The sequence below is a fragment of the Schistocerca piceifrons genome, chromosome 3 (assembly GCF_021461385.2).
Source record: "Schistocerca piceifrons isolate TAMUIC-IGC-003096 chromosome 3, iqSchPice1.1, whole genome shotgun sequence".
Lineage (NCBI taxonomy): Eukaryota > Metazoa > Arthropoda > Insecta > Orthoptera > Acrididae > Schistocerca > Schistocerca piceifrons.
The window spans coordinates 672692678-672836856 of NC_060140.1; the positions used below are offsets into that span (position 1 = coordinate 672692678).

General features: G+C 41.7%; 1 protein-coding gene and 1 long non-coding RNA gene across 3 annotated transcripts; both read left to right on the top strand.

The window, feature by feature from the left end:
• Positions 1-45098: 45098 nt before the first annotated feature.
• LOC124789496 (DEAD-box ATP-dependent RNA helicase 20-like) lies at positions 45099-92191 on the top strand. 2 transcript variants are annotated; one of them, XM_047256878.1, is made up of 12 exons: positions 45099-45173; positions 45317-45401; positions 45595-45798; positions 51660-51785; positions 62816-62927; positions 88082-88270; positions 88508-88860; positions 88985-89095; positions 89179-89240; positions 89323-89382; positions 89590-89829; positions 89928-92191. In XM_047256878.1, the coding sequence occupies exons 2-12, from the start codon at positions 45370-45372 to the stop codon at positions 90602-90604; spliced, it is 2166 nt and encodes a 721-aa protein (XP_047112834.1). In that variant the 5' UTR covers positions 45099-45173; positions 45317-45369; the 3' UTR covers positions 90605-92191. The 2 variants fall into 2 exon arrangements, with proteins under 2 accessions (XP_047112834.1, XP_047112835.1); XM_047256879.1 differs by lacking the exon at positions 45595-45798 and having other exon boundaries at positions 45106-45173.
• Positions 92192-139747: 47556 nt separating this feature from the next.
• LOC124789431 lies at positions 139748-143007 on the top strand. The gene is made up of 3 exons (XR_007016118.1): positions 139748-139818; positions 139896-140056; positions 140211-143007. It is a non-coding gene; the product is annotated as an uncharacterized LOC124789431 (long non-coding RNA).
• Positions 143008-144179: the final 1172 nt, after the last annotated feature.

Here is a 144179-nt window from a genome sequence, read left to right on the forward strand (position 1 = left end):
CCAAGCGTTATCTGCTACCTTTTGCATTGAAGGTCTTCCACAGACAATTGTTTCTGACAATGGCCCACAATTCATGTCCGCAGAACTTCAGTCATTCTGCAAGGCCAATGGTATTCAACATCTGACGTCCACTCCATTTTTGCCACAGTCACACGGTGCCGCTGAATGATTGGTCTAGACTTTCAAGTCACAGATGTTGAAGTTGAAAGAGTTGCACTCTCGGGAGGATGCGTTATTGCTCTTTTTGTCCTCGTATCGCTCTCAGCCCCGAGATGGTCACTCACTGGCTGAGTTGCTCCACAGTCGCCCTCATTGAACCTTGATGTCTTTGCTCCATCCGCTGCATGAGATTCCTGTGCGGCGGCAGACACCTGCTTTTGCCCCAGGCGACGTTGTCTACTACCACCACTATCGAAGTTCACGGCATTGGCTCGAAGGGCGCATTCTTCGCTGCCTCAGACGTGCTATGTATCTGGTTTTGGGGGCCTCTGGTGAGGTGCGCCGGCATCTCAATCAGCTGCACCTCTGTTGTCGCACGGGATCTGCCACTCACCATCTGCTTTCAGTGAAGGTATGTCCAGTCAGCACCCCAGGGCCCATCTACTGGTTTGCCTCAGCCCCAGGTGTTCCCGACACTGCCTTCCATTTCGCTGTTCTCCCGCTGGCGACGCCCGCAGCGGACATGTCGCTGCAGCCGCCGAGTGCTCCCCTGGGTCACGCGCTGCCGATCGCTCCCCGGGACCAGTTGTCCTCTGACATGGAACTCTCGCCTGCTCCGGCCCATATGTCGTCTTCGCCCGTCGGGTACCCCGGCCTGATGGAGGTCGACCCTTCGGCCCCTCCTGTCTGCCTACGGGCGCATACACCGTATGTTGATGTGCACCTTGGAGTAGGTTTTCAGGCGTTCCCCAGCCCCCCGAATGGCAGGGTGCGGGTGGCACAGCCTCGCCTGTTGTTAGGCTCCCCACCTTGTCGCATACGTCAACATGGGGTCCTCCCCACAGTGGTCGGAGGCCTTATACCACAATCGTCCGCCGATTTGTGGGGGAGGATTGTGGTGTCACCACCAGACACCACACTTGCTAGGTGGTAGCCTTTAAATTGGCCGCGGTCCGTTAGTATACGTTGGACCTGCATGTCGCCACTATCAGTGATTGCAGACCAAGTGCCGCCACACGGCAGGTGTAGGGAGACTCCCTAGCACTCGCCCCAGTTGGACAGCCGACTTTGCTAGTGATGGTTCACTGTCTACGTACGCTCTCATTTGCTGAGACGACAGTTTAGCATAGCCTTCAGCTACATCATTTGCTACAACCTAGCAAGGTGCCATTACCAGTTATATTGATACTGTGAAGCATGTAACGTCAAGAGCGACATTCACCATTAATGGATCAAAGTTAAGTATCAAACTAATTACATCAGCTTTCTGAATTCTAATTCCTTGTCATGTTTCAGACCTCACGTCAGTAGAGTCCGTCGCTCCTCACACCAGCCTGCGTGAGCTAAAATGCGTGCATTTGGGCCCCCACTAGTAACACAGTGTTGGCTCTTCTGCCAACACAATAATTTCTGTAAATTTAAATTCAAACAAAGTGAAGTTTCAGTACCTATTATTGTAAGGATATATAAGGGTCTAATTTTTGGTCCCAAAACAGTCAGTCCATGGCCATGTTTCAGACGTGAAACCTGTGTTGGTTAGAACGACAACAATGCATCAACTTAACCGTGAAATAAGTGTAACACAATTAGGCCATGTTTTAAAACAATGGCAGTGCCTGTTCCATACATATTTGATTATTCCAAACGAATTTTGGACTATGTGGTTATGTATTTTACTGCTCATAGATGTTCAACAGTAAACTATTGTAGCAGTATGTGGATGTTGGCCTGCAACCTGTTAATGAGACTTATTGAAAGTTATATAATAGTGGACTGGCCATATAACTGTGTATTATTGTGGGGTTCTGAACAGTGAAAGTAAAGAATTGTGAAACACAATTGTGCACCTGTCGGCTACATCATTTAAAATAGTCAGTATTGTACTTCCACACCCTATTTTTCAGCCAGTATCACAATGCAAAACGTCAACTCCGAGGACAACAAATGAAGAAATAAGGCAGGCAATCATCACACACTGTGCACTGACATCATACGGAGGTGCACAGTGTCTGAGCTTATTTCCCTTTTCGAGGGTTAATAATCCTGATCCTAGCCAGTATGGGCATAGCCTTTATTTTTGGCCATTCGAGTTATCCTAAATGGTTATCAGTTTATATGGGCATGTCAGCTTCTTTTAACACATACATACATCAGTTTTCTCTCCTAACAAAGTGCTTGCTGTAACCACATATTCCCATTGTTGTCAGTCATCATCTGCACAATGCTTACCTTGCAAAGTGTGCATGCGCAGCGCAATGTCTGTTATCATTCCAGTTCGCACTCATGTGTTTAGTACAAGGCCAGAGTGTCCATGTCATGTGTTTACAGTAGCTTTCACTGCACAAATTCTTGAAGCTTGTGTTCAGCAGTGTGATCCTTTGTGAAATCTTCAATGTGGTGACAACTGGTTTCCATATCAGCGGCCCAAGGAATTTATTTCACCTTGTCGCACTCACTTATTCAGTGGGGACACCAGACATACATCTGACATCCATTGACAAGGTAAGTTCTTTACTGCTTTTATGACATTGTCACGCACAGAGAATTCATGTCACATGAAGTATTGCCATCTTTACACACGCACATCCATGTATGCCACACACACACTTAAAAACTTTGCAACCAGATTTGTATGTTTTTGCACTTTGTTTTTGAGTGTCTTTCATACAGTTGCATTAAATAAAGTTTCTGTAGTGTCGTTTCCAAATACTAACACATAACAAAAAAATACAAATACAATTAGAAAACACAGTTATCCTATCCATTTGCTGACATGCCATTATCGTCAGTTATAACATTATAGTCTGTAACATATTCTCTCCCTTTTTATATATATTTTCATTGTTTGTCATTTTGTTTTAGTACATTTTGTTAAATTACAATTTCATTACATTATTTGATTCCAGTTATATGAATACACATTTTACTCTCATTTGGTTATACATTCATCATATAACATTCATACAATAATACGAGGGTAATCCAAAAAGTAAGGCGTCCTATTTTTTTATAAGTATATAGACCTGTTTATTCCTTCAATGGTTTACATCAGTTTACAGCTTGAACATTTAGCTATTTTTAAACATAATCACCATTTCTGTCAATGCATTTTTGTAGACACTGTGGCAGTTTTTGTATGCCGATGTCATTCCAGCTCGCCGACATGCTGTTCAGAAAGTTATGAACCTTTCCTTTCACCTCATCGTCAGAGCTGAATTGCTTTCTGGCAAAATGTTCTTTTAACCTAGGGAACAGGTGATAGTCAGGAATATAGGGTGGGTGCATGATTATGTTCCACTGCAACTGTTGCAGGAGAGAAATGGTTTGCCGAGTGATGTGTGGGAGAGGGTTGTCATGGAGAACGTGTGCACCCTTGTTCAACATTCCTCTTCTCCGGTTCTGAATTGCCTGTTTGAGTTTTTTCAGAGTCTCACAGTACCAGTCAGCATTAATTGTGGTCCCAGTGATTCAGCTCCGATGACGAGGTGAAAGAAGAGGTTCATAACTTTCTAAACAGCATGGTGGCGAGCTGGTATGACATGGGCATACAAAAACTGCCAGAGCGTCTTGAAAAATGCATCAACAGAAATGGTGATTATGTCAAAAAATAGCTAAATGTTCAAGCTGTAAACTGATGTAAAATATTGTGGAAATAAACAGATCTATGTACTTATTAAAAACAGGAGACCTTACTTTTGGGATTACCCTCACAGATTCTGTTTTCATTTATAGCATATATTGATATGCTAATCTACACACTACAGGGTTGAGGCAGTTCCACAGAAAGGCCTTTATGTGCTCAGTTATGTCTCGTTAATAGACTTAACTGTTATCCCAAGAACAAAATAGTTTGTTGTTTATAAGCACAACTCAAATCAGACGATACAAATCGTATGAAATACTTATTCATTGTTTAAAAGTACAGCTCAGTATTTACTTGTTATGTTCAATGTATAAAGGATAACCATGTGCTGAGGTGTACGGAGCTGTATCATCAATATGATATGTTACATACAATGATAGTAAAACAGTTTTTACATAAGTAACAAACAAGCATAAAAATTTTGATGTTAATCATGTGTTTGATGTTTTCGTGGGTAGTCAACACTCACAATAGTTAGGTTTTGACCCCTTAATTATTTGGTAGTGTTCAACTTTAGTTCAGCATCACAATATGTGACATACTGCATCTGTTTTCTTCTTCACATACTTTAACACTATCACATTCATACATATCATAAACTTATGACTATATTTATCTTGTGGTGCGTCCTCTCTTATATTTATGTGGTACCTAACACTCTACAAGCATTTATCTTTCTTTTCTTTAGGGCGTGTCAATGCATCATTCCCTGGAAGAAAAAACTTAATACTAACTTAAAACTAAATCTTCATTTGATGGCTACTAATACCTTTTTCATATATTCAACCATGTATTCATTCACTCCAATGTGAAGTCGTGCTATCTCAAAACTTTTTCAATGTCATGTGTTCATCTCTACTTACCTTGTTGTTGTTGTTGTGGTCTTCAGTCCTGAGACTGGTTTGATGCAGCTCTCCATGCTACTCTATCCTGTGCAAGCTTCTTCATCTCCCAGTACCTACTGCAACCTATATCTTTCTGAATCTGCTTGGTGTACTCATCTCTTGGTCTCCCTCTACGATTTTTACTCTCCATGCTGCCCTCCAATGCTAAATTTGTGATCCCTTGATGCCTCAGAACACGTCCTACCAACCGGTCCCTTCTTCTAGTCAAGTTGTGCCACAAACTTCTCTTCTCCCTAATCCTCTTCAACGCCTCCTCATTAGTTATGTGATCTACCCATCTAATCTTCATCCATGTTTCACTTCCATATATGGCTACACTCCATACAAATACTTTCAGAAACAACTTCCTGACACTTAAATCTATACTCGATGTTAACAAATTTCTCTTCTCCAGAAACGCTTTCCTTGCCATTGCCAGTCTACATTTTATATCCTCTCTACTTGGACCATCATCAGTTATTTTGCTCCCCAAATGGCAAAACTTCTTTACTACTTTAAGTATCTCATTTCCTAATCTAATTCCCTCAGCATCACTTAACTCGACTACATTCCATTATCCTCGTTTTGCTTTTGTTGATGTTCATCTCATATCCTCCTTTCAAGACACTATCCATTCTATTCAACTGCCCTTTCAAGTCCTTTGCTGTCTCTGACAGAATTACAATGTCATCGGTGAACCTCAAAGTTTTTATTTCTTCTCCATGGATTTTAATACCTACTCCAAATTTTTCTTTTGTTTCCTTCACTGCTTGTTCAATATACAGATTGAATACAGGGTATATAGGTCCACACAAACCTGCTGAATTGATTAAACACCCTTTCTATGGGGGGATGCTTTGGGATGAAATTTGGATACTAAAATGTGTTTGATTTGGTTGGAACCTACAAACTCTTTCCATTTACATCCAACAAAATATAACACATTATCTGTTAACATGACTACTGGTTTTCCTACTCTTGCAAAATAATCCTCTTTGATTTGTCTTGTAATTGAACTGGCTGTAATGTTCTGTACAGCATTCAGCTTTACGTATTTGGTGAAAATGTCATACATATTTACTATATACTTTACTCTCCTCTTACCTCTAGGATAGGGTCCAGCCACATCCAGCTACGTCTTTTCTAGAGGTTTTTTAGCCACAATGGGATGTAATTTTATCTGTTTGGAAATATTACTGTTTTGCTTTCTGGCAGACGATACACTTTCTTACCAGCTGTAGTTCACTTCGTCTAAGATTGGGGAAATAACAATATTTTTCTATTTTGTCAGTGCATTTTGTAGTTCCATAATGGCCCCAAGTATTGTGTGTGTATAAGAGAAAAAATCATCCACGTATTCCTCTGCAAACACATGCACCATTGTACCTTGTTCGGGATGGTTCCTATAGAAACAGAACACCTTTGTGAGTAGTGAAAAGTCTTTTTAACTCACCATTTTGCGTAAGTTTCACTCTTACCTTACTCCAGTGTGTGTCTTCCAGCTGTAATTGCTCCACGTGTTTACACATGTGGACATAGTATGGGCAGAGTGTTTTGTCTTCCATCAACATAGCTCTTATTTCACCATCCTGCTATAAAAGATCATTTAATTCCTGTAAGCCTTGTGGTAATTCAGAAAGGGCATCAGCTATTATGTTTTGGTTTCCTTTTCTGTACACTATTTCAAAATTGAATTCTTGAATATATGCCCCACCTGGTGTAGTCCCATTGGTGTAGCAATTTACAAATTAACAAAAACAATAGGAACTGATGATCACAGTACACTTTTTTGTGTTTGACTCAAAGGAAATATTCAGACTTTTTAAAGAACCAAATTACAGCCAAACCCTTCAACTCCATAACTGAATATGAACATTCAGCTTCAAATAAGGTGCGGCTGGTGAAGCTAATTACTTTAGGGATGAGATTTCCCTCTTCTTCTACCATTTGAAAAAGGCACGCATCCAGACCTTGTGAAAATGCGTAAACAAAAATTCTTCTTCATGTCTGGATGAGATAAAATATTAGCATTTAATAAGTCTTGCTTGATGTTCTTGAAATCAGTTTGACATTGCTTGTCCCATAACAAGGTCGGTTTTTCTGGAGAAGATTGAGTAAAGCATCACTGTTCATAAGTTTGTTAGGGATGAATTACCTGAAAAGTGAGACTAGGCCTAATTATACCTTTAATTGCCTCTTGTTTTGAGGAACAGGGCAGTTCCCAATGGCATCAAGTTTTTTAGGATCTGGCAGTATGCTTTATGAAGAGATTATGTGTCCTAAAAATTTTACCCTTTCTTGTCCGAAATTACACTCCTGGAAATGGAAAAAAGAACACATTGACACCAGTGTGTCAGACCCACCATACTTGCTCCGGACACTGCGAGAGGGCTGTACAAGCAATGATCACACGCACGGTACAGCGGACACACCAGGAACCGTTGTGTTGACCGTCGAATGGCGCTACCTGCGCAGCATTTGTGCACCGCCGCTGTCAGTGTCAGCCAGTTTGCCGTGGCATACGGAGCTCCATCGCAGTCTTTAACACTGGTAGCATGCCGCGACAGCGTGGACGTGAACCGTATGTGCGGTTGACGGACTTTGAGTGAGGGCATATAGTGGGCATGCGGGAGGCCGGGTGGACGTACCGCTGAATTGCTCAACACGTGGGGCGTGAGGTCTCCACAGTACATCGATGTTGTCGCCAGTGGTCGGCGGAAGGTGCACGTGCCCGTCGACCTGGGACCGGACCGCAGCGACGCACGGATGCACGCCAAGACCGTAGGATCCTATGCAGTGCCGTAGGGGACCGCACCGCCACTTCCCAGCAAATTAGGGACACTGTTGCTCCTGGGGTATCGGCGAGGACCATTCGCAACCGTCTCCATGAAGCTGGGCTACGGTCCCGCACACCGTTAGGCCGTCTTCCGCTCACGTCCCAACATCGCGCAGCCCGCCTCCAGTGGTGTCGCGACAGGCGTGAATGGAGGGATGAATGGAGACGTGTCGTCTTCAGCGATGAGAGTCGCTTCTGCCTTGGTGCCAATGATGGTCGTATGCGTGTTTGGCGCCGTGCAGGTGAGCGCCACAATCAGGACTGCATACGACCGAGGCACACAGGGCCAACACCCGGCATCATGGTGTGGGGAGCGATCTCCTACACTGGCCGTACACCACTGGTGATCGTCGAGGGGACACTGAATAGTGCACGGTACATCCAAACCGTCATCGAACCCATCGTTCTACCATTCCTAGACAGGCAAGGGAACTTGCTGTTCCAACAGGACAATGCACGTCCGCATGTATCCCGTGCCACCCAACGTGCTCTAGAAGGTGTAAGTCAACTACCCTGGCCAGCAAGATCTCCGGATCTGTCCCCCATTGAGCATGTTTGGGACTGGATGAAGCGTCGTCTCACGCGGTCTGCACGTCCAGCACGAACGCTGGTCCAACTGAGGCGTCAGGTGGAAATGGCATGGCAAGCTGTTCCACAGGACTACATCCAGCATCTCTACGATCGTCTCCATGGGAGAATAGCAGTTTGCATTGCTACGAGAGGTGGATATACACTGTACTAGTGCCGACATTGTGCATGCTCTGTTGCCTGTGTCTATGTGCCTGTGGTTCTGTCAGTGTGATCATCTGATGTATCTGACCCCAGGAATGTGTCAATAAAGTTTCCCCTTCATGGGACAATGAATTCACGGTGTTCTTATTTCAATTTCCAGGAGTGTAGATTTCTTGAGATTTGCTGTTGCTCCATATCCAGAAAAGCGGCTCAATACTTTTTCAATTATCTTAAGTGTTCTACCAAAGTTTGTGTAGCAACTAAAAGGTCATACACGTATACTGTTACCTTGGGCCCTGGCACTTTGTCCAGTGCAGAGATAAATACACCTGCCCTTACGTTCAATGCAAATGCTAGTACTTGAAATTTGAAGCTCCTGCCCCCACATATGAAGGTGAAATACTTCCGACTTTCTCCATGTAGTTTTATTTGCCTATATGAGGACCAGAGAATGATTACACCAAGAAATGTAGCATCATGGAATTTTATAAGCTGGATCGGAAACCAATTATAGTAAGAAATTTCATAAACTGTTCCTCAAAGATGTTTGGATGTGTTTGGACTGGTACAATAATCTTATTACGAGCATCGAGGACCAAGCACAGCTTACCATCTGGCTTACTCATTGCCAAAATAGGACTACAATAAGGGGAAAATGATGGTTGTATTATGCCCCATTCAAGCATCCTGTTAATCTCTTTTCTTACTGCTTCCCTCTTTGTCCAGGGTAAAGGGTATGAAGTAGAACAAAAAGTTTTGTGAGGATATACTTCCGTTTTGTACACAAAATCCTTAACAATACCTAGTCTTTTTTCAAATACATGTATATAAGCAAATATCAGTTCCCTATGTGATTGTGTCTCCTGAATTTGAGAATATGCTTCACTAATGTTTTGTAACTCACCTGCAAGTTGTTGCTGTTTATTGTCTACAGATGATACTTTTTCCATTAACGTATTTATATTCGAGGACACATGGGTAATTATATCTTGTTTAAGTTGTTTACCTAGTTCTGTCAACTTCCTGAATAGTTCATCAGATAATTAAGGGTTTATAGTTTTGCTCACCTCACTGAACTGTTGACTAATAATATTCTTGAAATCATTAAATGCTTGATTTTTCTGTGTAAACTGTTGTTCTATATTTTCCTGATGCTTTGTGAACTGCTGTGTCATACCCTTAAGTTGTTGTGTTACACTTTCCTGAAATTCCTGTTGTTTTGTAAACTGTTGTGTGATTTGTTGCATGAGTTGTATCAAATTGTGTGTCTCACTAGTATTTACATTGATTTTATGAACTGTTTCCTGTTCTTGCATTTGCAATGTCATGAGCAAGTAATCAAAGGACTTTTTGCTGTCGCGTCCTTCAGTTTTACTATTTGAAAAAATGTTTCCTGGTGAGAACTGAGAAATTGTTTCATCGAGTGTCATAAAAGTGACATCATGATTAGATATACTACCAGTGTCATCATTTTTTGATAGCGGGACACCATTCTCATTGTTTTCATTGCTATTGGCCAGTTCACAAGTTGGTGCATTACCTTCAACGGTTGCTAAGCTCGGATTACCGACATCTTGGCATATTGCATTTTGTAATGAAGTTTCAACAATGGCCATTTCCTTTGACTCCTTTGTGAGTAGTTTTAACAAAATTATCAACGATATTTTTTTTTTCAAAAATGAAATTTTGTCTGTAGCAGTACTTTTCAATTAAAGTAAATTTAGTTGCATATTCACTAATGAACCTGATTATTATCTGACACAGTCTTATAGAATTTGAATGACTTATCTTGCACTTTAATGATGACTTTGTACACATTTTCATCTTTTTTGTAGAAATGCACTTTCCGTAAAGGATGTTAATTGGAAGGAAAAGAGATTATCTACTGCCAGAGAGATGGCGCCAAACAAGCCCATATAAGCATACAGTGTAACAGCTTCGTACCTTTACTGCTGAAATCAGCATTCCTAGTGCATCTCGTTTGTAGGCAGGATTTAATTTTAATATGCTCCTTCAATGATTTTCTTATTCCCAATTCCACAGACATGTAACAAATACAATGAATGTTTCATTAGTTTCTTGTAACAATAAAATTAATCATTTATCTCAAAAAAATTTTTTATCTCAACAAATGAAAGGTATGTTCATACACTCCTGGAAATTGAAATAAGAACACCGTGAATTCATTGTCCCAGGAAGGGGAAACTTTATTGACGCATTCCTGGGGTCAGATACATCACATGATCACACTGACAGAACCACAGGCACATAGACACAGGCAACAGAGCATGCACAATGTCGGCACTAGTACAGTGTATATCCACCTTTCGCAGCAATGCAGGCTGCTATTCTCCCATGGAGATGATCGTAGAGATGCTGGATGTAGTCCTGTGGAACGGCTTGCCATGCCATTTCCACCTGGCGCCTCAGTTGGACCAGCGTTCGTGCTGGACGTGCAGACCGCGTAAGACGACGCTTCATCCAGTCCCAAACATGCTCAATGGGGGACAGATCCGGAGATCTTGCTGGCCAGGGTAGTTGACTTACACCTTCTAGAGCACGTTGGGTGGCACGGGATACATGCAGACGTGCATTGTCCTGTTGGAACAGCAAGTTCCCTTGCCCATCTAGGAATGGTAGAACGATGGGTTCGATGACGGTTTGGATGTACCGTGCACTATTCAGTGTCCCCTCGACGATCACCAGTGGTGTACGGCCAGTGTAGGAGATCGCTCCCCACACCATGATGCCGGGTGTTGGCCCTGTGTGCCTCGGTCGTATGCAGTCCTGATTGTGGCGCTCACCTGCACGGTACCAAACACGCATACGACCATCATTGGCACCAAGGCAGAAGCGACTCTCATCGCTGAAGACGACACGTCTCCATTCGTCCCTCCGTTCACGCCTGTCGCGACACCACTGGAGGCGGGCTGCGCGATGTTGGGGCGTGAGCGGAAGACGGCCTAACGGTGTGCGGGACCGTAGCCCAGCTTCATGGAGATGGTTGCGAATGGTCCTCGCCGATACCCCAGGAGCAACAGTGTCCCTAATTTGCTGGGAAGTGGCGGTGCGGTCCCCTACGGCACTGCATAGGATCCTACGGTCTTGGCGTGCATCCGTGCGTCGCTCCGGTCCGGTCCCAGGTCGATGGGCACGTGCACCTTCCGCCGACCACTGGCGACAACATCGATGTACTGTGGAGACCTCACGCCCCACATGTTGAGCAATTCGGCGGTACGTCCACCCGGCCTCCCGCATGCCCACTATACGCCCTCGCTCAAAGTCCGTCAACTGCACATAAGGTTCACGTCCACGCTGTCGCGGCATGCTACCAGTGTTAAAGACTGCGATGGAGCTCCGTATGCCACGGCAAACTGGCTGACACTGACGGCGGCGGTGCACAAATGCTGCGCAGCTAGCGCCATTCGATGGCCAACACCGCGGTTCCTGGTGTGTCCGCTGTGCCGTGCGTGTGATCATTGCTTGTACAGCCCTCTCGCAGTGTCCGGAGCAAGTATGGTGGGTCTGACACACCGGTGTCAATGTGTTCTTTTTTCCATTTCCAGGAGTGTATTTCACTTGGTGCCATCCTTTAAACAGTCACCATTGAATAGTGGCATATGTGTATGGGCAAATAATAGAAATTAATTAATAATTGCTGCTTGAATAATTGAAAAAAAAAATTGATTGGAAGGAATAGTTGAAAGAAATTGGAAGATAATTTATAAATTTGTATGCATATCCTGGGTGAACTTTAACTGGTACCAATGTCAAGAGACCTTCAATATCAATATATTTAAGATCAATATTCATAATTTGATTTACATACTGTTTCTTATTAATTCCATTGTGTGCAGTCCTGATTCGAACAATGCCACTGCAGGATCACTCCACCGCTGCTCACACAAATTCCTCTTGTCTACCCTGAACCTCCTGATGCAGGATCTTGGCGGTGAGCGAAATGATGAATGGACAGGTGAAGTCATTGTGAATGAATGAATAAACTTTGCTTTCCTAAAAATTTTTATAACACTTTCAATGTATGGTTGAAATACACATTTTTAAACAATACTGATATAATGGATCTAATTGTATGTCCGCCCATTGCCACTTATAGAAACAAATAGATGAAGATACAGGAATTAATAAATTGAACAGCATATTTCTTCCTTTTTTCATGCACAAAACAATTCATTAATTTATCTTTTTCATGGTCTATAAGTCATTCAGTTTACATATAGCTTACATGTATGAAAAGAAAAGGATAGAGAAAAAAATATGATTCAACATAAATGTACATCTACATCTCCATCTACATGATTACTCTGCTATTCACAACAAAGTGCCTGGCAGAGGATTCAATGAACCAATCTTCATGCTGTCTCTCTACCGTTCCACTCTCGAATGGCACGTGGCAAAAAACGAGCACTTAAATTTTTCCATGCAAGCCCTGATTTCTCTTATTTTATCATGATGATCATTTCTCCCTATGTAGGTGGGAGAAAACCGGTGATTGAAATTTCATGAGAAGATCCCGTCGCAACGAAAAACGCCTTTGTTTTAATGATTGCCACTCCAATTCATGTATCATGTCTGTGACACTATCTCGCCTATTTCGTGATAATACAAAACAATCTGCCCTCTTTGTACTTTTTCAATGTCATCCATCAGTCCCATCTGATGCGGATCCCACACCGCACAGCAGTACTCCAGAATAGGGCGGACAAGCATAGTGTAAGCAGTCTCTTTGGTAGAACTGTTGCACCTTCTAAGTGTTCTGCCAATGAATCGCAGTCTTTGGTTTGCTCTACCCACAATATTATCTATGTGATCATTCCAATTTAGGTTATTTGTAGTTCTTCTGATGTTCATATGAATATGTGTGTGTCAATATATATGTGTGACAGTAGCACTAATTATGTCCAGTGAGAGCTTCCATTTCTTTGCAAGAAACTGTTAGCCATTTTTGGTTCTCTTTGAGTAGCAAGTGGATTGTACTGGAGCAGCAAATATGCTCATGTTTTGTTCTACTTAATTTATTACCAAGCTTCAGATTTTTTATTTTAATTACATTGCATTTTACAATAGTGCTGAGCAATTATTGTAACATAGCTAGTGTTATTTTTTTAATAAAGCCTCCTTCCTCATTACATTTTGTTGTATAGTATTAAGCATAATTGTCCATGCATTTATATCCGTTTGCACTAACTCCTGTTGCAAAGATTTGGCACACTTAATTAAAAAGAATATTTCTATTGGAATCAGGGAACTGAACTGCAGCAATCACTTCCAGTGTGCCAGGGTGCAGACATGTCATTCATCACTGCATGGCAGTCTTAATTTATTTCCTCGAAGTGTTAGCTCATATGTCACAGTGGTGATTATGGAACTCAAATTTTGTAGCTTTGTGATGAAGTTCATGTGGTTAACTGTTGTGACTGTACCATCTATATATATAAATAATGACATGTTACGTTTATAATGTTTCTACTCAAGTATGGGAATGTTTCCGTACAGCTTAAATTGATTTCTGATTCTGTATCTGTATAATGTGGATGTATCTGTACACCAGGCTACCTCTGTATGTATGTTTTTAAATCTGTGTGTGGTCATCATTAACTGACATTAATAACTTGACTGATAAAAGCTTGTATATCATGACTGTTATTATAATAATATAAATATTTCCTGGATCACTGAAAACTGTACTGTGACTATGTTGACTCATGAATTATTTTATTATTATCATATTTTACAGGCTATAAAACGCATTTTTTCTTTGAATAATTGGCGCCAAAATCCGTGTGCACCTTACACTTGAAATTAAAATTAAAATGTCCACTGTTTGATTTAAATTCTCATCAGTCTCTGTCTGGCAACACTATATTCAACTGGCAGCAGCAGTGCACTGATGTGACAAATGAGTTTCGAGGACTCAAAAAAGTTTGCTAACACTGTCCTTCACTTGCCCCGCCATCACAATCCAAGAACGCTGTCCAGCCTATGATGTTGTTGTTGTGGTCTTCAGTCCTGAGACTGGTTTGATGCAGCTCTCCATGCTAATCTATCCTGTGCAAGCTCCTTCATCTCCCAGTACCTACTACAACCTACATACTTCTGAATCTGCCTAGTGTATTCATCTCTTGGTCTCCCTTTACGATTTTTACCCTCCACGCTGCCCTCCAATGCTAAATTTGTGATCCCTTGATGCCTCAGGACATGTCCTACCAGCCGATCCCTTCTTCTAGTCAAGTTGTGCCACAAACTTCTCTTCTTCCCAATTCTATTCAATACCTCCTCATTAGTTATGTGATCTACCCACCTAATCATCAGCATTCTTCTGTAGCACCACATTTCGAAAGCTTCTATTCTCTTCTTGTCCAAACTATTTATCGTCCATGTTTCACTTCCATTCATGGCTACACTCCATACAAATACTTTCAGAAATGACTTCCTGACACTTAAATCTATACTCGATGTTAACAAATTTCTCTTCTTCAGAAACGCTTTCCTTGCCATTGCCAGTCTACATTTTATATCCTCTCTACTTCGACCATCTTCAGTTATTTTGCTCCCCAAATAGCAAAACTCATTTACTACTTTAAGTGTCTCATTTCCTAATCTAATTCCCTCAGCGTCACCCGACTTAATTCGACTACATTCCATTATCCTTGTTTTGCTTTTGTTGATGTTCATCTTATATCCTCCTTTACTGCTTGCTCAATATACAGATTGAATAACACCGGGGAGAGGCTACAACCTTGTCTCACTCCCTTCCCAACCACTGCTTCCCTTTCATGCCCCTCGACTCTTACAACTGCCATCTGCTTTCTGTACAAATTGTAAATAGCCTTTCGCTCCCTGTATTTTACCCCTGCAACATTACAATCTATGGTGCCAGTGAACTTGAACTGAAAGTGATTTGCGTTACTGGTAAAAATAACTAGTCCTGTAGTGGAATAAAAATAAAAGGTACTGATACAATGTGGTCTATAAATTGAAAGTGATAGTATATGCAAAAGAACATGGAAACATAGCAGCTGAGCAGCATTTTTGCCCTCCACTAACAGAAAAAAACATTCACAATTCATGGGTTAGTAAGAAAGGAATGAAAGAGTAACAGAACTGTTGCCATGAAAGGTGCTAAAACTGTAAGTGTAAAAACAAGTAGACATGAAAAAATGCAACACACTTTGGCCTTTCGTGTTGTGCAAAACATTGCCAAAATCTTCTACGTATATGAAAATTGTTTGATGGATAAGGCTGGTATGAAATAATGGATTAAAAGAGTGTGGAAGAGATGGTGTGACAAAGCAAGCTGGGATCTCTTTACTTCCTCCCTTTTTTTTGCCACTTGCCTCCTTAAATTAATTTTATTTTCATTTTTGTCTAATTACCATTATCATGCATGAGTATACTCTGAATTTCCAAAAAAGAGAAAAATTGGCCCCCAGTCTTATGGAATATAGCACCGTAACTAATTTTGTGCTTAGTCCTGTGTATGTAATTAATTTCCTAATTTATTTTGACCATTCCTAGTTAATGTGTTTTGTTATAGGCTGAAATCAGTAATTGTTTCATGACTTAGAGTCTATTGTTGACTTATAAACAAATATAAATTCTGTACTAATTGTAAACATTTGTAAGAAGAACTACTAGGATTCTTAAAGTATTTATTTGGCTCTACTCAAAAACATATTAGCAAAGCCAACCCTTAATTAATTACAAAATAATTACCAGGTTTGTCAAAACTATTGTTGGTATAACTATGTCTGTTAATTTCATTACTTAAACAAATAATTCAGACTAAGTTTTGTGATAGAACGAACTGTTAAAAAGGGGAAATTTTTTGATGTATTCAGTTAATTGAGTAAGTTGTGTTTTAATTATAATTTCTGTAACTTAAACATCAAACGATGTATAGTTTCAGTGCCTATTATTGTGAGGATATATGTACAGGATGGACGGATGGGAATGCGGTGGACATAATTAAGTCATCAGGATAATATTTGGATGAAGGCCATTTATTCGCGAAAGCATGTTAAAAAGGAGTCACATAGCCAGGCCTAGGGAGGCGAGGGTGAGCCAGAGCGTAGTGTTTGCCGAAACATAGTTCGCGAAGCTAACAAAAGTTGGTGTCTGCCAGTCGGGTAAGTTCAAGCGGCATGCCGGCTGTGAAACTAAGTCCATGGCACCGCAGCACCGGGAGGTGTTCACTGCTACAGGGCGTGCGTCCAAGAGAGTGGGCCCAGTGGCTGGCGACTGAGTACTTCCAGCACAGCCACACAGCTTCCTCTGCTGTGATTGGTCAGGACCAAGAAACCTGCAGGGGCAACAATGGAACTTTCCAGCAGCAATGGAGCGTTCCAGAGTGCGGCTTGGTCAGCGAAGCCTGGGACGACATTACTTCGTCAGCTCACGAGGGAGGCACATGATCGAGTTTTCCTGCCTTGCTGCTGACTTCCTGTTGCTAGACCGTGGGACGAGAAAAATGAGGTTATCATGTGAAAGCTCATATAATAAAGTAATATCTCCTACTGTCTGGCTCATCCTTACACTCCTTCCCCTTCCATAGGAGCAAAGAACGTAAGTGAATTCACTTAAAAAGTGAGTTATTTAGATGTAGATCATTTTAGGTTGCAGAACAACATAAATATTACTTGGATATTAAAGGTTCCCACAGTAAAGACCTCCTAGGGGTCACTAAAGTGCTTACATATGTCAACAGTATTGTGTGTATACAAAAGCAAGACATAAACATTACAAAACATCAGAATAAAATCACATTTGTTGCGAAAACTCAAAACAAAATTAAATGAGCGCACAAGTGTGGTTTGAATGTGGTATACATGCCAAATGTTCTCTCTCTTTTTTTTTTAATAAAATTAACATATTCACATCACCACAAGAATCACATGCAAGGCAAGTGGTGCAAGGTGGCGAGGTGTGTTGTCCTCAGTGGCAGTGCACATGCTGCCAGTGAGAAGGGGGCATGGCTGTGGCCAAGCCCGTTCACTGGGACTCAGTGCAGTGGGGTGTGAGGGGAGGTTCACACGTTTCGTACACATTTAAAAAAGGAGTTAACACTGGGGGAGCACTTCACTACGCTACACTAGTTTTTCCACCTTAGTTGATATCACAATTGCACTCTTAAAACTAAGGGAGGGTACATGCCTGATAGATTCTTTCTTCTAGTAACAGTGACTGGGGTTACTGTGGCATTGGGTATAATGGTGGTATGTAGTTCAATGGCTGGTTGCCTTTCATCTAAGTGTGCTAACATGTGATTGTAAGAAATTCGTCCTTTCTCATGTTTTAAAAGGTCATCAATTGACGTTAAGAGGTGATTATTTGACATATTAGATAAAGCAAGCAAATCAGTTGACAAGGGAATCATGAATGAGTTTCCAGGTATACAAAACATAGGTAGATGAGTGCGAATAGTAAGTGAGTAAGCCATAGTGGCATGAAAGGTTATTAGTGGCATAATAATATCACAATAAGAATGGTTGTAACAACGTAAGGCTAGTGTGTAACGTTGTAGTAGCATTAATAAGGTGATTGGGAGTGCGGCAGCTGATTGCAAGGCTACACTGCATCAGCCATGGCAGCTGGCTGCAAGGCTGAATCTTGTGCTACATCAAATGGCATGAAGACGATAATTTCCAAGGCCAGCACAGCAGCTGAGAAGTGATACCGACCGTCAAACGCAGAGTGCATGCAGTGAGCATGTGCGCTGTGCAAGGAGCACAACACAACACTGCACAAAAACTTCCAGATTGGAGTAGAGATTTATAGGTTTCAGAATGAGCAATGATGAATACGAATGTCACAAAAAGAGGGGTATAGCATTACTGAATAAAGGGGAGTAGATGTGCATAATCGGTATGGTTTATTCGACGATGACCAAAAAAACAATAATTATGGCATTACGTCAGAGCAGCGCACAACAGAGGTGGGATTACGCATGACATCACGCTAGATAGGTTGTTACAGTGGGTTCTGTTTAAAATTACATTATGCATTAGAAAATTGGTTCATAAGTGACAGATACGCCGTAATTAACACTAATATTAATACTCGTATGAACGAATTGTGCATACAGAATCAAGACTTATGTAGTTAAGTGTTATAGATGAAACATATTCAAATAAATTCAATATCTTCAAAAGTGCAGAAGTGCTAGCTTGTTACCTGGATCCTCCTATATAATAGGCTTTAGTCAACAATGACAAGTGTCGACATGATAATTGAGAAGGGTCTCAGCAATAGAGATGTAGGCAGAGGGGTGGATACCTTGGTACTCTGACAAGAAGTAAGAAATAAAATAGAAGATTCGGAGTGTTGGAATCGAAGGAAAAAAGATGATAGACCCCCAAAGACAGGAAAACCACCCCCACCCCAAGATCCCCTACTGTTCCAGTACTTCACTGTGGCGCCAGAGGGAGAAGTGTGTTCAGCATTCCCTACAGAATGGACTTGCCACAGCTTCACCTTCCCAGTCCCCAAAAATTAACCCACAACACTCCCTATTAACTGATCAATGAAGAGTAAACAATTAGCATTCTTCAAGACAAAGTAATTAAAGCTTTTAACATAATGTCAGTTACATCCCGTACCAAAATTCCTATGAAATCAATTTTAGCCCAAATGTAATTGTTACATAAACACGAAAATATAAAAATGAGGTACACAAAGATCATGTTACATTGCTGCATATGCTATATCAATAAGTTAACAAAGTTAAAAGCCTCTTTGGGTTGACCGTCCAAGTGTAATAACATTTCACATTGGGAAAAGAAATTGACAAAGAAAAGTGACTCCAGTTTGGTGCAGATGGGGCATCTCATTGCGTGGGACTATGATAATGTTGTTGATAATGAGAGGAGAGGGGGGGGGGGGGCGGGGGAACCTCGGCGAGAAGCTAGAGACTTTCATAGTGGAAACAGAAAGCATAAGGAATTGGATTAGAAAAGACTAAATTGAGCATAATTTCTGAAGGACTTTTCCTTTGTAGAAGGTGTAGTGCACGGCGCATCACTGACACAATGGTATCGCCTACTTAACTGGGTATACAACAACGCTGCGATTCCAAGATAGCTACTACATACTTATTCTTAAAACCCGATCTTATCCTCTATCCTTGGGTATATCGTGGTGTCCTGAGAAACATCATACAGTTAAGTAATACTACTTCAGTAGTCAATATTCCGTTGGAAAATACAACCGAAAAACAGTGTCAAAGAAGGCTCAAGTTTTGAACGGAGATTTTCACTTGCTGGCGGTTTAGCTTTGGGCTAGACGTGGTTCGTGTTTGATGGTGCCTGATCAGCTGTTGTCAGAGAGCACAGAACACTGTTCCTGTGAACTCTTCTTTGACATCAAAATTAAAGGCTGTGTTAGTTCACCTGAATTGAATAGTTCTGCTGCTAGTTGAAAGATGAAGGTGGTCAGGGTGGACTATGCCACAAAACTGTAAAGTTAAGGAAAGGCACAGACAGCTAGGGTTCGGCACGGTTGCCAGTCGCATCACATCAGGTACATGTCCTTGCGGGAGTTGCATGACTCTTCATGTCTTGTTCTGTTGAGAGAGGAAAGATGAAAGTGAGTAGGATGGACTATGCCGTGAAATTGAAAAGTTAAGGAATGGCACAGACTTCTAGGGCTCCGTGCGATTGCCAGTCGTGTCACGTAAGGTACGTTCCCTTGTGGGATTGGTTCTCTTGTTCATCCAACAGACTAGGTATGTGGCCAAAACATGATTACATCTTAAATTACCCTTCCACAGTAGTTGCTTGACTAGAACATTATTAATAAACACTTAAGTAATTGAGAATACTCTGGAACTTGCTCTGGCATAATTGGAATCCCACAAATTGAATAATTATCCCCATAATTCTAGCTGCAAAGTAACACATTAGGTTCAGGTTCAGGTACCCACAGACTAGATTACCGGTGCTGACAAAACTCTAGCAAGTCTCTCCAATAAACTGATAATAACATAAACAAAACATGGACAAAATGAACAATAGTAAAAATAGTACATCGAAATAAGTAATTGGCAACTCATCATGGTGACACAAACGCTGGCAAAACCTCAATAAAAGCAAAAGTACAAACTATTATTTCCCTTACACAAAACTCCCTTATTCTCCAGTTACATTTCATAGCAAAATAAGTGCAAGCATTCTCTGTTATTCCCTTATGCCCTTGTTTATATTTCCATACCGAATGACATGGCTTGAATATGTCTACCTACAGCAAAGCTGTTGTTGAGTTATGTCAATGTTATGAGAAATGCTGTGGAAGAATGAAGTGTTTCGTTAATATTTTCTTTAGAGATATTTAATTTAAAGTAGTTTTATGTCTCCTTCAGTTAACAGATCAATATTTACTAAACATTTTGTACGATATTTCCTGTGCTGATTTGTACTCCTTGTCTCAAAACTATGATTATTGGTGTTTATCAGTCGCCCAATCAAATGTTCAAGGGTATGATTGTTGTTCCTTTTGTTAATTCTCTCACCTACCTGCTTCCTTATACTCATTATTGACAGGCTGATGAAGCTAGCTGCATCTCGAAGATTTCAATATGACTTACCTGTCGGTGCTTTTGTTTTTATTAGAATTAGAGTACAATTGTCATGCGTAGAGTGTATAGGAAGGAAAGTAAGTTCCTTAGTATTGAAAATGTGCATAAAGTTATTCAAAGGATTCGTTACATAATGGTTAAGAATTCTGTGTTGGGATCCAGCGCTGCTTGGAGCAGTAAGAGGAGAAAGTCATCGTGCTCGTGAGATTGTATGTTGCTGACATTATAGTTGACAGTATGGCTGCGACCGGTTTCAACTGGCTCTGCGGAAGTACTGGCGTCTGCATGCATGAATGCCGAAGCTACTATACTACGCTGTGGGTGGAATTAAGCCTTACGAAATGCGGGTTCAGTGATTGTTTTATGGCGCTTATGGTGGCTACCAATGTGCCGTGTACTTAATATCTTAAATAGAGGTGTAGATGGCTTGTTAAGTAGCTCTTTTACAGGTCATGGAACTTTTATCCCTCCCTTTGTTACAACTCCAGATTAATACATACATAAAGCATTCCCAATCTTGCTGTTGCAACAGTTTACACCTTAATTTTAATAGAATAGGTTAATGAACGTAAAAAATGATCCCTTATAAAGTGAAGATTTCAGTTACTTCCTGCTTTTACTATTGTCGTATATTGCATTAGACGACATAGCTCAGATGCTGCCTGAATGCAGACAATGCAGATGGCCAAGCCTGGTCCCAATGAGGGGTGGCGAGGGTGAAATAGAACTGAATAGGCCTTTGTATGTGGGTGGCTGGGGGATCTTCTTGCTACATGTTGAGTTTAGTTCTTCGGAATGGTCACAAAATTTCCTTCCAGAGTTAGCTTCTGTTGATCACGACAGTTATTCATGGAGGATGTTTTCAAGGAACTCAGATAACTCAATCGTTAAAATTTGCGAAATTATGAGGACTCGTATATTTGCTTGGATACTCTGTTTTTCTAAAATGTACATAATTTATGAATTTTTATACTTCTGTATGAATTGTGAAGAAGACTTGGCTCTCTTAGAGATCACTTACTTGAAACTAGTGGCTAATAACTTCTGAACTGGACACTAATGTTAGGGTTATTATTTGGAACTAACATTTACTCGGTTGCTACTTGACTTTACTGTATTGCACGTTGGCATTTCGAACTCGATCCTTTGGCTGATGGGTTTCCCATACAGCGTTCGTTCACAGAATAAATATCACGGCAAGGGCCAGCTTCCTTGATGCCATGTCGACCTGTTTATTAACCACAAGAGAGGTAATACAACACAGCTGGAGACTGGTCTGAAATTCCAATGTCTCCTACTTTTTGGTGGTGTAGACAGTGTTTATAAGGAAAAAAATTTCTTTTCACTCTAGGTTTTATTCTTTACTCAAAATTAAAATAAACATCACAAATAGATTTCCATTATTGGGTAAAACTAGCAAAATCTGTAAAGCAATAGTAAGCTGGTGGATTTTTTTAAACTATCTTCTTGGATTTACTGGTTATGCTGCAACGGTATGAATGCAGTGTAGGTGCTGGACCCAGCGTGGCTGAGGCATGTGGCCTGCAGGGCGAAGGGGGGTGGTAAGGAGGGGCGAGGGGAGAGGTGCAGATGCTGCCCGTGCCAACGGCTGAGGTGGGGGCCCGGGGGAAGGGGAACCGTAATGGCCGCTCACTCAGTGAGAAGACCTTTGGGGAGAGGGGACAGGAGTGGGGAGGGGGTGGGGGGCACTAAGCTGCGAGGAGCAAGGCTTGTTGTATGCAAACAAACTGCAATGACTGACGTTAACTGAGCAACTTCCTTCTTGTCATTTAATACACAGAAATACATGGTATCATAAAAACTTACGTTGTTGTCTCTTCAAATCACATTATGAAAACAATAAATCAAATAGAACTTAAGGAAGACTCCTTGTACTTTAGAGTAACATATTTGTTGTTTAACTTGGACATACATATTCTTGTTATTATTGTTGTGTGATCATTTAGCAAAAACATACATGTAATAGTGTGTATTTCAAATAGCAGGTAGATGGCAGCATGTTGTCACTGATCTACTGGCAGTTACAAAGGCGTGTTACTATCATGTTTTTATGGTAAAGCTTTAACAGTATTCACTAAATCAACACATGAAGTGTGAATCCCTTTGACATATACAAGATTAACTGATCCTTAGCTCAGCATGTTCTATTGACAAGGACAATTTTCCCCTTAATTCCAGTATTTGTGTTTTCAGTTCTTGACTGCTATGACAACATTACTGGAGACGTTAATTGGCACAAGACAAAATGATTACAAATACTTCAATCACTTCCATTAACATGTGACTTCCTAAATTCTATTACCAATGGTTGCCAATTCTTATGTCTACTTATAACTAACATGCACAACTTAAATGAATTTATAGTAATGACAGTATTTTCCATCAATTAATTCTCTTACTTAACACACGACCTTTCCAACTGTTTACATTTCATCTCAGATCTAACTCCTGGAACATAAATCATAGGGGTACTTTGACCTTAGAGCATATCTACGTTGTGGTCTAGGCAGTTTTATTACCTTCTTTCTTGCTTTCTTGGGTGGAACTACTGGCGTAATAGGCCCTGTTTCGCTATCGAGTGGGGGTGGCTCAGAACCTTTGTACAACTTTAATGTGTCAAAATCTGCGGCTGCTAAAGCCCAAAGGCAAGTGGCTTTTGGTACTTGCTGTAAGGGCACTTTCGGTGCATTCTGCTAACTGAATTTCCGCATTTACTGGTGAAGTAAGCCGGATGATACGGTATGGTACTTCGTAAGTAGGTGTAAGCTTCTTGGTTCTTCCCTTTTTTACTGCTGGATTGCTTAAAATAACTGGGTCTTCTACCTTGTACACAGGCGTTTTTGCTTTCAGATTATCCCTCTTCAACTGTTGAGCAGTGGCTTTTGTGTTATTCGCTCTCACTTTTTCCAAATGGCTTTTTGACATCAGGCCAAACCTTTCACATCTTTCGATTTAATTCTGGGGGCAGTTTGTCAATCTCAAAAGGCGAATTCATAAGGCAGCCATACACTGCTTCATAAGGGGAATATCCTGTAGCTTCATGGACATGGCTATTATATGCTGATGTGATGTATTGGACATACCAGTCCCAGTCAGTGTGATTTTTATTGACATAGTAAGAAAGTATGTGCGTAACGGTGCGATGGACCCGCTCTAGGCGTCTGTTCACTTTTGGATGAAATGGTGTCATTCTCCACTTGTTGATTCACAACAATCGACAGACTTCTGTGAACAATGTGGACTTAAAATTCATGCCTTGATCTGTAAGTACAGCTTCAGGACTTCCATAGGGCAACACCAAATGGGTGACAAATGCACGAGCCGGTATGGGAATGAGAATTAAGAACCTGGAAAAATGACCTATGATGGACACTATATATCTGTTATTCTGTGGACTCAGAGGGAAAGGACCAACGATATCTGCGGCTGCTATAGCCCAAAGACAAGTGGCTTTTGGTACTTGCTGTAAGGGCACTTTCGTCTGAGGTGGCAATGACCTCTTAACACAAGGCAAACCATTTTGTATATACCTTTGCGCATCTCGCTGTCTGCCTTCCCAGAAGTAAAGGGTGGCTATTCAGCAATTGGTGGCATGAAAACCATTATGACATGCTCGCAGACTATTGTGACATTGTATTATTATTTTGGGACATAGTTCTTTTGGAATTACCACTCATTTACCCAAGGGGGTCTTTCGATATAAAATTCCATCTTCAACAGAAAATTCAGGCAAAGCCTCATATTTCTGACATTTAACATCTCTTTGCTGTGCTTCCCACAATTCTTCAATTAAAACATCATTAGTTACAATCACTCTGACTTTCCGACTTAATGCAACGGCGTTTTGATGCAACTTGCCCGGTTTGTGTTTTACCTCATACTCAAATTCGCTCAATTTTAAAGCCCAATGAGTTAACCTGCTGCTAGAGTCTTTCAGGCTTAGCATCCACTGTAACGCAGCATGATCGGTGATGACAGTAAATTTTCTCCCATACAAATAACAGCAGGAATAGGTTACACCATACATGAGCGTTAAAAGCTCCTTCTCAGTGATACTGTAATTCAATTCTGCTTTTTTAAGCAGCCAAGATGCATAACCAATTGGTCGTGCCTCTCCATCCAATTCTTGTGACAGGATGGCTCCTACAGCAATCGGAGGCATCTGCTGACAGAATGAAGAGCTCTTCAAAATCTGGGTATGCTAGTACAGGAGCTCTAGTTAAGACATGTTGGATTTGTTGCATTGCTTCATCACATTCCTTGGTCTAGATAAAACTAGCTCCTTTTTTCAATAATTTAGTCAAGGGCTTCGCAATGATAGCATAATTGTTCACAAAACGTCTGTAATAATTTGCAAGGCCTAGAAATGACTGTTATTCTTTGATATTTGTTGGTGTTGGAAATTCCTTTACTGCTGTGGTCATATGGGGATCTGGTTTGACACCTTCTTCACTTATTATATGCCCCAAATATTGTACCTTCATTTGAGCAAAGGCACACTTTTCCAGTTTCACACTCAAGTGAGCTCCTTTCAACCATTCCAAAACATCCCTCAGCCTTTCTGTATGTTCTTTGATAGTTTTAGAAAAAATAAAAGTGTCATCTAAATATACCAAGCATGTAGTGGGTTTCAATCCGTGCAACAACAAATCTGCAAATGTCTGAAAAGTGGCGGGTGCATTCCTCAATCCAAAAGGCATTCTTACAAATTCATATAATCCTGTAGGTACGACAAAAGCAGTTTTACGGCGGTCCTGCGGTGCAACAGGGATTTGATTATATCCAGAGCACAAGTCAAGGGTGGTGAAATACTTGCAGTTGCCTAGGCAGTCTAATGTATTGTCAGTGTGTGGTAACGGATACGTGTCTGGTGTCATTACTCGGTTAACTGCCCACATATCAACACATATCTCCATTCACTGATTTTTTTTAGCACAACAACCACAGGGGACACCCACAAACTTGAGGAGGGCTGAATGATTCCTTCAGCTAATTGCTGCTGAATTGTATCTTCGACTACAGATTGCAAATAATACAGTATACGATATGGTTTTTGTGCAATCGGCCGTGCTTCACCGGTCGGAATTTCGTGCTGAACCAAATCCGTGGTGGGTAAGAATTTCCTCTCTTCAAACAACCAAGAAAATTCCTCTAACACTGGCTGCAATACCTTCTTTTCCTCAACGTTTAAATGACTTAAATTCTCTGACAATTGACTCCTTCATGATGACACGACATAGCGCACTTCTCTAACTGAACACTTCTTTCTCCTCCGTCCCTTCTCATCTTTACTTCATTGCAGCTCTGCTCCTCCTACTTCGTCAAAAGTTTCCTGTCCTCTAGTAACAATAGTACCTTTCAGTATCACAACATTTTTCACACTAAAATTATCTATACTCACCGGTATGGAAAAACCTTTCTGTTTTCTTTCCGGTCAACAAATACTTCTCTTTATATGTACTGATTGACGATCTAATACATCATTCTGGGTGAGCGGATCCACCAGAATGTCTGTCTTCAGCTGTGTATGATTTTTGACATCTATCCAAAGAATCTTCCCACTTCCACTTCTTATCGTTACAGTGTCATTGATTTTTATAGTCCATATCTGTGGTTTTATGGGAGACTGTGTATGGCGCCTTTCACAGCTTCCTCCTGTCTGGTGGGATGGTGCACCGCTGAAATGATGAATTGCTTCACCGAACTGCACAGTGCGTATTCGATAATTCACTGTCCCCTGATAACGGTGCAAGAAGTCATTCCCTAATATGATGTCAATATCACCTTTCTTTAACCTTACTACTTCCATTTCTCGACTATTTACCCTCGTCTATTTGCAAATTCACTACACACGAACCCACAAGGACAATTACTTCCTCTCCACGGCCACTGATATGGAATCGGGGTGGCTGTAACATCCTTTGATCATTTTTGTCTACAAATAATACACTAATTTGTGCAACAGTACCAACCAAAATTCTAACTACTTTGTTCCTGAGTATGCCATTTAAACTAACATATTCCACCTCTTGGCATTTTTGGGTCCTCACCAGGTGTATTATTTTTGTCAGGGACACAGGTAGGTGGTGGAGCCTGCCCCCCACGTGTTTCCCTGATTCGACCCCGTGTTGGGGCGGTGGCCAGGCATCTGATTAGAAAATAGTGGCTTTGTGGGGCAAACATCATTGGTATGGCCTATAGTCTGGCAAATAGTGCAGAAAGGTGTGTGACTGCTCATTGCCATGTGGTTGGGTCTCCCATAACATTGACAAAATACTTCCCTTGCTGAAACCGGTACTGGGTCCGGTGGACCTGGTGCAGCAGCGCAGAAGCGCAATAAATCTTCACATAGAATTGCCAAATGAACAGCTTCAAACATTGAGGTGGTGGAGGCTGCTTTAACTTCTCCTCTAATGCAGGGATCAATACCATGAACAAACACATCAATTGCACACACTTCTGCTTCTGAGCGCAAAATTCTATTTTCACTGGCATTTTCGCCTAGCTTGTAGGTGCGACAAGATACAGCTTGTATGCGATCCTTAAAGGCATCAAAATCTTCATTTTGCTTCTGCCTGAGGGTTGATAATTGATCTCTATAGTATCCGGTTCCTCTGGTATCGGTATAATGCATAGTTAGTCTGTGGGCCAAAACTTCAAAGTCACACATATCACACAATTTGTTCACTGTTTCTACAAACATTTGGGCTTTCCCTCTCAACTTCAGTCTGGCTACATTGACCAACAGATCATTTGGCCAGGCACAAGTGCAATCCATATTGCTAATATTCTAGCCACATTTTTATGGGATTTCTGAGAAAAGGTGGGAACGAAATCAGCGACAGGAAAATTACTTACAGTTGCCACGTTAGCTGAGGTTGTGGCAGTCGCATTAGTGACAGAATTAGTGTTAGTGACCATGGGTTGTGCACTTGTTACAGGTGAGGAACTAGCCATAGGTATGGAAGTTCGCACACTGGCTTCCAGCGTCTGTTTCAAGACGTGGTTTTGCTTAAGTAATGAAAAATGTATGAAAAGAAAAGGACAAAGAAAAAAAATGATTCAACATAAATCTTCTGATGTTCATATGAATATGTGCGTGTCAATATATATGTGTGACAGTAGCACTAATTATGTCCAGTGACATTTATTTTCCATTTCTTTGCAAGTAATTGGACACCATTTTTGGTACTCTTTGATTGGCAAGTGGATTGTACCGGAGCAGCAAGTGTGCTCGTGTTTTGTTCTACTTTATTTATTACCAAGCTTCAGATTTTTTTATTTTAATTACATTGCATTTTACAACAGTGCTGAGTAATTATCGTAACATAGCTAATGTTATTTTTTTAATAAAGCCACCTTCCTCATTACATTTTGTTGTGTAATATTAATCATAATTGTCCATGCATTTATAACTGTTTGCACTAACTCCTGTTGCAAAGATTTTGTACACTTAAAATTAAAAAGAATATTTTTATTGGAATCAGGGGACTGAACTGCAGCAATCACTTCCAGTGTGCCAGGATGCCGACATGTCACTCATCACTGCGTGGCAGTCTTAATTTGTTTCCCAAAGTGTTAGCACATATGTCACAGTGGTGATTATGGAACTCAAATTTTGTAGCTTTGTGATGAAGTTCATGTGGCCAACTGTTGTGACTGTACCACCTATAGATATAAATAATGACATGTTATGTTTATTATAATGTATCCAATCAAGTATGGGAATGTTTCTGTACTGCTTAAATTGATTTCTGATTCTGTATATTGTGGATGTATATGAACACCAGGCTACCTCTGTATGTATGTTTTTAAATCTGTGTGTGGTCATCATTAACCAACATTAATAACTTGACTGATAAAAACTTGTAGTTCATGACTGTTATTATAATAATATAAGTATTCCCTCGATCACTGAAAACTGTACTATGACTATGTTGACTCATGAATTATTTTATTATTACCATATTTTACAGACTGTAAAATGCATTTTTTCTTTGAATAATTGGCTCCAAAATTCGTGTGCATCTTACACTTGAAATTAAAATAGATATGTCCATTGTTTGATTTAAATTCTCATCAGTCTCTGTCTGGCAACACTATATTCAACTGGCAGCGGCAGTGCACTGATGTGACAAACATGAGTTGCCAGGACTCAAAAGTTTGCTAAAACTGTCTTCCTCTTGCCTTACCATCACAAACCAAGAACACTGTCCAACCAATGATACATCAGTACAGTCTACAGTGTCAGTGAACTTGAACTGAAAGTGATTTGTGTTACTGATAACAATAGCTAGGTCTGTAGTGGAAAAAAAAATAAAAGGTACTGATCCAATGTAGGCTATAAATTAAAAGTGATAGTATATGCAAAGAACATGGAAACATAGCAGCTGAGCGGCATTTTTGCCCTCCACTAACAGAAAAAAACATTCACAATTCATGGGCTAGTAAGAAAAGAACTGAAAGAAATGAGAAAGAAATAGAGGACTGAATGCAAAATGAGCAAAACTAGATGAAAATGCATTGAAATGGATTCAAGGACATTATCAAAATGGCACTGGAATGAATATAAAAATGATTTAAGTACATGATCATAAGCTATCACTACCGTTCAACTTAACAGACTTTAAGGGTGGAGTTGGTTGGTGCTACAGGTTTGTGAAGCATCATGGACGTAATGTGTGAACCAAAACCACAATATCTCAGAAAATGCCACAATAGTATGAAGAGAAAATATTATCTTTCCATTGCTTTGATTGTCCAACCTTGAAAGAAAACCAGTGTGGAACTAAGCAAACAGCGGACATGGATGAAACTCATCTGACATTTGATGTGCTGAGTAACAGAACTGTTGCCATGAAAGGTGCTAAAACTGTAAGTGTAAAATAAGTGGACATGAAAAAATGCACTACACTTTGGCCTTTCATGTTGTGCAAAACAATGCCAAAATCTTCCACGTACATGAAAATTGTTGAATGGACGAGGCTGGTATGAAATAATGGATTAACAGAGTGTGGAAGAGAAGGTGTGACAAAGCAGGCTGGGATAAGACTACCTCCCTTGTTTTGTCATCTGCCTCCTTAAATTCATTTTATTTTCATTTTTGCCTAATTACCATTAACATGCATGAATATAATCTGCATTTCCACAAAAGAGAAAAATTGGCCCCCAGTCTTATGGAATAATTTTGTGCTTAGTCTTGTGTATGTAATTAATTTCCTAATTTATTTTGACAATTCCTAGTTAATGTCTTTTGTTATAGGCTGAAATCAGTAATTGTTTCATGACTTAGAGTCCATTGTTGACTTATAAACAAATATAAATTCTGTATTAATTGTAAACATTTGTAGGAAGAACTACTAGGATTCTTAAAGTATTTATTTGGCTCTACTCAAAAACATATTAGCAAAGCCAGCCCTTAATTAATTCCAAAATAATTACCATGTTTTTCAAAAGTATTGTTGGTATAACTATGTCTGTTAATTTCATTATTTAAACAAATAATTCAGCCTAAGTTTTGTGATAGAAGGAACTGTTAAAAGGAGGAATTTTTCGATGTATTCAGTTAATTGAGTAAGTTGTGTTTTAATTATAATTTCTGTAACTTAAACTTTAAACAGTGTATAGTTTCAGTGCCTATTATTGTGAGGATATATGTACAGGATGGATGGATGGGAATGCGGTGGGCATAATTAAGTCATCAGGATAATATTTAGATGAAGGCCATTTATTCGCGAAAGCATGTTAAAAAGGAGTCACATAGCCAGGCCTAGGGAGGCAAGGGTGAGCCAGAGCGTAGAGTTTCGTGAAACATAGTTCGCAAAGCTAACAAAAGTTGGTGTCTGCCAATTGGGTAAGTTCGAGCAGCATGCCGGCTGCGAAACTAAGTCCACGGCTCGCAACACCTGGAGAAGCAGAGGGTGTTCACTGCTACAGGGCGCACGTCCAAGAGAACGCGCCCAGTAGTGGGTGGCCAAGTACTTCCAGGACAGCCACGCGGCTTCCTCCGCCCTGATTGGTCAGGACCCAGAAACACGAGGGGGCGGCAATGGAACTTTGCAGAGTGTGGTTTGGTCAGCGACGCCTGGAACAGCGTTACTTCGTCAGCTCACAAGAGAGGCACATGATCGAGTTTGCCTGCCTTGCTGCTGACTTCCTGTTGCTAGACCGTGGAATGAGAAAGTTTACAGGCAGCTGATGCTGCTGGCCAAGGTTCGACCGTAACAAGAAAAATGAAGTTACCATTTGAAAGCTCATATAATAAAGTAAAATCCTCTACTGTCTGGCTCATCCTTCCATATATAAAGGACCAATTTTTGGTCCCGTGACAGAGAGTCCATGGCTGATTTTCAGATGCCAACCATGTATTGTTTAGGTTAACAACAATGCATCAACTTAACAGTGGAATAAGTGTAACACAAATAAGCCATGCATGAGAACAATTAATCAAAATGTCTGTTTAATTTATTTGAAAAATAGTATCACATGTACTGTATTATTCTGCAAAAACTGTGAATGGTGTGGTTAGGTTTTTACTTCTCATAGATATTCAACAGCAAACTGTTGTAGCAGTACGCTGATGTTGTCTGCAACCTATTAATAAGGCTTTTCAACATTTACCAAAAGTGAACTGGCCATATAATTGTGTAATATTGCGGAGTTGTGAACAGTGAAAGTAAAGAACTGTGAAATGCAGTTGTGCAACTGTCGACTGCATCATTTACAGTATTCAGTGTTGAACTTCCACCCCCCCCCCCCCCCCCCATTTTTCAGGGCAGTATAAAAATGCAGTGCATTGACGCCCAAGACTATCAGCAAAGAAACAAAGCAGGCAAACCTCACATATGATGTCCTTTTGGGCAAGGAATATTGTATTTTGACAGAAGAAACAAGTACTTGTGAACTTTGAACAGTGAACAGTGCATTTTGAATGGAGTGACTGAATTTAAAGCACTCGTGGTACCAGTATTATTGAGGACAGTGAACGGACTAATTGACAATGGAAAGTAATTACAGTATTCCGAAAGTTTGATTGTGTACGAGCATCACCAACACAGCATAAGCACAGAAGATCGCTGGCTGAGGTTATGGAGGACGGCCGCGGTGACAGCGGCAGCAGGAGATGGGTGAATAAAAATAAGGTATGTGGCACATAATGACTGGCCTTAACGAACAAGACAGTGTGATGGAGGAGGATGGACAACAGGAGAGTGATGTGACTGATAACAAAGCCATAGGGGTTAAGTTTTTAAATGAACAGAAAAACTTAATGGGGACTGCTTTGGTAGATGGTAGTGGTTATAAAGCAAACATGAATGTAACTTTGAATGACGGGAACAAAAGTCATATTGTAGATGGAATGATAAAAGTGTCATCTACATTGTGTGGTGATGTGAGCGAAATGGACGAAAACATTAATAAAGTGGGTGAACTCGTTAAGGCTAACAAGGAAGAATCTAGTAGCGAATGTCAGCAAAGGCAAAACTTTATGGCAGACAGAAAATTGGAAGCAATGTCAAGGCAAATTATGAGTAGTTTGAGTAGTATGAGTACAAAAGAAGCCATTAGTAGAATGGAAAATAGTATGAAAAAAGACATTAGTAGGGTGGAAAATAAAACGGATAGCATTAAAATTGACATGACTAGCTTAAAGGATGACCTGTAGAAAGAAATTAAAAAGGAAATAAAGGTAGTCAGCTCTAATCTTTCAGCATTAAATAAGAAGATTGAGGCAATAGTGAAAGATTGTGATGAAAAGATAAAGAAAGTAGTACAGAATACTAATGAGAAATTTGTTATAACTTCAAGTTGAACAAATATATTTCAAGGAAGATGCAATACATGAAAGTCACAGATCAGGTAAACAGAGTAAGATGTGTGTACACTTTAACAGTCAAATCATAACTGAGTCGGAGTCTAGTGGCTGCTGGCTGGCTGGCTGCTTAGGTGGCGCTGCTGCTGCATGGCTGGCAGACAGCGCCGCATGTAGAGGACGCGCGTAACTGCGCGGCGGCACTTTGAAAGATCGGCGAGTCACAACACTTTTACCCCCTTTGAAGTTTTTGCACAGGTCTTGATGGAGGTGGCCTGTAGATTGCTAACGTCCATAGGTGTTGTTTGACTGGCCGTAAAGTCTTGAGGAGGAGGCTTCTCGTACTGACGGAAGTGTCCCCGATGATAACGGGTCGAGATGGCAGAGACGTGGGGGTCAGTTCTTGTGCTGGCACCGATATGATGGTGAGAGGACTGCGTTGTGAGTAATGAGAGATTCCAGTATCCTGAGCACCAGGTAGAGCCGAAGGTGGTGTGGCGGCATCCGGAACAGGCGTTGCCAGCACACGAGGCTGAAGCTGGTCCGAATGACGCACTGCAACATCTGTGTTCATCTGGATTTCATACAGGCGTTGGCCACGGCGTGGTGTTGTAAGATGCGGCCAGGACTCCATTTTGGCCGCCTGCCATATCCCCGCACCCACACAAGGTCGTCGGCGGTGAACCGGCCAAGCGAAGGCACCTGTGGCCGTGAGGTGGAAGGCCGCAGAAGGTGAAGTAGCTTGAGGGGCTGTCGGTCATGTAAGAGCTCAGCTGGGCTGTGGTCGCCCATGGGGGTGAAATGGTAAGAAGCCAGAAATTAGAGAAGCGCATCATCAGCAGCAGAAGAAGTCAGGAATTTCCTCATCTGAGTCTTAAATGTGCGGACCAGTCGTTCAGCCTCACCGTTTGACTGTGGATGGAACGGAGGGGCCGTGACATGCAAGACGCCGTGACGGGCACAAAAATTGGCAAAATTGGAAGAGGCAAATTGCGGACCATTATCAGTAACAAGAGTAGAGGGAAGGCCAAAGAGAAAATGCAAGCTTGAGCATTGGTGGTTGCCGCGGTGGTAGGCGACGTGCAACGGACAATGAAAGGAAAGTTAGAGTAGGCGTCAATAACGAGAAGCCAATAAGTACCTAAAAAAGGTCCCACGAAGTCAGCATGAATACGCTCCCAGGGCTTCTCAGGTGAGGGCCACGGTGACAAAGATGACTTCGGGGTGGCGGCCTGTGACGCACAAGGGCCACAGGCAGCGACCATGTGTGCGATTTAAGAGTCGATGCTGGGCCAGTACACATGACGGTGCGCCAGAGATTTTGTGCGAGAGACACCCCAGTGCCCTTGGTGAAGGAGGCGCAAGACCGAAGCATGCAAAGATGCAGGTACCACAACACGCGGCAAAGCATTTTCGGTGGAAAGGAGGATAACACCATCCCTAGCCGTGAGGCAGTAACGCAAAGTGTAGTAGTTCCGCAACGGATCAGAAATCTTAGCGGACAGACGACCTGGCCAACCCTTCTGAATACAGCATAAAACCCTGGAGAGGATAGGGTCAGAACCCGTAGCAGCCGCCAGCTGGTCCCCGGTGATGGGGAACCAGTCCACAACCCGCTGCTCGGCAACATCCAGGTGGAAACACAAAAGTTCGTTCCTATCGAATGCCAGATCAGGACCCATGGGAAGGTGATACAATGCATCAGCATTCGCATGTTGAGCCGTCAGCTGGAAATGAATCTCATAATTGAAACGAGACAAGTAAAGAGTCCAATGCTGGAGGCGGTGTGCAGCCTTGTCGGGAAGTGACATTGATGGATGAAACAAGGGAACAAGTGGTTTGTGATCCATAACAAGATGAAATTTGGATCCATAGAGAAAAACACCAAACTTATGAAGAGCATAAATAATGGCCCAAGCTCCTTTTTCAATTTGAGAATACTTTTGTTAGGCATCTGTGAGCGTTTTGCAGGCATAAGCAATGGGTTGTTCAGAACCATCAGAAACATGGTGCGAAAGGACTGCACCGACCCCATATTGAGAGGCGTCCATGGCAAGAACAAGATGTTGGCCAGGTCGATAAGTAGCCAGGCACAGGGCCTGTTTCAGCATAGTCTTCAATTTCTGGAAAGCCACATCGCATGACGCAGACCAGTGAAAAGGCATGTTTTTATGCAACAGGCGCTGCAACGGCTGAGCCACCGAAGCAGCAGATGGTAAAAACTTGTGATAGTATGCTATTTTCCCCAAGAAGGCCTGCAGTTCCTTAACAGATGTAGGGCGAGGAAGGGCATCGATCACAGCGACAGTTTGCTGAAGCAGACGAATACCGTCCCGAGAGAGTTGAAACCCCAAGTACGTGATGGATGCTGAAAAAAATTTTGATTTCTGAAGATTACACTTAAGACCGGCAGTCTGTAAGACATGAAAAAGTGTGCGGAGATTTTGAAAATGTTTGTCAGTGGTGGAGCCAGTGACAACAATGTCGTCCTGGTAATTTATACACCCAGGGACAGTGAGCAATAATTGTTCCAAGAATCGCTGAAAGAGAGCAGGGGCGCTGGTAACCCCGAATGGCAATCGTTGGTATTGATAGAGGCCAAAAGGCGTGTTAAGGACCAGAAACTGCCGGGAAGCAGCATCGAGAGGAAGCTGATGATAAGCTTCTGACAGGTCAAGTTTAGAAAAATACTGGCCTCCAGCAAGTTTAGTCAACAATTCTTCAGGTCGAGGCATAGGGTAAGTGTCGGTAAGGCATTGAGCATTTACAGTGGCTTTGAAATTGCCACAGAGATGAATATCACCATTTGGCTTAGCAACGACAACAACAGGAGAGGACCACTCACTGGAAGCGACAGGAAGCAAGACCCCTGAAGCAATGAGACGATCCAGCTCCCATTTGACCTGACCACGAAGGGCCACAGGAATGGGCCGAGCCCAAAAAAACTTAGGCCGAGTAGTGGGTTTGAGTGTGATATGAGCTTCAAAGTCATTTGCACAGCCTAACCCAGGAGAAAAAAGGGACAAAAATGTCGTCAACAAGGAATCCAATTGAGCATAAGAAATAGCATCAGAGACGATATTGACAGAGTCATCTATGGAGAACCCAAAAACGCAAAAGGCATTGAAACCAAAAAGATTCTCTGCATTACTGTGGTCGACCACAAATATGGGAACAGTGCAAACGACAGATTTGTAAGATAACTCAGCATAAAATTGTCCCAACAGAGAAATCTTCTGTTTATTGTAAATCTGTAATTGCCTAGTGACAGGTGACAGGATTGGAGAACCCAACTGAAGATACGTCTGAGAACTGATGATAGTGGCAGCAGAACCAGTATCCACCTACATGCGAACATCTCGACCAAGTATTTGGACAGTGAGGAATAACTTCCTTGAATGGGAAGAAGTACAATTGACAGACAACACAGAATCAGAATTAGCGTCATGTTCATGAACATCATGTATGCGGTTGGATTTGCAAACGGTTGACACATGACCCTTTTTTTTTGCATTTGTGACACACAGCCCAACATTGTGGACAATCTTCTCGTGAATGTTTCGTAAAACACCATGGACATGAAGGAAGTTACTGTGGGTTTTGCTGCAGTTTCTTAGAGGTTTGTTTATGGTTAGGCCGAGGCTGCACTTGGGAGCGCAATGCGGCCACGTCGGCCGGCGGGGACACACCACATGCTTCGTCAACATCGCACAGAGGTTGTATTTCCCCGACGTTGCCCCATGCTTCTATTTGTGCTCCAGCAGTGCAAGAAATTTCAAAAGACTGAGTGATGGATAGGACTTCATCCAGAGTTGGATTTGCCAACTGAAGGGCATGTTGCCTAACTTCTTTGTCGGGCGCCGATCGGATAATAGCATTCCATACCATGGAATCAGCGTAGGATTCTTTGTGAACTTCAGTAACAAATTGACACTTTCTACTGAGGCCGTGAAGTTCAGCAGCACAAGTGCAATAGGATTGATTTGGTATGTTTTTGACAACGATAAAAGGCAACATGAGAGGCCACCACAAGCATTTGCTTTTGAAAATAAATGGACAGAAGTGAGCACATTTCAGCAAAGGACAAAGACGCAGAATCTTTAAAGGAGCCAATTGCGACAACAACCGATACATTTGAGGTGAAATCCATGAAAGGAACAGAGACTTACATGTTTGTTTGTTCGTGACATGAAATGCCAAGAAGTGCTGTCGAAGACGTTTTTCGTAATCAGACCAGTCTTCCTCCGTCTCGTCGTAAGGAGGAAAAGGAGATAGAGACAACAACGAGAGATTTGATGCTGCATCGAAATAACAAATTGCATTTATGAGAAGCGTTTGCTGTTCTATGAGACCTTGCAATAGTTGCTCTAAAGTAGCCATGGAAACATGTGGGTCAACGATGGAAAAGAAAAATCACTACCTCGTCGCCAATTGTTATAACTTCAAGTTGAACAAATATATTTCAAGGAAGACGCAATACATGAAAGTCACAGATCAAGTAAACAGAGTAAGACGTGTGTACACTTTAACAGTCAAATCATAACTGAGTCCGAGTCTAGCGGCCACTGGCTGGTTGGCCGCTTAGGTGGCACTGCTGCTGCATGGCTGGCAGACAGCGCCGCATGTAGAGGACGTGCGTAACTGCGCGGCGGCACTTTGAAAGATCGGCGAGTCACAACAAAATTAACATTAATGAGTAGTAAATGTGTAGAAGAGAGAAAGAAACTTTGTGATAACTATAGAAGTGTGGAGGCTTCCGAGAAAGTGTAAAGATGAAGTCAAAGCTGCCAGGAAACTTTGTGCTTAAAGTAGGATTAAACTTGAAAACACAATCGGTCAAATTAAAAATGATTTAGAAACAAAGGTAGAACCCAACTGTGCAGTAGTGGTAAAGGAAAAACTGGTAAAAGTAAAAAAGAATGTAGATTCAATATTGACTGAAATGGAGAAAAAGGTAGAAAAGGTATGAAATGTAAAGCATAGAGTATGTAGCATCCCAAACAATCCTTCATTCATTAGTAATATGAAATTTACTAATTTTGAACCATATAGTGAAGTGTATCCACTGTATTTCATTAGGGAATTTAATGATTTTCCTGAAACATGGAATGACAAAGAGAAAACGTCATTTGTGAGAGGCTTTTTGAAAGGGGATGCTTATGGATGGGAGCTCAGTTAGCTGATAGGTGTACTTTGTGGCATAGCTTTAAGAAAGCATTTTTGGATGAGAAGCGGCTGAGAATTTTGAATGAATTTTGGGGAGGGGAGAGATTTTACTCTAGGAAGGGCACTGTAAAAGTTTTCGGTCAGTTTTGGATAAACAAATTGAAATACGTGGACAAAAAGCTAGGTAATGAATAAATAAATATGGGTTTAGAAACTAAGTTGCCTCAGAAAGATATAGAATTGCTTGTACCTGCCCCTAGGGGTAATGTTAATGATTTTTTGAATTGTGTTGTTAAAGTGGAGACAGTGAAGCCCACAGTGGAAGATTGTGGGAGGAATTTTGATGATAATAATCAATCAGGGAGAGAGTCTCAGGTAATAGGACAAACATAACTAATTGTAGTAGAAATTCAGGGAATGGTTGGGTGGAAGATAGCCAGAATGGGCCAGAAATGGTATGAGAAATTCAAAGAACAGATATGGAGGGGAAGATGGTAATTCTGGATTAAACCATTTAAAATAAACGTGTAGGGGGCTCAACATTCTGTGTTGGATTCAATTATGGGTGCAATAATGCTTACCCCAGCAGTCTGTCTCATTTTTTGTGTTTCTTGAAGCAGTCAGACTCTTCTCCTATCTATCTGTAGTTTATAAGTGAATCAGAAACATTCTATCTTCGAGTTTCATGTGATTTTGTACAGAAGGATTATTTAGTATAGGAATATTTTAAAAAGGTTTCGCCAGTGTTATCTATCTACATATTATGTTGTGTTAGTGATAAGTAATGGAATCATAAGAGGATGGAAGAAAAGGCAATATAAAGGGAAAAAACAGCAGTGGTATTCGATAAGAATCTATGAGATACTGTGTTTATCCTGGTTTTATGAAACATGAAGAAAGTAAATTGGTGTCAAGGTTACCAGAATTTCTGTCAAACAAAGAGGTAAAGTAAACAGAAAATAAAGGGTGTCAGCATATGTGGAGGAGAAGGTGCACATTATTTGAAACAATAATTAACATCTGAAGTAATCAGCTCATGGGTGAAATTAGTATAATTTGTGCAGCAGCAGAGGCAATATGCAGTAAAAATCATCTTGAATATTAGGTCTTAATATTAATTATGGTATAATAGAAGTGTTTGTGTTCAGTGGAATCAGTATACGGAGATAACTATCTACCTATAGAAGCTCGTCATGGTACAGCCTCTTCTAACATTAAGGAAATAAAAGGTTAAACATAGTTGCCCAGAGTGATGTGTGTGGAAAGAATAGGCAACATTTTTATGTATATCGCCTTTCAGGCTAGAATCTCAAGCAATTTGATGGAATACAGTGAAATAATAATTTTTCTAAGTGATAATTTTGTCTGATCAGTAATGAGAGTTGAGTTTGCCTTAGCACAAGGATTTGTTACTGTGGAGTATTTTTCAGGAGAATCAATTTTGTATTGGATAAGCAGAGCAGGTGTTTATTTATTAGATAGTGAAGCTATAATGAAATAAAGAATAATGTTAGGGTCTTAATGGTTAGGGCCCCTGTCTCTGCAGTAGGGTCATTTTTTGAGAACACACTCCACTAGCTAACGAGGTAAAAAATTGTAAGTAAAATAATGGAGCTGACAGACAAGATTGAGTAATGAAAAAGATAACTGTATAAAAACAAATGTCAAATAGTCATGTAGTGCTACATTATTGGATCTATAGGTTATCTGAAAACTTCTATTTGTGCTCTAAAGAATTATGAGCTTAAAGTGGTAATACTGGAATGAAGAAAAGTAATTTTGCTGATTAACTGATAACTGTGGTGCTAAAGTGATGTGAATATTCTGACAGGTCAACTATTTGGTAACATCGTGTGAGAATTTAATTTTCTGCTTGATGAGAGTAGTACTCAGAGTTGAGTGGAGAAGTAGGGCAATGATTTGATATGACTTCCATCCCCTTAATTCTGATGTGTGTAGTAATTAAGTTATGTGATGGCGACTTTATTCTTTCCAATAATCTAATGATTAGTAAATCTATGCTACTGCACATCATGAGTTTTTCCTAGAGGTAATGTACATATTTTGGACATTAAGATGATAAGTCCATAAGTGAAAGTCCCCATCTTTCATACTGTAGTCAATTTTAGTGCTAATTATTGTGATGTTATGAGAACTGTGTAATGTATTTATTTGTGAAGTAATGACCATTATTTGCCATTAGTATGAGGTCACAACTGTCATGTTGCTGAGCATGCTCTGCAACAGTATATAGTGTGTTGCCAATGTGCACTGAAGCACCAAAAAGACTGATGCAGGCATGTGTATTCAAATACAGAGATATTTAAATACGCAGAATATCACACTGCAGTTGGCAACACCTATATAAGACAACAAGTGTCTGGAGCAGTTGTTAGACCAGTTACTGATGCTACAATGGCAGGTTATTAAGATTTAAGAGAGTTTGAACGTGGTGTTATAGTTGGCACATAAGCAATGGGACACAGCATCTCTGAGGTAGCGATGAGGTGGGGATATTCCCATACAACCATTTCACAAGTGAATATCAGGAATCCAGTAAAACATCATCTCCAACATCGCTGTGGTTGGAAAAAGATCGTGCAAAATGGGACCAATGATGACTTAAGAGAATCTTTCAACATGACAGAACTGCAACCCTTCTGCAAATTGCTACATATTTCAATGCTGGGCCATCAATAATGTTAACATGTGAACCATGCAATCAAACATCATCAGCATGGGCTTTCAGAGCTGAAGGCCCACTCATGTACCCTTGATGACTGCCCAGCCTCACCTGGGCCCATCAGTTCTGACGTTGGACTGTTGATGACTGGAAACATGCTGCCTGGTCAGATGAGTCTCATTTGAAAATGTATTGAGTGGATGGATGTGTACAGGTAAGGAGACAAGCTCATGACTCCATGGAACCCGCATGTCAAGCTGATGGAGGCTCTGTAATGGTGTGGGGTGTGTGCAGTTGGAGTGATATGGGACCTCTGATATGTCTAGATATGACTCGACAGGTGACACATATGTAAGCATCCAATCTGATCACATGCATCCATTCATTGTGCATCCATTGTGTATTCTGACAGACTTGGTCAATTCCAGCAGGTCAATGCGACACCCCACCTGTCCAGAATTGCTATAGAGTGGCTCCACTCTTCTGATTTTAAACACTTCTGCTGGGCCACCAAACTCCCCAGACATGAACATTATTGAGCATACTTGGGATGCCTTGCAGTACTCTGTTCAGAAGAGATCTCCACATCCTCGTTTTCTTATCTATTTATGGACAGCCCTGCAGGATTCATGGTGACAATTCCCTCCGCACTACTTCAGACATTAGTCGAGTCCATGCCACATCATGTTGCGACACTTCTGCATGCTCGTGGGGGCCCTACACAATATTAGGCAATTGTACCAATTTCTTTGGCTCTTACGTGTACATCCTCTGCCTATACGTCCTTTTATCCTAACTCAAAACTTGACAGCAGTCTTGCTGACATAAAAGGCTGAATAGTGTTTACAGAACAGCTGACACATGTCATGTATTATTTCATAGGTGCTCTCTATTTAATAGTATATGTTTTGTCAGTTACAAGGCTGGTGTAGGTGGTGGTAGAAGAGTGCGTGGGGACATCTTATGGAAGGTAAGCTCACAGGGGTAGGAGCCACAGGGTAGGGAAATAGGTGCAGAAGAAGTATAGGATCTGGCAGGATATTGTGGAGATTGAAAGGCAGATGAAAAGCTATTACAGATGTGGTGGGCAAATGTCAGACAGAGTGGACCTCATTTCAGGGCATGATGTTAAGTAGTCATAAACTTGTTGAAGTAGTTGATTAATACTTTCAAGACCAGGATAATACTGAGTGACAAGAGGTGCACTCCTGAGTTATTTTTTGGAGGGATCAGCAGTACCAGGATACTTCCAAGTCTCCTAAGGATATTGTTATCTGGAGTGGATGGATAGTCACCTAACCTAAAATACCCTTGTGTCACCCCACATATAGTCAGCTACCTGGATAGCAGCCTTGCATGTATAGGGCACACCTTATCCACTTATGGGGACTGGACAGTTTTCAACCCTGTGGCACAAGTGTAGGAAGTCAAAGTTTAGCTAGTTTCAGAATCTTGGAAGTCTCTGGTTCAAGCCTTCCTCTCGACTCAGAACCAGGAGGCAACAATTCATTCTGCAGGTAATGCTGCAGACTGTGAACTTTGTTGAAACTCTGCGAAAAAGACTGGTATTCTCAACTTTCTCTGCCATTCACTGGAATGAAACAAGTATGACCTCGGAGGCCAGACAACAGGCATCATTTGTCCCAATGCCTCTGTGCCCTCGCTGACTGACAGAATAGGCTTGACAACACGTTGAATGAGGTCTCTAAGCAGACACACTGAGTGCATGTAGTGTTTGTTCTCAACCCTTGCTGTCATTTTCCTAAAGGGTGCCATTATTCATCATACATTTGGGCTGCCAATGATCAACAGACCCCTGCCATTTTGTGTCCCTCACTCCCCGCCCTCTCCCCCTTGACATGGAACACAGTACATTTTCCAATTGGTGAAGTTAGTCTCACTCGCTCAATTTCAGTGGAAGACCACATCTCAAGCTTGTTGGTTGGGGTGATGGGAGTAATATCCTGAGTTCTTCCTGGACCCTTTCTCTGCTGTGCAGACCTGCCACTGACATGTCATCACAACCAAGTTGACTAGTAGTGATACACACTTATTTCCTGTAGAAGAGACAGTATCAACAGGAAAGGATAATAACTGAGTACTCTTGGTATCTCTGGTACATGACTCTCAGTAGCCCTCAAAAACACACCCATTCATAGCAGCTCCCTATCGCTTGCTTGGCAGTAGTAAGGGTGATTTTCAGATGCTTGTGAACAGTGAGTAATCATCCCATGCCCAAGAACAGCATGCACAGTGGGCCTGCATTATGTCTAGCACAGTCTTTAAGGAACAGCAAACTAATAACTTCAAATGAAGCTTACTGATTCTCTCTTCATTTACAGGTACAATATGCTACAAGTATTACCAGTAGCCTTTTAGAACTGAAACGAACTCTGGCACATCTTTACTACTGGTACCTCAGTGCACAGTTATAATTTTTATTATATTTACTCTTCTCCATTTGGAGCATTTTGCATGTATACAATTTAACTGTGCAGTGAAATATGTAGCAGGTATTTTCAAACAAATCTTTGTTGCTTATCCTTCCTCATGCCTTTATGTTTAACTTTGTTGTACACATTTATTGTGTGTAATAGCTGCCTAATAACAGAGGCATCTTGGGCATACATAGGGCAAAGTGATGGACTTAATTGGTTAACCAACTGTTACATGAAGTGCATTATTTGCCTATTTTATGTGCCACAATGACAATATATCACCATTAATAAAAATCTTAACCATTTGTACCATAATAACTTTGTGTCCTGCATTTAACCTTTGAATATACTGTTAAGGGACAATAGCTGTAAAGCCATTTGCGAATACGGCTATTACAGGGCCTAATTATATGGAAGTAATGTAATTTATACTACGCAAAATTCATAAGGCAGGTGTGATGAGGTAACTCTGCAACCTATAAAAGTAAATTTGAAAGACGTATTTTATGTGACGTATTTTATGTGACCAAAAAAGATGGGCTCTCTTTCCAAGTGTACAATTAACGATTTATTTTTTTATTTATGAGAGAGCAACTGCCAGACCATCAGGCACTAAGAATGGAGAGTCAGACGATATTGATTCCGCGGTGCTCAAGCAGAAAACAAGAGATAAGTGCTAGCAATTAAATTTGGTGCAGGGGTCTCTCTGTGTCAAGCAGTGGGTAGCTTTTTAATAAGAATTAAGTCCTAAATATGAAAATGTGCATAAAAAAGTGTCAATTTCGCAAACCCTAACGAAATATTCGTTCACCCATACACTCTTTGCTAAGCTTCACACATACACACTGCCAGTATCACATACTCAGCAATATCTCTGGTAATACTGACATATTATATTGTATGTTGGGATGTGAGAGCAATGTTCAGTCTATCAGTTGCCTGGATTTTTTTTCAGCATTTTATATTATTAAGTAGGTACCAAACATCCTAATAGAATGAATGGGCACAAGTAAACTGTCTGCATCAAAACAACCAACACTCTGTTACTGAAATGCGTTATGGAACAAAAGCAGGGGTCTGCATACATGTTTCATTACCTGTGTAATATGAATCATGTTTCTCAACTCCAATGTTTCTAAATTGGGAATCTGGTTCTTCAATATGTAATTTGACATTACTCTCTACATGGTCTTAATTAACACTAAGTTTCTCTGTTCACTTCTACAACTTCTCTTATCCAGTTTCCTATTTACGTTCTTCATATATGTTCTTTTTTGTCTCACATTATTTGTATTTGCTCCTCGTTTAGATATTTTATTTGCACTATCATCATTTACTCTTACTATCCCCGTAACCCACCATTTGTAATCTGCTGTCCCAGTAACCCACCATTCTTATCTTTTCAAACTCATTTACCTTTCTTTTCCTTTGCTCTCTGTGATTTATTAAAAGTGCAGAATTCTTTTTTAATTCAAGAACTATTAACAGTTTACTATTAGGTGTACTATGAAATATGTTTCTGAATGTTGGTTGAGGGCAACAAAGCATGCATATTGTTCTACTGATCAGTATTTGGCATATTTTTTCTTTTCATGCAGTACCTGCACATCTTACATTTGTTACTTCTTTTTACATTCAGATACTGAGAGGTTATTATTGGTCGAAAATTCTAGGCTGCTAATGCGTTAACTACTTGCCAATGTCACAGAATGACGAGTTGGTATGAAAAATATTTTCTAACGAGGAGAAATTGTGGTGCCTTGGAAAAATAAAAATATATTCCAGTTCTTCTGCAAAGATCCAGTGCTCAATAAGGGCTTGTCGTGCCGAAATGTTTGTTTTGGCAGTCTAACGCTTCTGGTAATCTTGACTTGCGAATATCGTTACAAACATTCCGCAAAAGAAAAGTGTAGCTTCCTTTGATGTTTTCAGAGCCTGCATCACTTAATTCCTCATTAATTGTCAGTAAATCTGATTTTGAATAAATATCTCTGATTCAATATGCAATTTTCAGACGAAATGATAACGTTGACAAACCAACGAAGTCTCAAACGACCCGCTTGTACCGAAAAATGAGACCTCTGCCGGTTGCAATGAGGTTGTGCGAGCTCTGGTGTGATTGGTCGAAAAGTGGCAGGCTGAAGTGTATAACGAAGGTTAGTACTGCGCTGAGAGAGTCAGCCATTATCGTTTTGTTCGCCGGTCAGGTGAGTGGAGGTATAGAATTCAGGGGAGTGATATTGGTCTATTGTGTCTAGAGGGCTTAATTGTCGACGTTTTTGCATTTTATAACTGCAGTGAGAAAAGGGGTAGCAAAGATTATTCGTACAATCATTTTTTTTTGTTACAGAGTTGGTTGGTGGCAAGTGACACTTGGAAACCAGTCTGCAACGTTGCTGTAAAATGTGCAGCAACGGCTATTCCAACCAAACTATGTACGTATTTCTTAAAATTTGCAGTTTTTAAAATTGTTTTAGCATTGAGGTAGTTTGTTGCGTGCTACTTCTTAGTGGCTTATGCCGCCATTTTTCTCGGATGTTCCAGTAATACGTCAAATTTTGCGAGGATAGTTAGTAACAGAAGTAAGTTGAATAGCTTTGAAGTGTTTGAGTATTACTTTTATTGTAGGTTTCGAGGGGAGAGAGATCAGTTCGTGAATAAAAATCGGTTTTGGAGCAATCAGAACTTCGCCAGTAAGACAGAAGGAACTGCTGCAAAAAATGGAAAGAAAAAACAGCCCGGAGAAAACCTAAAGAAACCGCAGTGGGATACAACCGCGCTTCAGCCCTTTTTGAAGAACTTCTACGTCCCCCACGCGAATGTACTTAATAGGTAAGTTTTTGCCCCTTTTTCGGAGGGATGGTTGTGGGGAAGCTGTCAAAGCACTTCGTTACAACGTGCAGATGTTTATCGACACTTGACAGCTGACAAAGATAAGACACTTTGTGTTTGACTTTTGGATTTTTTTTTCCCCTTCTTCTAGCAGCAATAACTTCTGAATGGTATCTGTCAAAATACCTATTCAGTATGGTAAACTTTGCTGCTTGTGAATGCGGATTATTTATGTAGTATTCGGTTTAGGAACTCCGGAATGAAACTTAATGAAAAATCAGATTTAGAGTAAATCTGCGAAACTAGGTCGCAAAAATGTTCTCCATGCTGTAAACTTTGAAGCGGCGTGGTAACATTAGAATGTTTTCGAAGTATATTTGTATGAAGCGCATTATCTTTGGATTTCTGGTAGTGGCCATATTCATTGCGGTTTTGCCTCTTGGGATCTTTGTCTTCTTCAGAGTCCCATGTTTATATTTGTGTTAACTTCTCGCAGACAATTTTGGCTACGTTATTAGTATGTGAAGATTTCAGGGAAGAGCTAAAGATAGCGCCTGCACTGTGGTATTTTTCATAAATTTAGTTACAAAGGATTTTCTTGTAGGAGAGTACGGAACAATTGCAGAACCTAGATGTAGGGTCATGCTGCAGACAACCATTGGTATGCATGTTCATTGGCTTTGCTTATTCTTAAACAATTAGCTTTTAATACAAGCTAAGCTTCAGAATACCGTATGGTTCAATCTGCTGTGAGTGAGGTTTCAGATGACATGGGCTACTGTTAATCTTTAACATTTGTTAGAACTGCTTTTGAGCTTACTGACATATATTCTTGCACTGTGTGCTAATCGTTGCATATTCCTAAAGCTAATCCACCACTGTGACAAAAGAAGTATCACTGCACTGTTCCCCTTCTTTCTTAGGTTGAATAGGTGTGCAAGTTGCTCTGTCCCACAAGTGTACAGGAATTGGGGGCGGGGGGGGGGGGGGAGGAGGAGGGAGGGAGACAAAATCAAAATACACTTGCACCCCAGATCAATCGCTTCCGTAGTAAATAGAGATTTTAATTGCATATATCTTGTCAGTATGTAGTCACTAGTGTGTCATGATTTTATAATTCGGCAGTCGTGGTTCAGTTGCAAAGATTCCTCTGCAAAAGGTATTGGTGTTACTGTTGTTGGTTGTTTAGAATTGCATTTCTTGAATTTTCCCTAGTGTGGCTTTAGTCTAGAGCTTGATAATTTTGTTTCAAATAGATCAGGAGTAAAGATCTGCAAGGAGCCCTCCTAAAACGTTCTATAACTGAACTGACAACATTGAATTGAAGTGTCCAGTTAAAATTTACTGAACTGCAACCTGGGTTTTTGTTGAACTCGTGTATGGGTTTTCGATGTTTACTTCTGGGAGTGGAGGTCTATTGCTAGATGTGGACTTGTATTTTTTTATTTTATTTATTTATTTTGCCCTCTCATTTTTAACAAAACTGATGGAACTGTTATTCCTTAGATTTTAATGATTCACAGTAAGTGTCCCTCATATTTGTCATAGTAACGTATGTACATAAAATGCAGCAAAGGACTTGCTGGAGTCTTGTCCATTATCTGATATACATTTTCTGAGTGTACCTTGCAGTTTTAGCTTCTGTGACAAAAATAACATTAAATATGGCATGTATGTAAACATTGGTGTATACTGCAGACCAGTCTGTCATCACAGCCTAAGATTCTGAGAGGGGGGGCTGGTCCAGTATCACATTATAGCTCAAATCTGTCTGACCCTAGTTACAGTTGACTTGGCTTCACTAATTCGTATTTAGACGAATGCTGGGATAGTTCGAAAATGATGCAGCAAATTTCCTTTTCACACATTGTTTTCATTCTCCTATTTAAGATTGTTCACTGTCGTAAGCTCTTTTAATGCTGAGATCTTGGTTAGTTACTGTATGTAGACTAGAGTAGTAGTAAGGTTGATGGAATTGGTGGTGGCTTTTGAAGACCGTTGCTTGCACTAGGGAACCCTAGGTTTATCTACCCAAAATGACTGTAACTGTCCCCTAAATATTTCAAACAGCAAATCAAGAGCTTGAACTCCAGTAGCGACATCAGTGGTTGCTTCCCGACATCTTGCATTCTTATTGGCTGCTGATTTTAGGTAGGATAAAATGCTAAATTTAAACACATTGTATTGATGGTGTTTTAAATAATACAGCAGTAAAACAACATATAAGAATTTATGCTGAGTTGTTTTAAATCTGTAAACGTATTATGAAAATTCGCTGCAGTTTTATTGTTGTATTTAACATTAAAAATGTGACTCAGTAGATTGACAAGGGAATAAAACCTGTTAAATTATATACAGTTTGCCACCTGCTCAGTGAACAACTTATATTTGTATAGGTGGTATTAAACTTTTTTTACTTTGCCATCTAGTGTAAGCATAGGATTTCTATGAAATACTGTACTTACATAATTCTGGAAAAATGTTAACAACTCAAAGTAGAGGCATGGAGTTAAGTGTTGTGTATGCTTGCCCCCCCCCCCCCCCCCCCCCACTCTGTCTGAAGAGCTCAGGAACACCCATGATACCTTAATTGTACCCTACAGAAACAAATACTGAGTGATCAAAAGTAGCCAGACACCTGGCTGAAAATGACTAGTTTGTGGTGCCCTCCATCAGTAATGCTGGAATTCAACTGCCCCACCCTTAGCCTTGATGACAGCTTTCACTCTGCATGCATACATTCAATCAGGTGCTGGAAGGTTTCTTGGGGAATGGCAGCAAATTCTTCATGGAGTGCTGTACTGAGGAGAGGTATCGATGTCGGTTGGTGAGCCCTGGTACGAAGTCGGTGTTCTAAAACATCCCAAAGGTGTTCCATAGGATTCAGGTCAGGACTCTGTGCAGGCCAGGCCATTACAGGGATGTTATTCTCGTGTAACCACACCCCCACAGGCCGTGCATTATGAACAGGTGCTCGATCATGTTGAAAGATGCAATTGCCATCCCAGAATTGCTCTTCAACAATGGGAAGCAAGAAGGTGCTTAAAACATCAATGTAGGCCTCTGCTGTGATAGTGCCACACAAAACAAGGGGTGCAAGCCCCCTCTGTAAAACACTGTTTTACTGTTGCCACTAAACACGCTGGCAAATGATGATCGCCGGGCATTTGCAACACACATACTGTGTGATTCGTCACTCCACACAACAGTTTCCACTGTTAGATTGTCTAATGTTCACGCTCTTCACACCAAGTGAGGCGTCGTTTGTAATTTACTAGAGTGATATGTGGCTTATGAGCAGCCGCTCAACCATGAAATCTGTTTTCTCACCTCCTGCCGAAGCGTTGTAGTAATTGCAGGGGATCCTGGTGCGGTTTGGAATTCCTGTGTGATGGTCTGGGTAGAAGTCTGCCTATTACACATTACGATCCTCTTAAATTGTCGGTCTGTCAGCAGATGAGGTTGGCATGTACGCGTTTGTGCTGTATGTCCCTTAAAGTTTCCACTTCACTATCGGATAGGAAACAGTGGACTTACGGATGTTTAGGACTGTGGAAATCTCGTGCACAGACATGTGACACAAGTGACAACGTTTGAAGTCCGTGAGTTCCATGGAGCATCCTATTCTGCTCTCTCATGATGTCTAATGACTACTGAAGTCGCTGATAGAGTACCTGGCAGCACAATGCACCTAATATGAAAAATGTAATTTTCTGGAAGTGTCTGGATACTTCTGATCACATAGTGTAGCTGTGTGCAGCTTTTAGCAAGTGATAGTTTCAAGGTTAAGGGAAGTTGAATGCAGAAAACTGACCTCTGGAAAACAAAGCACAGAACAAATAATGAAAACACTTTCCCTTAACAACAATGTAAATTCATTATTTGGAAATCATTCAGGATTATGCGACTGTTGGAGCCTTAATTATTGACTATAAATGTTATTAATGGTTGAATGCACTTGTGGTGTCTGTGTAGGTAGTTGGAGACAGCTGCAGCATATCAAATGAATCAGTATGAGATGGTCCCAAATTATTTGGATCCTTTACTGAAATACTTTCCTTGCTTTGATGTGGCTATCACTATAGACAGCCAACCTCAACATGGTATTGTCACACCAGAATACTTCATAATTAGGCCTACCATTTGTATTGTCTCTGGTCAACAGTGAGAAAGCGTTTTCACCTCCCTCTCTATCTGTCTGGATTTTGATTTCCTTTTTCTTTAAAAAATTAAAGCAAATGTGATGTGCTACCCAAAAGGTTCCAGAATAAGTGTATAGCTGATGAATTCAAACTAGTATGGCAAAATTCTGCCAAGGGCAACATCATATTTTAACAATGAATGGCTCAGTTGGCTTACTAGGTGGTCATGTTTGTAGTTGTCAGCATAAGTTGAACCCTAACAGTTGCAGAGGGCTGGGTGCAGCATCTTCTTTGGGCTGACTCACCTAATAAAGTAATAAGATTTTATAAAAGGCTAATTGGCAATGCCTCAGTGCTGTCATAGCCTCTGTAGATGGCTATTGTTTTCGCCTGCAGCCATTAGCACTGTGGAGTTGAAACTTGGCAACAGCACTGTGATCTGTCAGGATATAATTCCACCATCTCGACTAGTTTCTGTGCACTATTTCCCATTCTCATATGTTGTGTGGCTTGTGAAATTGATGGTGTGTGTCTACGAATGATATGTGGGCATAAATCATTGTTTCCGACTTGGAAAACTGCTGTATAAACAAATACTTTGAAGCAGTTGAGAAGGTGGCTTAGGTCAGTCGTAACTGCTATAATTGTTTCCAAGATGGCAAAACATTTGACAGTCTCCATTCAGGATGGCTGTAACCGGAATTACTGGTGGAAATGTCGCAGCTGTTGGAAATACGGTGCTGGAAGACCATAGGAAGGTCAACCAGGATGTATGCAGTGTTGTGGGGCTGTCTTATGGAATATATCGGACGATTTTCTCCGACAAAAGTGGCACATGCACTATTGTTTCCTCCAGCATGACACTGTGAGGTCACACTTTGTTGATTACTGTGCAGTTTCTGGTGATAAACGAAACAGTTGTTTCCATCTGTAATATTCACCCATCTTGAAACTGATTGTTTTTTATTCCCCAGAATGAAACTAAAGTTAAAAAAACAAATTTTCACACATTTGATGTTAAGACTCAGAAGTTACTGTAAAAAGGCTTATGAAAAATCATTCCAAGAAGGTTAGAGTTCATGGAAAAATTGCAGAGTGGTATATAAACCCCCAAGGGACTACTTTAAAGGTGATTTTGATGAATAAGATCCACTTAGTGTAATTTTATATGCTGTATTCTGAAAACTTCAGAGTAACACCTCTTACCTCGCTTGAAAAAGGATGCAGTTTCTTTTCACATATTTACCTTGTCAGATCTTGGTTTCTTAGACTGTATTTACAGTATATTGTAGAATATTAGTCTATGATAAATATAATTTAACTTTGATACTAATGTACATTTAAGACTTATTCAGTTCTCCAATTTCTGGCTTTTTTCATAGTGCGAGCAGTCTTTTGCCTCAGGTATAGACAAGTCTACAGTTAGATGGCATGATGCACTGCTGCTTACTATTGTTCTTCCTCATATCTGTAATTGTAGGAAATTATTTGCAGTGTTAGCATTTGCTCTTTTGGTGTTTAAGAAATTATTATGATTGAAGTCCACATCGAAACAGCATAACCTGATTAAATACTTTAAATCCTGGTAGTTTATTTTCAGGAGTATCAAATTGGCTCATTGGTGTAAATGGACATTTAGTACGTAAGAAAATTAAGCAATTGCCACATGGAGATGTTACTGTGCCCTAGATTGAATTAAAATTGTTGATTTGTTTCCAGGACGGTGGAGGAAGTAAACAAATATCGAAGTAACCATGCAATTACTGTGAAAGGAAATAATGTTCCTCACCCAAGTCAATTTTTTGAAGAAGGAAATTTTCCTGAACATATAATGCAAGAGATAATGTAAGTATGTCAAGAACATTTTCAGCACATAATGTTGATTGTAACTGTAAGAAATTAATATATATACACAAAATTCAAGCTTTCACAACAAACTGTTGCCTCATCAGGAAAGAGGGAAGGAGAGGGAAAGACGAAAGGAAGTGGGTTTTAAGGGAGAGGGTAATGAGTCATTCCAATCCCGGGAGCGGAAAGACTTACCTTCGTTCTGGAGGTAAAGTGTATTGATGATAAAAGGTGCCTTGACTATTAAACAGGAGTGTAAAGATGGAGTTGTGGTTGCACTCACCGTAACAGTGGGGAGACAGAGAAAATTTAAATGGAAACTCGTGTTTAGTGTAGGACAACCCCTTAGACCTTGGGACAGGTGACTGATCAATGACTAAAACAGAAATGGTGTGCAAAGTAGTCTCTCAAATTTTAAGCTTACGTTGGTCTTAGTTCTGCATATAGACATACTTGTGGATTTTGAGGCACGTTTAATGTCGAATTTTTTTTCTCTGGGTCAAGTGCTTCGAACAGTTTGGGAGTTCCCCATCTGGGGACTCGACTTTCGTGAGTACATGTATGGTGAGCATGAGGATCCAGCACTTTATTCCTATGCTGCAATCTACTGCTATCTGTCCTCTCACTCACATGGTGGTAGCCTTGAAAGTTGCCCCAGCTCTTCCCTGGGTTTTGTTTTCATTTATCAGACTATACATTTATTTACATCACCTTTGACTGAAGTAATTTTTTGTTCCCTTCTGAGTTTTTCATTTTCATAATTTTTCCTACAGTGGGGGCCGACTGGAAGAACCTTAAATAACGCATGTAAGCAGTGTTAAAGATAAGTGCAGAATACTGGTATAGACTCAATGTGCTGTAAAAACAACACAGTAGCCTCTGACATGGTGGGCTTATGTACCCCTTTCGCTTGAGGCCCTGAGAAAACTTATCAAACTGCAGATACCTATTCTGCTAGCACATATCTAAGCTGCCAGCATCCAACTGTGGCAATGGCAGTTGTGCCATACGGTCATGGGTGAGGGTGGATGGTGTCTTTGGAGAGCTGTTGGAGCAGGTGCCACCAGGGCAGATGGACATGAAGCATATCAGATTACACCAAAACAGGGGCTGCCTCACCAACCAGTATTAGACATTTATGTGGTAATTTAAACTCCTGTTGCATTCCCTACGCCGGTTACCCACATCTGGGAGTGAAACAATTTATCCAGTACTTTGTAAGTACTTGAACTGACAGGGATACTTTCACTGCAGTATCCCATCCCAAAAATAGAAAAAGCTAATTGACTTGAAATACTAAAGTTAAATTCTCGCAAAAGCTAATTGTTCCGAAGTGTGATATATTTTATATTGTCCGCAGTAGAACAAGGAGAGATGCCCTATAATACATCAATTAAAAAGTGAATCTCCGTACAGCTGATGAAGTGAAACTCTTCCATTACTAGGTTTCATAGTGGTCAGGTTAAGTCATCGTTGGGTGTAAGTAATTTGGTGATGGCGGACTGTTATTATATGAAGCATAATGAAACAGAATACTTTGCATTATGCTAGAAACTTTGATCGAAGTTTGATAAGAAATTTAGACTGCAAGGTCTGATTTTTTAGGGTGCAAATGTACACAAAATGAAGTGCAACATTAGTATAGTATAGTAGTATCATTTCAGCAATAAAATGTATATAAAGTCCTTATTGTTGTCATTGAGCAATAAGGCCTGTAACATCTCATTATTTCTATAATTGCAAATTTACAACGAGCAACAAAATGGCATGCTTACATTATATGAGATGAAGACAGATAAAATTCAGGAGACAATTTGAGCCTCAATTAGTTTTTGAAATTGATGATTGAAATTGTCATTCATGTTAAACGGTGTCAAAGATAATAGATACATTTAGAATTTTGGGTTAAGCATATCGGATTAGTTTATTACAAACCTGGAAGTTTTTTTAGGGAAGTCAGTATCCTGTGGGGGTTGTTTTAATTTTTTGGAATACAAAATTTCTCACTATTAGCTAATTTTGCCCTTAGGGCATTTTCAAGCTACTTGGTGGTGAAACAAATGGCAGAAGTTGTAGCAGCTTAAAGAACCAAAAAGTCAGAAATACACATGAAAACTTCCTACATCTGTGACACAGAAAGACTGTAATCCCAGCTTATCTTACACACATTAATGTGGGGAAGGACCACCTCATAGTGTAACAAATAAAGGTTGCTTGTGAATGTATTGCTGATGAATACAACCTGCGTATACATCACTGAGTACAGTTCACATAAAATATGAAAAAATATGAGTTGGGTGTGATAAAATTAAATGATTTCAACTTTCGCAGATGTGAATTCCATATGTAAAATTGTAAAATGCAACCCATATGCGGGCATTTGTCACTTTGTCAGTAAGCAACAGTAATAAGTTGACACACTGAGAATTTTCTCACTGTGGGGTGATATGTGCATTCATTATCCCTAATTGGGCAGCTATGCTTTTTGTGTTACTTGATGCGTGGAGGTGGTCATATTCAGACACCAGACCTTTTTAAGTGGCACAAGTCCATTCTTTTAAAATGAGATATCATGTAAAATAATTCTACTCTAAATTACAAACTAGGTGGTACATCATTGAAGATTACACACAGTTGTATTGACTTATTTGTCGTGTGTGCCTGATAGGTAATAAATTATGAGGGTTGCCTGGAAAGTAATGCACCTCTTTTTTTCTCATCTAAAAACAATGCTACGAATGTGAAATGTTTCATATGTATCATTTGAAGTCTCCTGAGTTAGCACCAAGGTTCTGTCACTTCAGACACACAGTGTAGCTGCAGGACAGTTTCAAAATGGCATCTGTAATGTGATGTACATTAAAAAGCAATGTGCTGTCACTGAATTACACTGCAGAGAAAGGAACTGGGGAATGTTCACAAACACTTATGCAAAGGCTATGGAGCATCTGCTTTTGACAGAAGTACAGTTGGTCACTGGGAACAGAGGGTGAGGTCATCAGAAGGTGATTTGGCGGAGCTCCACAATTTTCAGCGATTGGTGAGACCATCCATAGCTGTTACACCTGACCTAAACCTTCTGGGCTTTCACTTGTTTGGGCCATTAAAGCATGTCATTCAGGGAAAATGTGTTGAGGGTGATGAGGTGGTGACTCGCAGGGAAGGCCTGACTCCGCGACCAGAACAAGGATTGGTACTGACACGGCGTATGCACCCTTCTTTCGTGCCGCAGGAAGGCAATAGAACAGTATGGAGATTATGTGGAAAATAGGGTGTAAAGATAAAAACACCATTTTTGTGTGTAATTTTCATTATGTTCAATAAAGAATTGTTGAAGAAAAAATATGGTGCTTTTACTTTCTGGGTGACCCACATACATTAGTGTATTGCTGTGACCACAATTGGTGGTTCATCAGTTCAGCATGAGCCACAGTGGTACACTCTACTCACTGGGAGGATATAGTGTGAGCCACCCGTGGTACATGCTGGCACAAATATGTTGAAACATGGTAGTTGATATTTCAAATAAAACTTCACATGACATGGTCAGTGTCTAAAAATCAAATGGCATACATATTAACAAATTTAATTGTGCTTATTGTATGATAAGAGGTATAAAAACACACAACTTAAACTAAAGAAATAACCATTTGCTCAAAGCAGTTACTTCATATATCAGAACTAAGTTACACAGGTACTCTCAAGTTTTTAATAGTCTTATATCGAAAATATGTGAAACATTACATTGAAAATACGTGTTCAGAGAAGCCGGGGAGTGCACGAGGCAGCAATGAACCAGCCAAATCGACAAAAACACTGCTCAGTCACAAAACTACTAAGATATGTGTATAGAGCGAGAAATTATCAGTCTTCTGTCTGCTTGATGAGTGATTGAATGTAATACTCAGCCAGTGAGACCATTTCATCCAACTGTTATATGTTACCTTGTAAAATGGGACAGCTTAAAACAGTAGTACAGGTAACAAGCAAAATACTAAATCCTGGATACAGATATGAAAGCAGTATAAAATTCAAACAGCTGGGAATAGTGTACCATTTGTGGCAGAATGTCCAATATGAAAAGTTATATCATACATTTAAGTAGAAAGATACATTCCAAGCACATGGGAAAACGCATTAAATTAAAAATGTTCAAAAGTTATATGTACATTGTCTTAAAATCAAATTTTCAACTTCTGTTCATTTGAAATCTCTTCTTTGTGTTCATTAAAATGGTTAACAATCTTGATCTCTGATTAAATATTCACAAGACAACCTGTACCTAAAATAAAATTTTCACCCTGCGTTGGAGTGCACTGGTACGAAACTTCCTGGTAGATTAAAACTGTGTGCCAGACTGAGACTCGAACTTTACCTTTTGTAGGCAAGTGCTTTATAGGCTGAGCTACCCAAGCACAACTCATGTCCTATCCTCACAGCTTTACTGCTGCCAGTTTCTCATTTGCTATTGCAAAAGACAAACATCCTAAGGTAGTGTTGTCTGGCACATTTTTAATGTGCCAGGAAGTTCCATCCTTCATCTATTTCATGTAATGTATGCAGAGCATTGTCAGTATCTTTAGTGGCACTGCTCTGTTCTGAAAATGCCCCTCAGGCAGAAAGATTTTAATAAGGAATTAATGATGACGTGACCAATTGTAGTGATGCAGTGATCCATGCTATTCATGGAAGGGCATGTAGAGCTCAGAGTAAAGATGTGCGTGATTGCAATTAGTTTGTAAACATTGGGCCACATAATATGGGAAAGTATTACCAAACAGTTGCAAAATCTACCTGCTGGAGAGGATTTGTAATCTCTGTGGACCCAAAAGGAATGAAGGATCTCTGATACCATAGATTTCCAGCACTGAGGAAGACGAATATGATGATGTATATAAGCCATTGTTATATAAGCCATTGTTATATACTACTCACAGAAAGCTAATGAGAGGTCGTTGAGACAGTGATATTAGTTTGTTCCCATATAATATATAGCCTTCTGTCAGAGGTTGTGACAATATGCAGAGTTAATGGGAACCAGTTTTCTTCTTCTGTTGGGCTTCAGACCTTGGTGAGCCTTGTCTTTTTCGATGATTTACCTCGATATTTCTCGGTTGTTTGCCACTCTTTTCCACCCCTGGACTCGGATACTGGTGAGGTCCACTGTCTCAATCCATCTTCTAGGTCTCCTTTCCCACTTATGAGTGCATTACACCCTTCATTATTTTCTTTGGACTTTTATCGTCTGCCATTCTCTGTATGTGTTGTAACCATTGTATTTGCTGCAATTTAACAAATTTCACTATGTCCTTACCTCGTAATAATATAATGTATTGGAACCAATCTACACTTTACTTTAGTAGAGAAGCAGTATTTCGTTTTACAATCACTTCATTTACAGAAATCTACATGGAAGGAAGTAGATGTACACAGAGGAAGAACAGGGCACAGCATAGCTGAACCCTGAGGTAAATAGTTTGTAAGGCTGAATGTCTACACCAATGTAGGAAGGGTGTTTAAGTAGTAGTGTTAGGTGTAGCTGCGAGCAGTAATACATCGAAAACAGATTTTACTCAAGAAGTCAAAATATCACTGCACTAGCTAAATACAGCAGTCATCAGCGACTCAGGAAGGTAAATTCAGATACAGAAATCCCTTTTTGTGTAGGGAATGTGTGATGGAAAGTGGGTGCACTGTTCCATACTGCTGAAAAATGTGATAAAAGTTCCATAATATAGGGCGTGTCAAAAGAATCATCTGATTTGGCTCGTCTATATTTCTCAAACTAGTAAACATACACAATTAATTTTGTTTCTTGATGAATGGGAAACTGTTTTCCGTACCTTTCCATAGATGTTTAATATGCCCCTTGAGAGGCATCGCAGATGTCAGTTTGGTATTAAAATTGTTCTCACACAACAGTGAGCATGTCTTCACTCGAAGCTCCCACAGTTGCTGTTATGTGATGTCTCAGTTAATTCAATGTTGTTGGTAATGGAGGCCGATAAACAGTCCTTCATAAATCCCCGCAAGATAATGACATAGTCGGGTCCGGTGACCTTGAAGGACAGTAATGTAAGGCTGAACCATTTGATCCAGTGGGACCCATCCATTGTTCAGAAATCCTTTGATTTAAAAATTCCTGCATTTCCAGATGCTAGTGTGGTGGAGCACCATCCTGTTGGTAAATGAAGTCATTCAAATCAGTCTCCAGCTGTGGGAAAAGAATGTTCTGAAGCATATAGAGATATATGCATCCTGTAAAAGTGTTCTCGGCTGCTGCCTTGGCATACCAAAGACATTGCAGTACCTGTTCAGGATAACGGAAGAGTCCTAAAACTTTGATAAGTAGGTCTGCAAATGATGACACTTTCAAACAACTTTGCACCAAAGCTGATTTAAGTAGACACAGTAAGAAGGTATGCTGGGAGTGCTAAGTCTCGTCCCTGGGTGTGTGTGCACCTTGGTGTGGGCCAAGCTCTGTAGTCTTCTGGGCCACCAAAGATCCATAATTGTACAGTCTCTTTCATTCAGTAGGGTGTCTATACTGAAGGATAGACTATCGCTGAACACTTGCAGTCCACATTGCAATGGCATTGGTGTCATCTCACGCAACTGCCTTCCAGATGTGTGACAAACTGGACATTAGAGATTTGCCTCTGCAGCACACGAGGTTGATCTTCACACCCTTCCTTGAAGACGATAGATCTCAGTTGACGATCCATCCTCCTTGTAAAATCTGTTGCCCATGTGGCCAGTATCATATGGTGGATGCTCCCCATAACTTGTTAATCAAAATGTTTCTATATCTGTTACTATACCAACTTTGTCTGAGGCCTTGCTGTTCTTAAGGCTATTGATAATTTATTTCTTTCCTGTTCTGTGGTATGAAGTTGGTTGGTGGAAGGATGCTCATGGAAGATAAATCTCTCCTTAGGTTCCTCTGTGTTGAGAAACTTGGAAGTACCCTGCAAGGGTATTGGTGTAGTATTTAAATGCTTTACATCAGGTTTGCAAACCTGAAGAGTGGGAGCTGTGTGTGGTGTGATCTTCTTGAATCATAATTACCTTGGATTTAAAATGACTGCACACTCTTTCATGTGTACACCTAATTGCATGTGGTTTGGAGTAAATTTACTTAATACTGTTCAAAGGGTACTTTAACCCGAACACTGCTACAGGTGTGCTTGCCGCATGCTGTAGTGTGTGGTGTCTCACTAGCTTAAGCTGGCTGCCAGTGCCAGGACCCATCTATGACCGACAATTTCATGTTTGTTGAGTAATGTACTCAGGCCTGTATGTGCTGTATTGAACAACTTCGGACTTAGTTTGCGAACTAGGTGTGTAGAATCCAATTTGTCTGCCCTCTTGGTGCGTGCTAGCAGGAGGAGTCATCCAAAAAACAATGCACAAGGGAAATGAAGTGCTTACTAGAACATACTAATAGCAAACATATAGAATCGTTTACTTAGATACTCTAAATTTTGTTAAATATAAAAATATCTTGTTGTACTAGTTTTCTTTTTACATGTGGTGCATTTTTGTTTTCAAGAATCAGGAAGCACAGAATTTTTAAAGTTGAAATGATGAATGCACAAAGATTTTGCACACCAAGAGCATTGGACAAGTCCTATTTCATGACAGTAATAGGAAGGAAGAGGTGAATTCCCCTCTTTCTCTTGGTTGACCAGCTGTACCAAAGTGCATGGGCAGCAAAGGTGGGACAAGTGTTGAGGAAATCACTGTGTGTTATTATGCATAGTTTGTGTCTCTGTGATGGCAGACATGCCCAGTGTTGGATGTGCAGTCTGTTTTCTTAGCTCATATTTTATTGTTTAAGTGCAGTTATGTATACTGTTAAGTCAATGAAACAAGAAAATATTTTGCATTTACTGTGTACAGAGTTCGATCAGCTGCAATATAATGTGGAAACTATGACCACTAGCAAAGAAATTATTGTAATCTAATCATTGAAATCTGATACTAAAGGTGTTACCAATAATGGCATTCATGGAAAGTCTTAAAACTTTAAGGATAAATATGATAGAAGAGAAATGTGACAGACCTTGAGTAGGAAAACCATTACATTTTGGCATTGTTAAAAACAAATTTGAAGCTGTAAAATGTAGAACAGTCAGAGAGAGAGAGAGAGAGAGATGTTGGTACAAGGGGGAGGGGGCAAAAATTGCTACAGGTGTGAGGAGAAATGAAGCTATGTATTTCCAAGTATGTATTCAATAAATTTGTAATTGCTGTGGACAGACCAGTACCAGTAAAATATTTGGATATACAGAAGTAGGCTTTATATATGAGGGTTGACAGTAATGTAACATTTGTTAAAGACTTCATAAAAATTGATTCATTAAAGTAAAACACTGGATTGTTTAAAGGACAATGAATAATTTCATCACTCGAGTACAAATAGATAGTGAAGAATAATTGAAGAAAAAGGCTTATGAATTTGTGAAGACTGTGAAATTGAAAATTGGAAAGGCCAGTGTGTAGAATTCTGACTTTGTAGCAAAAATCCCTTAACACTTTCACAATACAGCCCATTATATCTTCAAGTGGAAATTTGTCAGCCTTGCTCAAAGTTTTGAAAGAAGAAAATTGCGAGCTCGGACCAAAAGTTGAAAGAGATCTATATGGAACAGATGAGAATCCTTGTGTTCACTTCTCAATGTTTGATACATTGACATTGGAGCTTATAAGGAAATGGTTTATGTAGGTTTATATACATAGTATGAATAAAAAATCTGTCTTGTGTTCAGATTCAAGGATCGGAGAAAATAAGAAAAATATTTAACACCATTGATAAGCAGAGAAAGGAGGTGAATTTGAATCTTGGTGGAACAGATAATGTCAGCCATTAGACTACATTTCAGCTGTGGAAAATTTTCTTGAAAAATTTTTGCACATAATTGTAAAATTGATAACTTGAATTTAAGAAATAATACCCTAAAAATTCAATCCATCATTCACAATCAGTTTTCTTCTCCCAGATTGGTCAGTCTTTTTAATTATGCATGGTACTAGAGTGGTTATGTTAAATGGAAACTTGCACATCTTCTTGCTTTGAATACTGTGATCCTGTCTGTGACTCCTGTCATGAAACTGCAATTGTCTGATGTGCTTGGTGTTTAAAATCAGTGGATTCAGCATTTTTTTCCCCAAACAATGCTGTGCATCATTAATGTACAGATTTACAACAATGTACCCACAGTTCCAAATATGACATAATTGGATCTGAAAATGTAGAAACTTCAAGGGGGAAAACCAGATGTAAAAAAGAGAACACAAATAAAAAATTTATATTTCGTAAATTAAAAGAATGATATAGGCATTGAAGCAGGCACATCAGGCATGAGTACAATGGTTTAGAGATACAGGGCTATTACAAATGATTGAAGCGATTTCATAAATTCACTGTAGCTCCATTCATTGATATATGGTCACGACACACTACAGATACGTACTTCAGGTTTCTGCCGCCAGAGCGCTCGAGAGCGCAGTGAGACAAAATGGCGACAGGAGCTGAGAAAGCGTATGTCGTGCTTGAAATGCACTCACATCAGTCAGTCACAACAGTGCAACGACACTTCAGGACGAAGTTCAACAAAGATCCACCAACTGCTAACTCCATTCGGCGATGGTATGCGCAGTTTAAAGCTTCTGGATGCCTCTGTAAGGGGAAATCAACGGGTCGGCCTGCAGTGAGCGAAGAAACGGTTGAACGCGTGCGGGCAAGTTTCACGCGTAGCCCGCGGAAGTGGACAAATAAAGCAAGCAGGGAGCTAAACGTACCACAGCCGACGGTTTGGAAAATCTTACGGAAAAGGCTAAAGCAGAAGCCTTACCGTTTAAAATTGCTGCAAGCCCTGACACCCGATGACAAACGCTTTGAATTTTCGGTGCGGTTGCAACAGCTCATGGAAGAGGATGCGTTCAGTGCGAAACTTGTTTTCAGTGATGAAGCAACATTTTTTTCTTAATGGTGAAGTGAACAGACACAATGTGTGAATCTGGGCGGTAGAGAATCCTCACGCATTCGTGCAGCAAATTCGCAATTCACCAAATGTTAACGTGTTTTGTGCAATCTCCCGGTTTAACGTTTAGAGATAGGAGCAGAACAGAGAAGACACTGGAAATGAAAAATCCAAATCAGTGGAGACTACATATTCGTGGTGGTGGAGTTACACCCCCCTCCCTCCCACTTTTTAACTCCACACCAGTGAACTTCAACATGAAAAAAATTGCCCACAAGCACTTATTCTCTCTACCACAATTTATTTCCAGGTCTGAGTCAAAACCCCCAAATAAACCATCCCTAGGGGGCAGAGGTGGAGGAAGGACAGTGGTGATTGAAGAGAAAAACAGCGAACTAAGCAAGAAAGTCTTTGGAAATGAGGAAGAAAGTACTGACAGTGGGACTAAGGGACTGTAAAGGTGGCAGAGTAGGAATGGGGGGGGGGGGGGGCAGTGCCAGTGGGGGGAAAACGACAGTTGATGTGTAGACAGTAGCAGTGAAAAGATGTTCAGTGTGAAAGCTTCATCAGAAAGGGAGACTGGGTAAAAGGATTTAGAATTTCTTTGTGTTACAGAGTGTGAATATATGTGCATGCCAAAATTTTTGGTATCTTAGTGTGTGTGTTCTTCCTTCTCTAGTTGGAGACACAACCTAAAAAGTGTGTAGTCTAATAGAACTGCCTTGAAAGTTGTCATTCTGTGTCATGTTGAATCATATGCAGTGAATTATGTTCACAAAATCTGGTGTTTTCAGTTTATAGCCATTAACATTTTATGTGAATTGGTATGGTTGATCATATTGAAGACAAAGTGGCTGTATAGTTAAAATATAGCACTATTTTCTCCTGTAGAGGCCAGCTGAGAACAGGATTGAATCATGTAATTAGTATTAAAAGTTGTATGAAATTCTCTACACTAAATTTTCAATGATAAAGATATAGATTGTTGAACCATTTAGGTATTGTTACTGGATTCTCATACATGTCAAAATTTCTTTGTAGGAAGCAAGGATGGTCAGAGCCTACAGCAATTCAAGCCCAGGGGTGGCCTATTGCACTAAGTGGCCGTGATTTGGTTGGAATAGCCCAGACTGGATCAGGGAAGACTCTTGCTGTAAGACACCATTTACTTTGAAGTTACTTGGATGTTGGGTTGTAATTGTAAATTATCCATTTGCTATTAAATATATTTTTACTTTTTGAAGTGTTACATTGAATTTTGTCAGTGGATTTAATATAGTTTTTTCCCAATCACAATAGTGCTGGCTTGTCCAAGGATTGTACTTCAGCTTATTTGTGCACATTCATCTCCTTAGGTTGCAAGAAGTACTATCTGTTTACTGTTATTAATTGGATCAGACTTTCATGAAACTCTCAACCTCAGTTGAATTTTTTCATGTTACTCTTAAAATCAGGAGTTGAAACGAAATTTGCTTGACATAGCCACTCAGATGTGAACATTAGTTAATAATCCCTGTTGAAAATCATAAGTCAAAACACGTTGAACCTTCCTGCATTTTATTACTACAAATCTTAAAATGTGTGCCTTCATTTAAGAGGTTTCACAGTCCTGATTAGTCACTCATTTTTCAGTTTGTTTGCTATTGCTAGTGTACCAAGTCATGACAATACATTGTTGTATCTTAGCCATGTGGTAGTTTTTGTAGGTCCTAATTTACTGATTTCATGGTTTTCATTTTCTTGTTAGGACATAAGTGTTTCTAAATTAATTTGGCTACCTTTTATTGAATTAAATGTTTTAGGTTCTTGACTTTCACTAATTCAGTACCTCCGTCCTTAGTAAACATACCAACCATAGCAACACCTCCATTTGGAACAGCTGTCAGCCATTCCATACCAGGAAGCCCTTTAAATACAGCCTGTGTTCTCAAGTCTAGTGATCAACAGTCTCTCTCCATACATATCAAGGGTTTCAGTGAGACGGGTGAATATTATACAGAAACAGAGGTCCTGTGCCTTCTCTAGTCACCTTAAACCTCCCACATACTTACCATCTGGCTACAAAGGAACACTTCCCTCATGACTCAGTACTATTCAAGACAGGAGCAACCGAATCACAGTCTCTGCCAGGCTTTAGACTACCTCTTGCTTTGCCCTGAAACAAGGAATTTCATATCCACTAATCTTACCACCCCTCCCATAGTGGTATTGTCACCCACAAAATCACCTACTCATACTTGTCTGTCCCTACTCCAATCCTGCTCCCAATACCTTGCCTCATGTCTTGTATCCCTTAAATAGACTAGATGCAAGACCACCTTCAGTCTGGTCACAGCCATCTCCTATCCCTCACAGATGGGGCAACCTGTGATTTATAAACTAAGGTGCAACCAGTTAGCTGCTTTCTATGTGGACATGACAATTACGAAGCTGCCTGGCCACATAATAGCTGTCAACAAACTGTGGCCAACACACAGTTGGACAGCTAAACATATTTTCCAGCACAATATACCTCATTTAGTTAGTCACTGTTCTCCACCTGCCTGTCTCCTTCCCTGCTTCCACTCCAGCACAACACAGCTTTCTATTCTGCCAGTGCACCCACCTTTTCCCCCTTACCCCTCCCTCTCTTCCTCCCCACCTCTACTGTTCTCTCCAAATCTGACTGCACCTGGCAGCTCTGTCTACCTGCAGGCTCACAAGCAGCACTAATTCTCCCCCACCCGAACATGATATCCCCCTGTGGGTTCAGGAGTTAGGAGTTATTCCTGCCTGTTGTATGAGGCAACTAAAAGGGGTCTCTCACTTTTCGGCCCTACGAGTTCAGATCTCATTCTATGGTTTGACCTGCCACTTCCGCAATTCTACAGAAGTGCAGGCCATAAGGGGAAGGACGCCTTACGTGGTGCACGAGTTATCCTGAATCTCTTACCGTGGCTTTGCATCTCCACCTGCGATTCAAATATTTGGGCTAGGACACTTTCTGGTGTATGCCATCTTATGATGTTGTCTCCTGTCCTCTTTTTGCCCCCATGGCAATACTGGATTTCTCTGTGCCCAATATCCAGCACAGTAGCCAGTCCATTGTGGTGGGGCCGTCATGTACCCATTTGGTGGTAGCCCACTGACAACGCTGTGATCACACTGCTGATGCCCAAGCTGTAAACTCACCACGTATGCCAAGGAGTAGATTTGTCTTCCTGGGGCATCAGGACTCCTGGCAATGCTCATCATGGCAGTTGGCCTTTGCTGTGGCTGTGTGGTGCCCGTGGGGAGAGCCCCTGATCGGAGAGGGAGGCATCAGGGTGGATGATACGCAATGAAGCAGACTGACAAGGGGAAGGCCTCAGACAAGGCTAATCGATTCAGCTCAAGATTTGGCAGGTCGCTTGTGTACAACCTAAAAGGAAGGGCTCTAAGATATTTTGGCTCAACACCTTCCTGTTTTTGCCTGTTTTTGAGAAAATCACCCCAAAAGATTATGACAAGCAATCGACTCAAAAGTGGTGGGATCAATAGATAATTGTAAATAGAGCATTTCTCATCATCAGGTATAGGGTCCACAAATGCATACTTTTCCAGAAATCGAGGAAATAAACTCTTACAACTGGCGCTTATGTATCCATGTGGTAAAGGCCTTTCGCCGAGAGTGCCGATATGGCAATGGCCGAGGTAACTGGCTGGGATGTTATTCTTCTCATTTGTATTTTTCCTTATCTCAATTGATAGGGGTAGGAGGGTTAATAAGGCAAGTAAATCAATAAGGAAAGAGGCAAGTAAATTTCTTTTGGGATAGTAAACAGGTAAAATGTTACTCCTGGTCACTTCACAGTGGCTCTTCCAGTCACTGTTACATGTCCTCACTTCTCTTCAAACAACTACATAGGTGGTACTTGCAACAGCTTCCTCTGGCTCCTCTCGTGCAGAAGTGGTCCCTTGGGGACCCTCTTCCAATGTCTCAACTAATACCATGGTGGACACTCACCAGTGGCTCAAGGAGCCAAAAGCTGCTGGACGAAGAGCTTCAGTCTTCCTCTGTGCCTGAAGCTGCTTCAGAGAAATCTTCCCAGCAAGCCTCTAAACAGAAGCAAGAGAGCAAGCAAACTAAATAGTAGTCTGCTAAGAAACAGGACTGTCTGGTGGCCCCAACACTGTCACTCCCTATCAATTCTGCACCTGAGGATGCAGTGGAGATCTTAGCATCCCCTGCGGACCTGGATCACACTGATGCCTCATCCACCATAGAAATGACTCCAAATACTCAATCGGTGACCCTGAGGCATAATCTGCCTCCTTGAGTGCATGACTTCCCAGCCTTGTGCTAATGTCATTCTCCAGTGGAATTGCAGCTGTTTTTTCCACCACCTGGCTGAGCTATGGCAACTCTTAAGCTCTACCCCCCAGGGGATCCACAACTCTTTTGTGGATACATGCGTAGCGAGCATGGGACCCCGAGCTAATGTGGCCTTCCTTCCTTTCCGGGCTGCATACCTTCCCTTTCCGCATCCTTCCCCATCCCCCATCATCGCCCCCCCCGCTCACCTCTGGCTCTTTCCTTCCCTTTCTCCCCCTCTGGGGGTATGGTTTGTGCCTACATCCGGAGACGGACGCTTGTAAATGTACCGCATTCTTCACCTTCCTTGCTTGTATGTCTTCATCTTTCTTCGTCCTTCTCTTCTCCTTACCTCTTCCCTTTACCCTTTTCTCCGCTGCGGCGTTTGAGACCTCTCTTCTTTCCTTTCCCTGTCTCTTTCTTCCTCCCTGTGCGTGTCTGAAGGCTGACCCACGCACTTCCATCCCTAGCCGGTGACGGGGTTACGCGTAATTCCCCGCCCCGGGTAGACAGGTAGGACAAGTACGTTCCCCCTGGTAACGGCCAGGCCCAGGGAGGGGTGATTACCCGAGCTGATACCTTCCGAAAGTGCCGATTGGTCCCTCCGTCCGTTTGTCAGGTGGTGTGACCTGAGGTGTGAACAATCACCTAAGGCGGGAGTGCCCTCAGTGAGGGCCCCCACAAGGGAGGAGCGCGCCATCGGAGACGCCGGTAATCATGGGGGATTCTTCCGCAATGGTTTCCTCAACTTCCACTATGTCTGCTCACAAACGTAAGTTCACTGAGTCTCAGCCACAGACAGTTCTTCCATCGTTGCCACAGTTCCTTGTTGTTTCTCGGTCTGACAAAGGTCACGACTTCTCCACGGTCAACCCTTTCATTATTCAGGAAGGTGTCGACGCAATTGCAGGTCCTGTAAAATCTTGTTCCAGATTACGGAATGGCACCCTGTTGTTAGAAACACACAGTGCCCTCCAGGCACAAAAATTGCTGCGTACTTCTCTGCTCCACACCTTCCCTGTCCGGGTGGAACCGCATCGTACCTTAAATTCCTCGCGTGGAGTCGTTTATACACGCTCCCTCGATGGATTGTCTGACGAAGAAATTCAGCACTACCTGTCTGACCAGGGCGTAACGGCCGTTCATAGGGTTATGAAAAGGGTTGACACGAACATCATTCCAACCCGCACTGTCTTCTTGACATTTGACAAAGTTCAACTCCCATCGAAAATAAAAGCAGGCTATGAGATAATTTCCGTTCGCCCTTACGTCCCAAACCCTACATGTTGCTATCGATGTCAGCGGTTCAATCACACCAGCCAGTCCTGTTCCAATCTGGCCAAATGTGTTACGTGTGGCAAGGATGCCCATGAGGGTGCTTGTCCACCTCCATCCCCCCGCTGCATCAACTGTATGGGTGACCACGCTGCTTCCCCTCGATATTGCCCCGTTTTTAAGGACGAAAAGCTCATCCAGGAAATAAGAGTGAAGGAAAAGGTGTCGACCTTTGCTGCTCGAAAATTATTCGCCAGTCGACAGCCCACCGTGCCTCAGACAGGAAAATGCAGCACTGTCCTTGCTTCTCCTCGGCCAACAAAGGAGGCGGCCACGCAGACTTGCGACCTCACCTTTAGTGCCACGGTCGTCAGATCGGCCAGCGCAAAGATCGCCCGTTCAACCTCCCCACTTTCGCCTGCCCACTCTATGGCTCACCCTTCGTCGGGTTCTGCTAAATCTCGAGCCCAAAAGTGAGACACCAAGTCTTCGAAAAAAGATCATACTCGTGAAGAGTTTTTACGTACCACAACTTCACAACCATCGGTTCCTCCTTCATCTAAACATCATACTTCCAAGAAGGCTACAAAGAAACCCAGTTCCTCTCCTCCTCCGCCAAGGCGTGTCTCATCTACAGCACCACCTGGCGAAAATCGCCCTCGGCCGTCTTCTGTGTCGCAGAGGCGCACTGCTGGTGGCCAACCGGCCGATCGCTGGTGGCAGGAGCTGCTCCTGACCAACCTATGGATCAGGATCTTATGCCTTCGGCTGAATGCCATTCCATGCTGTCAGTCGCAAGCTCTGAGCAGTCGTTGAGTTGACAGCAACCTTGGTCACAGTCCTCAATTTTCTGTTCACCCTATGTCCATTATCCACTGGAATATCCGCGGCATTCGAGCCAATCGGGATGACTTGTCGATCCTCTTACGATCCTACTGGCCGGTCATCTTCTGTCTTCAGGAAACAAAGCTGCATCCCCATAACCGCTTTGTTCTCCCTCATTTTCCGTCCCTCTGTTGAAGGCACTCCAGCCCATGGAGGACTCATGATTCTTCTCCATGATACTCTCCATTATCACCCAATCCCCTTAAACAGTTCCTTCCAAGCTGTCACCGTCCGTCTTTCCCTTTCTGGATACACGTTCTCCCTTTGTGCTGTATACATTCCATCGTCCACACCAATGGCACGAGCTGATCTCCTTCATCTTCTTGGTCAGCTTCCACCCCCCTATTTGCTGGTTGGGGACTTCAATGCCCACCACCCGCTTTGGGATCTCCACATCCTTGTCCACGTGGCTCCCTATTGCTAGACGTCTTCCACCAAGCGGATCTAGTTTGCTTCAACACTGGGGTCCCCACATTTTTGTCTGCCTCCACGACAAATTTATCTCATTTGGATCTTGCCGTCGGTACTGTTCCACTAGCTCGGCGCTTCGAATGGTTCGCCCTTGATGATAGACACTCGAGTGACCACTTTCCGTGTGTCCTTAGACTGCAGCCTCAACTGCCATATATGCCCAAGCCGATTGGACACTTTTCTCGTCTCTAGCGACATTCGATGACTGTCGCTTTCCCAGCGTCGACGATGAGGTCACACATATTACCGACGTTATTCTTACAGCTGCGGAACGTTCAATACCACGCACCTCCGAATTGCCCCGGCGCTCCCCAGTTCCTTGGTGGAACGAGGCATGCCGTGACGCAATACGTGAGCGGCGACGTGCTCTTCGCATTTTCCGTCACCATCCTACTTTGGCCAACTGTGTCCGCTATAAGCAGCTCTGTGCGCGATGCCGTCACATCATCCGCGATAGCAAGAAGGCAAGCTGGAAATTCTTTATTAGCTCATTTAACACCTTCACGCCTTCCTCGGAAGTTTGGAGTCGGCTTTGACGGTTCTCAGGTGCGCCTAGTTTCTCCCCGGTCTCTGGGCTCACTGTCGCGCATGATACCTTAGTGGACCCCGTCCCAATTTCTAACTCATTGGGTCAGCACTTTGCTGAGATTTCGAGCTCTTCAAATTACCCGCCAGCATTTCTCCCGAAGAAACGTGCAGCGGAAGTGCGACATCTTGCTTTCTCCTCTCAAAATCACGAAAGCTACAATACTGTTTTCTCCATGCGGGAACTCCAACATGCCCTCTCTTCTTCTCGCTCCTCCGCCCCAGGACCGGATGGTATCCATGTCCAAATGTTGCTGCATTTATCCACCCATAGTCTGCGTTTCCTCCTTTGTCTTTATAATCGAATTTGGTCCGACAGTACTTTTCCCAGACGATGGCGGGAAGCTATCGTTGTTCCTGTTCCGAAACCTGGAAAGGACAAACATCTCCCCTCTAGCTATCGCCCCAATTCTCTCACGAGTAGTGTCTGTAAGGTTTTGGAGCGTATGGTGAATTACTGTTTAGCTTGGTGGCTGGAATCACGCAGTCTTTTAACATCTGCCCAATGCGGTTTCCAAAAGCATCTTTCTGCAGTTGACCATCTTGTTGCTCTCTTCACTTATATCGTGAAATATTTTCTCCAGAAATGTCAAACGGTAGCAATATTTCTTGATCTGGAGAGAGCATACGATACCTGTTGGAGGACAGGAATCCTCCGCACACTGTTCTCTTGGGGCTTTCGAGGCCGGCTGCCCCTTTTTCTTCGCGAATTTATGGCAGAGCGCACAGTTAGGGTGCGGGTGAACACTAATCTCTCCTGTACTTTCTCCCAAGAAAACGGGGTACCCCAGGGCTCCGTGCTGAGTGTTGTACTTTTTGCCATCGCCATAAATCCAATTATGGATTGTCTCCTTCCTGATGTCTCGGGCTCCCTCTTTGTGGACAATTTTGCGATCTACTACAGCTCTCAACGGACAAGCGTTCTTGAACGACGTCTTCAAGGATGTCTCGATCGCCTCCACTCTTGGAGCATTGAAACCGGCTTCCGTTTTTCTCCCAGTAAGACCGTTTGTGTTAATTTTTGGCGACGAAAGGAGTTTCTTCCACCCTCCTTACATCTAGGACCTGTCAACCTTCCGTTTTCAGACGTTGCTAAATTCTTGGGTCTTACGCTTGACAGAAAACTGTGCTGGTCCTCCCACGTTTCCTATCTTTCGGCTTGCTGTCTGCGATCCCTCAACACCCTCCGTGTCTTGAATGGTACCTCCTGGGGAGCAGACAGAGTGGTCCTCCGCCTCTATCGCGCCTTAGTGCGCTCAAAATTGGACTATGGAAGCATAGTTTACTCCTCTGCTCGGCCGTCTATTCTTCGGCGTCTCGACTCTATCCACCATCGTGGATTACGTTTAGTGTATGGAGCTTTTTACACCAGCCCTGTGGAAAGCCTTTATGCTGAGACTGCTGAACCTCCGCTGTCCAATCAGCGAGCAGTCCTTCTGAGTCACTATGCTAGCCATCTGTCTTCCATGCCTGCTAATCCAGCCCATGACATTTTTTTTGACGCCTCCTTTGATGTAGGATACGCAGGCCGCTCCTCCTCCCTAGTACTACCAGGAGTCCGCTTCCGTCAACTGCTCCATTCTCTTTCCTTCCGCTTTCCTAAAACCTTCTTGACAACTTGGGATACAGCACCGCCTTGGCTCCGTCCCCGGATCTGCCTGCTCCGAGACCTTTGTCGATTTCCCAAGGATGGTACCCCTTCACTTGTTTATCGTTGGGTATTTGCTGCTCTATGTGCACAAATGACGGCCGCCACATTTATTTACACCGACGGCTCGAAAACATCGTTAGGTATAGGGAGTGCCTATATTGTTGGTGACACCCCAAATCACTTTCGGCTTCCCGACCAGTGTTCGGTTTATACTGCGGAGCTTTACGCTGTTCTCCAGGCTGTCCACTACATCCGCCGCCATCAGCGGATACAGTACGTTATCTGCTCAGATTCTCTCAGCTCTCTCCTCAGTCTCCAAGCTCTTTACCCTGTGCACCCTCTGGTCCACCGGGTTCAGGACTGTCTGTGCTTGCTCCACCTGGGGGGCGTCTCGGTGGCGTTCCTCTGGCTCCCGGGACACGCTGGTATCTGTGGGAATGAGGTGGCCGATATAGTGGCCAAGGCTGCAGTCTCTCTTCCTCGGCCAGCTATTCATTCGATTCCCTTCACCGATCTACGGAGCGTTTTATGTCGCAGAGTTGTTCGTTTATGGCACGCGCATCGGTCGACACTTCCCCATAATAAATTGTAGGACGTCAAAGCTCTTCCTTGTGCTTGGACCTCTTCCTCCCGAACGCGTCGTCGGGAGGAGATAATTTTAACTAGACTTCGGATAGGGCACTGTCTTTTTAGCCATCGACATCTTTTAAGTGGCGATCCTCACCCACTCTGTCCCCACTGCTCTCAGCTGTGGACGGTAAGACACCTTTTACTTGAGTGCACCTATTTTAATCCGTTACGCTCCCGTCTACAGCTGTCGCCTGATATATCGTCCATTTTAGCAGATGACACGCGCTCAGCCGATCGCGTTCTCGACTTTATTGGTGCCAGTGAAATGTCAGTCATTTGAAGCTTTTTTTGGGGACAACCAACCCCTTTCTGTAGTGGATTTTTAAGCTTTCCTTCTGCTTTTAGTTTCTCAAATTTTATGACTTTCGTTCCCATTGCTGCTGGTTTCCATTTCTGGTTTTTTATTATTTCCTAAGTCACGGACCGGGCGCTAATGACCACAGCAGTTTTGCGCCCTAAAGCAAAAAAAAAAAAAAAAAATCTTAAGCTTTACACCTGCTTTCTGCATTGCCCTTGGGAAACATGGTTCCCGGAAACGTGGACCCCTGCCCTCCACGGCTGTCGGGGATATTACAAGAACCATAGTGAACAGTGGCAGGTGGTGTTTGTGTCTGTCTGAACTCAGTATGCAGTGAACCTGTGCCTCTTCAAACTCCTGTTGAAGATTTGGCAGTCACGATAAGGACGAAGCGGGAAATGACTGGCTGCAATGTTTATCTTCCTCCAGATGGTGCAGTACCCCTGAACGCATTGGCTGCACCGATTTATAAACTCCCTAAACCTTTCCTACTTTTGGGAGATTTGAACGGTCATAACCCCTTGTGGCGTAGCACTGCTTAATGGCCCAGGCAGAGGCGTCAAATTTACTGTCACAACTCTTCCTCTGCCTATGAAATACAGGTGCCCCCACACACATTTCAGTGTGGCACATGGCACATACTTGGCCATTGATTTCTTGGTTTGCAGTCCTGGTCTTCTCCCATTCTTTAGGGTGCCTCTGGGCGAAAGGCAGTCCCTTGGTGGTCACTGGAAGTTGCTGAGGCAATTAAGAAGTGTTGGTCAGCTCTACAGCGGCATCCTTCCCAGGTGCATCTCGTAACCTTTACATGGCTCCGTGCCTGTGTTCGCCTGCTTATCAGATGACAGAAACAGGAATGTTGGGAGAGGTACATGTTGACCATAGGGGGCCCAACAGGTGATCTCAGTGTTAACATACATGACTTGTTATCTAACAACACAAACACAATTGCCAAACATTTAGCTGAGAACTATGTTCGCACCTCTGCAGCAGAGAATTAACCCCCAGGCTTTCGTACTCTCAAATGGCAGATGGAAGCGAGAGTCCTCTTGTTCCCTTCATACCACAGTGAACCCTACAACGCCCCATTTACAGAGTGGGAGATCCTCAGTGCCTTTGCAAATTGACCCGACAGCTCCTGGCCAGATCGAATCCAGTCGGGTGATTAAACATCTCTCGTCTGACTACAAGCTAAGTCTCCTTGATCTTTAACTGGATCTGGTGCGATGGCATCTTTCCATTGCACTGGTGGGTGATCATTAACCGGATCTGGTGCGATGGCGTCTTTCCATCGCACTGGCGGGAGAGCAGCATCGTACCAGTGCTCAAACCTGGCAAAAACCTGCTTTATGTGGTTAGCTATTGGCTAATCAGCCTCGCCAATGTTCTTCGTAAGCTACTGAAACATACGGTGTCAGCGGTTAGGGTGGGTCCCTGCTTTCTCCGTGCCAGTGCAGTTTCCACCTGGGTCACTCTACCACTGATAACTCTTGTGTCCCTTCAGTCTGCCATCTGAACAGCCTTTTCCAGATGCCAACACCTTGTTGCAGTCTTTTTTTATTTACAGGAAGTGTATGACACCACCTGGTGACACCATACCCTTGCCACATTATAGGAGTGGGGTCTCGGAGGCCCACTCCAGATATTTATCCAAAATGTCCTGTTACTTCGTATTCGCATGTCCAAGTTTGTGCCTCCCATAGTTCCCTCCCCCATATCCAGGAGAGTGAGGCTGGTTTTAGACATCAGATTGACTTGGCTTCCTCACCTTTGTCAGCTTAAGTGTAAGTGCTGGCAGCACCTCTGCCCTCTGCTGCCTGAGCAACACCAACTGGGGTGCACGCCCCAGGGGTCCACAACTCCTTTGTGGATACGTGCATAGCGAGCATGGGACCCCGAGCTAATGTGGCCCTCCTTCCTTTCCGGGCTGCATACCTTACTTTTCAGCATCCTTCCCTATCCCCCATCTTCGCCCCCCCCCCCCCTCCCCTCACCACCGGCTCTTTCCTTCCCTTACTCCCCCTCTGGGAGTATGTTTTGTGCCTACGTCTGGAGACGGACGCTTGAAACTGTAACGCATTTTTCGTTTTCTCTGCTTGCATGTCTTCATCCTTCATTTGTCCTTCTTTTTGCCTTACCCTTTTCTCCCCTGTGGCATTTGAGATCTCTCTTCTTCACCTTTCCCTTTCTTTGTTTTCCCCCCCTTTCTTTGTTTTCCCCCCCTTTCTTTGTTTTCCCCCCCTTTCTTTGTTTTTCCCCCCCTTTCTTTGTTTTTCCCCCCCTTTCTTTGTTTTTCCCCCCCTTTCTTTGTTTTTCCCCCCCTTTCTTTGTTTTTCCCCCCCTTTCTTTGTTTTTCCCCCCCTTTCTTTGTTTTTGCCCCCCTTTCTTTGTTTTTGCCCCCCTTTCTTTGTTTTTGCTCCCTGTGCGTGTGCGTGTCTGAAGGCCTACCCACGCATTTTCATGCATAGCCGGTGACGTGGTAACGCATAATTCCCTGCCAGGGTAGTCAGGTAGGACACGTACGTACCCCATGGTAATGGCCAGGCCCAGGGAGGGGTGATAACCCGAGCTGATACCTTCCGAAAGTGCTGATTGGTCCCTCTGTCAGTTTCTCGGTAGGTGTGACCTGTGGTGTGAAAAATCACCTAAGGCGGGAGTGCCCTCAGAGAGGACCCCCACAAGGGAGGAGCGTGCCATTGGAGACGCCGGTAATGATGGGGGATTCTTCTGCAATGGTTTCCTCATCTTCCACTGTGTCTGCTCACAAGTGTAAGTTCACTGAGTCTCAGCCACAGACAGTTCTTCCATCGTTGCCACAGTTCCTTGTTGTTTCTCGGTCTGACGAAGGTCACGACTTCTCCACGGTCAACCCTTTCATTATTCAGAAAGATGTCAACGCAATTGCAGGTCGTGTAAGGTCTTGTTCCAGATTACGGAATGGCACCTTGTTGTTAGAAACACTCAGTGCCCTCCAGGCACAAAAATTGCTGTGTACTTCACTGCTCCACACCTTCCCTGTCCGGGTGGAAGCGCACCGCACTTTAAATTCCTCATGTGGAGTCGTTTATACATTCTCCCTCAACGGATTGTCTGACGAGGATATTCAACACTACCTGTCTGACCAGAGCGTAACGGCTGTTCATAGTCATGAAAAGGGTTGACACGAACATCGTTCTAACCCATACTGTCTTCTTGACATTTGACAAAGTTCAACTCCCATCGAAAATAAAAGCAGGCTATGAGATAATTTCTGTTTGCCCTTACGTCCCAAACTCTACACGTTGCTATCGGTGCCAACAGTTCAATCATACCAGCCAGTCCTGTTCCAACCCGGCCAAATGTGTTGCGTGGGGCAAGGATGCCCATGAGGGTGCTTGTCCACCTCCATCCCCTCGTTCCATCAACTGTATGGGTGACCATGCTGCTTCCTCTCGAGATTGCCCCAATTTTAAGCATGAAAAGCTCATTCAGGAAATCAGTGAAGGAAAAGGTGTCGACCTTTGCTGCTCGAAAATTATTCGCCAGTCGAAAGCCCACCGTGCCTCAGACAGGAAAATACAGTACTGTCCTTGCCTCTCCTCGGCCAACAAAGGAGATGACCACGCAGACTTGTGATCTCACCTTTAGTGACACAGTCGTCAGATTGGCCAATGCAGAGATCGTCCGTTCAACCTCCTCACTTTCGCCTGCTCACTCTATGGCTCACCTTTCATCGGATTCTGCTAAATCTCAATCCCAAAAGTCAGACGCCCGGACTTCCAAAAAAGAGCCTACTCATGAAGATTTTTTACGCACTCCAACTTCACAACCATTGGTTCCTCCATCTAAACATCATGTTTCCAAGAAGGCTAAAAAGAAACCCAGTTCCTCTCCTTCTCCGCCACGGCGTGTCTCATCTACAGCACCACCTGGCGGTAACCACCCTCGGCCGTCTTCTGTGTCGCTGAGGCGCACTGCTGGCAGCCGATCGCTGGTGGCAGGAGCTGCTCCTGAACAACCTATGGATCAGGATCTTCTGCCTTTGGCTGAGTGCCGTTACACACTGTCGGTCGCAAGCTCTGAGCAGTTGTTGACGGCAACCTTGGTCACATTTTTCCATTTTCTGTCCACCCTATGTCCATTATCCATTGGAATATCTGCGGCATTCGAGCCAATCGGGATGAATTGACGATCCTCTTATGATCCTACTCGCCGGTCATCTTCTGTCTTCAGGAAACAAAGCTGCGTCCCCACGACTGCTTTGTTTTCCCCTATTTTCAGTCAGTCCGATTTGATCTCCCCTCTGTTGAAGGCACTCCAGCACATTGAGGACTCATGATTCTTCTCCATAATACTCTCCATTATCACCCAATCCCCATAAACACTTCCTTCCAAGCAGTCGCTGTCAGTCTTTCCCTTTCTGGATACACCTTCTCTCTTTGTACTGTATACATTCCATCGTCCACATCAATGGCATGAGCTGATCTTCATCTTCTTGGTCAGCTTCCACCCCCCTATTTGCTGGTTGGGGACTTCAATGCCCACCACCCGCTTTTGGGATCTCCACATCCTTGTCCGCGTGGCTCACTATTGCTAGACGTCTTCCACCAAGCGGATCTTGTTTGCCTCAACACTGGGGACCCTACATTTTTGTCTGCCTCCACGATAAATTTCTCTCATTTGGACCTTTTGGTCGGTACTGTTCAGCTAGCCGCCGGCCGAAGTGGCCATGCGGTTAAAGGCGCTGCAGTCTGGAACCGCAAGACCGCTACGGTCGCAGGTTCGAATCCTGCCTCGGGCATGGATGTTTGTGATGTCCTTAAGTTATTTAGGTTTAACTAGTTCTAAGTTCTAGGGGACTAATGACCTCAGCAGTTGAGTCCCATAGTGCTCAGAGCCATTTTGTTCCACTAGCTCGGCGCTTCGAATGGTTCGCCCTTGCTGATACACTCTCGAGTGACCACTTTCCATGTGTCCTTAGATTGCAGCCACAACTGCCATATATGCACCCGAGATGCTGGAAGTTCGCCCAAGCCGTTTGGACACTTTTTTCGTCTCCAGCGACATTCGATGAGTCACTTTCCTAGCATCGACATTGAGGTCACTCATATTACAGACGTTATTCTTACAGCTGCGGAACGTTCAATACCTCGCACCTCCGAATTGCCCCGGTGCCCCCCCCCAGTTCCTTGGTGGAACGAGGCATGCCGTGACGCAATATGTGAGCGGCGACGTGCTCTTTGCGTTTTCAGACACCATCCTACATTGGCCAACTGTATCCGCTATAAGCAGTTCCGTGCGTGGTGCCGTCGCGTCATCTGCGATAGCAAGAAGGCAAGCTGGGACTTCTTTACTAGCTCATTTAACACCTTCACTCCCTCGGAAGTTCGGAGACAGATTCGACGGCTATCAGGTGCGCCTAGTTTCTCTCAGGGCTCACTGTCGTGCATGATAAATTAGTGGACCCCATCGCAATTTCTAACTCATTGGGTCAACACTTCGCTGTGATTTCGAGCTCTTCAAATAATCTGCCAGCGTTTCTCCCGAAGAAACGTGCAGCGGAAGTGCGGCGTCTTGCTTTCTCCTCTCAAAATCGCAAAAGCTACAATACTGTTTTCTCCATGCGGGAACTCCAACATGCACTCTCTTCTTCTCGCTCCTCCGCCCCAGGACCGGATGGTATCCACATCCAAATGTTGCTGCATTTATCATACCATAGTCTGTGTTACCTACTTCACCTTTATAATAGAATTTGGACAGACAGTACTTTTCCCAGACGATGGCGGGAAGCTATCGTTGTTCCTGGTCAGAAACCTGGAAAGGACAAACATCTCCCCTCTAGCTATCGACCCATTTCTCTCACGAGTAGTGTAAGGTTTTGGAGCATATGGTGAATTGCCATTTAGCTTGGTGGCTGGAGTCCCGCAGTCTTTTAACACCTGCCCAATGCGGTTTCCAAAAGCATCGTTCTGCAGTTGACCATCTTGTTGCTCTCTCCACTTATATCATGAACAATTTTCTCCGGAAACCCCAGACAGTAGCAATATTTTTTGATCTGGAGAGAGCATACGATACCTGTTGGAGGACAGGCATCCTCCGCACACTGTTCTCTTGGGGCTTTCACGGTCTGTTGCCCCTTTTTCTTCGCGAATTTATGGCAGAGTGCACATTTAAAGTGCGGGTGAACACTACTCTCTCCCGTACTTTCTCCCAAGAAAACGGGGTACCCCAGGGCTCCGTGCTAAGAGTTGTACTGTTTGCCATTGCTACAAATCCAATTATGGATTGTCTCCTTCCTGATATCTCGGGCTCCCTCTTTGTGGACAATTTTGCGATCTACTACAGCTCTCAACGGACCAGCCTTCTTGAACGTCGTCTTCAAGGCTGTCTCAATCGCCTCCACTCTTGGGGGATTGAAACAGGCTTCCGTTTTTCTCCCAGTAAGACCGTTTGTGTTAATTTTTGGCGACGAAAGGAGTTTCTGCGACCTTCCTTCCATCTAGGACCTGTCAACCTTCCGTTTGCGGACGTCGCTAAATTCTTGGGTCTTATCTTTGACAGAAAACTGTGCTGGTCCTCCCACGTTGCCTATCTTTCGGCTTGCTGTCTGCGATCCCTCAACACCCTCCGTGTCCTGAATGGTACCTCCTGGGGAGCAGACCGAGTGGTCCTCCGCCTCTATCGCGCCTTAGTGCGCTCGAAATTCTACTATGGAAGCATAGTTTACTCCTCTGCTCGGCTGTCTATTCTTCGGCGTCTCGACTCGATCCACCACCGTGGATTACGTTTAGTGTCCGGAGCTTTTTACACCAGCCGTGTGGAAAGCCTTTATGCTGATACTGCTGAACCTCCGCTGTCCAATTGGCGAGCTGTCCTAAGTCGTTATGCTAGCCATTTGTCTTCCATGCCTGCTAATCTGGCCCATGACACTTTTCGACGCCTCCTTGGATTTAGGGTATGCAGGCCGCCCTTCCTCCCTAGTACCACCGGGAGTCCGCTTCTGTCAACTGCTCCATTCTCTTTCCTTCCGCTTTCCTAAAACGTTCTTGACAACTTGGGGTACAGCACCGCCTTGGCTCCGTCCCCGGACCTGCCTGCTCCGTGACCTTTGTCAGTTTCCCAAGGATGGTACCCCTTCACTTGTTTATTGTCGGGCATTTTCTGCTCTATGTGCACAAATGAAGGAAGCCACATTTATTTACACTGATGGCTCACATCATTAGGTGTAGGGACTGCATATATTGTTGGCGACAACCCAAATCGATTTCAGCTTCCCGACCAGTGTTCGGTTTATACTGCGGAGCTTTACGCTGTTCTCCAGGCTGTCCAATACATCAGTCGCCATCAGCGGATACAGTGTGTTATCTGTTCAGGTTCTCTCAGCTCTCTCCTCAGTCTCCAAGCTCTCTACCCTGTCCACCCTCTGGTCCACCGGATTCAGGACTGCCTACGCTTGCTCCACTTGTGGGGCGTCTCTGTGGCGTTCCTTTGGATCCCAGGACACGTTGGTATCTGTGGAAATGAGGCGGCCGATATAGCGGCCAAGGCTGCAGTCTCTCTTCTTTGGCCGGCTATTCGCACGATTCCCTTTGCCGATCTACGGAGTGTTTTATGTCGTCGTGTTGTTCTTTTATGGCACACACATTGGTCGACACTTCCCTATAATAAATTGTGGGACGTGAAAGCTCTTTCCTGTGCTTGGACCTCTTCCGAACGCGTCGTCGGGAGGAGGTAATTTTAACTAGACTCCGGATAGGGCACTGTCGTTTTAGCCATAGACATTTTTTAAGCGGCGATCCTCCCCCACTCTGTCCCCACTGCTCTCTGCTGTGGACGGTAAGACACGTTTTACTTGAGTGCACCTATTTTACTCAGTTACGCGCCCGTCTACAGCTGTCGCCTGATATATCGTCCATTTTAGCAGATGACACACGCTCAGCCAATCGCTTTCTCGTGTTTATTAGTGCCAGTGAGATGACGTCAGTCATTTGAAGCTCTTTTTGGGGACAACCAACCCCTTTCTGTAGTGGTTTTTTAAGCTTTCCTTCTGCTTTTAGTTTCTCCCATTTTTTGAGTTTCATTCCCATTGCTGCCGGTTTCCATTTTCGTTTTTTGCCTTTTCCTAAGTCACAGACCAGGTGCTAATGACCATAGCAGTTTTTTGCCCTAAAACAACAAAAAAACTGGGGTGCAGATCCCTGTATGCTGCTGCAGCTCAGCAGAGCCCTTGTTCAATCCTGCGTTGACTATGGGAGTCTGGTTTATGGCTCGGCAGCACCTTCAGCATTGCATTCACTCGACCCAGTGCACCACTGTGGCGGTCGCCTAGAGACAGGAGCTTTTAGGACGAGTCCGGCGACCAGTGTCCTCGTGGAGGCCAGAGTCCCTCCGTTGCAGGTTAGGTGTGTACAACTGCTGGCCAATTACTTTGCATGTGTTCGTAGTTCTCCTGTGTATCCGTATCACCTGTCTCCTCTTCCCACCCATGGCAGTTCATCTCCCATCAATTGAAGTTAGCCTTGGATCATTTCTATCTGAACTGGAGTCCTTGCTTTTACTACCTGTACTCCATGTGTACACCTCCATGGTGTACACCTATGCCGCGGCTTCACCTTGACCTTTCACGTGGCCTTAAGGACTCAGTTAAACCCGCAGCTCTCCGCTGCCATTTCATCTAGACTTATTGACATGTACCGAGGCCACAAAGTGGTTTACATCAATGGCTGATGGTCATCTCGGCTTCATGTATGTCCATGGAGGACATGCTGAACAGCATTCCTTGCCCTACACTGCAGAGCTGGTGGCTATATCTCGTGCACTTTGAGCACCACTCTTCATATCCTGGGGAGTCGTTTCTTCTGTGTACTGACTCCTTCAGCAGCCTACAAGATCGACCAGTGTTACCCTTGTCATCATTTGGTAGTGACCATACAGGAGTCCATCTATGCCCTGCAACGGTCTGGTCGTTCAGTGGTGTTCGTTTGGACCCCAGGACACGTCGGAATCCCAGGCAATGAACTTGCTGACTGGCTACATGGAAACCACTGATGATGGAGATCGGCATTCCAATAACTGACCTGCATTCATTTTTATGCCACCAGGTTTTTCGGCTTTGGGAGACAGAATAGCATAGTCTCAATACGCACAACAAATGGCATTCCATTAAGGAGACTATGAATGTGTGGCAGTCCTTCACACGGGCCTCTCACAGGGACTCTGTGGTTCTGTGCTGGCTCCACATTGCCCACGCTTGGATGACCCACGGCTACCTCCTGCGCCTTGAAGACCCGCTTCAGTGTGGATGCGGTGTCTGGTTGACAATGGCCCATATTCTGGTGCACTGTCCCATGTTGACTGTTCTGCGACAAAATCTTCGGCTACCAGACTCTTTGCCACTAATATTATCTGACACCACATCAGCTGATTTGGTTTTACATGTTTTTTGTGAGGGTGGGTTTTATCATTGGATCCAAGTTTTAGTGCACGTTCTTTGTTCCTCTGTGTCCTCCATCCTAATGCTTTCAGGGTGGATGTTTTAATGTGTTGCAGTGTGTCTGGCTTCTCTTTTTATTGTCATGATCAGCCAGCCATTTGTCGTTTAATGTATTCTACCTGTTTCTTGTGTTTGTGTTTTTGTTCTCCCCTTTTGTCCATTTAAGTTTTCGTTGCCCTTCCGCCATTCTTATGGTTTTACTTTTCTGTCTGTTTTTGTTATCAGTCTTGCTTCTTATTCTCATCCTTGTGGCATTGTTTTATTCGGAACAAGAGACCAGTGACTTAGCAATTTGGTCCCTTCCCCCTCTTTTAAACAAACAAACCAACCAACCAACCAACCAACCAACCAACATGCTATCCCTCCCCTCTCCTCCCCATACTGCCTCCTTGCCCTCACCACCCACACCAGATTGCCACACCCATCAGGCAGTTAAGATGCATATGTAACTTGCTGGGTATATTATGTATCAGGAAATGATGCTGACAGCATTTAGTGGTCAAACCTTTTAATGTTAATGTTAACTGTAGTTAGCCTGCTGGGTTAACTAATTCCAGATACAGTAAATTAATTCTTGAGAATGTTGAAGTTTGTCTCCTAAGGCAAATGGCTGCATTTATGAGCAGAATTTGGTTTGATTTGATTTTGACAGGGAAGCTAAAACAGCTTAGGTCTAACCCGCCGCTGCCCACACCGAAACAAAGTTTGTGCGGTATTGCTTCCTGTGTATCTAGTTAAGCCAACCAATGCCCTTAAATAGTGCAAGAAGTCCCTTTACCAGTTTTTTGTTACACAATTTCTTCAGGTCTAGTTGTCCAGAAGATTCTGTATCTTATGCTCTCCAATGCCATGCATTTGAAGATTAGGTGTGATGCAGTTTCTTCACCCTCATCACAGATCCTACATTTAGGGTCTTCTTCCGTTATATCCATTGTGTGTAGGTGTTTTTTGAAATTCCCATGGCCGGTCATTAGTCCAGTCATGTTTGATCTTTCCTGTTCAATCCCAGGATTATAGAGCTTCTTTTCAAACATGGCTTGGGCATCATTACCTTACCATGTTCTTGTTTATGGACCTTTGTCAAATAGTATACATGCTGTTTCCTGAGCCATTTCCATAGTTCGTTTGATCGTAACCTTGGTGATTGTCAGGACACATTCCGGTCCAATAAAGGAAGTTGTTACCCCATCCTGGCCAATCTGTTTGCTTGTTCATTGCCACAGATCCTGAGTGGCCAGGGACCCATACTAGATTTATCCTGTTGCTTCCCCCTAGCTCCACCAGAGTCCTGTGGCATTCTGCAACAATCTTAGATCTTATTGCAGGAGCTGCCAGTGATTCAGAACTGCCTGGCTGTCTGAATAGATGTAGATGCTATGGTCATTGTAGCACCTATGCATATTCTTCTCCACACATGCCCTGGTTGCAGTAATTTCAGCTTGGAATACAGAGGCCAGTTTTCCTAGAGAGATGATGCCCTCCAGTCTGAGCCGAACCCCGTACGCCCTTGCCCCAACACCTTGGTCTGATTTTGACCCATTGGTGAACCAAACAATGTCCCCCATATGGCGTCGAACTGTTTGTTCCCACTGCTTCCTGCTTCCAATTATTATATTGTAAGGCGTGCTGAAGCAGTTCGGAGTTATTATATAGTCTGCAGGCATTTCCCCAGCCATTCCTATGTTTACCTCACTATGTTAGTGTGTGATCCTGGATATCCCGATGAGATCCATTTTTTGCCAGTTTGTATGCCCCAGCTGCTGTGTCCATCTTGACCCAAAGGTGTAGTGGAGGCACGTCCAGCACGGCTTTCATCCTAGCAGTTGGTGTGCTGCACCCTGTTATGCCTAAGCAGGCCAGTCTCCGCAAATTTGCAAGCTCCTTAGCTGCAACCCGCTGTTCTACCTTCTTCCACCACACCATGGCCCTGTAGGAAATCATATGTCTAACCCCTGTGGTGTATATCCAGTGCATACCTCTTGAGCTTAGGCCCCAGTTTTTACCACAAGCCCTTCTTTTACTCACTAGAGTACTTTTTGCCTTGGAGCAGATACTCTTAATGTGAAGGGTCCAATTTAGTTTCTCATCTAAGGTTACCACTAGATATGACTACCCCCTTCACAGGTACAGTTTCATTGAAGAGCTATAGATTCCAACTTGAGTGTTGGCTCTGCCTCTTTGTAAATGGTACCACAACAGTCTTGTTAGGATTAACACTCAGATCATGCTTAATGCACCAATTTTGCACAATGTCCAATCCTCTGTGTGCCATATTTCTGTCAGTAAATTTGCCAAGTATTACTATGACAAGGTCATCTGCATATCCTTGGCAGAAGCATTGTCTGGAATTTAGTTCCTCAGTGAGTTCATTCACCACTAGATTCCACAATAAAGGGGACAGAACTCCTCCTTGTGGGCAGCCTCTAGTGATGTTACTTACCATCTTTTCATTCATCATGGTAGCCTCTACCTTCTTTCCACTAAGCATGGCCCTTGTCCACCTACATATAGTGGTCCCTAGGTCATGCACCTCTGCTGCCCTTACAATGGAATTGAAGGTCATGTTATTGAAGGCCCCCCTCGGTATCCAGGAAGATGCAGAGGGCTGTTTCTTGGAAGTGAAGTGCTTTCTCCAGCCTCCCAACGAGTTAGTTGAGAACGGTCTCACATGATTTACCTGGTTGATATGCATTTTGGTTTGAATGTAGAGGGGCCCTAATTAGCCTCCTCTCCCCAACATATAGATTAACCAGTTGTTCCAATGTTTTGGGAATGAAGGACAGATTGGTTGGTCTCATATCCTTGGCCTTCATATGATCAGTTCTCCCTGGCTTTGAAGACAACCTTCACTGCCCTCCAAACATTGGGAATGATTCCTACTGCTAGGCTAACCCTGAATAACCTGCATAGGACTCTTAAAGAGATTCTCTCCTGCCTGTTGCACTCTCTTAGTGTCTGAGAACCATTGTCTCGCTGGGATCACATTCTGGTCTGTGTTGTCCAGCAGAGCATATTGAGGAAAGTGAGTTTTGAGGAGCAGTTCCAGTGTCTCATGTGCTGTCTTTGTATGTTCCCCATTCTCCTTCAACGTACCTCCTAGATTGATTGGTACTCTAGTTAGGATTCTGTAAAGTGTGGCTTGAGCAGCTGTGCTCTAGATTTCCTCATAGAATGCCTTCCAGGATGACTTCTTTGCTTGTCTGCTTGCAAGGTTGTAGTTGACAAGGGCCTCACAATATTTAGCTCATTGTCCTTAACGTCTCGCAATGTTCAGCAGTCTTTGTACCGGTTTCCTGTTAATTTCCATGAGCAGAGTTCATTGTAGCAGTTATTGAATATAGGTGCAGTGGAACTTTGATTTTACATTGTCCGTTTCCACATTTTTCATGATGAAACATTATAACTTTGTAGCCCTTGTGAAAAACCCATAAGATCTGTGCTAAAAATTTGCTAATTTTACATTTCTTGTTGGTAAGATTTATGTCAAAAAGTTTTTACTTCACGTGTCACTTTACTTTGTCCCGTTTTCTTCCTATTGATCTTTGATGTGACTGAACAAGTGGCTCAAAAGGCAGAGGGTTCGCATCACGGATGGTGGCGGAATTAGGGAATATTTTAGGGCATTGTGGAGAAGGGAGACTTGAGACGAAATGCTTATGTATCCATGATAGATCTTTCTTGCACAACAATTTACAACTTAACTGTGCAATTTTGAAACTACTGCTAGGCTGCAGCAGTAATGGAAAGAGACAGTCTATGCAAAGTGTTCCGGACTGAGGGGCCTAACCACCACCTTTCCTTGTGCCTCTTATAACTCAGCCTCATCTTTTTGCATGTACTTCCGGTGTACTCTATTTGGCAACAATATTGATTATCATCTCTTTTAAATTTGAAGAGTGTCTCTCGAGGAAACATAGCTCAGCCCATTTCTGGCTAGTTAACTCTCAATGCCTAGTGATTTAAGTCACCCAATAGCCATTACAGCCACCACACCACATAACACTTGTAAAATGAGCACACCTACTGGATGTGTGGAGAGGGGGAGTGGCTCTTCAGCGAATGCAGGTAGAGGTGAAAGCATTTTCTGAAATGCTGAAAATATACTTTCCATGCAGACTATGTTCTGTGACAGAGATGTTCATGGAAATATATACTTTGCACCATACACTGTAGATCGGGAAGATTGGCAGCAGCGATATAGGGCATGAAGTGAAACTGTAGCACCTGAGCTTTCTTTCAAATTTGCATTTTACACAGTGTACAGAAGTTCTCTGAGCCAGCTTCTAATAAGCGTGTAATGTCACCTGGAAAGTAAACTCATTTTTTCAGGTCTGTTTCTCTCGTCGAGCTTAAAATAACACTTACTCACCACAGTTTATTAAGTGAGGCTCACAAGAAAAGCATTAACCCTTTAAGTGGGTATGACAGATATCTGTCCACACTCTGTTAATTCAGTGGGTTCAACGGATATATACGTCCACTGCGTTTTGTGGCTAGTAGAAAGTGGGAATGAAGAGATAACGGCCTGCCGTTTGACGCTGTGGTATTGAGCTTCATCCACTAGATGGGAGCTCTCTTCAGGCAATACAGCATGTTCTAGGCTAGTTATAACATTGTCTACTTGAGTGCGCATGCAGTGAAGCAGCCACAAAAGTGGGCCTTCTTCGTCTGTGTTTACTGCTGCGTTAGTGAATGATCTTTTGCAATGGCGAAAAGAAGTCATTTATCAGATTCGGAGATTTAACAGCTGCTTTTAGAAAGTGATGATAGTATCAGTAAGAGTTCTGAAAGTTTTCAAAATATGGAGAATTAGTTGACACATACTTTTCTTCAGGAAACTGGCTGGTGCAAAGCTGTTTCATCTTTCACTGAAATTCCTCCTCTTCGCTGACAATACCTCGTATGACCCACTAGGCACTATCAGCAGAAAACTATTCAATGTTCACCCCATTATAGAGCATCTGCAGTTTAAATTCAGATCAGTATACATGCCAGAAAGGAACATCACTGTTGACAAATCGTTGTTCTGGGAAGGACGGCTTGGATGGAGGCCATATATTCCATCAAAGCATAGCAGATTTGGCATCAAATTGTATGAACCCTGTGAAAGCAGTTTCGCTTATGTATAGGACTTTATTTACACTGGAAAGGACACTAACTATGGTAGCCCCTATCCAGATGAAAAAAACCTCTCAAATTGTTTGGAGCTTGCGCACGATCTACCCAGGAAAGGCCACTGCATTTATCTAGGCAACCGGTACACCAGTCCAGATTTGGTGCACAAACTAACCAGCAATAACACCAATGTTGTCGGTACAATGTGGCAAGACAGGAAGGGGTCCCCTGGCTTCGTAAAAAAGGAAAAACTGAAGAAAGGGAAGTACATAACAGGGTACAGAGGCAAGCAGATGGTAATGAAATGGAAGGACAAAAGAGACATTATGGTCAGCACTTTCTGTGATAATGTGTTTAAATGTAAACTCAAAGAAGGGAATCGTTCAAAAGCCACATGTTGTCATTGACTACAACAAGAATACGGGGGCATGGATAGTTGAGATTCTTAGTTACAAAGCTACCAGATGGCCAGGAGCAGACTGAAAAAAATTATCAGAAGCTTTTCCGCCACTTGTTGGAAATTGCATGCTTCAATGCATACATTATGTACAAGAAGCATAGTGACGAACAAAGTAGAATGAGCTTCATGATTAGTCATGGGGAACAGTTGACCATATCTTCACCACAAGAAATGACGTCAGTAGGATACCCACCTGGAACGCCGAAAACGCGCCTTACAGCCAGGCATTTTTCAGACCTTCTGCGGCCCACAACAAAAAAGACCAACAAGGTGGTGTGTGGTGTGCACGAGAAAAGACCATCGCAAAGATACTTCATACTGGTGCTCAGAATGCGAAGTGTCCTTGTGTGCAGCACCTTGTTTTAAAATATTTTACACTGAAACGATTTGTAATATTGTGAAAATAAAGTTTTGTTAACTTCTACAATATATTTTATTTATTTCCAATATCAATTTAAATTAAACAACGAAAACATGAAGGAAAACTTTTATGCGTGTGAACAATATGCAGCACCACCGCGCACGGGCCCCCTGGCACCTATTACCCACTGCGGAAGAGGCTCATGCGTGCAAACTACCCATTTAACAGGTTAAACAGCTACAGCAATGGTGACAAATTGTCATGAAGCAGGTGTAAGCATGTATACTTATGGTTTAACTACTTAGCTTCTGTGTTGTTTTTGGTTTAATTCAATATGTTCATCAGTTTTGGATTTTTCTGGGAAAGCACAAAGGATAATCTCTAAAACGCATATTTTGAATGTATAATTGGAGTCGTAGCTTGTTGGAAAACAGCTTGATTACCTTGTACCCAGATACCAATTTCAATCTTTTGACAAGTTTTTACTTGCTGTTTTACATCTGATTTTTTAAGAACTGGTGAAATTTACTACCACAAATTATTCTATGAACATTGTATTGTACTTTTAATTTCCTTCACTTACACAGATTTTATACAAAGTATTGGAGATGATTGCGATTTTCAATTGTATAGGCTAATTACATGTGTTTTTGCTCATTTTGTGGGTTTTAACATTTTCCTCAATTTTGTTTTTTAATTCTGGACCACTCAGCAATGTAAAACAAAGTTTTCACTGTATTTAACATTTGTCATTAATATCATTTTTTGCAGTATGTCCTGCCAGCCACAGTACACATCAACAACCAGAAAAGGTTGTCTCGTGGTGATGGTCCTATTGTCCTTATTCTTGCTCCTACACGAGAATTGGCCCAGCAGATACAGACAGTGGCCAGAGATTTTGGGACAGCAACATTTATCCGTAATACGTGCATCTTTGGAGGAGCCCCAAAGGGACCACAAGTTAGTAAGATTTTATCTTAATATGTAGTGAAATGAGCAGGTGTAGTTTTTGTGGTCTTCCACTAATTTTAACATCTAATACAAAGTAAAATTACTGAGATAAATAATTCAGTAATTTATAATTGTGTGAATAAGCATAGCATATATGCTTTATTTTGGGACTTCCATTTTACATTCTATACTGATAACCTTTTTTGCATGGCGGTGATGTAAGCAGTTTAAATTCTCCTTATACAGGCTCGTGATCTGGAGAGAGGAGTGGAGATAGTGATTGCCACACCTGGTCGTCTCATAGACTTTCTGGAGAGGGGAATTACAAACTTGCGGCGTTGTACGTACTTAGTGCTTGATGAAGCAGATCGCATGTTAGACATGGGATTTGAACCACAGATTCGAAAAATAATTGAACAGATCAGACCAGATCGCCAGGTATTGATGTGGTCAGCTACATGGCCTAAAGAGGTGCAGGCATTAGCAGAAGACTTCCTTACAGATTATATACAGATAAATATTGGTTCATTGACACTTGCTGCCAACCATAACATTATGCAGATTATTGACGTTTGCCAGGAGCATGAAAAGGAAACAAAGTTAGTGGTGGTTTTTTTTTCTGTGCTTCTTTGAAATTTTGTACTTTTTCTTGGTCAAGTAAAGTTCATTGTAAGTGTCTAGAACTTAATTTGTTCCTCATAAAGTTTTATTTTTTACACTCAGACTGTCACAGCTGATGAGAGAGATATGTTCTGAGAAGGGGAATAAAACGATAATCTTCGTTGAGACAAAGAAGAAGGTTGATGACATAACTAAATCCATTCGAAGAGAAGGGTGAGATAATATCTTGTACTTTGCCTTCATTGTAAGTGTAATTTTAATATAAAACTAGTAACTGATCAATTAAATTGTTCCAGGTGGCCAGCAATCAGTATTCATGGAGACAAGTCACAGCCTGAAAGAGATTATGTGTTAACAGGTTGGTTGTATTGTTAATTAATGTTCAATCCTTGAATAATAGTTTTTGATAAGCTTCTCCACACCTTGATCTTTGGTTTCAGAGTTCAGGAATGGGAAGTGTCCCATTCTAGTTGCCACTGATGTTGCAGCCAGAGGTCTGGGTAAGTTGGTAAAATTGATTGTAATTATTTTAAGAAAATCGTTTTTTAGATATAGAACAGCTATTCAACCCTTTCACTTTATATTCAGAACTGTTCAGCCTTCTGCCACAGTTTTTTTAATAAGCTTTGGAATTAAATTCTTGTTTAATGTGTTTAAGTAAACAAGTCCTTTTTTGTGTGTACATAATCTGAATTTATTAATTTCAGATGTTGAAGATGTGAAATATGTCATCAATTTTGACTATCCTAACACTTCAGAGGACTACATACACCGTATTGGAAGAACTGGTCGTTGTAACCTGAGTGGGACAGCATATGCATTTTTTACACCAAACAATGCACGCCAGGCGAAAGAACTTATTGCTGTTTTGGAGGAAGCCAATCAGCCAGTCAACCCAAAACTGATTGATTTAGCAGCATTAGCTAGAACTGCTTTTACTGGAAAGGGTAAGGTTTTGATATGAAATAGGTGGGAAATATGCTAATGCAATTTCATGGTGTACATCGTCAGGGAAGGTAATTTTGTGTGTGTGTGTTTTTTACAGGACGCAATCGTTGGAACACGCGTAGCAAGGATGCAACTGGCACTGGTACACAAAATGTATCAAGAAACATACCAAACAACTGGCAGCCGATGCAGAATGTCAATGATCAAGAATATCGTCATTCCTCTGTGCCGAGATATATCTCAAATGGTAATCTCAAAAATAATTCTGAAGCTGGCTATAGAAACGGCAATGGATATATGCAACAGCAGCAGCACCAACAGCAACCACAGCAGCAGCAGCCGCAACAGCAGAATGGTTACAGTCAGTCAGGGTTTGCCCATCAGAACGGATATGGCCAGCAGAATATGTACACACCACAGAGTTACAGTCCACAGAATGGAAGACCATATAATAACCAGACTGGGAGAAATGGTTACCAGCAGGGCCAAAGAATAAAGAGAAACAGTGCTCAGTCTTATGGTCCAGCAACTGGTGGAAATCAGGCTGCAGCCCAAGGAATGTATGCTGTACCACCACCATTTATGATGCAGGCTGGTGCAGCAGATGCTAACTTACAGAGCATATTAGGCCACAAGTTCTTCCAGTCAACAAGGCCACCTCCACAGGCCAATCCATGTGCTTACCAAAACATGGCAACAAATCCATTTGGCCAATACCACCAGCCAATGCCATATGCATACAGTTACAGCCAGCCTGCAGCTGTTCAACAGTAAGCCCCCAACCCGTCTCCCTTTTAGAATGGTACGGCCTCAACAAGTCCTGCTTAATTTAATTCCAGTTGTGCTCTTTAAACTGTAGATTGTTCAGAAGTAAATTTTGTTCCGTAGAATTCATGTAGTTAAATCAGTTTTCTCTTTAATGTTTCATCTTAATATCGGTGTGTGGGAAGTACTTTCTCAGTATTTGGTGTCAATCAGATTTTGAAAATTAATAGCCACATTCCAGTTTCCGTTACTACTATCTTGTAGAGATTAAATATTTCTGTATGCTGTTGAGATGCACGAAACATTCAGAAGGGGGGTGGGTTGGGGGCTAATAATATGTTTTGTTAATATAAGGATAATATAGGTACTTTTCTTACTAGATGCCGAAGTATAGACTACTGTTATAGTGCAAATTGATTTTTTATTTTTTCATATGTTACACACTTGAGTACCAAATGAGCTGTTTGTAATATGAAAGATTTTCAGGCAGCTGGTACTGTTATTTCCAGTATCATTAGGAGTAAAAGGCATCATTGGGAAGAAATGCAAAAGTGCAGTATGCATTGTGCATAATGCGAGACAATATTTAAGTCTTTGTTGTTTTTTCTGTGTTTTCAATAATTCTAATGGTTGTTTCTCAAAGAATGTTCCTTAACCCCCTGAAGATCTGTCCGCCCTCAAGGGTCGTGTAAATAGTAGTTTACTAAACGTTCAAATGTATAAATTATTATATAATTGGAGCTCATATTGTGGCCCATAACTCAATATACACTCAGTACTGTGATATAAGATTTAGAGTAATTTTAAACTTATATTTGCAAGTCCAAGAGAAAGGTCGGTATCAAACTATGCCAACACTTGTGCACAGTATTTTGATAAAGGGAACACAATGTTTTAACTATAGTCTGTAGTATGTGATACTTTCTCAAAGACTGATATGAGGATATATTTTAAGTAACTTAATGCTGGAGAGGATTTTTGTCGCAACAGTGCTGCTGATCTTCAGCACGACTTATGAGACTTTGTTTTTTTAAAATTTGCTGTGCTGTATTGAGAGTTTGTTCTAATGCTTCTTGTTTGTTTCTTAATGTAAATCACAAGAATACTTAGCATAGGTACCTAAATTAGACTGCGTGACTGTTTCATGGGTAACTCGGAAATATTTTTCCATGGTTAATTGGGAAATTTTCCACCAACCTTTCTCATTGGAGGACGTGCAGAAGGTTTGAGTTATATTAAGTAATTTGTCTGAATATGCAGTCTCATTAGATTGTGTAAGTGTAAGAATTTTTATGTAAAACAGTGTGGATTCTAAATACCATACTGAACTGAAGACTAGTCTTCTTACTGAAAAGTATTCAGTAAAACTAGCAGATGTGCTGGTATTTGTAATGATTCATGACATAATATCATAATTTCATGTTACGACCCTTGTGAAAGAGATAGATAACACTTCCTGGAAGTGAGGGAAGTACCTTACTCTTCTGTAGGTTTCTTTAAAGTGCATTTCTTAAATGTATTACAGTATTATGGTAGTAAAAAGTTATTGCATACAATTTTGTACTTTGATTCAATATATGTCAGCTTATTTTTTAATATGTCTATTTATTTTAGCGGCTTTGCCCCATGCTGCTTATTAAAGTATTCAACAACTAAGACTATAAATTTATACTATTAATAGCAACTACTGTTACACATGTGAAAATTAGTACAGTAAAAATTACGTTCAGTACTTGAGGAGCAAATGGACTGCAATTACAGGGCTATTCTGGCAATATGAAGTTGTTGCCATGTTCGTTCAGATTTGTGTCTGGTGGAATGTGCCACAGTAATGCAGCAGTTTACCTGTTCACTCGTCTCAACTGCAAAATAATGCTTAGGCAGTAAATTGTTTTTATGCACTACTTCTAGCCTGCAAAAATTACACAATGACACAGCACCATCTTATTGCAGATTTCATTTTGTGCAGAGAATTTGCTAAACGGCAAATAAGATGTGGGTAATGCAGGGGAAATACGACAGATGTCAATCACTATGTGAATACAGACATCCTCATTAATTTTACGTAGCTTCGCTTTTGTAAAGCTTTACTCCAACGTAATCGTAGTGACTTGGCTTTACAAGATGGCATTATCACAGCAATTTTGTTCTATGCATCTGTAAATTTTCTCAGTGTTATCCCAAATCACATTTGGTGAGTTTCTCCAAAACAATGTAATGGAAGACGTTAATGGTGAACCAACATGTTTGCAAATGACAGAATGCAAAATTGTGCGTTCTTGTAAAGCATGCATTTTGCAGTTCATTCAACATTGCTGTGACCAATAGTTTGATAAAGTAAATATGTAGTACATTTTACACAAAATCAAAAACTAAAGTGATTAAAGGAGGGAGGATTCTGTAACTGATAAATAAATTGACAAATTGGAAGAATCATAACAAGACCTACTGCTAAAGGACAATTTTCATGGGCTACAAACTGATACAATGGCCTGAATTCTTGGCATGTTTTAATATTAAGTTTTTGGATAACATCTAGTTGGATTTCTTGGGCTTGGACATTCTTATTCCAGGGCTTGGTCGTGTTACGGTGGTGTGGCAACAGTAACGTTGCTATCGACATGACTGATACATTGCTGTATGGCAAGGATGAATGCTTCTGTCCTTCTCCATGAATGCTTCTGTCCTTCTCCATGAATGCTTCTGTCCTTCTCCATGAATGCTTCTGTCCTTCTCCATGAATGCTTCTGTCCTTCTCCATGAATGCTTCTGTCCTTCTCCATGAATGCTTCTGTCCTTCTCCATGAATGCTTCTGTCCTTCTCCATGAATGCTTCTGTCCTTCTCCATGAATGCTTCTGTCCTTCTCCATGAATGCTTCTGTCCTTCTCCATGAATGCTTCTGTCCTTCTCCATGAATGCTTCTGTCCTTCTCCATGAATGCTTCTGTCCTTCTCCATGAATGCTTCTGTCCTTCTCCATGAATGCTTCTGTCCTTCTCCATGAATGCTTCTGTCCTTCTCCATGAATGCTTCTGTCCTTCTCCATGAATGCTTCTGTCCTTCTCCATGAATGCTTCTGTCCTTCTCCATGAATGCTTCTGTCCCTCAGCCTTTGGTACTCTCGTCATGCAGACAGCACTGCAGTGCAACATTATTATTCAGCTTCACTTCCTCAAAAGGTGTTGCATTTGTGGAGAGGCACTAGAATTGCAGTGATTCGAGGGTGCATTTCCGGAGAGGCACTAGAATTGCAGAGATTTGAACTAAGACAGTTTTCACAACTTTCCAGAAGGAAAAAGTGTAGAGAGAGATAACAAAACAAAATAGATTATTGTTACTTCTATCTATAATATAGAACATAACTTTTCATACTCAAAATACAATCTGGACATTTAATAGGTACTTATTTCAGTTTTTAAAAACAAACTTGAGGCTTTTCAGCTCTGTGGGCTTTAGCAAATTCATGACCTGTATTGATCAACAAATTCAGTAAGGTGTATTGATCACATGTGTTTTATGAAATACAAATTAATGAAAAAGAGTAATAATTAAAAAATGTGTTATCACTGTGACTAAAATTTTAACCCCTGAAGAAATGAAGATAAATACATATATACATACAAAGCCTGACATAAGGCTTTATACAGATTCACTTAGACTGCCTCTTGTTGGCCGTTTCAGAATGTCTAAAAATTCCACTGCATCTTAAGGAACATTTTCTTTCCAGTATCTTGTAATTTCTTAGTGGTTGAACTTTATTCTTTTTGTCTTCATTGCAAGATTTTTCAGCGACTTTAGCTTTGAGAGTGTTTAACAGTCGCTGTAAGCACATATTTCAAACTCTCCAATCTTGTTATTACAGTACTTCAAATTTCTTGAATTTTAAGGGAGAAAATACCTGCTTTTATCTCTTAAGTGTTAATTTTCCAAGGATATGTCTTCTTAAAGGAAATTCTGCATATAGTCAAAGGCAGTTGCCATTCATTTCTTATTTTTTGACGATACACAGATGTGACCTTCTTGAAGGCCTCTTGAAACTTGACTCTTTTTAGGATGAACCTGCAAATTTGTGTTGGCTGAAAGTTTTGAAGCTCCACAAAATTTTGAAACTCCAGAAACTCGCATACTTTCTTAACTTTGCACAAAACTCTTCGCAAAGAGAACATCCATCTGTGGTCTGCTGAATGTATGCTTATAATTTTCCTGAACATAGTGCCTTGCAGAAGTTGTATTTCCCAACTGAGTCTTAATACGCAGCACAGTACACCTCATAAATTTTCACGCACAGCTGAGAATCTAAATACTGATTTTGCCTTCCAGCATAATGTGAGGAAAAGATCATATATTTTCATATATTATTTTCAGGATGCTTCCAGGAATTGCATTTCTCTTTGTATTCTTCCTGTGTTTACCTTGTGGCAGTTTCCCATTTATTAATGTGTGAGATAAACACTTGCTCCATTCCATTGGAATGGAAACTTCTAAGTGATCTTTTACACACCTGCATCAGATTTGGATATAACAAAATACTAAAAATTGAAACAACACTTATTTTGTTCAGCCCCATTTAATTTTCTGGATCTGCACCTCCCTTATCGCATGCTTCAGTAAGGGCCATCATCTTTGTCTCGAAGGTATGAAAATTTTCCAGTATATCAATTTTGTCATTGTCAGCAGTTATGCTGAAACAGCCTTTCTGGCACTGCCATTTAAAAGAATTAGTTAAAAATTTGGCATATTCAATGAAGTGTTTTGTACAATTGAGTGTACTGTAGACACTGAAAAAGAACACAGGAAACATATGCTTCTGAAAATGGTATAGTGGAAACAAAGCTTAATTTTGTCAATGTTGTAGTAATAAAAGTTCGTACTGACAATTTCTTTCCTGTGGTGGGTTACCCACTGTAGTTGGTATTAAGGTATACTTCTAGTTATGGCATGATTTTTATATTTTCTTAGGAATGAAATCATTTGTCTCTTGGGTGAAATAGTGAAACATTGACCTTGACGTGGAGAACTAATTGGTGAATCACAATAAAATATAAATGTTTCAAACAATCTTAGTGGATTCTTTCACCAAAGCATTAGTAGCATCAAGGTACATATTTGTGAAGTCTTCATTACTTTACTTCATTTAATGAAGCCACTGTATCCATTCTGGTATATAGTATTTTTTTATCAGATTATCTATAGAGAAACTTCTAGTATAAGGACAAGACGTTCAAATGATTGTATGGCATTGTCTGGGAGACTGACAGGGGTTGTTCAGCTGCCTGATTGAAGTCTCTGATGTCACTTCAGTTACATGCCTTTCATGAATAGAAAATTAAATGAGTCTATGAACAAAGAAAACTGCTGACTTCGCCAGTAATAGAGCTTGAAACCCCACGGTATAGAGGCATTGTTGCTAACCACTAGACTGCGAGCTGTAGATTAGTTTGGTGTTCAACCATTGTTGAAGGCAAGCAGGTACAGATATCTTGAACCAGTGAATGAGTGTCTCTTCACAAGATAAGTGATATTTAATCAGCAGAGAAAATTTTATAGCTGTCATAATTTGATGTGGAAGTGTTTCTGCCTACTATAGAGCAGGCCTGACACTACTAAATGTTGGTGCCTGTGTGTTTCCACTTATGCCAATTTCAATTTGTGACAGCTGTTTCTGAAGTATTATGTCTGTATAATTGCCTCCATTCTTGCTTAGCTTTTCAGTTCTCCCATTGCACCAACTTGTGCTATTTAGAGTACCAGTTCTGGGCACTGTCTAGCAATTTTTAATAAAAAATGTACGCTTTATTTGTGGTAATGTGGGGTGTTGGTCTCCTGTCTTTGGTAAGACATTCTTAGTATGTACGTTGAAAATGATCAGTTTTTGACAACATAATGTAATTGGATAGATAAAAAAATACAAAGTGGGGCAGAATAACATGCATATAAAAAACGTTTTACATATGCATGCTTTTGAAGTCAGTGGCTCCCTCTGACAGAAGGGTTGTAAAGGGAGGAAAAGGGCTAGTGAGATTTAGTAGAAGGGGTGGAGTTTGGAAAAGTCACCTAGAACCTTAGGTCAGGGAGACATCTGGATGGGATGAGAATGAAGGATTTTCCTTCTCATACTGTCCAATAAGTCTCTTTCTCCTAAACCTCTCCAGTCCTTTTCCTTTACCCATCTTCCATCCCTTTCAAATCTGCTGCTACTTGGTGAGTAGATACTTTTATCAATCCAGTTATTTACATTGCAATTTATGTAGTACATAATACACTAATGAATCTAGGTATCACAGTAATGTCAGTCTTAACATGTGTTTTTTTTCTCATAACGTGCTGTTCATGACAAATGAGAGTAATTACATGTTAACAAAATGCATACAAGAAGTGCTGAAGAAACCTGTTCGAATTTGATTGCCATGTCACCCATTTGCATTGCATTTGTACCTTACTCTCAGCCTTCCTCACATGAAACACTTCTACTACTTCAAGTATGACATGTACAGGAAAGGATCTGGTAATTATTTTAATATATCCATCTTATGGACCAGGGGTAAAACTTGCTAAGTCAATTATCTTTATTTATGTGCAACCAGATTAAAATGTTGTATTCTAAATAACGAAGTTTTTTCATCTTTACAGTCATCTATGTATAAGTTTTGTAGTTCCGCAACAAAACGGTGATGAACATCGGGTAGAAAATAAATTAAATTTTTAAGTTGCACTAGCTTATGTATGTGTGTTCTGAAATGGCTGACAATGTTACTCTTTCAAGGACAGGTATTACAGAAGTGTGAATTTGTTACAATGTACATGTTACAAAGATTTCTAGAGCTGCATGGAAATGTGGTAGACATTGTTGGGGTCAGTGCGTAGTGAACAGATTAGTAATGAAAGGAAAAATGCAGAAAGGCCCTAGTTTCACGATTGTTGATGACGATGCCAAGTCCGAGGGCAGAAAATCCCCAACCGGCTGGGAATCAAATCTGGGACCCCGTGATCCAGAGGCAGCAAAGCTAGCCACTAGACCACAAGCTGCAGTCAAGATTCATCGTGTTCTGCATCTTGTCGCAAGGGTGCCTGACAACAAATGTTTTGTCGGGACCAGTCAGTATAATAAAATACATATTTAATTTAGGTTGGGTTTTTCTGTTAAACATGTTCTTAGTTGTATTTGTTTAATCATTAATTTGCCAGGCAGTATTATTGTAAAATTTTGATTGCCATTGCCTGGACAGTTTGCTCATTGCTGATGTCCACTTAGCTTATAGTATCTTAACTGTTTGTATTTGATTAGTTGTTGAAATTGGTTCTCCTGATAGCTTTATGTACAGTGCTAGTAGGAACATTTGTCACAAAAACCGTATCTTTCATATGTTACTTTGTTGCTGGTGCAAAGTTATTACAGTTTGAGAAATGGCTGCTGTTGTCATTTAATTCATCTATATAAGTTGACAGTTGCCCTTAATTTTCTGTGCTGATGCTGCATGGCTTTGCTCAAGGGTTTCAGTCTGCATACACCAGAGTAGGCTTGTTCGATTTTCATTGTTGCACATTGTGACACGCTCCTCTGAACTTAGAGGTGTGTGCTAATGAAGAATTTAGACTGAATTTCCTGCATTTACAGTTTAATTCAGCTCTTTGCTGTTGTACTGCTTTTTGTGTTTGACTTGTTTGAAGTTAGTGTACTAAGCGCATCTTTCCTCCAGCGCTGCGTGGAGTGGGTGTGCGATTTGAGGCATCATGTCACGGATTGTGTGGCCCCTTCCGCTGTAGGTTAGAGTCTTCCCTCGGGCATGGACGTGTGTGTTGTTCTTAGAATAAGTTAAAGTAGTAAGTCTAGGGACCGATGACCTCAGCAGCAATTTGGTCCCTTAGGAATTCACATACATCTGAACTTTTTTTTTTCTCCTGCGGCATGAGTAAAACATTTCTCCTGCCACACTCGAATTTTTCTACTTAGAAAATTAATCTTGTGAATTCAGTAGTTCTTGGAGTAGTTTGTTACGAAAACTTAAGTAACCTCACCACACCTACACTAACCTAAAAAAATTGTAATTGTTCTGTGCACCCTTAAGTGCATGTTGCAGGTCCAAAAGGGTTATGCTCTGGACTGGTGTTAGATAATATGCTACCTCTTGCTACTACATATTCACTAGCCACCTTATGTGCACATCACATCCATTGTATGTGATATGTTTAGTTCTAAATCAGAATTAACTTGTGCACTTCAAATACCACGATCAGTTGGGTGATGAAGCTTGAGAAGCTTATTTCTTGAGAGGAGCAGAGGTGACGGTTGGTTTGTGTCATGTCTCTAATAGAATTATTACTTACAGATTGAACTGAGAGAACAAATTGTAAAACTTACAAAATGAGCTGTTATCTACTGCATTTTTTTTGTGAGTTAAAAGTAACTGAGGTATATTTCAGCTCCGTTGCCCACGAGATTACTTACACCATTGCTACTGTGCGCTTGAAAGGGAAATGGATGACCCGTTTCTGCTACACTAGACGTTCTTGAATGACAAAAGCTAAGGGGAATGTGGGAAAAAGAAAACAGACCCTGTGTGCTGTAATTACTATATTCTTGCCTTGCACTCCCTTTGGGAGCAGTATACAAGGTACACACACACACACACACACACACACACACACACACACACACACACACACACACACACACACACACCTTCCTAGATTGCTCTTTGTTTTTGAAACTTCATAAGTAGGCTTCCATGGTAGACTGGCTCCATGAGCTAGTTCATTTACCTCCAAGCATCTGTTAGTTCAGGTTTTCCCACATCTGTGATGCTCTCCCATGGATCAAACAAACCTGTGACCATTTGTGCTGTCCTCTGTATGCATTCAGTATTTCTTGTGAGCCCTATCTGAGCAATGTTGTAAGCTGGGGTAAAAGTGTTCTGTAAACAGATTGGTAGAGTGACTCCAGGTATTTGTAAGAGTTCATTCTGTTTGTTTTGTAATTCATTGGTATTGTAGTCACAACGTTGTTTCTGATCATTTGCATGACTTCAAAATTGTATATAGAGCTGACTGAATATTTGTACAGCTTTTTTTCCCACACTACTTCACTGTAGATAACTGCATCATCTATAAAAAAATACATTGACATTAATACTGTCTACCAGGTCTGTAATATAGGGCTTCTCATGACAGTGTCTGAGGAAGGCTGGCTGGCTGGAGTCTGTTATACAATGGTTAAAATGAGGGTTAACTCACATTCACATTCTGGTCCAACCTGTTAGTGATACTAGCCTCTTCTTTAGTTATTTCAGAACTCCACTGGCACTTACCTAAATCTCTCATGTTTGCAGTGACGTGAAACTTGAACTAAGGCAGTAACGCTTTCTCCTTCATAAAGCAAAGAATTGCCGATTTTGCTTCGCTATTCTAAATAGTTACTGTGACATTCATGGACACTGACTTTGGCACCAGAGACAGATTTTAGATAAGAATTTAATTGGGTTTTGAGAGAGGTCTTTCAAAATTGTTTTGCTATTATGCTATTCATTGAAGGCATTGCCATTTTGACAGCACACACAGGTTTTTTGCCATTTCTTTTTCTGTAGCTCTGATCTGCGTGGCATTAATTATGTAGTAGTTAGTTTCTTCAGAAGTTTGACTGTAGGCTTTCATGGATCTCTCCCAGCATGAGCTGTACAGACACAAATGTTAGTATTTCCTCCTTGAGATATGACAAGACCTCTGTAACTAGTCTATTAAACTCCTAAATCTTTACACTTGTTTTAGCTGCACTTTGTACTTCGGTAATCGTTCTTGCTACAACTGAGTCGCTGGTAGGGTTCTGAACCATTACAGGTAGTTTCCTGAAAAAGCACTCACTGTTATCCCACATGATAGTTTCCTGCACCCATCACTTACAAACCTGTAACTGTTCTAATTGATGGATAACAAGGGAGCTCTGAGTGTGATTGGGAGTATCTTTACTAGGGAGCTGCATTGTCTCTAAAAGATTTTAATGACACATGGAGATCAGTGGTGATCGGTAGGTGACAACTATAAATTTGACGTATGATCAGAAACTTGCCCAAATAAATCTCATATGAAGCATAAATTTCTATCTACGTAGAATTGAGTTCGTCTACTGTGACAAAGATGTCATCTCAACTTCCCATTAGCCAATCCTTCCAATATATTGTTTGCTTCACAACAAAATCTAACTGTTGTAAATTTTGAGTTTTCAACCAGCTTTTTTGTACATGTTTATTAATAAAGTGTCACTCTGCCACTTAACAGGCATCAACAGCTGGTCACTAGAACTTCAATACTGTTCTGGTGGGGAGTATTTCTTATACGAATTTTCCAGGATTTCTTACAGCTATCATGTGAACTGGATGGAAGGAGCAGACAGTTCAATAAGAGTGATTGGCAACGAGGCTGAATGATACCTTTTGGTGAGTGTCGAAATCAGCATTTGAGAGATTGTTGAGGGGAAGGTGCAATTGATAGTATTTTAAGTGGCTGAATTTATAGAGTCCACCAGTTCAAGAAACCAAATTTAAGCATATATTAAATTTTAATGAATTAATGAACCTAACAAAGGGACATTATGGAGTGGCCCTGTTAGATTTCCTTTGTACATATAGGACTTGACAAGTGTGTGTGTGTGTGTGTGTGTGTGTGTGTGTGTGTGTGTGTGTGTGTGTGTGTGTGTGTACCTGTCCTTTTTTTCCCCCTAAGGTAAGTCGTTCCACTCCTGGGATTGGAATGACTCCTTACCCTCTCCCTTAAACCCACATCCTTTCGTCTTTCCCTCTTTCCTGACGAAGCAACCGTTGGTTGCGAAAGCTTGAATTTTGTGTGTTTGTGTGTCTATCGACCTGCCAGCACTTTCGTTTGGTAAGTCACATCATCTTTGTTTTTAGATATAAAGCTAAAATTTCATAGACAGAAAGAATTGTTTCCTGGCACCACAGCTTGTGATGGGCACAGGTCTTGTCGACATTATCTTTCAATCATCGTTTGGCTTCACTAGCCTTCTCCAATTCCATACTACTGATTTGCTAAGATCTGTCTCTACATCATTCAGCTATCACAATCCTGGTTTTCCGACTGAGCAGCTAGTCTGGCTTTGCAGTTAGCACCGTCATTGGCACTCATTCTTCCATTCTGTGGACATGCTCCAACCAGTGTAACCTTTGTGCTTTTAAATCTACAGTTATTGGTGGATTTTCATAGAGTATTTAAGATTCTGCATTGGTCCTAATTCTCAAAGCACCATTTTACATAACTCATACACCATGTGTGCTACTTAGTGTTTCCATGCATCCAAGACATATGATGTGGTATGTTCAGATTTTGGATTCATACATAACTGGTTGTGTAATTGTTTTGTAAACTATTGTCTTCAGCTGTCTTGATGTGTTGGAGGATCACATATTAATGAAGCTGTATTAGCACCTTCAACTGTGTTGGTCTTTAACTCTGTTGGTACCATATTACCTTCTGTAAACATTGCTCCCAAATTCTTAAACTGACTTACTCCCTTCAAACTGATGAACACATCTCCACCTTGTTCTGTTTCTAGCATTGATTGTATTATATTTTGCGTTTTTCCATACTTACGACCAGCCAAGTGCAGCTGCTTTGCATTCCAAAACTACATAGTTCACCAGCAAATATTCTCTATTTGTCCCAACCATGGCTATGTAGTCTGCAAATGCCATATTCTGAGTCATGTGGAAAGTAGTATCATCTGTTTTGCTTAGTTTTTTGCATGAAAGGCTCCAGAATGAAGTTAAATGATGTGATACAGAATCTCCGTGCTCAAAGTCCTTGAAAGACTGGAAAATTACTGGAATATTTAAGATTAGCTTTAATTTTGCAGTTGGTGTTACTTAGTGAATTCCATGAGTCTTACTTGCTTCGGTGGTATCCCCATGTCTGTTAATGCTTTGAAAAGACCATTTCTTTTGACACTGCCATAAGCTGCTTCCAGATCCACATAGTTGATGATCCTTTGTAGTGTACTCATAACACTTGCCCCGTTAAAATTCTAACGGTGAACATGTGATCTGTTGCTTTTTCTTTCCTGAAATCACTGGTATTCCCCAGTTGTGGCTTCTGTGTCTTGTAATATAAGTGTATGAACACGAAAATTCTGGTACTGATTTGAAAGGAACTTTGCCGTAGTTGTGCCCAAAAAAGTGTGTTCATAGGCATTAAGAGAGTTAAAAGGAAGTAGAGAACTGATTTGAAAGGAACTTTGCCGTAGTTGTGCCCAAAAAAGTGTGTTCATAGGCATTAAGAGAGTTAAAAGGAAGTAGACAAATACACACAAAGGAAAGTCTGGCACCTTCCAACCAACTTCAACCAAGTGTACTGATCAGGTAGAAATGACTCGCAATAACATTCTGTGAAATAGCATTCTAAAGACGTTAATATTTAAAAATTGTTTTAGATAATTCATTTGCAGTAACACAGATAGTGGGCAGTTACAATGCCACAATTCCTACATCGTCGATGTTATCAGACATGGAAAATGAGACAGCAGCGAGGTCATTGTGGCAAATATGTTTGTTAGCATTGTTTTTTCACTTTCTTTCGTCTAATAGTAAATGGAACTAGCTTAGTGTTCATTTTGTGCTGTCCCAAAATTTGAAATGTTAATAATTTTTATTTATTCAGTTTGAGTACCTACGAACTCCCTTATTATACAAAAACTATTTGTTTTGGCTTATGTGTCAAAGAACACTAACAGATTGGAATGAAACACGGAGCTAGAGAGACCCAGTTAATGTGTAAATAAAGGATTGGGAATGGTGTGGATGTTAATGATTTTATTCTTTTGAAAGATAAGTTTAAATATGTGCTGAACATAATTCCAAATAATTTAGAATTATAATTGTGGTTTGAATTTACAGCACAGATTTTGTGAAGCAAATCATTTCACATCTGAGGCTACTTTATTCGATACAATGGCATTTGTTGCATTGTAAGGGAAAAGTGAGTTTGCCGCTGTTAACACAATTTATTTTTCAGGGCTGTGTAAGGAACTTCAAGTAATTAAACAATTGAAGAGAAATGAATTATTTCCATAATACTCATAACTACAATGCAGTATTTCCAGAGACTAAAATTTCGGACAGTTTAACATGGAGTGTATCGCTTCAAGACACACTGTGTATTTTTATCACATATCATGTCCACTGACTCTGTCTCTCTCTACAAGTAATTTTTACTTCATCTAGTCTCTTCATAATTTTGTCTGGCCCATGTAAGTCACTGGAATATCTTCCTAGCACGATTCTATTCAGTAGCCTTCCCCAGTCATCAGTGAACCACACACTTCGTGTCACTGTTTTGCAGCTCCTGCTACACTTCAATCACGTACTGCATTGTTCTTTCCATTAGTTACATAGCTCTTCCGGGCTAGCTTCCTCCTGAATGATAATCTCCTCTTCATCCATCCCCCCCTCTGGGTCCGGGGGCTAGAATAGTCCTGAGGTGTTCCTGCCTATCGTAAGATGTGACTAAAAGGAGTCTCTCGCGTTTCTGCGTTTGTGATGGTCCCCTGTAGGTTTTGACCTCCATTTTTCAAAATGTTCCTGAAGAACAATCAAATTGAATGGCGCCTTATATGGTGCATAGTGTCCGTCAAGCACTGAGATCTCTCGCATGCTTAGATACGGATCTGCACTTCTCTCATTCTCAAACAGTTAGGTCACCCTTCTGGGTGTGTCTTTTGCCATCAACTGTGAAGTATCGTTTTCTGTTATAATAATGGACTTGTTTGCTCGGTTTCACCTGATATCCAGCATAGTAGGTAGTCCGTTGTGATGGGGCTGCCGTGTACCCTGTTTGTTGTAGCCCCCAGACCACAGGGATTGCTCGGCTGATGCCTGCTCTGTTAACTCCCCACATATGCTGAGTAGTAGATGCCTGTCACCCTGGGGCATCAGGACACCCGGCAATGGCCATCCTGCCAGGTGACCTTTCCTGTGGCTGGGTAGCGCCCCTGGTCAGAGTGGGTAGCATCAGGGCAGATGACGTGATTAAGCGTAGTATATCATCTCGTGCTGCTGGTCAAACACCAGCAGTCTGGGTGTTCATGGCCTCAATTCAATGCACAGAAGTACGACCCCAAATCGTTCCCCTCTGTGGTCACACCATGGAGGAACATGAGGCTAAGCTCTTATTCGCCCCAGTACCTTGTGTGTCAGCTGATAGAGAATCTTTCATGACAATGAAGCCTCAGTTTTTCGTTGAGCATTTAGAGAAGTTTGGGGAGTTGGAGGGCTTGTCCAAAATGAGATATAGGTCAATCTTGATCAAAACAGCATCCTCTGCGCAGTCACGGGCGTTACTCCCTTCGGACAAGCTGGGGATGTTTCTGTAACCATCACACCCCATAAGAGCTTAAATATGGTCCAGGGTATCATATTTCACAGGGACCTCCTTTTGCAATCTGCCAATGAGCTGCATGCCAGTTTAGAGCGGCGAGGTGTACTTTCGTTCGGCATGTCCCCTGGGGTCTGAGGGATAATCAGGTTGCCACCAGTGCCTTCATCATGGCCTTCGAGGGTGATATATTACCCGAGAAGGTCAAGGTGATGGTCTACTGTTGTGATGTAAAGCCCTATATCCCTCCGCCAATGCGGTACTTCAAATGCTGAGAGTTTGGCCATATGTCTTCCAGCTGTACTTCTCGGATAAGATGTTGAGATTGCAGATGCCCAATACTCCATCTGCCCCGCCTTCCGTCTGTGTCAGCTGCAGTGAGCACTATTCGCCGTGCTCACCTGACTGCAGCGTTCTCAAGAAAGAAAGGAAAATCTTGGAGTAAGAGAGCCTGGACCAACTGACCTACACTGAGGCTAAGAGGAAATTTGAACGCCTACATCCTGCACTTACGAAATTTTCACAGGCCACAACAACAGTTCTAGCCCGTTAAGCTGTGCCAACCCCAGTCACCTCTGAGCTGGAAGACCATACCTGTCCTCTTGATGGTGGGGGGCACTTACCTCCCTGTTGCTCCTGCACCACCTACTTTGGGAGCAACACCCTCAACCATTGGGGATATCAGTCCCCACTTCTGAGCTCGAGAATCATAAGTTTTCTTTGGCTTCTCTGGCTAGGAAGGGGTCCCTTGGGTCACTCCCTTCCCAGGTCTCTGCTAGTGAGAAAGATCGCGCCTGCCACTGGCTGAAGAGCCCAAAAGTAGCTGGTCATAGGGCTTCATGCTCATCCTCAGTCCCAGAGACTGAATCAGTGAAGTCCTCGCAGCCAGGGAAACCCAAGGAGCAGTGAGAAAAATCTAAAAAGGTCCCAAAGAGCAAGGGAACCATGGTGGCACCCACACTACTGCTACCTACAAGCTCTGTGGATGATGTGGAGATTATGATGTCTGTTATGGTTCAGCAGCGTCATCAGCGTTGCGTTTAATCGACCCAGTACACCACTGGCATTCACCTAGCGACAGGAGCTTTTAGAGTGAGTCCATTGATCAGCGTCCTTGTGGAGGCCGGAGTCCCTCCATTGCAGGTTAGGCGTGCATAACTGCTGGCCAGTTATGTTGCACACATTTGTGGTTCTCCTCCTCATCCAAATCACAGTCTCCTTTTCCCACCCATGGCGGTTCATCTCTTGCATCAGTGGCCCAGGTCAGGGCTTCCAATTGCAGTTCATGTCCGATCCCTTCTTTCTAAATTGGAGTCCTTGCCTTTACCACCTATACTTGAGGTCCATTCACATACACCTCTATGGTGTACACCTAGGCCACAGATTCGCCTGGACCTTTCACATGGGCCTAAGGACTCAGTTAACCCCGCGGCTCTCCGCTGCCACTTCCTCTCGATTCTTGACATGTACCGAGGCCATGAAGTGATTTACAATGATGGCTTGATGGCTGATGCTCATGTCAGTTTTGCGTATGTCCATGGAGGACATACTGAACAGCATTCCTTGCCCTATGGCTGCAGTGTTTACACTGCCGAGCTGCTGGCTATGTCTCGTGGTCTTGAGCCCATCCATTCATGCCCTGGGGAGTCGGTTCTTCTATGTACTGACTCCTTGAGCGGCCTACAAGCTATCGACCAGTGCTAACCTCGTAATTCTTTGGTAGCAACCATCCAGGAGTCCATCTATGCCCTGGAACGCTCCATTCGTTCAGTGGTGTTTGTCTGGACCCCAGGTCACGTCGCAATCCCAGGCAACAAACTTGCCGACAGGTTGCCCAAAGAGGCTATGTGGAAACCGCCTATGGAAATCGTATTCTCCGCAACTGACCTGTGTTCAGTACTATGCTGCAAGGTTTTGCGGCTTTGGGAGACGAAATGGCATAACCTCAGCACGCACAACAAAGTGTGTGCCATTAAGGAGACTACGAATGTGTGGCATTCCACCATGCAGGACTCACAGGGCTCTGTGGTTCTCTGACGGCTCCGCATTGGCCACGCTTGGATGACCCATGGCTACCTCCTGCGCCCTGATGACCCAGCTCAGTGTTGGTGCGGACTCCGTCTGTCAGTGCCCCATATCTTGGTGAGCTGTCCTTTTTGCTGCCCTGTGACGGACACTTCATTTACCGGGCTCATTGCCATTAATTTTATCTGACAATGCCTCATCGGCTAATTTAGTTTTACGTTTTGTTCGTGATGGTGGGTTTTATCATTCTATGCAAATTTTCGCGCATGTCCTTTGTCCCTTTGTGTTCTCCTCTCAATGCTTTTGGCTGGATGTTTTAATGTGTCGCAGAGTGGCTGGCTTCTCCTTTTTATTCTCATGGTCGGCCAGCCACGGTCATCTGCTATTGTTTTTACCCCTTTTACATGTTTCTTGCTTCTCTCTGTAGTATTCTTTTCCTGTTTAGTCCATAGTAGTGTTAGTTGTCCTTTCTCCTGTTGTGCTTGTGTGTCTCCTTTTTCTTCTTTCCCTTGTGTAATTATTTTACTGGGAACAAGGTGTGGGGTGGCAGGTAAAAGTTAATTTGCTTTAGTTTGTTCGCAGTTTTTCTTATGCAAGTCTGGCACTTAATTTTGTGGTCGGCAAGAAAGCGAAGGAAAACATACTGACTTTAGTTTCCAGTCTGCACGGCCACATTCTGGTGCAGCCCATTGAAAGAAAAGTTTGTCCTATTTTGTTACGGGATCAAGACTGATTTTAAATAAAATCATAAAGTTTCTCCCATACAACACGGGAATTCACTATTTTCAATTGAAAGTAAATCTTTCTAACAGCACATTCAGCAGTTCAGAGGCGACCTCTACAGTACGTCCCTACCAAATTGTCTTTCGCCCTGTCTAAAATTACCCAATGAAAGTTTGTTATGTTCCAAATTAATGCTCACTATGAAAGTGGAAATAGTCACCACCTGCCACGCGGAATTGTAATTCTCACGGACGGCACACTAACAGTTACTTCGGCGAATTCTAAGTGATTCAGGACAGTGTGCAGTCCTCACGAGTTCACTATCCGTTTTTACCACAAACTACGTGATTTTTCGCAGTTCGGCTTCGACGTCATCCGAGGCAGAGTGCGATCCGACGTTGAACAGACGTGGATCTTACAGTGGCTAAGTGCGAAGTGAACCTTACTACTTCCTCTCTAGCTCCATTTATACAGGTGCCGTAAGGGACGGCCAAGGGAACATGTTGTCTACGGCTATCTGCATACTGCAGCAGCCTCTGAACGACTTTCTCGAGCACATAATCTTTAATAACATGGTTACAAATTACTTAGGAAACCTCTTAATTTTTATTTGTATTCAGTTAAGTTGTTTGAAATCGCCGAAAAAGTTTCAGCTCGCTAGAATGAAAACTTCACCTTCTAGAATTTTTACAGTGTAATTAACGATAGATCGTTACCTCTGAACCATATCTTAAAGATATTATCTTTGCTAGAACTTTGCTGTTATTAATAATACAGCTCTCAAATATGGTATAGCTCTGTCACTTATGTTTTATCATCCACTTTAACCAAAATTCTCAATCATTAAAATCATTAATCTACAACAACTGGGTACATTTTAGTTAAAAAATTGGTTTTTACGTACTCAAAAACTGAGGTAGCTTAATGTCGTTTGTCAGTTTTTATTTCTGGGATGAACTGAAGCATACAACAAATTTTCATATTTCTAAGTCAGTTATTTAGCTCCGGATTTTTCCCAAAAACGTGGATTTCGGTGTTAATTTTTGTTACATGGTTTTGGAAACCTGCACTGCTTATGAGCTCTAACTGCACCTTTTGACAAAATTCTTACTTGCTAGCTTTATTATTTAGCGCTACTTATTTTTCTGTTAAAACGTCATTTTTACGTAAATGTAAAGTCTAGAATATTAAGCCTTGATCTTTGAAACATTATAACATTGAACTATATTTTAACAAAGTTTTTAACATAAATTTTGATTTTTAATTTCACACTTAATGTGAAATATTTCTGCGCTGCCTGCAGACGCGTTAAGGTGACGTGGCGCTACTACAAGGTGCATTAAAGTTCTAAGGCCTCCGATTTTTTTTCTAATTAACTACTCACCCGAAATCGATGGAACTGGCGTTACTTCTCGACGTAATCGCCCTGCAGACGTACACATTTTTCACAACACTGACGCCATGATTCCATGGCAGCGGCGAAGGCTTCTTAAGGAGTCTGTTTTGACCACTGGAAAATCGCTGAGGCAATAGCAGTACGGCTGGTGAATGTGCGGCCACGGAGAGTCTTTCATTGTTGGAAAAAGTCACTAGGAGCCAGGTCAGGTGAGTAGGGAGCATGAGGAATCACTTCAAAGTTGTTATCACGAAGAAACTGTTGCGTAACGTTAGCTCGATGTGTGGGTGCGTTGTCTTGGTGAAACAGCACCCGCGCAGCCCTTCCCGGACGTTTTTGTTGCAGTGCAGGAAGGAATTTGTTCTTCAAATCATTTTCGTAGGATGCACCTGTTGCCGTAGTGCCCTTTGAACGCAATGGGTAAGGATTACGCTCTCGCTGTCCCAGAACATACACCATCATTTTTTCAGCACTGGCAGTTACCCAAAATCTTTTTGGTGGCGGTGAATCTGTGTGCTTCCATTGAGCTGACTGGCGCTTTGTTTCTGGATTGAAAAATGGCATCCACGTCTCATCCATTGTCACAACCAACGAAATGAAAGTCCCATTCATGCTGTCGTTGTGCGTCAACATTGCTTGGCAACATGCCACACGGGCAGCCATGTGGTCGTCCGTCAGCATTCGTGGCACCCACCTGGATGACACTTTTCGCATTTTCAGGTCGTCATGCAGGATTGTGTGCACAGAACCCACAGAAATGCCAACTCTGGAGGCGATCTGTTCAACAGTTATTCGGCGATCCCCCAAAACAATTCTCTCCAGTTTCTCGATCATGTCGTCAGACCGGCTTGTGCGAGCCCGAGGTTGTTTCGGTTTGTTGTCACATGATGTTCTGCCTTCATTAAACTGTCGCACCCACGAACGCACTTTCAACACATCCATAACTCCATCACCACATGTCCTTCAACTGTTGAATCTCAATTGGTTTCACACTACACAAATTCAGAAAATTAATGATTGCACGCTGTTAAAGTAAGGAAAACGTAATGCGCATGTTTCTCTCTCTTTCCAGTCGGGAGAAAAAAAATCGGAGGCCTTAGAACTTGAATGCACCTCGTAGCAGTGAGCTGGGGGAAGTCCCGGCACACTAGCTCGCCTCTGTATCTCGCCCACGATACAATGCTTGGCTTGCTTCAAAGGGACTGAGACCTTGCATTTTTGTCAATTCCCCCACCCCTCCTTAAACCAACATTCATCCATCTCTCTTTGGAACTTCTCTGCATCTACATGGATACTCTGCAAATCACATTTAAGTGCTTGGCAGAGGGTTCATTGAACCACCTTCACAATAATTCTCTATTATTCCAATCTTGTGCAGTACACGCACAGAAAAACAAACACCTACATCTTTCCGTGCCAACTGTGATTTCCCTTATTTTATGATAGTTTCCCTCTATGTAGGTCGGCGTCAACAGTATTTTCGCGTTTGGAGAAATGTGGTGTTCGAAATTTTGTGAGAAGATTGTGTCGCAACCAAAAATTCCTTTGTTTTAATGTCAACCTCAAATCCTGTGTCATTTCAGTGACTCTCTCACCTGTTTTGTGGTAATACAAAATACGCTGCCCTTCTCTGAATTTCTTCGATGTACTCCATCAATCCTGTCTAGTAAGAATCTCACATTGCAGCAGTATTCTAAAAGAGGGAGGACAAGTATAGTGCAGGCAGTTTCTTTAGTAGAGCTATTACATTTTCGAAGTGCCCTGCCAATAAAACTGTCTTTGATTAGCTTCCCTGAAATATTTTGTGCATGTCTTCCAATTTGTTTTTCGTAATTGTAATTCCTAGATAATTAGTTGAATTTAGGGCCTTTAGATTTGACTGACTTATCGTGTAGTCAAAGTTCAATGGGGTTCCTTTTAGCACTCATGGATGACCTCAAACTTTTCATTATTTATGGTCAATTGCCAATTTTTGCTCCATACAGATATCTTTTATGAATCATTTTGCCGTTAGTTTTGATCTCCTGATGACCTTAATAGTTCATCGACAGCATCACCTGCAAACAACCTAAGTCTGCTGTTCGTATTGTCTCCTAAATCCTGTATGTAAATAAGGAACAGCAACGGGCCTAGAACACTACCTTGGGAATGCCAGAAATCACTTCAGTTTTAACCTCCCCCCTCCCTCCCCAGGGGCTCACCTCTCACTGTCAGGTTTGTGCTTGGCTACCACAGGGCTCAAGTGTTTGCAGCATCTTCTTCCATCCATGCTGCATGTATATCATCTTGCAGTTCTTTGTCCCCCTCCCTTGGGGACATGTCTGGGCTGTTTCTGTAAATGTATTCTACATATTCAGTATTGTAATACTGTCCACTCTTCCTTTTTTTCCTCTTCGTTCACCTTCGCCTGTCCTTTCTCCATTTTGGCATTCGAGAGTCGTCTTTTTCTTCCTCCCAATGCACTCCTGAAGGCCAGACGACATGTCTAATGCATAACAGGTGAGAGGGTAACAGGTAATTCAGCCCCAGGTCGGCAGGTAGGGTCTCTGGTACAGGACATCCCCAGGGATGGGAGATTGAGCTGCTACCTTCCCAAATTGCTGATTGGTCCCTCTGTAAGGTATTTGGGAGGTGTGCACAATAACCTAAGGTAGGTGTGCCCCTTTCTGAAGCGGGCCCCCAGTTGGAAGAAGTGTGCCATTGGAGATAATGCTAACCATTGGGATTTTTTTTGCAAGGAGCCAGTTATCTTCGCAGTCAATGCCTACAAAAATAAAAGAAATTAGGCTAACAATTCACTCTCCCAACTGCACCATGGTTCCATGTTGTTTCACGAACTGAAGATGGTCAGTCTTTCATTATGGTAAACCTGTTCATAATTCAGAAAAGTGTTGGCACAGTTTCTGGCCCTATGAAATCCTGCTCTCGTTTATGCAATGGCACTTTGCTTTTGGAGGCAACTTCTGATTCTCAAGCACTACTGCTGCTTGCAACTTTGCTCCTCAATGGTTATTCTGTTGGTGTCTAGGTCCATTGAACACTGAATTCTTCCTGTGGTGTTATTTACACTAGGCTGCTCGATGGCCTGACTGAGACAGAAATCCAAATGTTCCTCTCTGACCATTGCTTTCCATCAGGTGAGGAAAAAGTAGATGGCTCCTTAGAGCCCATGCACACTCCCACTTTTGATTGGGTGGGTTCTCCAGCAGAGATCAAAACAGTTTATGAAGCTATTACAGTCAGATCATATATTCTGAACCCAATGCACTGCTACCAGTGTCATCATTCTAACACCACTAGAGTCCTGATGACACCCAGCCAAATGTGCAACCTGTGGTAGGGGTGCTCAGGAGGGTGATTGTCCACCTCCATCTCATTGCTGCATCAACTGCAATGGCGACCACGCCGCCTCCTTCCTCGATTGTCCCATGTATCTCAATGAGCTGGCTGCCCAGAAGACAGGAGTAAAGGGCAAAGTGTCTTACCCAGTCACTCATAAGTTGTTGGCTAGTTGGTGGAAACCCTGTGTTCTATCATCTGGCACCTGCAGTACTGTTCTTGCTGCATCTTGCTCCACAAAGGTCATGGCCTTGCAGATATGCAACCTCAAATTTAGCACTGCAGTTGTGAAATTGCCCAGCACCATGGTAGCATCTCCGTCTCCTCCTCCAGCTGTGCAACACACTACCAAATTCACACCTCACAGGGTGAAAAACTGGCAAGCTGGAAAGGACAGAAGGAATACTTCCATGAAGACTTCCTATGTTCCTCCAGCCAACCAACACCTGAGTCTTCCCCTGCTAATTGGAAAGACTTGAAGAAATCGATCAAAGGTAAACGGTCTTCTCCTTCACTGACTTAAAGATACTCTTGGACGGTGTCGCCACATGATACCCTTGCCTGGCTGACCTCTGTGTTGCTGGTGCACACCACCAACCGTTTTTATGCCCTGGACAGGCTGACAGCAGAAGAATGCTGATGCTTCTGTAGACCTCATGGAACAGGATCCTGTCTCTGTCCTGTAGCAGCGAGTCTCTGAAAGCTGGCACTTGGCAGCCGCCAAGGTGACACCCCTTTTGTCCTCGCCATGAGTCATCCAATGGAATGTTTGCGGTCTTCAATCCAACACAGGATGTATGGCTGCTCTTAGAATTGCAGCGTCCACTTGCTATCTGCCTTCAAGACACAAAATAGCGTCCTCATGATGCTTTAAGTTGTTGCGTATCTTCCTGGTCCATTTTGATCCCCCCCCCCCCCCCCCCCCTCCTACCCCTGATGGCAGCATTTCATCCCATGTGGGAGTGATGCTATGCATAAGGGATGAAATTCATAGTTGACCCATCTCCCTAACTACCTACCTTCAAGCTGTTGCAGTTAGCCTTTTCCATCCTGATTTGAGCTTTTCCCTTCGAACCATTTATATTCCTCTTAACATTCAATATTACCAGGGCAGACATCCTCCAGCTTATTGGGCAGCTACCTCACCCCTTTCTGTTGCTCAGTGACTTTAATGTGCACTATCCCCTTTGGGGTTCTCCCAACCTGTCAAGAGGTGCCCTCTTGGCTGACCACCTCAATCAACTTAACCTCTCCTTCCTTAGCACAGGAGCACCGACTAGAGTTTGAATCCATGCACACCTATTCCCATTTGGACTTATTCTGCATTGCCCAGCTTGCCCATCGTCTAGAATGGTCAGTTCTCTCTGACGTTCTCGTGTGACCATTTCCCATGTGCTATCCGTATGCTGACTCCTACCCCACCTATATGGACACCCAAGTGGTAGCTTACTAAGGCCAAATGGAGGCTTTACTCCTCTCTGGTGACCTTCAATAATCATTTGCCCCATTGTGATTACCAGATGGATTATCTTACAAATGTTATCCTTACTGCTGCACAAAGTTAGATTCAGTGCAGTTCCTCTTTATCACGCCATGTCCTGGTGCTTTGGTGGGCTGATGTGGGCCAGACACAATTCGCACATGGAGACGTGCTCCCCATATTTTTAACTGTCATCCTATGATCGGAAAACTATTTATAATAAACAGATGCATGCATAATGTTGTCGCATTCTTCGAGATAGCAAAAAAGCTACCTGGGTTTCATTCATTAGTTCATTCAACAGTTCCACTCTCTATTACGTTGTGTGGGCCAACCTCTCTTTGGTACCAAGATCAATTCCCCAATTTCTGGCCTGACGAGCAGTGTCATCATGGATCCTATTGCAATCTCAAACACCGTGCAGAGATTTTGAGCTCCTCCCAGTATCAGCTTGCCTTCCTCCATTGGAAACGAGTGGAGGAGGCTCGGGCACTCTTCTTTGAATCATGATCTCACTTCACCCTGATCCTCTGCCCCAGAGCCAGATGCTGTTGACAGTCAGAGGCTGCAGCACCTTTTTCTTGTGGGCAAGCACTTTCTCCTTGATATGTACAGCCACATCTGGGCAGAAGGCTCATTTCCCAGATGCTGGCATGAAGCCACTATCATACCCATACCCAAGCCTGGTAAGGATACACACATGCCTTTTAGCGACCACCCCATTTCTATCGCCTGCTGGGTTAGCAAGGTGATGGAACATCTGATTTGAGCTGGTCTGGTATTGTGGCTTGAGTCTTGCAATTTACTAACCACTGCACAGTATGGATTTAGAGCATGGCATTCTGCAGTTGACCATCTTGTCACTTTTTCCACCCATACCATAAATGGTTATCTGCCGAAATCCCAGACTGTGGCCATATTTTTTGATTTGGAGAAAGCTTATGACACCTTCTGGAGGACTGGTATCCTCCGTACTCTCCACATGTGGGGTTTCTATGGCCACCTGCCATGTTTCCTTTAGGAATTTTTAAAAGACAGAGTTCTTAAGGTATGTGGTATGTGTGAGTTCTGCCTTGTTAGACACTTTTATCCAGGAATACAGTATACCTCTGGGTTATGTTGTGAGCATTGCCCTGTTTGCTATTGCCATTAACTCTATAGTGGCACATCGCCTGCTGGGCATCTTCTGCTCCCTTTTTGTTGACTATTTTGCCACCTATTACAGTTCTCCATGGTGTTGCCACATTGAGTGGCGTCTTCAGCAATGTCTTGATCATCTTTACTAATGGAGCGTCGACAATGACTTTCGTTTTTACACTGACAAAACTGTTTGTTGAATTTCTGGCGGCACAATTGTTTTCTTCCACAACCTTTACACCTTGGGCCTGTTGCTCTTCTGTTCGTTGAAACTACAAAATTCCTGGGCTTATTCTGGATAGGAAACTTTCTTGGTCCTCCCACATCTCTAACCTGGCAGCATCCCCAATACCCTATGTGCACGTCAAACCACCCTCCTCCGTTTGTACTGGTCCCCTGTCCATTCAAAACTAGACTGGGGGTCTCATTTACGCATCTGCACCTCCGACCCTCTAATGCTGTCTCAATACTAGTCACCATCGTGGCTTGTTTGGCCACTGGTGCCTTTTACACTAGCCTGGTTGAGAGTCTGTATGCAGAAGCTGCCGAACTACTGCTGTCCTAGTGTCATGACTTCCTCCATAGCAGATATACATGCTGTTTGTCTGCCAAGTGTGGTCACCCATCACACGCTCCTTCGATGACTCCTTTGATCGCCAGTATGGGGCATGTCCCTCTTCTGTTACCTCGTAGAGTATGGCTTCAGCTCTTGCTCAGACAGCTCAACTTCACGCTACCTGCAACTTTCCCAGTGCATGTGAACCCTTCACCACCTTCACTTTGTGCGGCAGCCCATGTTGACGTTGGCCTTCATTCTCTTCCTAAGGACACTACTCCAGCCTTGCTCTATCACCTTCAGTTCCACTACCTTCACATGGAAATACGCGATAGCACCTTTGTTTACACTGATGGCTCTGACTGACTGTGATATTGGGTGTACCTTCAACATTATCGCCGACGTTTCTGGTACAGGCTTCCGGAACACTGCTCAGTATTTACAGCAGAGCTCTTCACTCTGTATCGGGCCACGCATTACATCTGGTGACACAGGCTTTTCATCTGCTCAGACCCTCTCAGCACCACTCAAAGAATGTGTGTGCTGCACACCATTCATCCCTTAGCACAATGGGTCTAGGAAAGCTGTCACTTCGTCATTCTTGATGGAACTGCTTTGATATTTATGTGGGTTCCTGGTCTCATCGGTCTGACATGAAGAGGCCACTGGCACTGCTGCCAAGGTTGCAGTCTTCGTCCCTCAGCCCACTAGTTATTATATTCCCTTCGATGATCTCTATGTTGCCATCTGTTAGCAGGTGTGTCACTTTGTTCCCATGAAGTGAAGACTAGTGGTGATGCCAATCACCAGGCTATTAAGCCTGTCCTGGCAGCTTGGACGACCTCCTCTCGCCATGAGAGTATCATTTCAACTATGCTATATATTGGGCACTGTCTCTTTAGCCATTGCCATTCGTCAAGTGGTGCTTCCCCACCACTTCATGCACATTGTGCCCAACTTTTGACTGTCTACCATTACCTGACAGAATGCCCTTTTTTAACTGCTTATGTTCCCATTTGTGTTTGCCGTCTGAGTTATTGGCTTTTTAGCGAATGACACACAGGCTGTCACCTGCCTTTTACTTTTTATCCATCGTAACAATATGATGGCCATTTAATTTTTAGCTCTGTACCTCCATTTCTGTGTGGTCAATTTTATAGACCTTTCTCTTCGTCTCTGTGTTTAGCTGGCTTCTCTTTCATCCATTAGGATTGACGTGTAGTCGTTTTTAACTTCTTTGTATGAGTGTTTTACAGTTTTGACCCGGGCATGTATTACTGTAGTTGTTTTTGCGCCCTGAAACAAGACAAACTACTGTTTTATTGACTACTTTCCATCAGTTAGTAAGAACTGTGACCCTTCTGACAGGAAATCGCGAATCCAGTCACATAGCTGATATATTCCATAAGCACACAGTTTCACTACAAGCTGCCCCTCTATTACAGTGTCAAAAGCCTTCTGGAAATCTAGAAGTATGGGATCAGATTGAAATCCCTTTTTGAAAGCACTCAGCACTTCCTGTGAGTAAAGAGCTAGTTGCGGTTCACACGAATGATGTTTTCTAACTCGATGGTGACTATGTGCCAATAGCCTGTTCTCTATGAGGTAATTCATAATTCTTGAACACAATATATGTGCCAAAATCCTACTGCATATCGACGTTAATGATATGGGCCTGTAATTTAGTGTATTACTTCTACTAAGTTTCTTGAATATCGGTGTGACCTGTGCAACTTTCCAGTCTTTGGTTATCGATCTTTCATCAAGCGAAAGGTTGTATAAATTGTTTAGTATGGAGCTATTGTATCAGCATACTCTGAAAGGAACCTAACTAGTACACAGTCTGGACCGGAAGACTTAATTTTGTTAAGTGATGTAAACTGCTTCACTGCTCCGAGCATCTCTTTCTACATTACTCATGTTGCAGTTATTCTTGATTCGCATTCTGGAATATTTACTTAGTCTTCTTTGGTGAAGGAATTTCGAAAGTAACTCTGCTTTGGCAGCAATGTCATCACTAGTATTTCCATTGCTATCGCACACAGAAGGCATTGTCTTACTGCTAGCATACTTCACGTATGACCAGAATCTATTCAGACTTTTTTTTGCCCAGGTTTTTGTTGTGGAGTCCACACTAAATTTAGAACTTTTGTAAAAGATCGCCAGTCTTTAATATTTTGCATCTGTTTCAATTTGCCATGTTTTCTCATTGTTCCTGCAACAGTGTTCTGATCTGTTTTGTGTACCAAGGAGGATCAGCTCTGTCATTCATTAATTTATTTGGTATAAATCTCTCAACTGCTCTTCTCTTTCCCTCTCACTGGTGGTGATTGGATCCACATTATACTTCCTGCCCCTTTCTGTGTGGTTATAGATTTTGGTTGATGTCCTCCACCTGTATTTGACCATCACAATATAGTGAGCCAAATCTGCATCAACCTCCTCTTCACCTTATCATGCCGTCTTTAGAGAAGAACAAGTTCTGGTTGACTATGTCTCGATCTGGAGGTTTCCACAGCCTTTTTTTTGTATATTTTTCATTGGGAATATGGTGAGGGTTTTGCTTACAGCAAAATCAACCAACCTCAGTCCATTGACATTATATTCTCCATGTAAACCATACTTTCCCTCATGTGGTCTAAACACTTTCACTTCCCACATTGACATTCATCTCTCCTGGAATCACTTTCACATTTTTTTCCTCTATTGCATCACTATATGCCTTCAAGCTGGTACAGTATTCTTTGGCCTCATTTGCTTCCTCTGTTGGAGTATGGGCCATATTGATGAATCCTAGGCCTAGGGTTTCCACTTGTGCTGGATATTTTTGTGACTACATACTTTTTACATTGTAGTCCCCCCCCCCCCCCCCCCCCCCCGTGCACTACCATCAGGTAAAGTACAGTACCTTTTCTGCCATACGGTCCCTTATCCTTTGAGAATCACATGCGAGATGTGCTCTCAACGTCCCTCGTCGCAGCCTTGCGTCCAACCCCCCTCCCCCCACACACAGTGATGCTCCTTGGCAGCACCCTCAAGCTGTGTAACAGAAGCCAACACAGCCTGGAGCTGTGAGGTTGCCAACTCAGCATGTATCTGTACACAACAATCACTGTTCTTATCCATTACTGCAGTTGCTCCTATTTGAAGCTCATAAAAACAAACAAGCAGTGTACTCGACTTATTAGCAGCAGGAATTCGAAGTGCTCTCACTGATGGTGTGACAGACACTGAGCTACACCGACAAAAACAAACAATAGCCTATACGATACGATGGTCAATATAAAGGACGATAAAAATGGCGGTACTGTATGGTACACTGTTATTAAAACAAAAAAAAGGTTGTGCCTAGGAAGCTCTCGAACAAGCAAGAAATTACAAAAATAATCTAGTAACAACACGGGTATCTGTAAATAAGTCACTCCTGTTGTAAGCTCGTAAAAATATATAACAAACGAACAGTGTACTTGCCTTATTTGCAGCAGGATTAAGAGGTTCTCTGTCTGAAGGTCTAAGCGTTTGAGAGTCCAAGCAATGGCTGAAATCTGCAGTTCGGTCGTTAAATAAGCCCTCTTGCAGCCAGTAAGTACGCGGCTAGCGAAAAAGATTATTTTAAAATAGGATTGCCCGTTCACATTATTTACTTGTAATAAGCAAGTGTGCAGTGCACAGTACGAAGCAGCCATTGCTAAGTAAAGTCCTGAGAAATATCAGGATAGTGTAAGATCTGAATTTATTAATGCATCTCGAATCCTACTGAATGCAATCTTGCACTCCCATCTATGATAATATTCACAGGAATATCGTGAATCATGCCGACAAATGCAGCCTGAACTACCTCTTGGTTCTGCTGAGCACATTGATGTGCATCAACGCACAGTTCATCTTAGATTTCAATGCCTGCACTGTATCGAAGCATTGATACAGTGAAAGGTGTACTTGCGACCCCCTTTTGTGCTCCCACAACCGACTGACGAGAGCTTACATCGGCCGTGGTGGTTTGCACCTGGGATGTTCCCGCTTTCAGTTCGTCAATCACCTCTATTGTTCGTACATTCTGCTGTTGTGCCTGGAATGTCTGTGGTACATCCTGTTGCTGAGGCAACCATGGCTACTCTTGACTTGTTGACGGCATGGGAATAACATATTTTATACTATTTACAGGATTGTTACATCTTTTTTCACTTGTGACCCAATTTTACAACACTTAACCGTAGTTCATGATTTTCAAGTATGCAAAGTTCAGTGCTTAACTGCAAGATAAGTAGAACTTCAAATTCGAAAATGACAGTTAAGTAACTTACAGTATCGCGCGCATTCACCTGGGCGGCACTCTATTTCTGGTGGTGCCTGGCTGGTGGCCGCTGCATCGCGAGTGTAAGCTGTTCTGATCGCGCACGGAGGCTTTCCGGCAGTCGTTCTTCTCGCGAACCATAAGCGAGTGGAACAGGAAAGGGAGTTAATGACAGTGGCACGTAAAGTGCCCTCCGCCACACACCGTTGGGTGGCTTGCGGAGTATAAATGTAGATGTAGATTGTTTCGATCTGCACTGTTGCCACCCTGCTAGTTAGCTGGATTGGACATGTGTCCCTGCCAGTTGTTCCAGTTATTACCTTGCGACAGTTCATTATTATTCCCACGCACTTTCTTGGTTTGGAATTGATTGGAAAAATTGTCATTAGGCCACTTCCGGTTAAAATTACTATTTCCATTACCACAGAACGAGTTCCCATTAGTATTTCAGTTTCGTTTCCATGATAATTTGACTGGTTGTCCATGCTATTATCGTGACCGTTATGTTGCTGCATTCCTTGACATCACTACGTTTTCCATTCTTTCTTGGGCTATTACCATTCAGTGCTTTGTTTTTCGAATAGCCGTTTGATTCACATGTGACTCATTCTGTTTTGCATCCTCTTTAATAAAGTGCAGTGAATCGATTGTAGCCATAAATAAGGAAAGAATGGTGTCTGGAATGTAGAATAACTTTTCCGTGATCGATATTGGCAATTTACGTTTCTGAATTCTTAGAACGTCCCTTGCCAACAACGGTTCATCGCAGTAATGCGACTTACTCACATATTTTTCAGAATACCTACATATGTTTCCCCGACGCGGGTTGTATACTTCCGGATTGTAAACTTGTTTACAAAACGCTCTTGGGCTAACTTCAACCAAAATTTACCTTAAAGTGCCTTTTCAAATTCGGTAAAAGTTTCGCAGTTATCCGCTATCTCCATTGTCCAGAAAGCGGTGTCTCCCGTTGTGAAAGAAACTACAAACTGCACCTTTTGGCATTAACTCTACGAATTAGGAAACACACTCCAAAAACTTTTACTAAAACTTACAGGATGTGTTGTCTTTTTCTCTTCAGAAAAATTGTCGGTGCTTCAATAATAGCTCATTTAAAACATGAGACAATATTGGTATCGGAGCAGCTGACTACGGCGGCACAATAATGATCTTTCATCCTCGTCGCCGAAGTGACATTGCCTTAAGACTTGCACCAGGTGATTAGGTCTCCCGCCGGGAGGCCCTTGCCACACATTTCATTTTTCACAGTACGAGTTGAGCCCCAGATGGGCTGTTAGCAACATTCTCATACTCCATGTTTTTGATTGACCTGTTGCTGTATTGATGGCTGGTAAAAGGGCTAACGTTTTGTACCGTATTGCCCCATAAATTTAAGTTACTCTGTGGCCCCATCCCTTGTATTTGCAGTTCACGCGTTTTACGTGGGAGAGAATTGCAGCGTTAGTTTTGGTCATTTGATGGATTAATATTTAAACGCTGTAGAGCAGCAACTACATCTCTCTAATTTCTGTTCGAAGTTAGTAGTTAAATCGTATACCATCTTTATTACACTCTTAACATTCTTTTCTAGGCATTTGTGAGCTTTACTCACGCTTTCAAGTTTCGTATCAAGTGTGTTCACTTTCTAACTTAATCTTTCTTTAACTTAATCTCTTTCATCTCCTAAGACATCTGCCCAATTGTACATTCATCACACGCATCAAGTACTTTACTTAATTCCTTTGCAAAGCATCGGCCTCTCCTCTTTGTGTAAACGCTCCTTTTCTTGGCGTTCCTTTTTGCTCTGGTTAATAGTTCCTTTTATGGTTTCCAATAAAAGTCTATCTCTCTCTTCCCGTTCCTTCTCCTTAATTCGATCTGTCTCTTCCCTTATCTGTTCTCCCTCTTATCAAGTTTGGCAAAGAGTAAGATTAGAAAATCATTCCCAACTGCTAGCATTGACATAGCATTCATGGTCGGTACTGTAACTAAGTTACTTTCTGTTGAAGTACCTGATTTCCTATCAGTTTGCTGCATACTTACATACTTACAGCAGAACCTATAATTTCATGTGCTGAATCAAAATCTGAATCTTGCATGTTACGATCTACATCTGTCTATCTTAGCTCCAAATTATGGATCTCAAATTAACTTAATCACTTTCGTGAAAAGGTATCCTCAACATTTCCTACTTCGTCTTCTTCCACACATACCACTTTTTTAGGTCGTCCCGTATTTACATGTTACACACAATAATTTTGGCAAGTAAAATTACAACTCACTGAAATGATACATGTGTCTAAAGATCACTATAATTAAGCATTAACTCTAATTTCTGTATATCACTTTGTCCACATGCCAAAAATTAATTACAATAACAAGAAAACCCCGCAAGAAAATTACCACATCCAGAAAACCAAAGCAGAAAGGAAAACCCTGTTGAATGACCAAGTATACATGGCAAGCATTTCATTATTTACACTAATAGATAACATAATACAATAATGCTCCCAAAGAGGGGTAATTTAATAATACTGTCCAATATAGTAAAATAGTAAAAATTCTTCCTGCAACCACCCTAGAAGGAAAACAAAGACAGAGGATGAGATGGTCAGATAAAGTTAAGACACCTGATGTTCTATTATTACCAAGCAACAAACTTAGGAACCAACACAACTGGATACAGATCACAAGTATACACGACATTTATTACCAGATACCCAGAATTATAACTTTTAATAGAACGACTAGCTGATCAGATCCGTGTAATAATAAAAAATAACAGGATACCCCAGTCAGAATTAGAAAACATCAAACAAGTACAACAAATACTGGAACAAAATAATGTGCAGTCAGAAGGAGAAAATACAGTAGCGGACTCAAACATCCCAGAGCAAACAAACAAAGAACAACACACATCAATTAAACAATCAGATGAAAACGAAATCTTAAGACAGCCACCAGAACAAGCACAAATAGAACAGGAAGTGACACACATGTTGGATATAAAAGAAAAATTTCAGCTGACATATATACAGAATACAAAGACACAAATACAGACATTAGACTCTTCTTCCATAGACCACCAAATAACCCACAAGTCGAAACAACTACTACTATCAACACAACAAAATAAATAAAAATACACCTATGGAAGAGTTACAACCACTGGTTTATGTAGGAACACTCACTACACTAAATATACACACTAGGCAGAGATCAGAACCATCCAACACACAGAAGAAACCCACAAAACCAGCATGGCAACACAGGCTACAGATCAGAATAGAAAAACTGAGAGAAGACATCGGACAGCTAACACAATTTATAAGAAATGAAATAGCAAACAAAAAACGAAAAAGGTTGGGTAAAATCTCACAACAAAAAGCGATAGAGCAATTAGATTAAAAGAAGCAGAAATTACAAGCATTGGCCAAACGACTTAGAAGATACAAAAAAAGTCAAAATAGAAGGAAACAAAACTAAATATTCAACACAAACCAAAAGAGATTTTACCAGACAATAGATAACACACACATTGAAATAGACAATCCGCCAAACATAAGACATGGAACACTTCTGGAGCAACATATGGTCAAACCCAGTACAACATAAGACATGCATGGTGGATACATGCAGAAACACACACATACAAGATGATACCACAAATGCCTGAAGTGATGATGAAGTCACCTGAGCAATTAATTCTACGCATAACTGGAAAGCCCCTGGAAAAGATAAAATAGCAAATTCCTGGCTAAAGAAGTTCACCTCAACACATTCACATCTAATTAAATTATTTAATAGTTACATTGCAGACCCATACACATTCCCTGATACACGTACACATGGAATAACTTATCTGAAACCTAAAGATCAAGCAGACACAGCAAATCCAGCTAAATATCACCCAATAACATGCCTACCAACAATATACAAAATATTAACTTCAGTCATTACTCAGAAATTAGACACATACAACACAGACCAAAATTATAAATGAAGAACAAAAAGGCTGTTGCAAAGGAGCAAGAGGATGTAAAGAGCAACTGATAATAGATGCAGAGGTGACATATCAAGCTAAAACTAAACAAAGGTCACTACACTACACATACATTCATTACCAAAAAGCTTTTGATAGTGTACCCCACACATGGCTACGACAAATATTGGAAATATACAAAGTAGATCCTAAATTGATACAGTTCCTAAACATAGTAATGAAAATTGGAAAACCACACTTAATATCCAAATAAATTCAAATAATACCACATCGCAGCCAATACAGATTAAGTGTGGAATATACCAAGGAGACTCATTAAGTCCGTTCTGGTTCTGCCTTGCTCTGAAACCACTATCCAACATGCTAAACAATACAAATTATGGATACAATATTACTGGAACATATCGACACAAAATCACACATTTGCTGTACATGGATGATCTAAAACTACTGGCAACAACAAATCAACAACTCAACCAATTACTAAAGATAATAGAAGTATTCAGCAATGATATAAATATGGCTTTTGGAATAGACAAATGTAAGAAAAATAGCATAGTTAAGGGAAAACACACTAAACAAGAAGATTACATATTGGATAACAACAGTGACTGCATAGAAGCGATGGAAAAAACAGATGCCTATAAATATCTAGGATACAGACAAAAAATAGGAATAGATAATACAAATATTAAAGAAGAACTAAAAGAAAAATATAGACAGACTAACAAAAATACTGAAAACAGAACTGACAGAAAGAAACAAGACAAAAGCTATAAATACTTATCCTATACCACTACTGTCCTACTCATTTGGAGTAGTTAAATGGAGTAACACAGACCTAAAACCACTCAATACACTTACACGATCACAATGCCACAAATATAGAATACATCACATACATTCAGCAACAGAAAGATTCACATTAAGCAGAAAGGAAGGAGGAAGGGGATTTATCGATATAAAAAACCTACATTATGGACAGGTAGACGATTTAAGAAAATTCTTTCTAGAACGAGCAGAAACCAGCAAAATACACAAAGTAATCACTCATATAAGAAAGTAAATTGGAAAAAGAAAACACTACATGGCAAGCACCCGTATCATCTAACACAGCCACACATCGATCAAGATGCATCCAACACATGGCTAAGAAAACGCAATATATACAGTGAGACGGAAGGATTCATGATTGCAGTACAGGATCAAACAATAAACACCAGATATTACAGCAAGCATATTATTAAAGATCCCAATACCACAACGGATAAATGCAGACTTTGCAAACAACAAATAGAAACAGTAGATCACATCACAAGCGGATGTACAATACTAGCAAATACAGAATACCCCAGAAGACATGCCAATGTAGCAAAAATAATACATCAACAGCTTGCCTTACAACATAAACTTATAAAACAACACGTTCCCACATACAAGTATGCACCACAAAATGTACTGAATACAAATTATACTGGAACAGAACCATTATAACAGATAAAACACCACCACATAACAAACCTGACATCATACTCACCAATAAAAAGAAGAAATTAACACAACTAATCGAAATATCCATACCCAATACAACAAATATACAGAAGAAAACAGGAGAAAAAATTGAAAAATACATCCAACTGGCAGAGGAAGTCAAGGACATGTGGCATCAGAATAAAATTGTCATTATACCAATTATAGTACCAACTACAGGAGTCATACCTCACAATAACCACCAGTACATCAATGCAATACAGCTACATCCAAACTTATATATACAACTACAGAAATCCGTAATTATTGATACATGTTCAATTACCCGAAAGTTCCTAAACGCAATATAACATATACCGTACAGTTAAAAGGAAGTCACGCTTGATCAAGGTCCGCATCACATTCCATATTTGACCAGACATAACGTCTGAGAAAAGAAAGAAATAATAATAATCACACTCACACATCCATCAACCCTCCACAGAATATTGAGACTAAAAGTAAAATTAGCTGTCACCAAAGTTTTCATCCACTCCCTATCAGCTAATACAACGCCGTACAATTCAAACCACCAACATAAAAAAAAAGGGTCTCTCTCTCTCTCTCTCTCTCTCTCTCTCTCTCTCTCTCTAGGTTAGCAACAAGTAAGCAAACACACCAAAGAGGAGGAAACACGCAGTGGAGTCACAATATTTACGTTGTGAAAAATGATGTCCGGCGAAATAGTTATATCGAGTCACAAAAAAATACAACGCCCCAAAAAACAGTGAGAAACATGGCGAACAGTGTGAAGGAGGTCAGAACGCAAAGTAATGCTTATATCGTTATAGGTACAGAAAGCTGGCTTAAGCCAGAGATAAATTCTGCCGAAATTTTTACTAAGGTACAGATGGTGTTTAGAAAGGATAGATTGCATGCAACCGGTGGTGGAGTGTTCGTCGCTGTTAGTAGTAGTTTATCCTGTAGTGAAGTAGAAGTGGATAGTTCCTGTGAATTATTATGGGTGGAGGTTACACTCAACAACCGAACTAGGTTAATAATTGGCTCCTTTTACCGACCTCCCGACTCAGCAGCATTAGTGGCAGAACAACTGAGAGAAAATTTGGAATACATTTCACATAAATTTTCTCAGCATGGTATAGTCTTAGGTGGAGATTTCAATTTACCAGATATAGACTGGGACACTCAGGTGTTTAGGACGGGTGGTAGGGACAGAGCATCGAGTGACATTATACTGAGTGCACTATCCGAAAATTACTTCGAGCAATTAAACAGAGAACCGACTCGTGGAGATAACATCTTGGACCTACTGATAACAAACAGACCTGAACTTTTCGACTCTGTAAGTGCAGAACAGGGAATCAGTGATCATCAGACCATTGCAGCATCTCTGAATATAGAAGTTAATAGGAATATAAAAAAAGGGAGGAAGGTTTATCTGTTTAGCAAGAGTAATAGAAGGCAGATTTCAGACTACCTAACAGATCAAAACGAAAATTTCTGTTCCGACACTGACAATGTTGAGTGTTTATGGAAAAAGTTCAAGGCAATCGTAAAATGCATTTTAGACAGGTACGTGCCGAGTAAAACTGTGAGGGACGGGAAAAACCCACCGTGGTTCAACAACAAAGTTAGGAAACTACTGCCAAAGCAAAGAGAGCTTCACTCGAAGTGCAAATGCAGCCAAAACCTCTCAGACAAACAGAAGCTAAACGATGTCAAAGTTAGCGTAAGGAGGGCTATGCGTGAAGCGTTTAGTGAATTCGAAAGTAAAATTCTATGTACCGACTTGACAGAAAATCCTAGGAAGTTCTAGTCTTACGTTAAATCAGTAAGTGGCTCGAAACAGCATATCCAGACACTACGGGATGATGATGGCATTGAAACAGAGGATGACACGCGTAAAGCTGAAATACTAAACACCTTTTTCCAAAGCTGTTTCACAGAGGAAGACAGCACTGCAGTTCCTTCTCTAAATCTTCGCACAAACGAAAAAATGGCTGACATCGAAATAAGTGTCCAAGGAATAGAAAAGCAACTGGAATCACTCAATAGAGGAAAGTCCACTGGACCTGACGGGATACCAATTCGATTCTACACAGAGTACGCGAAAGAAGTTGCCCCCTTCTAACAGCCGTGTACCGCAAGTCTCTAGAGGAACGGAGGGTTCCAAATGATTGGAAAAGAGCACAGATAGTCCCAGTCTTGAAGAAGGGTCGTCAAGCAGATGCGCAAAACTATAGACCTATATCTCTGACGTCGATCTGTTGTAGAATTTTAGAACATGTTTTTTGCTCGAGTATCATGTCGTTTTTGGAAACCCAGAATCTACTATGTAGGAATCAACATGGATTCCGGAAACAGCGATCGTGTGAGACCCAACTCGCTTTATTTGTTCATGAGGCCCAGAAAATATTAGATACAGGCTCCCAGGTAGATGCTATTTTTCTTGACTTCCGGAAGGCGTTCGATACAGTTCCGCACTGTCGCCTGATAAACAAAGTAAGAGCCTACGGAATATCAGACCAGCTGTGTGGCTGGATTGAAGAGTTTTTAGCAAACAGAACACAGCATGTTGTTATCAATGGAGAGACGTCTACAGACGTTAAAGTAACCTCTGGCGTGCTACAGGGGAGTGTTATGGGACCATTGCTTTTCACAATATATATAAATGACCTAGTAGATAGTGTCGGAAGTTCCATGCGGCTTTTCGCGGATGATGCTGTAGTATACAGAGAAGTTGCTGCATTAGAAAATTGTAGCGAAATGCAGGAAGATCTGCAGCGGATAGGCACTTGGTGCAGGGAGTGGCAACTGACCCTTAACATAGACAAAAGTAATGTATTGCGAATACATAGAAAGAAGGATCCTTTATTGTATGATTATATGATAGCGGAACAAACACTGGTAGCAGTTACTTCTGTAAAATATCTGGGAGTATGCGTGCGGAATGATTTGAAGTGGAATGATCATATAAAATTAATTGTTGGTAAGGCGGGTACCAGGTTGAGATTCATTGGGAGAGTGCTTAGAAAATGTAGTCCATCAACAAAGGATGTGGCTTACAAAACACTCGTTCGACCTATACTTCAGTATTGCTCATCAGTGTGGGATCCGTACCAGATCGGGTTGACGGAGGAGATAGAGAAAATCCAAAGAAGAGCAGCGCGTTTCGTCACAGGGTTATTTGGTAACCGTGATAGGGTTACGGAGATGTTTAATAAACTCAAGTGGCAGACTCCGCAAGAGAGGCGCTCTGCATCGCGGTGTAGCTTGCTCACCAGGTTTGGAGAGGGTGCGTTTCTGGATGAGGTAATGAATATATTGCTTCCCCCTACTTATACCTCCCGAGGAGATCACGAATGTAAAATTAGAGAGATTAGAGCGCGCACGGAGGCTTTCAGACAGTCGTTCTTCCCGCGAACCATACGCGACTGGAACAGGAAAGGGAGGTAATGACAGTGGCACGTAAAGTGCCCTCCGCCACACACTGTTGGGTGGCTTGCGGAGTATAAATGTAGATGTAGATGGCAGTAATAAGTGGTAGTGCGACCTCCAATCAGAAAATCGTAAGTAATTACTTTTTACAAAAAAAATTGCGATGAGAACTGTTTAATATACTAAAACTAAGAAAACTGTATCTTTATAGATCTCACTGATGATGCCTTAGAACAAGATAAGGCGAAACGATTATGGGATAAATAAATTAATTAGCAGCAGGAAAAGACAGTTTTATTTACAAGCAAGTATTTAATTATAATCACTTTTAAAAAAATCACCCCAGAAAAACGACCGCCTGATCGTCATGAAGTGCCATAAGAAGCTTTAAATATAAGCTGTCCACATTGAACGGCAAGCCCCTAATTCACTAATTGTTTAACTAGCGGAATTTTAGTACCAAACACTCATGTCTCTAACAGTTAGCAGATAGATTTGCAGTTTAAAGGTCAGGTTCAGTCCTGATTCCTTTTATGTACAGTCTAAGACACAAAAACTCCACTGAGACTGTCTTGAGTAGTTCACTTAAGGTGGCCAATAAAACCGACCGCCCCTGAAACACTAAGTCTGGCCATCTGTACAATCTGGCAACACTGTAAGATGCGGCAGTGTCAGGATGAATTGTTGTCCACTTCTGAGATAGTCTCAGGGTTGTGTGAGCTCCCGTGGTCTAATAGATATCGTCGTGCAATCTAAACTTAGTCGTGTGTTCGCGTTGAGCATTTTTAAACCCATTTCGGCACTCGTCTAAAGTTAAGGATCTGATCGAACATCGAAGATAATTCGCTTCACATTCTGCCCACTAGTAATAACAAATACTTCCTGGAACAATTCCGCAGCACAGCTTATGGCTGCACCGCGATCAGAACAGCTTACATTCGAATGTATCATCGCGATGCAGCGGCCACCAGCCAGACGCCACCTGAAATCGAGCGCCGCCCAGGTGAACGCGGTGCGACACTAAGTTACTTATCGACTGCCATGTTCGAATTTGAAGTTCTACTTATCTTGCAGTTAAGCACTGAACTTTGCATACTTGAAAATCAATAACTATGGTAAAGTGTTGTAAAATTGGGTCACAAATGAAAAAAGATGTAAAATCTGCAACACGATATTTACTTTTGGTGTAACAGAGGGGTGAATGCAGAGGGGGAAGCTTGAAGGACTTGAACTGCACTGCGTGTGAAGCAAGTGCTTTTGGGGAAAATACAACAGAAAAAGAATTTCTTGTTAGAACAAAGATCGTTTTGGCATGAATGATTTTCCACGTTAACGAAGTCTTGACTTCTGATATAAGTAATTACCATTTAACTGTCATGTGGCGTTTGCATTCGACAGACAAGATTCTAAAGTCTGGTGTAGGAGTACTGCATGTTCTAATTCGAAACAACAAAATCAACAGAGTGACTATTATTGCAGTTTTGCTTGAATGTCATCAGCTCGCACAAGAATAGCAGATGAGCACCAATGTTCCATAAATATTCAAAAGCTGAACAAAATAAAGAAAAGCTTGTTTCTAACAATGTTGAAGACGGCTCTGCAGTGTTAAAAAATCACAAAAACAAGCACGAAATCTCCAAAGAACAATTCTTTAGCCATGCAAAAGCAAATACATCATTTATTTAAATTAAAAATATTCGGAGACAGACATGCACACAATGTTTCAAACTTTGTATCAAACCCTGCTAAGGAGAACATGAGTGTGTTAGCTGTTGTTAAGCCTGGAGCAAAATTCGGAAATGTAACCAGCAATATACAAAAAGAATGTACAAGTTCCACTAAACGTGACTGTGTTGTTCTCATAGTGGGATCAAGCGATGTTTACTGCAACGAGGCCAGTTCATTTATAAGAAATCTGATCGTTATCTTGCAGTTGCTATCGGCTACAAGTGTGATAGTAGCGAATTTACCTTTAAGATTTGATCTGGCGCACTGGCCTTATGTAAATACTGAAATTCGACGAACAATTCAAAAAATACATTTCTGCTCCAAACTTGAAAACGTAAGACTTCTTTACGTCAACAGCTTCGGAAACACTAGTTTCACAATGCATGGTCAACATTTAAATCTGGTAAAAAGATACTTGCATCAGACATAAACAAAGCTGTTGGCGTAATAATTCGTGAAAACAGATGGGCTATCGCTCTAAATCCCAACACGCAGGGAAACTAGTGGAAAGGGCCAACTCAACACGAGAAAATCTGAAAGTACCATTAAGGCTCATGCACTTAAATATACAATATCTTAGTAATAAGCTCAATGTTTTGCAGACTTTTGTAAATGGTTATTCACCTCATGTAGTTGCGTTAACCAAGCATGGACTGAAATGTGAAGGAACTATTTACTTTAAACTAGATGGCTATTTCCTAGGAAAGAGCTACTGTAGTCAGCATCATAAATGTGGAGGTGCAGCAGTATTTGTTAGAGCAGCTCAAAGTACATAAATAAAACCATCTAGATCTGTATAATAATGAAGGCTTGACTAAAGTGACAGGCGTTGAACTCCACATCAAAGGCTGCGGAAAGGACACGGCGAAACAGAAAAACTATAGGGATTTATCGTCCACCAAAATCAGAGATAGGGCGTCTCATGGATATTTTTAGTAGAGTAGTGGGGCACTGTAACCCAAACGAGGTAACAATACTTGGTGACTTGAATGTAGAGGCAACATCTTGTAATAACCATAACAGCAGGCTAATATACCCTTAACTCCTATAATCTTATGAATGCAGTAAATTCGGATACAAGAGTAACTCAGTCTACTTCTAGTGGAATAGACTACATGATACTAAGTAAAGAGGTAAAAGATAGTACCTATTAGATGCTGGAATGTGGACTTCCACTACTCAGACCACAAATGTCAATTTGTAGAGTATGAACACACAAGGACTCAGGTAACAGAACATAAAAGAATGCTTAAAGAGAAAAACATTAATACTTTTAAAAGTAAACTAGCATCTGAGGAATGGCAACTTTCGCTTCCAGGATGGCCGCCGAGTAAGTGACCCTAGAAACTATTTCCAGAAAGTTAAGTGATTTGGACATGAATATAATTTAGTTTAACACTGACAACAAATCAAATACGTGCATTAGTGTATCGTTTAGTCTTGCCATTAAAGGTTTCACTTTCCTTTGCGTATTTTTTCAGATAACACGAAAAGATCGTAACTTCGCGAAGTCGCGTTTAGGCTTAAATTTTGTAAACGTGTTTGTTTCTTGTCTCACGGTAATTTGACTAGTTCCTCGGTAACAAGTAAGTAAACTACCGTAAATAGCGTATAACTTGATTGTTTTAATACAGATTTCAGAAAAACAGCGTAACTTTATATCAGAAACTTGCTTATATACATTTGTTTATAGGCCTCATTCTCGTAACGTTTTTGGAGAATCAGACTTAAAGAATCTCGTTTAATTGCCCTTTTTCCATTCCATCGAGTGAAATATATAATAAATAGCGTATACCTTCATTTTTTAATACAGATCTCAGAAAAACAGCGGAATTTTAAATCAGGAACTTGCTTATATACATTTGTAAATAGACTTAATTCTTGTAACGTCTTTTTTGACTTTCGATAATTTAATTGATTTATTCTAGCTAAAGTATTATTTTTGCCATGAGTGAGAAGTGCCTGACTTGCCGTAGAATTGTTAGTTCCGTGGTTTGGTGTGATGGATGCAGTAGTTTTTTTTCATTGGGGGGACTGCAGTGGCGTGGGTGTCGGGAAAGTGGATCAGGCTCATCAGTGGTTATGTAGGATTTGCAGCAGAGATAGGAAGATAGTGGAACAGGAGGGGAAAATTGCTGCCCATCAGGCTGAGCTACATCAGGCTAGGGAAGATCTGGACAGGTTAAGGAGCGAGAAGGGCAAAGAGAGGTGGGAAGTGACAACAGGTAACAGAAGGAACAGGCCTAGAACTAACTCTGACAGTTTTGTGGTGAATGTCAAAAATAAGTTTGACCTGTCGCTTCAGTTAGAAACTGATGAGCCTCAAGCAGAGGTTGGTGTAGACAGGACACAACAAACTTCCAATAGGAAATTGAAAAAGAATATAGGATAGTGATCGAAAAGGAAGAAAGTTTTGTTATTAGGCAGTTCTCATGCCAGAGGTGTAGGCCAACTTCTGCAGGAGGAATTAGGACCAGAATACCAGGTCACAAATTTTTTTCAAACCAAGTGCTAGTCTGGATCAGGTGACAGAGGATTTAGGTTCACTCTGTAAAGGATTTACCAGGGAAGACACCGTGGTTATTGTGGGAGAGCCAGGGAACAGTATCGACAGAGATCCTGGGTACAGTATAGAGTGTGACCTGGTAAAGATTGCTTCGGCATCGAGACACACCAATGTTGAATTTGTATCTGTACTGATACGCCATGACTGGCCTCAATTGAACTCTTCTGTTGGGAGAGTTAATTTGGAGTCCGAACAGCTACTTGGGTCGAGTGTGGGGGCTCATATTGGTGTGGTTCCTGTTGATTCACTCAGTAGGTGGGACTATACCAGGCACGGCCTACATCTCAACAGGAAAGGGAAGGGTAAAGTGGCTGGGGTAATAGCAGGAAATTTAAGGAGGGGAGGGGGGAGGCACTGCCATGAATGGTAAAATACCAGTGGTTACAGGTGTTGGAGCAGCACCTTTTTTAGGATAGGTAAGACAGAAAGATGTCAAGTTCTACGAGAGGTCAGGATTGAAACAAATCTTCAGTTTAGGAAAGAAATTAAACAGCACAATTCTAGCACATTGGACCACCAATCACAGGTGTCAATTATAAATTTTCACCAATCACCAGAAATTTTATCTCCACCAAGTTGTATCACAGTCCTAGGTAATTGCATTGATGAATAAAGTCACCCAACCCAGTTGACATAATCTGCCTCTCTGAACACCATGTGACCACTGGTATAGGAACTAGGTCTAAGCACAATGAGAAACTCAGACAGGAGAGTACTGCAAATGTTAGAATAAGGAAAGGTGCTCATAAAAGTATAATTAAAAATAATGTAAGTATATTTCATCAAAATATTGGGAGTTTAAAGAATAAAATAGATGAACTTCTGGTTTGTTTAGAAGATTTAGAAGCTGAGGATGAAATAGATATACTATGCTTGTCTGAGCATTATATTGTTACTGATATGGATAAGATAAATGTAAGTGGATATAAGCTCTCTGCACGTGTAATTAGAGAAAATATGGAGAAAGGAGGAGTTGCCATATATGTCAAAAGTTATCATTGTGCAAAAAGTATAGAAACAAAAAAGTTTTGTGTAGAGAAACATATGGAAGCATGTGCCTGTGAGCTTAAATTAAATAAAGGCACATTTATAATTGTAACTGTATATAGGTCCCCATCGGGAAATTTTCATCTATTTCTGAAAAATTTGGACTCCTTGTTGTACTATCTGTCAGACAGGGGGAAGCAAATTATTATTTGTGGGGACTTCAATGTAGATTCTCTGAAAGAGGGTAATATGAAAAATGACCTTGAAGTATTACTCGGTTCTTTCAATTTGACACCCATTATTGAATTTCCTACTTGGGTGGTAAAGGATAGCAGCTCACTGATAGATAACTTCTTTATAGACCAAGATAAGTTTAACCAGATAAATGCTCAGCCTGTTGAGAATGGTCTTTCTGATCATGGTGCACAGCTAGTTACAATATATGACATAGCTCCATTCAGCAGAACTAAACAGTCCTCCAAAGTAGTATGTTCAGTCAACGATTTAACAGTTGCAAATTTTAGGGAAAGCCTAAGCAGGTAGACTGGGATGAGATGTACTGTGAACCTGATGCCAATTTAAAATATAATTTAATTCATGACACTTTTGTAAATGCATTTTAAAACTGCTTCCCCAAGAAAATAGTTAAATATACTCGTAAGAAACCATGTAACAAACCATGGCTTACTAAGGGTATAAAAATATCTTGTAACCGGAAAAGGGAAATGTATCTGACAGCAAGAAAGAGTAGTGACCCAGGAACTATCAAACATTATAAAAACTACTGTGCTATATTAAGAAAAGTTATTAAAAAATCCAGAAGTATGTGTATAATGTCTGAAATCAGCAAGTCTGATAATAAAATTAAAACAATTTGGAATATTATTAAAAGAGAAACAGGTCAACCAAGAGTACAGGAAGACAGTATTACCATTAAACTGAATGAAAACTTTACGAACAAAAAGTCAGAAGTTGAAAATATTTTTAATAATCATTTTCAAAATGTTGTGGATATAGTAGGATCCAGGTGTTCATTAGAAGGTGCTAGGATGATAGTGGAAGAGGCCATACCTATGCAATTTGATACAATTGAAATCTCACCTACTTCCCCTCTGAAATTAGGAAAATAATAAACTTTCTTAAAAGCAAAAACTCACATGGAATTGATAGCATTTCCAGCAAAATACTAAAAGCTTGTTCTCAACAGATAAGTAAGATTCTCAGCCACCTGTGTAGTAGCTCTCTGGAACAGGGCATTTTCCCTGATAGACTGAAATATGCTATTGTTATACCTTTGCATAAAAAAGGGGATAGATCTGATGTCAACAATTACCGTCCAATCTCCCTTCTAACAGCTTTAGCCAAAATTTTTGAGAAAGTAATTTATTCAAGAGTAGCTTCACATATCTGAAAAATGAAGTACTAACAAAATGTTAGTTTGGTTTCCAGAAAGGTTTTTCCAACAGAAAATGCCATATATGCTTTCACCAATCAAATTTTGAATGATCTGAATAATCGAACACCACCCATTGGGATTTTTTTGTGATCTCTCAAAGGCTTCTGATTGTGTAAATCATGAAATTCTGCTAGACAAGCTCAAGTATTGTGGCATGAGTGGGACAGTACACAAATGGTTTAATTCGTACCTAACTGGAAGAGTGCAGAAAGTTGAAATAAGCAGTTCTCATAATATGCAAAGATCAGCACATTCCTCAAACTGGGGAACTATCAAGAATGGGGTTCCACAAGGGTCGGTCTTGGGTCCTTTGTTGTTCTTCATATATATTAATGACTTGCCATTCTATATTCATGAAGAGGCAAAGTTAGTTCTCTTTCCTGATACAAATATAGTAATCACACCTGAGAAACAAGAATTAACTGATAAAATTGTCAATAATGTCTTTCAAAAAATTACTAAGTGGTTCCTTGCAAACAGACTCTCACTGAATTTTGATAAGACACAGTACATACAGTTCTGTACAGTAAATGATATGACGCCATTAATAAATATAGACCTTAATTAGAAGCATATAGCTAAGGTAGAATATTCAAAATTTTTAGGTCTGTCCATTGATGAGAGATTACATTGGAAGAAACACATTGATGATCTGCTGAAACGTTTGAGTTCACCTACTTATGCAATAAGGGTCATTGCAAATTTTGGTGATAAACATCTTAGTAAATTAACTTACTACGCCTATTTTCACTCATTGCTTGCATATGGCATCATATTTTGGGGTAATTCATCACTGAGGAATAAAGTATTTATTGCACAAAAGTGTGTAATCAGAATAATAGCTGGAGTCCACCCAAGATCATCCTGCAGACATTTATTTAAAGATCTAGGGATATTCACAGTAGCTTCTCAGTATGTATACTCTCTTATGAAATTTGTTATTAACAACCAAACCCAATTCAAAAGCAATAGCAGTGTGCATAACTACAATACTAGAAGAAAGGATGATCTTCACTATTCAAGATTAAATCTAACTTTGGCACAGAAAGGGGTGAATTATACTGCCACTAAAGTCTTTGGTCACTTACCAAATAGTATCAAAAGTCTGACAGGTAACCAACAAGTATTTAAGAAGAAATTAAAAGAATTTCTGAATGACAACTCCTTCTACTCCATAGAGGAATTTTTAGATATAAATTAAGAAAAAAAAAACAAACAAAAAAATTAAAAAAGAAAGTTGTTGTTATATTAACATAATTATGTTATTTAAATTAACTTAATTATGTAATGTATTGGTAAATTTGACACGTTCCACATGATTACGAAATATCGTATTCCTGATCCATGGAACTAGTATTAATCTAATCTTCGGCAATAAGGGTCTGAATATAAATGGGCCAAATTTTATGATATTATTTTACAATATCTTAAGCCGGTATTACACGACGGTCCGCCGCGAACGGTACTGGTCTATCGCGACAGCCATCAAGCGGTAAAACGGATGAAACTACGAAAATTAGCAGACACATTATCTGAACGCAGGAATAGAGAGCAGTTATAAACTGCCGTCAATCCGCGCATGCGCAGTAGGCATAACAGGGCGTTCACCGGTATTTTATTAGTGATCTAGACTAGTAGGATCACAAAACATAACCATATAATTCTTACTCTCCAGAAGGTGAGATAGGTTCCCTCATGACTGTTTCGATCTTCTATCATAGACAGCAGCTTCTCGAAACAGGCCATGCCCATCCTAAGGAAGTTCCGAAATTCTTGCAGATCTTCGGGCCTCAGTTCTTTCATTAACAGTGAATATATTTCCCTGCCTTCCACCTTCCTTGTCAGCCAGGGTCGATCCCAACAACGTTTGACTTTTCGTTTTCGTCGCCGTTCTGCCCTAATCCCAAGATTTACTGTCACTGCCAGGGGAATAGCTCCAAAAACAAGTGGATCCTCCATGTGCAATATGCCATATAAATGTAAATTTCGATATACATATACCTGTGCAATCAAGTGTCGTAATATAAAACTGTCCCGTCTGTAATTCAGAACAGTACTAACCTACATTAGAGAAAAACTATTACTTAATACATAATGGTAGAAAACAATTTCTTTATAAATAGGAACCTTGAGTTCACAAATAATTTGAACATATGACGCTTCAGTATATCATACAGACATCCTTGAGTTGCGCGCGGTAGAACGAACGACTTTACAAGACATCTGGACATAAGATATCTATTTTCTTTTCGTGCGTACAGTTCGCTGCTGCGTATGCTGCGCGCTAGGCATATCCGGCGTGGATGGTGTAATACACTCCTGGAAATGGAAAAAAGAACACATTGACACCGGTGTGTCAGACCCACCATACTTGCTCCGGACACTGCGAGAGGGCTGTACAAGCAATGATCACACGCACGGCACAGCGGACACACCAGGAACCGCGGTGTTGGCCGTCGAATGGCGCTAGCTGCGCAGCATTTGTGCACCGCCGCCGTCAGTGTCAGCCAGTTTGCCGTGGCATACGGAGCTCCATCGCAGTCTTTAACACTGGTAGCATGCCGCGACAGCGTGGACGTGAACCGTATGTGCAGTTGACGGACTTTGAGCGAGGGCGTATAGTGGGCATGCGGGAGGCCGGGTGGACGTACCGTCGAATTGCTCAACACGTGGGGCGTGAGGTCTCCACAGTACATCGATGTTGTCGCCAGTGGTCGGCGGAAGGTGCACGTGCCCGTCGACCTGGGACCGGACCGCAGCGACGCACGGATGCACGCCAAGACCGTAGGATCCTACGCAGTGCCGTAGGGGACCGCACCGCCACTTCCCAGCAAATTAGGGACACTGTTGCTCCTGGGGTATCGGCGAGGACCATTCGCAAATGTCTCCGTGAAGCTGGGCTACGGTCCCGCACACCGTTAGGCCGTCTTCCGCTCACGCCCCAACATCGTGCAGCCCGCCTCCAGTGGTGTCGCGACAGGCGTGAATGGAGGGACGAATGGAGACGTGTCGTCTTCAGCGATGAGAGTTGCTTCTGCCTTGGTGCCAATGATGGTCGTATGCGTGTTTGGCGCCGTGCAGGTGAGCGCCACAATCAGGACTGCATACGACTGAGGCACACAGGGCCAACACCCGGCATCATGGTGTGGGGAGCGATCTCCTACACTGGCCGTACACCACTGGTGATCGTCGAGGGGACACTGAATAGTGTACGGTACATCCAAACCGTCATCGAACCCATCGTTCTACCATTCCTAGACCGGCAAGGGAACTTGCTGTTCCAACAGGACAATGCACGTCCGCATGTATCCCGTGCCACCCAACGTGCTCTAGAAGGTGTAAGTCAACTACCCTGGCCAGCAAGATCTCCGGATCTGTCCCCCATTGAGCATGTTTGGGACTGGATGAAGCGTCGTCTCATGCGGTCTGCACGTCCAGCACGAACGCTGGTCCAACTGAGGCGCCAGGTGGAAATGGCATGGCAAGCCGTTCCACAGGACTACATCGAGCATCTCTACGATCGTCTCCATGGGAGAATAGCAGCCTGCATTGCTGCAAAAGGTGGATATACACTGTACTAGTGCCGACATTGTGCATGCTCTGTTGCCTGTGTCTATGTGCCTGTGGTTCTGTCAGTGTGATCATGTGATGTATCTGACCCCAGGAATGTGTCAATAAAGTTTCCCCTTCCTGGGACAATGAATTCACGGTGTTCTTATTTCAATTTCCACGAGTGTAGGTCGGAAGCTTTGACCATAAATATAAGACTGGCCCTGACGTCATTTTCGTGGCTCCAACATCTCTGGGCTGAAGTCACGTGAATGTTGGCAAAACATGGTTGTTTCGTGTTGCGCTTATGGCTGTACTCAGCGTTTTGTCGGGGGAAATGGCATTACATTTCACGTGTAAGTGTTTCTATGATAGTGCAGATGCGTTTATTGAAATCTTCTGAAGTGACTTTTATGTTTTTTACACTTGAAATAGAGTATCACGTAAATTAAAGTGTTGAAAGTGGTGCCTGTAAAGTCAGACTCATACTACATTTTGGAAAGTATCTGTGATAATTCGGTTACAGAAGTAAGTATAACTGTTTCTCGTTCCTACTCATAGGTTGCATAAGGATGAAAACCGAAGGCAGCTTTGGATACAGGCCCTGAATCGGAAAAACTTTAAGCCATCTGCACATACACGCCTTTGCTCGAAGCACTTCGAGGAGAAATGTTTTGATAGGTTAGTTATTATTTACAATGTATATTTATAATTTGTATTTACAATGTCTGTCATTTTTAAACCTGATGTTTTTATAGGGCTAAGACTGGAGGGAATTGGTTAAGAAGTGATGCTATCCCGACACTTTTCGATTTTACAGAGCATATGAAATCGAAGAGGCCTAAGCTCCATAAATAACACACTAGAAGGCGTTCGTGAGATGATGCCTCGTCTTCTGAAATCTGTGCTTTCAATGCCTGTAAGTCTGAATGTTGTTAGAATGTGTGTAACAACTGCGAGTTAGTAAAATATTATATTAGAATAGAACTATAGCACGTTACATTAAGTGCCATTTCGGACATGCTTCGCCCACAAATTATACCTCAAAACATGCATTTTTGTTTTTTTTACAGTGACGTTATGCGATATGGAAACGAACACCCCAAAAAACAAAAGTTTCAGGTATATTGGGGACTTTTCGAATAGCGATTTGTGTACTCCTGGCATAGCAGAAAAAGTGAGAGATGTGGCAAGACGGCAGAGTAGCAACAAAGCCAGAAAGTTACAGAATTTGCAGCGGTCATCTCGTGGGATGAAGAAGAAAGTCTTGTCTTTGAAGTCTTTGATAAATAATCTTGAAAATAATCGTGTTATAAATGAATCCCTGGCTAATTTACTAAAGGGAAGTATATTTACAATGCCTGTCATTTTTAAAATGTATGACTGATTGCAGGTTGGAATACTTATGCTTAAATGATGTGGCTTTTTGCTATCAGATGCTGCCACCTGGTACTTCGGAGTTGCTCCAACGTGTCAGTAAAGGTAAAGAAGCAAATATGTATCCAGCAGCTCTTCGGACCTTTGCTCTATCACTAAATTTTTACAGTAGCAAGGCATATAGCTATGTAAGGAAAAATTTTAAAACATCACTGCCACATCCACGAACATTAAGAAAATGGTACAGTGTTGTTGATGGGGATCCTGGTTTCAGTAAAGAAGCAGCAATAGCGCTTAGAATAAAGAGTCAGGAACTCATTAGCAAAGGTAAGAAATTGCTTTGTGTCATGTCATTTGATGAGATTGCCATAAGGAAGTATGTTGAATTTTGTGGAAATAAGTTTATTGGTTACATAGATTATGGTACAGATCTTGACAATGACAATCTGCCTGTTGCAAATGAGGCATTAACACTCGTGTTGACTGCTGTTAATGGTTCATGGAAAATTCCAATTCGCTACTTTTTAGTGAATGGCCTGGGTGCTGTTGAAAAATCAAACCTACTTACGGAGGCATTGAAATTTACATATGATGCTGGAGTAGAAGTAATTTCTGTTACTTTTGATGATGCTCACGTAAACACTGCAATGGTAGACAAGCTAGGGGCCTGTCTTTCAACGTGCAGAATGAAATCTTTTTTTAAACATCCTCTATGTAAGGATGATGATTGCATATTCCTTGATCCATGTCACATGTTCAAGTTAATACGCAATACATTAGCTGGTAAAGGTGTCATTTTCAATGGAAACAGAAATCCAATAAAATGGGATTATGTATAAAAATTACATGAGCTGCAATAAGTGGAGAAACTTCTGGCTGCTACAAAAGTAAGAACAAAACACATTGAGTGGTATCGTCATAAAATGAATGTAAGGATTGCTGTGCAAACATTTAGTGGTAGTGTAGCTAATGCTCTAGAATTCCTTGACAAAGATTTGCAGCTAGCTGACTTTAAAGGATGTGAACATACAGTTAAATTTATAAGGACAATGAACAACCTTTTTGATTGTTTCAGTAGTAGGAATCTCCTGTCCAAAGGGTATAAATCACCTCTGTCAATGCAGACAGCTGGCCATATTTTACCATTTCTTGATGAAGTGGAAAAATATATTAAGGAGCTGAGACTTGAGGCTAATGGGCCATCTATTTTGTATACTAACAGAAAGATCGGTTTCCTTGGCTTTCTTGTATGTATACAGAGCCTAAGAAAATTATATGTTTCCCTCATAGACAGCTCTCAACCAAAACTAAATTTGTTGCTTACATATAAATTGCTAAAGGACCACATAGACATTTTTCAGCTCAATCAGAAGATGTGGTGGTGATAACAACAATCCCACAGCAGCTTAATTCAAAGCAGCCTACAAACGATTGCTTATCCTTCAGCAGGTAAGAGAGTCAGAATTTGGATTTACTTTGGATACTGCAGATTGTTCCATTCTCAGTGTATCTTCTGGATTGGATGTGATGCAATCTAACCCATCTCATCAGCTATCAATTGTAATTCAGAGAAGTTAGGCCTAGATGTTGCATCAGTCTCTCATGATCACTCATACAGCATTCCTGCTGCCTCATTTGAACAGCTGTCAAATTATGTACGGAATGTTGTTGCATACATAACAGGATTCATTGTGCGTAAATTGACTAAGTCAGTACATTGTGTAGAATATACAAATTCCTTGTGTGGGGCAGTGGACAGTGACATTGGCCTAATCAGAAGAAAGAATGTGGGAGGTTTAGTTACGCCTTCTGCTGACGTTATTAAAATTTGCAACGCAGCAGAGCAAGCTTATCAGTTGCAACAGGCGAAGGGAATGTTGCAAAAGAACAATGTTATGCTTGTTCTTGTTTCATGTGCTATAGCAGATGTTGATTGTAGTGTTTTTCAATCGATCAACGAACATATTATGGACTTTGAGCCCACAGAAAATCGCAGAAATGCTCTAATTAAATCAATTTTATTTGAGTATTTTAAAATTATAAATCACCATTTTGGAAAGTCTGTGACAGAAACATTCCAGAAAGGTTGTGCGAGGAGTTTATACACAAAAACTGTGCTGTTTAAGGGACATTAAATATTATATGCCTGATCCCTATTACATTAGTTAATAATTGCCAATGTTATGTTGTTTATTATTATTATTATTATTATTATTAATGTTTGAACCATGATGTCTACACAAAGTACAGATAGAGGTATCTGGAGTTCTTAGCCTTTCTAAGTGCCCGTACTGTATCCACAAAGCCTTTGTCAATATATGTTTGGACTTCTGTTTTCAGACCAATTGGATTCATTTGTTTTATGTAAACCTAGATATTCTTTTGCTCTTAACATAATATATACAGGGTGTTTCAAAAATGACCGGTATATTTGAAACGGCAATAAAAACTAAACAAGCAGCGATAGAAATACACCGTTTGTTGCAATATGCTTGGGACAACAGTACATTTTCAGGCAGACAAACTTTCGAAATTACAGTAGTTACAATTTTCAACAACAGATGGCACTGCAAGTGATGTGAAAGATATAGAAGACAACGCAGTCTGTGGGTGCGCCATTCTGTATGTCGTCTTTCTGCTGTAAGCGTGTGCTGTTCACAACGTGCAAGTGTGCTGTAGACAACATGGTTTATTCCTTAGAACAGAGGATTTTTCTGGTGTTGGAATTCCACCGCCTAGAACACAGTGTTGTTGCAACAAGACGAAGTTTTCAACGGAGGTTTAATGTAACCAAAGGACCGAAAAGCGATACAATAAAGGATCTGTTTGAAAAATTTCAACGGACTGGGAATGTGACGGATGAACGTGCTGGAAAGGTAGGGCGACCGCTTACGGCAACCACAGAGGGCAACGCGCAGCTAGTGCAGCAGGTGATCCAACAGCGGCCTCGGGTTTCCGTTCGCCGTGTTGCAGCTGCGGTCCAAATGATGCCAACGTCCACGTATCGTCTCATGCGCCAGAGTTTACACCTCTATCCATACAAAATTCAAACGCGGCAACCCCTCAGCGCCGCTACCATTGCTGCACGAGAGACATTCGCTAACGATATAGTGCACAGGATTGATGACGGCGATATGCATGTGGGCAGCATTTGGTTTACTGACAAAGCTTATTTTTACCTGGACGGCTTCGTCAATAAACAGAACTGGCGCATATGGGGATCGGAAAAGCCCCATGTTGCAGTCCCATCGTCCCTGCATCCTCAAAAAGTACTGGTCTGGGCCGCCATTTCTTCCAAAGGAATCATTGGCCCATTTTTCAGATCCGAAACGATTACTGCATCACGCTATCTGGACATTCTTCGTGAATTTGTGGCGGTACAAACTGCCTTAGATGACACTGCGAACACCTCGTGGTTTATGCAAGATGGGGCCCGGCCACATCGCACGGCCAACGTCTTTAATTTCCTGAATGAATATTTTGATGATCGTGTGATTGCTTTGGGCTATCCGAAACATACAGGAGGCGGCGTGGATTGACCTCCCTATTCGCCATACATGAACCCCTGTGACTTCTTTCTGTGGGGACACTTGAAAGACCAGGTGTACCGCCAGAATCCAGAAACAATTGAACAGCTGAAGCAGTACATCTCATCTGCATGTGAA

Bases quoted from the DNA above. Each gene is read 5' to 3' on its own strand.
- LOC124789496 (XM_047256878.1), top strand. From the start codon at position 45,370: ATGTGCAGCAACGGCTATTCCAACCAAACTAT. The intron at 88,861-88,984 runs GTTAGTGGTGGT...TTTTACACTCAG, and splicing joins GAGCATGAAAAGGAAACAAA to ACTGTCACAGCTGATGAGAG. The intron at 89,096-89,178 runs GTGAGATAATAT...AAATTGTTCCAG, and splicing joins AAATCCATTCGAAGAGAAGG to GTGGCCAGCAATCAGTATTC.